General features: G+C 49.2%; 1 protein-coding gene across 6 annotated transcripts; it reads left to right on the top strand.

Annotated features, from left to right (window-relative positions):
* The first annotated feature begins 11066 nt into the window (after positions 1–11066).
* soga3a (SOGA family member 3a) lies at positions 11067–95457 on the top strand. 6 transcript variants are annotated; one of them, XM_038799780.1, is made up of 8 exons: positions 11067–11520; positions 57364–57488; positions 60819–60986; positions 75287–75538; positions 81087–81422; positions 81524–81603; positions 82425–83838; positions 94554–95457. In XM_038799780.1, exons 1-8 carry the CDS (start codon positions 11484–11486, stop codon positions 94734–94736), a joined length of 2595 nt encoding a protein of 864 aa, XP_038655708.1. In that variant the 5' UTR covers positions 11067–11483; the 3' UTR covers positions 94737–95457. The 6 variants fall into 6 exon arrangements, with proteins under 6 accessions (XP_038655708.1, XP_038655710.1, XP_038655707.1 ...); XM_038799778.1 differs by lacking the exons at positions 11067–11520; positions 57364–57488 and adding exons at positions 58046–58613; positions 88197–88224; XM_038799779.1 differs by lacking the exon at positions 11067–11520 and having other exon boundaries at positions 57120–57488.
* Positions 95458–123792: the final 28335 nt, after the last annotated feature.

The following is a 123792-nucleotide window of genomic DNA, read 5'->3' as shown; positions in this document are numbered from 1 at the left end:
TGAAGGAAATCTGCTGTCCTGACCTGGTCTGGCCTATATGTGACTCCATTAATATGGTTGATTTTAATTGCCCTCTAAAATTACATAGTGAATAACATAGTTCAAGGGCAATTAGGGATGTCATATGGCTGGAAAGAATAAATCATGATCATTATATTCTTTGTATAATTGACATTCACACAAAGCCACGTTATTATTCGATACAATGCACAATCCTCATTTCCATCTCTCCATTCCTCCCTTCTACATTAAGATTCCCCTTAAAACCTACCTCTTTCATCAAGTTTTAGTCACCCATCGTAATATCCCAGCATCTCCTTCTTTGACTCAGTGACTTTGTATCCTGTGAATCATCTTGGGATGTTTTCCTATTTTCCGTAACTTCTTTTGCATCGTTTGCATACTTCTGAGCAGATGGAGATATCAGAGCATTTGGAATATGCGCAAATACCATGGCCGGGATTCTCCGAAACCTCGGCCAAGTATTGACGCTAACATAAACACCGAGTGGTGTATGCCGGTGTCAACGGGCTTCCTGCCCCAGCAATTCTCTGTTTGTTTGGGGGCTAGCACAGTGCCGGAGTGCAGCGCGTAGTACTCCGGCGGTGATAGGTGGCCCTGCACGGCCGGCGCGGGTCTGCGCATGCACCGGCGCAGAGAAAATTGCATGCGCACCACGGCCTGCGTGGGTCCACGCATGCGTGCGACGGCAGTCTCCGTGCCGGCGCGGGGCAACTTGTCGGGGACCTAACAGCTGGTCCGCGCGGAAGAAGGTAGGCCCCCTCCAAATCGCAGCCGCCCGCCAATCGGAAGCCCCCGATTGCGGGCCTGGACCCCTTGGATGCCCCCCACGGAGTCATATCCACCCCTCCCCCACCAGGATGTCCACAGCGGCTGCGGATCCGAGCTCCCCCCGGGCGGTACCAGGTTTGAACCAGGCCAGCGGGACTCGGCAGAACTCGGCAGGAGTGCCTGTTGCCCGCGGAGAATCGCCCAGGGGGCCTACTTCAGCGGCCCCCAACCGGCGCTGCGGCGGGCACGATTGGCGCCGATTCTCTGGTCGCTGGAGAATCGGCAGCCCAGCGTCGGAGTGGCGTGGCGGGAATTTCCCGCGTCCCCGGCGATTCTCCGACCTGTCGCGGGCTCGGAGAATCCAAGCCTATAGTTACATAGAACTAAGGCAGAATAATGTCACCATACCTTCTGCCTTTATTTTACTTGGGATTAGCCCACAGATATTAAATAATCTGAAAAGGCGTTAGACGTTAGAATACTGAAAAAAAGGAATGTTCAATTTTTTGATAGGGGCAGACTTCACACACGGGCCAGAACTTTATTCTCCCCATGGGTTCTGAAGCCCCATTTGGTCTTGGGGCACCCACTTTTAGCGAGTGGTCACATCGGACCCCTGTCCGACCTTACCCAGAGACCCTGATCTCCTCTCCCCCCCCCCCCCATACGACTCCCAAGGCCTTCCCTACCCCTCCCCCCTCCCTCCCCCCCCCCCCCCCCCACCACAACCCCCCCCCCACCCCACCCCCCACCCTTCTGAATCCTACCACCTATCAGTCCCCCAGTTCCCTGCACTTGAATCCCAGGCAGCTAGCTGCAGTGCCTCTTCTGCCCACTGTGTTGCTTTTCCTGGATTCACTACAGATCTGCCGCCAATCTGAGCTGGCAGCTCTCCAAGGTGGGACTTTTTCTCGGTAACGGGTGGAAGTCACACCTTCCAATCAATGTGCGTTGAAATGAGTATGAAATGACATTGGGCTGCTGGAGTTGGCAGGGATGTATTCCTGAAAATTCTGGCCAGGATGTGTCAGTGAAGATCCTGAAGGCCGTAGCCATTATTTTTCTTGGGCATGCTCTGGAAGCTGACTTACCTTTCCAGCATATAAGGCAAGAGACAGGGATCACTATGGGGCATGTCAGACCAATGCAGATAATATGACCTTGGAAATATAAGTTTATGCAAGTCAAGAGAGGTGGAACATACTTCTAATTTATTTCCGCTGGCAGGTTCAGGTGAAGGGGTTGAGGAAAATCATTCCATGGGATAATTCCATGAGTTCATTGATCCACTGTTAATTTTGGTCTCACCCCAATTTTGAGCAATGACAATTAATAAAGCCTTAAATGATTTAGATAATGGCTTCCACTTCACAAATACAGCTGCTGGATATGAAAGGATTGCCATTACTCGTCTGCGGCCCAAAGGGCTTCTTCATATGCTGGTACCAAAAGCACACAAAGCTACTAGAGCAGCCATCTTTTAATGGAGATTGCAAGCTTCTGTGCAGCGTTGAAGAACTATTTTAATGCATTGTCTTTTATCTGTCTTAAGATCAAAGCCTAGAAGCTGCTGTGAATAATATTAATGATTGATGAATGATTAATAGATTCATGTAACAATGTTGTCCACCATTTTAACAGAAATTTTCACCCTTTTTTAAAATACGTTAAACATAGAACATAGAACAGTACAGCACAGAACAGGCCCTTCGGCCCTCGATGTTGTGCCGAGCAATGATCACCCTACTCCAACCCACGTATCCACCCTATAGCCTTAACCCAACAACCCCCCCCTTAACCTTACTTTTTAGGACACTACGGGCAATTTAGCATGGCCAATCCACCTAACCCGCACATCTTTGGACTGTGGGAGGAAACCGGAGCACCCGGAGGAAACCCACGCACACACGGGGAGGACGTGCAGACTCCGCACAGTGACCCAGCCGGGAACCGAACCTGGGACCCTGGAGCTGTGAAGCATTTATGCTAACCACCATGCTACCGTGCTGCCTAACACATGCACTAAAACAGTAGATGGAGCTGCGGCACATTAAGGGCACATTCATTAATATCAACAAATTCTAGACTCAAAAAATACAGTGAAACATTAAGGGCCTGTTACTCCAAAAATATTTCAACATTAATTTGTGGCAGGTTTTTCAGGGAGTTAGTTCCTCACTGCTATTAGTGACACTTAGTCACTTTTTTGTGCCCTGGGAAGTTTCTCACCAGTTTAGCCCACACTTAGAACTTTTTTTTAGCACTGGGGAGCTGAACTCCAAGATCGGGCCGCAGTTTGGAAAGGGCAGCCCGATCTCTAAGTGAGCTTGTGGGTCCCCCACACCCATGGGTAATATCACCCCCATACACATGGACACTACTCCACACTCCTAAGTGAGGACACCCCGCAATGGGGTCCCTGGGATGCCCCCTCTTCAGACCCCCCACTAATGAAATGAAAATGAAATGATTATTGTCACGAGTAGGCTTCAATGAATTTACTGTGAAAAGCCCCTTGTCGCCACATTCCGGCGCCTGTCCGAGGAGGCTGGTACGGGAATCGAACCGTGTTGCTGGCCTGCTTGGTCTGCATTTTAAAAGCCAGCGATTTAGCCGAGTGAGCTAAACCAGCCACTAAGCCCCCTTACAGCACCCCCTTCTTCTAGGAACCCCACCCATCATACACCCAACCCCCCTACTTACCTGCTCTGTACTCCCCAATCCTTCAAACTACTCCTCCACCCTCATTTTGTGGGCATGGTCCCCCTCGCACCCTGACCCTTGGCAATGCCAGCCTGGCAATCGTACACCCTTGCACTGCCATCCTGACACCCAGCCAGTGCTTCTGCCAGCTTGGCAGTGCCATCTGGGCACCTTGTCAGTGCCATGGTGGCAGTGCCGAGGTGCCCGCATTCCACCGGGAAGAGCCTGGGAGCCCTGACACCCTTGGGTCTCTGGTGGCCCTGGAGAACCCCCCAGATGCTGTTCCGCCTGGTCCACATTTGTTTGGACCATCACTGATCGGTGCCCTGGGGAGGCTTATGACCTACTTCCGTGAGCGTCATTTGGTCCCGCCCATTTGGGGCGGGGTTCTGACGCCGATGTCTCAGGGGCTCCAGAGAATCCCGGGACGGGGAGGCTGTCTGGAGGCTCGCTGCAAGCCTCTCCCGCCATTGTCCAGCCACGTTGCGCTCAAGCAAGAACACAACACAGCCGGAGATTCGCACCCTCAGAAACATTTCAAAATGAAAATCAAGAAACAGATGCGTTTTTTTTGCAGGTAATGAATGAACACTTCAATGGTTTACCACCATAGCCAGTTTTCTGGGGTATATCGTCTCTTATGTAGTAATACACTAGGAATGATAATTTAGGGATTATGTTAATGGGCTTGGAACACAGAGCCTGGGCTAATGGTCCAGAGACAATCTGGGCATGGATCCTTTGGCATCTTGGGAATTTAAATTTAATTAATCAAATAAATCTCAGTAATGGTGCCTGCAAAACAACCTTATCATAGAATTTACAGTGCAGAAGGAGGCTATTCGGACCATTGAGTCTGCACCGGCTCTTGGAAAGAGCACCCTACTTAACCCCATACCTTCACCCTATCCCCGTAACCCTGCAACCCCATCTAACCTAAGGGCAATTTAGCATGGCCAATCTACCTAACCTGCACATCTTTGGACTGTTGGAGGAAACCAGAGCACCCAGAGAAAACCCATGCAGACACGGGAGAACGTGTATACTCCGCACAGACAGTGACCCAAGCGGGATTTGAACCTGGGACCCTGACGCTGTGAAGCCATAGTGCTAACCACTATTCTACGGCGCTGCCCTCAGAGGCTATTGTCCATAAAAATCTATCTGGTACACTAATGTACTTGAGTGATGGAAATTTGATATCCTTGCTTTCCACGTAAATCTTAACAGCTATGTGGTTGACTTTCATATAACAAAAGCAAAACACTGCATATGTTGAAAATCTGAAATAAAACAGAAAATGATGGACAAGCTCAGCAGAACTGGCAGCATCAGTGAAGAGAGAAATAGAGTTAACGTTCCAATTCCCTGTGACTCTTCTTCAGATCCAAGTAGAGGGAGAAATGCAATGGATTTTATACTGTTTAAGTGAGAGTGGAGCAGGCGGTAGAAGGTCAGGAATAGATAGGACCAAGGAGAGAATGACAGTGGGTTATGGGCACAAGTGAAACGGTGTTAATGATAATGTTTCAGACTTTAACTTCTTTTTTTTAATAAAATATTTTATTGAGGTGATTCTGTAACAATAACAGAAGAAACAGTGTACTTACAAATATAAACATAGTGCAAAGGCCGTCTTCCTCCCTCACAGGTCCCACCTTTCTTACACACTAATCTAAACAAAACAACACCCCCCCCCCCCCCCCCCCGAACAATTAACAATTCTCCTACTTGAGTTCGACTCTCCGGCTGATCTTGCTATAGTAACTCAATCTAACTAACCAGTCTGCTCTAATCCATGCGGTGGGTGTGATGCTTCCCTGATCTGCTCCTGTCTCTCTGAGTGTCGCCGATGGAAAGAGAAAGAGCATGTGTGCCCTGTCTTTATATGGGTTGCCCCCTTGCGGTAGTGTCACCTCTGGGTGTGTCTTGACTGCCCATTGGTCGTGTCCTATCTTACTGACCTATTGGTTGAATGTCTGTGTGTCATGATGTCTCTGGTGCTCCCTCTAGTGTTTACTCAGTCCTAGTGTATGTTGTCCTCCCACACACCTTTCACACCAGTCTTCTATACCAAAGAACCTGCTCATCTGGGCCACTGTCATGTGTGCCCGGTGAACGACCTTAAACTGTATCAGGCTGAGCCTGGCACATGATGTTGACGCGTTGACTCTACTGAACGCATCCGCCCAGAGACCATCCTCTATCTCTCCTCCTAACTCGTCTTCCCATTTGTTTTTCAGCTCCTCGGTCTGCGTTTCCTGTGACCCCATTAGTTCTTTATAGATGTACGCAACCCTCCCCTCTACCAGCCATACTCTGGAAACTACCCTGTGCTGTACCCCCTTGGTGGTAGGAGTGGGAAGGTCGAGACCTGCATGTGTAGGAAGTCCCGCGCCTGCTGGTACCTAAACAGACTTTAACTTCTGCTTGCTGAATCGTGCTCGACAGCTCATGAACTCCTATCGATTCCCCCTAAGGTGAACATAATGGGCGAGATATAATGGCTGTGTTGCGCTTCAGTGAGAGCACGACAAGGCCGGTAAATTGCAGGAGAGGCCAAAATCGAGAATCTGTTTGAGATCTAACCGACCTGCTCCCATTGGTAGAATCAGGATCCCGCCTTAGCGTGGTGAGTAAACAACAATAATAACTTAAGCCCAATCTCCATACAATTAACGGGAGCGACCTCCTATCTAACTGCCCCCTGTGATCAAAAGGCCTCCCTTTCTAAAAACGCAAAGCTAGCGGAAGGGCTGCTGCGGGGACCCAAGAAGGAGAGTAACCATCTTCACTTACGGGAAATGAGTCCAGGGGCACTGAGGTTGCAGCTCTGGTGCTCAGAGGGATAGGGAGGAATCCCAGGGGGGCCAGTCTCGATCAGGCGGGTGGTTGGGCAGGAGGAGAGAATGGATGTTTCAACGCCAGTGGGTCCACCATGCCAACCCCTGGGTTGTGTCGCCCTGTGCCGGGGCAACCCCATCCCCTGCCTGCCTGCCCCATCGACCACCCATAACTCCCACTGATTGCAGAGCCTCTGCCTTGCGCGGAAGCCTATTGCTAATTGGGAATTAGCAATCGTAGTTAAGTGAGCGATTCACACATCCCAAGTGATCTCCGTGGGAGAGCCATCTGTTGGTGCCACCTCCCTTCCCCCTCCCTTCCCACACAATGTACCCAACCCTCCCTTACCCCCTCCCACGCTAGTGCCCTCTTGGTGATCCTTGACCTGCTTATCCTTCCATGCTCAACCGCTGCATCTAGGTGTGTTCCCAGGTTGCACGTCAGAGGTGAAGGTAGCCTGCTGCCACTGATGCCCCTGATAGGAGTGCTCTGGGGCCGGAGGACTCTGGCGCAATTGCCGACGGCACGTGCCCCGCTGTGCCACCCTGTTCCGGGTCCTGACTCCGCGATGCACCGTTCTCACTGTGGTGGGTCTCAAGGGAGCAGGTGGTCAATGTCGCCACTCCATAGGGTAGCTCTAGGTTGCTCCATTCTCCCGTGTCCTTTGCCACTCTCAGGATCCCTCCTTACACAAGTATTTGTGGAGTCGGACTACAATCAACCGTGGTGGCTCTCCAGACCTGGGCTTCTGTCTCAAGGACCAGTCGGCCCGGTCAACTTTGGGAGGATTCACAAAGACCCCCCTCCCCCACCAGCTTCCCAAACATACCACATACCCTCTGGCAGCCCGATGATCCTCATCTGGAGCAATTCTCTGGGTCATCGGCCTTGGTCTTCAATATCTTCTGCTTCTCTGCCAACATCACCACGTCTGCCTCCAATGAGACAATCCAATCACTATGCTCCATCACCATCTCCTCCAACTACTGAATCATCGAGTCCTGTACTTCCAGCTGCTGTTCCACCCTGTTCAAACTGCCACGAATTGGTGCCAGTGCCATCTCAATCGCCTTTGCCAGGTCATCAGAGATGGCATGTCTCTATTTCTTAAACACCTGCATTAGGAATTCCACCAGCCTCTCAGTTGTCCACTGAGAGGGCAATGACGATAGCGGGGCCTCCGCCACTTTCCACTCCTGTGACATGAGGGCCTTCCAAGTCAGATGAGAACCCCTTATTCAATTTCTTCCTCGTATTATAACCTCACACATCCCACGCCAGAGGAGGAACCAAAGCTTTAAACTGACACCACTTTTCTCTCCAACAACACCTGTTATACAGGCAAAAAGGTCCAAAAACTGAATCCCCAAGCGGGTGCCACAGTGACCTTTCACCTCATAGCCGCCACCGGAGAAGTGGGGCTGGATTCTTCCCAGCTCCGCGCCTAAATCGCGAAATGCGATCGGCCTGAGAATTAGCTCCGACTCCGAAATCGGCTTTGACGTTGGTTTTGCGGCGATTCCGAATTTTCCCGACCCCCAAACACGACGGAATCGTGGTGCCTACTGCGTGGCCCGTAGAATCGCCTCAAATGCCCCGATGACTGATTCTCCGGGATCTTGGCGATTCTGGAGACAGATGGGCCGAGTTCCCGAGAGCGTGGTCTAAACACGTATAAAAAATTGTGATACCGGCATGCTGGCTGAGGTGGCTGTGGGAGGAGGTAGGAGTTGGCGTGGGCGGACTGCAGGCTCCTGGAACGGACACCAGCCATGCTTCCTGCGGGGGGGCCTACCAGAGTCGTGGGGGGGCCTACCAGAGTCGGGGAGGGGGGGGGGGGGGGGGGAGGAACAGGCCGAGCAGTCGGGTAGCCCCCGACATGACAGGGCGGTGCCCACGCACTGAGCCCCATTATGCTGGCCACCTTGTTGGCTACTCGCCCCGGGCGCTGGGTGAACGCAGGGTTAACGGCCGTCTGGATGGGCGCCGCCCCCCTTCCCCTGCCACCCCACCCACCCGACGACACCCACCAGGGGGAACACCCAGGGCCACACCGAAGGCAGCCCCCAGTAAGGGCAGTGCCATCAAACGGTGGCCCTTGCAGCAGGGACAGCGCCAGGAACGGGGGCACCAATGGGGCGGGGGTGTGGAACATGCGTGGTTGCGGCGTGCGGTGTCAAACGGGGCCACCATATACCCATGGCACCTGGTTGCACATGTTAACATGTTCCCCCTCACCCCCTGCAGATCAGAATGTTTGGGAACCACCCAGTGATGTTGAACGCCATGGCGCGGGCCGCTGCCCTGCAGGCAGCCCTGTGGCATCGTCAGCGCAGGTGTCTTATTGGGGAGGCGGAGTCTGCAACAGAGGAGCGGGCTGCAGAGGGGCAGGTGGCAGCCATTTACGCCGTTCACCAACAGGAAGCGGTACCACTCCATGAACGTTCAGGTGGTCTGTGATCAGATAAGGATCCTGCACATCTGCACCCGATGCCCAGGCTTTGTACATGACTTGTTTGTGTTGGCCCAATCTGTGATACCCGGCATGTTCGAGGGACGCCCTCCCGGATGGGGGCTGGTTGCTGGCTGACCGAGGTTGACTGTTGCGGTCGTGGCTGATGACATCTATACGGAGGCCACAGAGCGAAGCGACAAACCGCTACAATGATGCCCATTGTGCAACCAGGGATGTGGTGGAGAGGTTCTTCGGGGTCCTAAAGATGCGCTTCAGGTGCCCGGACCACTCTGGAGAGGCCCTCCAGTACAATGCCAGGAGGGTCGGCTGCATCGTTGTGGTCTGCTGTACTAGTAATTTGCTGTGCATTCATTGTCTGTGAGAAGCTGGACAGCAAAACCCGCATCCTGGATTGTTTCACAAAGACAAAGGGCGGGATTCTCCAAACCCCCCCCCCCCCCCCCCCCCCCCCCGCTGCAGCGGAGAATCGCCGGGGGGGGGGCATGATTTCCGCCCCCGCCGACTGCCAAATTCCCCGGCACCGAGGATTTGGTGGGGGCGGGAATCGCACCGGTCGGCGGCCGCCGGCAGTGGTCCCTCCCACCCCTCCCCTCCCCCGGCGATACTCTGGCCCGCAATGGGCCGAATGGCCATCCGTTTTTGGCCATTCCTGCCGGCGTATGTTACACCAGGTATTTGCCGGTGGACCTGGCTGAGTGAGTGGTCTCTGGGGTCCTTGGGGGGTGGGGGGGGGGTACAGGGGCATCTGGCCCTGGGGGGTGCCCCCACGGTGGCCTGGCCCGCGATCGGGATCCACCGATCCGCAGGCGGGCCTGTGCCGTGTGGGCACTCTATTGTTCCACATCGGCCACTGTGGTCCTACGTGATGGCCGACGCGGAGATGAACCTTCCCCCCCCCCCCCCTGCGCATGCGCTGGGATGACGCCAGCACACGCTGGCGCTCTGCGCATGCACCAACTCGCGCCGGCAGGTGGAGGCCCTTCGGCGTCGGTTGACGTGGCGCCAAGCCCCTCCCCGCCGGCCGGCGCAGCGCAAACCACTTCAGAGCCGACTTAGCCCCTGAAGGTGCCGGAGTGGTTCACGCCTCGCCAGTTAGGTGAGAATCCCGCCCTAGATATCAGAAGTGATGTCCTTTTGGTCAAGATAGCTATCCTAAATCCCATTTGATTACTTATTACTGCTATGTCCTAAAAATACATGTTCAATGCTTAATAATGATTACTCAGTACACTCCCTATAATTCATCTCAATGCTTAATTTTTTATTTAAAAAAAAATTTGAGTACCCAATTAATTTTTTCCAATGATGGGGCAATTTAGCTTGTTCAATCCACCTACCTGCACATCTTTGGGTTGTGGGAGCGAAACCCACGCAGACACTGGGAGAATTTGCAAACTCCACACGGACAGTGACCCAGAGCCGGGATCGAACCTGGGACCTCGACACCGTGAGACTGCAGTGCTACCACTGCACCACAGTGCTGCCCATCTCAATCCTTAATAAAGTACCTTATGTAAAACTATTCTAGAGGTATGCTAGCTATTTAGTTTTAAGAGGTATCATTGCTGAACCCTCCATTCACCATGTGTTTCTCGGCACTGCGAGCACCAGGAAATATGTGGCTAAATGCACTTGCTATGGGACTTTGTTCCCAATTAGTTGAATTGAGCCTTAAGTGTGGTTAGATAGCAGTGGGGTACTCACCAATAGAGTAGGGGTGAGACTCCCAGCAAAACCCGCCACTAATGACACTTAGAAACATTTCAGTTAGATCACACCCATAAGAGTGTTGTCTGCTACTTATCCTCATTACTTAAAGGGAACTTTTACAAAAGTGAGGTCATCCTGAGATATTTTCTTGGATAAATTGCGAATCACTCTCTTCTGTGACTGGATCCTGCATTACTCACTTTCACTACCTAATATCTAAGGCCCAATATTAATAATTAATATTTAATCTGCCATATTTATCAGTCAGTAAGTGACTGAGTAATGGTTATAGCAAATATCTCCTTGGCTAAACTTACTTCTGATCCACTTTATAAATGAGAAAAATAATACACCACCCTGTTGTGGTTCCCAGGTAAGTAGCACTTCTTTGGACTAAGTGAATCAGACAAATGCTTACTTTGGGCTTGACGAGCCCGAGTCACGAAAGGTGAATTAGACCTTGCCTGCCTTTCACCACTGATTTTACCAACTAACCAAGAACTTATTTTGTTGTGTGTCCACAGGAAATTGAGGGATAACATTCAACTCGTGTACCGTTTCCAAGTAGTTAGAAGAACTTCCAATTTAACCTGCTATCTCTCCTGCCTGGATGGAAATTTCTGTCAACCAACTCACCCTGTATAGACAGAATTTAGTTCTTCCCAACATTTCAAGTGTAATTGTCAACCAGAAATTACAGAACCTATTTTCCTACGTCATTAGCCATAACTAATTCAGCGATTGACTTTTAGAGAAGCTCATGAACATGCAAATCCTCTTTGTTCCAATATGGCTGGCCTTTGCACCGACTACTCTTATGAACAAGATTTAATATAGAAGCAATGCCTTGATTCAAGTTACTTCAATACCTCCTCTGTGGCAAAATGATTGAAATTTAGAAATGCAACTGGCAATCACTTTGATTTGACAGCAGGATGGATATATGTCCTGGTAAGAGATGAAGAGGACCTTGAAAAGCATCCCTGTACTCCCAGGTGAGCTCTTAACATTGTCTAGTGTTTTGGAATAGGTTCATTAAATGTCAATTTAATTGATTGAATCTATTGCTGATGTGATTTTGTTGTCATGTTTCTGTCTAATTTTATTGTGATAACCTTAAATTATTAGTCAGCTGCATTGCGACCAGTTATGTTCAAAAATTAGAATATTGCTTAGAACCCCAAGTGGAATTTTGATCCATTACTGCCAAAAACAAGATGAAACAAACAAAAATACTTGGGGTCTAATGAATAATCTATTTTCTGTGTTCACTTGTTTCTGAAGACAGCACAAAGTTCAAAAATACTGACAAAGTGTGTGCCCTCCATGCATTTACTCATTCTTCAAGTGTGGGACCACAGTTGAGTTTTAGGAGGTTGACTGTACAGGCATCACATCCCAGGAAGAAACCTGACTCCATTAGTTAACCACAAGGGCAATTAGGAATGGGAATAAATGCCAGCCTGGCCAGTGACACCCAAATCCCGTTATGTGAGTAAACAAAACATAAACAATTTCCAGTCATTGAATAGCAATCAGCCATTAACCTCTGACTGATTACTATCTTGAGCCATCTGATCCATCTGATCCTAATGTTGTTCTTATTGCAATGGATTAATTTAGGGAGTACAAATATCAAATCTGCTTGATCTGTATGACTGAACATCAGGTAATTTGCTGTAAATTTCCACTGAGATATTGGGGAGAATCCCCGGGGGGAGGTGTGAATCCTGCCCCGTCGCCCCGACGCCGGCTGCGCTATTCTCTGGTGCCATTTTTTGGGGACTGGCGGGATCCCTTCTCCGGGCCATGATGGGCCGAGTGGCGGTAAAGTTTTGGCCAGTGCCGCCGGTGTGAATTACTCACCTCACGCATGGTGGGATCTGGCAGGTAAGTGTGCGGTGCAAGGGGAATCTGACCGTGGGAGGGTGCTCCCACGGCGGCCTGGCCCGCGTTCGGGGCCTACCGATCCTGCAGGCGGGCTGGTTCCGTGGGTGCCTTCTTTCCTCCGCGCCGGGACCCTGTAGGTCTCTGCCATATTGCCCAGGGGCCAGTGCAAAGAAGGGAACCCCACGTACGCGCGGAAATACGCCGGCCAGTCCATGCATGCGCGAGATCACGCTGGCCGTTCCGTGCATGTGCAAGCTCGCGCCAGCCCTTGGGCGCCGGCTGGAGAGGCGCCAACCACTCCGGTGTCACACTAGCCCCCCGAAAAATTGGAGAATTCCTCACTTTCGGGGGCTGTTGACGCTGGAGTGGTTGGCGCCGGCTTTCCCGCTGCCGTGGGGACATAGCCCCATTTTTGGAGAACCCCGCCCTATATGTTTTCATACTGTTGGGGTATAATTCAACTTTGGGGGCACAAAACCATCAGTAGCAAATCAGTCACTATTAAAGTCAATAGAAACAAGCATTTGCCAATGTATATGATGGATGCCTGATGTGATTTGGAGCCCCTGTCAAAGTTGAATTATAACCCTACATACTTTTTTTTCCCTAATTGTTCATTGATTCAATAAATTAGGGAATCCTTTTACCAGACTTTTTCCACTGAATCTGCGTGGCGCAAATTGGACACACTTACATAGCCATTTTAGTTCTTAGCAGAAACAAAAAAAGTCCTGTAAATGCTGATATTCAACTTAAAAAACAGAAATGTGTTAAAATCTGAAAGAGAAAGAAGTTTAGTAGTTATTTACGGTGGAATCCTTCAACAAAACTAAAAAGATGGATCCTTTTATAGGAGTGATCAAATCGAAAAGGGAGCAAGTAGAGACCATAGAGATATATTTTCAATTTTTTGATAGCAGTGGTAAGTTTGTCAGTGCAGTACTGCCTTTAGGAATAATTAGACAGAAATGAAAAACAATGGGCAGAACTTTCCACTCAGTGCACAGAGTGCTGGCTGAGGCAAGAACACCATTGTGAAGCTCTCCAGCTGCACAGCTGCGTTTTCAGTCCAGATAATCCAGCACTCTGTGTACAGAAAATCTGGAGGCATGGTCCATGCCATCACGGGGAGGGCTGGGCCCCTTACAGCCAGCAATGCCTGATCTGTGCTTAAAAAATGCATCGACCCTCCCCCCACGGATATGAGGACTCTCCCACAGAAGCACCGGGACAATTCCCCCCCCCCCTCCCACCCCCCCCCCCCCTCCCCCCCCCCCCCCCCCCCCCCCCCCCCCCATGCATAAGGAGAACTCCTCTCCATGGAGCTCTCCAGAGGGCCTGCCTTGGCACTACATCCTGACACCCTACCATTGCCCCTGGCACCCTTGCAGGGTCCCTCTGCCCCCGTGACCTAATCTTATCTGTTCCCCTGGCTTGTTCCTCTTGACTGCTTCAAGTTTTTAAAAAGCAGGGGGGAGTTTTAAATGTGGGTTGTGATTTACCGGGGAAGTCGTTAATTGTACTAAAGTTTATTAAAATATATTGATCAAAGGGCTGGAACCTTGTTATGCCCCTGGTGAAGGGTGGGGAAAATTGGAAAACGTGATTTTGCTGGCAAGAATCCTGTTATCTGATTCTTAGAACATTTTGCGTCCTCGTCGCCATTCGCGCTCAAGGCGGATACAGGTGCAAATTCGTATCAATATATTGACCACTTGTTAAATTTGCTGTTGAACCCTTCTTCTCGAACAACTTTTGCGCTAAAAGTTGCTAAACCTGAGAGCTGATCAAATGGAAAGAAGGAAACAGGACAGGTAGTACCTGTGTTAGCACGGTACCTAACAGGATCTCATCTCAACTAATGATATTTTATGGATTGTGAAATAAACAGCAGGACTACTGAAAACAGGGTTAATTAGAGTGGCTGAGTTCAATGTCAAACTAGGCACAGAAAGAAAAAGAAAAAAGGGAAAGAAAGTTTGGATTAACAGAAAAATAAAGTGGAAGAAAGAAAAAGTATGAAATGTTTTTTTAAATGACGTTTATGTAATCTCTCTGAAAGAATCAACACCTGAATAAATGAGGAACACTTGTTCATTTTTCCTTCATTTTCTGTGCCGAAAGATTTATCAGCAGTAATTCACAATTACAATGTTGTTAGAAAGGTACATACACAAAAGTCTTTAGTACCTCTGGTGAGTTTAGTCCGTATTGTGATTAATAAGGGGATCGGGGGTTGTGGGGAGAAGGTAGGAGAATGGGGATGAGAAAAACATCAGCCACGATTGAATGGGGGAGCAGACTCGATGGGCCGAGTGGCCTAATTCTGCTCCTATGTCTTATGGTATCTACCATTCAAATATAGCAATTTAATGATGAGGCAGACCATGAAATATTCTTTTCACAAATCTAACAGGAAGGCATAACTTGGATAACAACTGGATATTCACATGTATCTGCTCAATGCCTGAATTGCTGTACCATTTATGTTTCTCTAGTCTTGCTCTGCTGACATGAAGGAGGGAATTTTAACCACGGGAAATGGGTGGGTTGGGGTCAAGTAAGTGGTTAAACTCTTAAAAATCAAAATCCCAATCAACTCACCTCCAACCTGCCCACTTCTGGCTATAATGGAGGTGGGGAGGTGGACAAGCAATCAACTTGTTTCAAAGAAGCAAATTGGTTCTTTTAATATTAGAGTGGCGTTGCAAGCCTCATTGTTAATCAACTTTTTGAATTTAACTATGGACAGCTGGATTAACAAACACAGCAGTTACATCTAGTTCAGGACAGCTGGATCAAGGAGGTAAGTGTGTTTATACCTACCCTGCTGATCCAGCATGCCCACCTGAGAAAGCACACACAATCGCCCTTCCAAGTCCTTCCCAAGAAGGCCTTCCCTGATACTTTCTCCCCTGATCTCTTTTAAGTTCACTAAAACTTCTGGAGATCTCTGAATTTTATTCCTTTTGAAATTATTAGTGCAATAGCTATGCTGCCTTTTTGTTCCTCCCTGTGTTGGTAATTCAACAATCAACTTGACTGATTGTTGGGACCTACACGGATTGTTCTGTCAACCGCAACTTGCCAAGCTCTAATATCAGGGTGGTACTGCTGGACAAACAGTGGGAAGGTTATCTGTGCAACATTATGCAGCGAGAGTGTGCTCATTCAATATTAAGCAAACAGAAATTTTTCATGTGTGTTTTTCTCAGCAACTTGCTTGATAGACTACAGACATGCATATTTTCAAGGTGAAAACTATTTTGCAAACAAGCTCTCTGAAAAATGCTGAATTTTGTTTGCATAAAGACTTTATCAAACTGTTTGAAATGCTCGATTGCATAGTTGAACATTAACAAATGACATTTAAAGTATAGTGGCGGTAACCATTTTCTTTAGCTGGCGCAGATATTTGCAGGGGATGTTTTGGATTCCAATACCTCAGTGTAAGCCATTAAGTATAATTTGATTATTACCTAAGTCTGAATGATGATGCATGTATTTCTGATTCTACAAGTAGAGTCTCTTAACAATACAAAGCTAGGTGGGAATGTAAGGAGCGTGCAGAGAGGCTGCAAATAAACATATACAGGTCACAGACAGTTGCTTGGCAGTTCAGAACCGAAAGATACTTAAAAGGGATAGATGCTTTACACAAGAAGTACAAATTGCACGACAAAAGGACAAAGGAAAAAAGGGTGCTGATTGGCTGGCAAGTCAACTCTGATTGACTGATGCATTGCCATTGAGGAAACAACAGTAGGCTCCCCAAGCTCCCTGGTAAGGCGCAAGGCTTGAGCACACAGCATGTTCTTCAATGTTTCGCAATAGGTAGAATGCAGAGCATGCTCCATAAGACCATGATATACAGGAGCAGAAGTAGGCCATTTGGCCCATCGAGTCTGCTCCACCATTCAATGAAATCATGGCTGATTTCATACAATCTTCAACTCCACTTTTCTGCCTTAGCTTCATAACTCTTGATTCATTTATTGAATAAATAAATTGTCGAACTTAGCCTTGAACATACTTAACAACCCAGCCTCCACAGCCCTCTGTGGTAACGAATTTCACAGTTTCACTACCCTCTGAGAGAAGAAACTCCTCCCCATCTTTGTCTTAAATACGTAACCCCTTACTCTGAGATGATGGCCTCTGAAAACGGCCTCCCGTGATGTACCCTGTCAAGTTCCCTGAGAATCCTATATGCCTCAATCAGGTCGCCTCCCTCTTCTAAACTCCAGTGTGCACAGGCCCAACCTACTCAATCTCTCCTCATAAGAAAATCACTCCATACTCAGGATCAACCTAATGAACCTTCTCTGGACTGTTTTTAATGCCAGTATATCTTTCCTTGGGTAACGGGAACCAAAAATGTTCACAGTGTTCCAGATGTGGTCTAACTAGTGCCTTGTATAATTTGAGCAAGACTTCCCTGTTTTTACACTCCATTCCATTTGAAATAAAAGCCAATATTCCATTTGCCTTCCCTATTACCTGCTAAACTTGCATGCGAGCCTTTTGTGATTCATTCATGAGGACCCTCCAATCTCTATGTTGTAGTCTTTCTCTATTGAAATAATATTCAGCTCCTTTATTTTTCCTACTAAAGTGCATAACTTCACATTTTCCTATATTATATTCCAACTGCCAAGCTTTGACCACTCAATTAACCTGTCCAAATCACTCTGATGACTCTTTGGGGGTGACAGTGATGGTGATAAAGTGGGTCATGTTTGAGGTGGGGAACGTTGTGACCGATTTGGATGGGAGGTATGTGATGGTCAGTGGAAAGTTGGAGGTGATGCTGGTGCTTCTGGTAAACATTTATGGCCCAAATTACGATGATGTAGATTTTATAAGGTGGGTGTTGGATATCTGACTTGGACTCGCACCTGTTGATTATTATGGTGGGGGGTGGTAGGATGGATTTTAATATGGTTATAGAACCGAGCTTGGACTGGCAGAGTTCTAAGTCGTCGAAGATCGGAGTTCATGGGGGAGTGAGGGACAGAGCCCACAATGTAGACTGGATGTGGGATTGTTGGCGGATAAGGAGGTGTGTGAGCGGGTGAGGCCTACCATTCAAGGGTACATGGAGACATGGCTGTTGAAGGAAAGGTAAAGGCTCCAGATGGAGTTTGGGCTAGTGTCTAAAGGGAAGGTGGTGGGGCAGTTATGGAGCACCAGAGGGGCAGTATATGGGTACGGGGAGAAGCGAGCAGGATGTAGGCAATCAGTTGAGGAAGCAAGAAGCGGCGAGGGAGATTGGCAGGGTGAGGGATGATAAGGTGGTGATGGACCCAGAGGGGGTGAATGGCGTGTTTGAGGTGTTCGACAGATGGCTATAGCCCCAGCCGGGGGGAGGGGATGCAACAGTTTTTGGATGGGCTGTAGTTTCTCAAAGTAGAGGAGGAGCTGGTTCAGAGACTGGGGGCTCCATTGGGTTGAGGGAGGTGATGGACAGTCTGGGGGCAATGCAAGCAGGGAAGGTCCCAGGGCCGGATGGGTTCCCAGTGCAGTTTTATAAAACTTTTGGGACAGACATGGGGCCACTTCTGGTGAAGGGGTATAATGAAGCAAGGGGGGGGATCTCCCCCCTACATTGTCACAGGCATCCACCTCCCTGATATTAAAAAAGGATAAGGATCCAGAGCAACCTGAGTCGTAGCGCCCAATATTTTTACTGAATGTAGACGCCAAACTGTTGGCGAAAGTGCTGGCTTCATGAATCGCGGACTGCGTCCCAGGTGTGATAGGCGGGGATCAAACATGGTTTGTGAAGGGGAAACAGTTGACAGAGAATGTGAGGAGGCTGCTTAAATGTAATCATGATGTCTCCGGAGGGGCAGGAGATGGAGGTAGTGGTGGCGATGGACGCAGAGAAGGCGCTTGACCGGGTGGAGTGGGAGTATCTGCTGGAGGTGTTGGTATGGTTCAGGTTCGGACAGGGGTTTGTGGATTGGGTCCGGTTGTTGTATAAGGTACCTGCAGGTCTGGGATTTTGTAAAGAGAGAGGTACCGTCCATTCCTGGGCTGGTGTCCCTGGGGCTTCAAGACAAGGTGCTGTCGAGGGATGAGATAGGGGAGGGGAACGTGTCCGATGTCTGCAAGTTGATGGATTGGAGGGGGTCCTGGTGGGGGACGTAAAGCGCAAGCAGGAGGAGGAGCTGGGGGAGTGGGAGGTGGGGGCCAAGACATGGACAGAGGCCCTGAAGAGGATGAATGTGTCCTCGTCGTGTGCGAGGCTGAGCCTCATTCAGTTTATAGTAATACAAGGAACTCATATGATGGTGGCAAGGATGAATAGGTTATTTGAGGGGGTAGAGGATAGGTGTGGGCAGTGTGTGGGGAGGCCCGCGAACCACATGTTCTGCGCATGTCTAAGGCTGAAGGGGTTCTGGCAGGGTTTCACATAGATACATAGATACATAGAAGCAGGAGGAGGCCTTTTGGCCCTTTGAGCCTGCTCCGCCATTCATCACGATCATGGCTGATCATCCAACTCAATAGCCTAATCCGGGTTTCACCACATAGCCTTGATTCCATTCTCCCCAAATGCTATATCTAGCCGCCTCACGGACGTTATGTGCGAGGTGCTGGGGTTGGAGGTGGTCTCGGGTCCCAGAGGTGGTGGTATTCTGAGTGTTGGAAGACCCGGGAGTCCAAGGGGTGAGAGAGGCCGGTGTTCTGATCTTTTCCTCCCTGATAGCCTACGGGTGGATTTTACTTGGGTGGCGGATCGCAGAGCCGCCGAAAACAGGAGTGTGGGTGAGTGACTGGCGGAATTCCCGAGGCGAGAGAAGGTCAGGTTTGTCCTGAGGGGGTTGGTCGATGTGCCCACTCAGATTTAGAAGCTGGTTGTTGATTTATTTAAGGAGGTTTCAAGAGTCAGCACAAGAATGGGGGAGGGAGGGGAGGGGGGGGGGGGGGGGGGGGGGGGGGGGAGAGAAGGGGGTGGTATTAGCGGAGCAGGGGGAGAGTGGTTGTTAGTTGTCAATAATGTAGTTTGGTTGTTCTTCTGCTTTTGTTTGTTGTATGGAAATGCCTTGAATAAAACATTAAAAAAACAAAGTTACCATCCAAAAAAATGCCTTCTTATCCCTCTGTCTCCTAGTAGTTAGTCAATCCTCTCTCCATGCTCATGGACAACCCCAACTTCATGGGCTCTTAACTTCTGAAGTAGCCTTTTATATGGTACCTTCTTGATCCTATTTTGGAAATCCAAGTGTGTTGCATCTACCAGTTCTTCATTTTCTATGCTGCTCATTGTCACCTCAAAGAATTCTAATACATTTGTCAGGCATGAATTCCCCTTCATGGAGCAATGCTGACTCGGTTTGATTATATTCATAGAATCATAGAATTTACAGTGCAGAAGGAGGCCATTCAGCCCATCAGGTCTGCACCGGCCCTTGGAAAGAGCTCCTTACTTAAGCCTACACCTCCACCCTATCCCCATAGCCCGGTAACCCCACCTAACCTGCACGTCTTTGGACAGTGGGAGGAAACCTGAGCACCCGGAGAAAACCCAAGCAGTCATGGGGAGAACATGCAGGCTCCGCACAGACAGTAACCTGAGGTCAGAATTGAACCTGGGACCCTGGTGCTGTGAGGGGTGGATTCTCCGTTTGGGAAGTTCTCCTGTCAGAGGAGAATTACAACCGATATATGATCCCCCAGGAGCGCAAATTGGGAAACAATTCTGTATACCTTGCCATGCAAATTTATGCAAGGAATACGAGGGATTCCCAAGGAAATCCTGCTATTGGACCGCCATTTCGAGTGGTGGCCTGATAGTGAAGTCCTTCAGCCGGTCACCTACCCCTCCACCACAACGCAAAGCAGCCCTTTACTCCCGTTACTCCCGGATTGCTTGGGTGACCCCCATCTCCCAAGTACGGGGATGTGTGACCTGAACCACCACCCCCCTTGGGGGGATGCGACGCGATCCCCAGGCCAGAGCCAAGGCAGCTGGCAGACCATAGCCAGGCTGCTGAGCCAGCAGTGAGGCAAGGTTGTCTAAGTGAGCTGCAAGGTGCTGCTGGAGTCAGGCTATTTGGCGAGAAAAGCCACGAGGGAGCTGGTGTGTGAGCCAACTAGCTGGTCGGGACCCGGGTAGTTATTATCAAGCAGTGAGGGGAGCAGGGGCCATTCGACCCTCAGGGCTTTGGAGGGCAATAAATTCATACTCTTTAAAATCAAGAAAGATCAGTCAATATGAAGCGACACAATCTGACAGTCAAAAATGCAGAAAATTGAAAGTGAGGCAAGAGGATGAAGCTCGGCAAAAAAAACCCAATTTGTTATTTAACTGTAAGAACTTTGAAGTCCTGAATAGCGCACAAACTGCACATTCATTCTCATCCACCAAAAGCACAGGTAAATTATCTGAGGACTGTCTGGAGAAATCACATCGCCTGAAAATGTTGACCGAGAAGTGGAATCTGAAATGGCAATGGAACTAGAAGATAAACCTACCCTGAAGTCATTGCCTTATGGCTAAAATATGTTCCACTGGGCATGATAGAATATTTTGTATTAAAGAAACTAGAAAATATAGGCAATGTGGAAAATTTGATAAAAGAGTTGGAGGGGCGGCACGGTAGCACAGTGGTTAGCACTGTTGCTTCACAGCGCCAGGGTCACAGGTTCAATTCCTGCTTGGGTCGCAGTCTGTGCGGAGTCTACACATTCTTCCCGTGTTTGCGTGGGTTTCCTCCCACAAGTCCTGAAAGACTTGTTAGGTAATTTGGACATTCTGAATTCTTCCTCTGTTTACCTGAACAGGCGCCAGAATGTGGTGACTAGGGGATTTTCACAGTAAGTTCATTGCGGTGTTAAAGTAAGCCCATTTGAGACCATAATAAAGATGATTATTATTAATAAAGGCTGAAAGTAGGTTTGATGTCTTCATACGTGGCCGCCTGGAATGTGTGCAGCCTGGGAGACCCAGTCAAAAGAGCACGGGTTTTGCTCATTTTAAAGAGTTTGGGTCCAAGTGAAGTTTTCAAAGAGACCTACATGTGTGAGTGGGATCAGGTACATCTTTGGAAGGCTTGGGTGAGCCACGTTTTCCATTCAGGGTTTCACAGCTGGTCCACAGGAGTGGCGATTATCATTTATAAAAGGGTTGGGGTTTGTTCGGAGAAGGTAATACCAGATGTGGGTGACGGTATGTTATAGCAACAGGGGAATTAGAAGGGAAACAGGTGGTGTCGGTGAATGTATAGGCCCCCGATACAATGTTCATGAAATAGTTGGCAGTGATACCAGATCAAGACACCCATCAACTTATTAGCATTGGGGAATATGAACTGCTAGAACCGAGGGTGCACCACGTTAGACCAAGATTGTTGGTTCCGGGGGGGGTATGGCGAATGTGTTAATTGCATTTATGGATAAAATGGTGGGGGGAAGGGGGTGCAGACCCTTGGAGGTTTGGGCATCTGGGGGAGTAAGAGTTTTTGTTCTTCTCCTCAGTACATAATGTGTTCTCCTGGATTGACTACTTTGCCGTGAGTTGTGTGCTGTTGGCAGGGGCAAAGAAATATGAGTACTCGGTGTTGGTCATTTCTGACATGCCCCACATTGGGTGGACCAGGATTTGGGGATAGGCTAGGCACATCGCAAGAAGTGTCAGTGAGATGTAGAACTTCAAGTGGACCTAGGGTTCTGTGCAAGGAAATCAAGGGCTATCCAGGATTATATCTTAAACAATGATAATGGGAAGGTCTCACCTCGATACTATCGGAGGCATTGAAGGTAGTAATCAGAGGAGAAATTATATCTTTCAAGGCACATGTAGCTGTGGAGGCGAGGAGAGAGAGCGGGAAAAGCTGGTAGATATCATAGAGGTAGATCGCAGATATGCAAGCAGTCCAACCCTAGAATTACTAGCAAATGCCATTCAATTCAATTTGATCTCCACAGATGGGGCCGTGCGACAGTTGAGACTAGCTAAAGGGGAAATTTCCATGTATGGAGAGAAGGCAAGTCTGCGGCTCAGGATGAAAGGGGCATGGTGGAACCTCTGGGGGAACTGGAGTTTCCCAAGGTCAGGGAGGAGTAGCGGGAAGAACTAGACGCTCCTTTGGAGTTGGAGGACATCAGAGAGGTGCTGAAATTGATGCAGTCAGGGAAGGGTTGCCGTGGAATTTTATTAAAAATTCATAGGTCAGTTGGTCCCACTGTTGTTGGGGATGTTCCGGGGTTCCTTTGAGAAAGGTGCCTTGCCATAGTTGTTAAGCATGCATCGATTTTTGTGCTCCAGAAGAGGGACAAAAACCCCAGGTTGCAGGTCATATTGTCAATCTTCCTGTTAAACGTGGAAGCGAAGCATCTCCATTAAGGCTGGAGGCTTGTCCCCTGGTGGTGGTCGGGAATGAAAAATGAAAATCGCCTATTGTCACAAGTAGGCTTCAAATGAAGTTACTGTGAAAAGCACCTAGTCACCACATTCCGGCACCTGTTCGGGGAGGCTGGTACGGGAATTGAACCCGTGCTGCTGGCCTGCCTTAGTCTGCTTTAAAAGCCAGCTATTTAGCCCTAAACCAGCCCCTGGTTTTTGCCCCCGGAAAGACCAAACGTGATTTATAAAGGGGCGGAGGTTGATGGCAAACATGAGATAGTTGTTGAACATGGTTCTTACCCCTGGGGAGGGTCTGGTTCTGGAGATTATTGTTTTAGGGACATGGGAATTAGGAGCAGAAGTAGGCAATTCAGCTCTTCTAGCCTGCTCATTCATTCAATCAGATTATGGCGGATCTCTTCCTGGTCGCAAATCCACCTCCCGACATGTTCCCCATATCCCTTTAACCCAATTTTTAAATCAAAAATATATCTTCTCCTTTTTGAAACCATTTAATGATTCAGGCTCCACCGCACTATGGGGCAGATAGTTCCAGAAATTCACCACCCTCTGCGAGAAGTAGTTCCTCCTCATCTACGTTTTAACTCTACCGTTTTGATTGATGTGGAGAAAACATTCGACCGGGTAAAGTGGATCTATGCATAATGAGAGAAATTTGCGTTTGGACTGGGCTTTGTAGTGTGGGTGTGGCTGTTGTATGCGACCCCATTTGCCAGTGTATGCACTAACAAAGTGACTTCTAAGTCCTTTTATCTGGACCAGGGTACTAGGCAGGGATGTGTGATGTGCCCTTTGTTATTCCTATTGGCAATAGAGCCATTTAAGAAAGTTTGTAGAGATAAGTTAGGGAACCAGTGAGTCTCATGTCAGTGACATGGAAACTATTGGAGAAAATTCTGAAGGAAAGAATCTACCTCCACTTGGAGAGGCAATGTTCGATCAGGAATAATCAGCATGGCTTTACCAGAGGGATGTTATGCCTAACAAATTTGATTGACTTTTGTGAGCATGTGAGCAGGCCTGTAGATGAGGGTAGTGCAGTTGATGTAGTTTACATGGATTTCCGCAAAGCCTTTGACAAAGTCCGACATGGGAGACTTAAAAGAAGGCAAATGCACATGGGATACAGGGTAACATGATAAGGTGGTTTCAAAATTGGCTGAACTGTAGGAGACAGAGAATGATTAGTGACTGGAAGCCAGTGTCCAGTGGCATACCACAGGAATCTGCACTGGGTCCCCTATCGTTTCTCATTTATATAAACGATATATGTGAGGGGTATGATCACAAACTTTGTTGATGACACAAAGATTGGCTGGGTGGTGAGATTGAATGTCTTAGGTTACAGGAAGATCAAATGGGCAGAAAAATGGCAGCTGGAATTTAACCACAAAAAGTATGAGGAGTAATTTTTTTTATGGGACATTGGTGTCACTCACTGTGCAAGCATTTTTTGCCCATCCCTAATTACCCTTGAGGGGGAAAGTTGAGAGTCAACCACATTGGTGTGGATCTGAAGTCACATTTGGCCAGACCAGGTAAGGACAGCAGATTTCCTTCCCTAAAGGACATTAGTGAACCAGATACGACAATTGAAAGGTTTCATGGTCATTGTTAGACTTTTAATTCCAGATTATCTTTATTGAATTCAAATTTCACATCTGCAGTGCCAGGATTTGAACTCAGGTCTCTAGAGCATTACTCTGGTTTACTAGTCCGGTGACAATACCACAATGCCACCACCTTCCCTTGTGACAAGGGATGTGACAAGGAAGTATTCAATGAATGGCCTGACACTGGGAAGTTCAGGGAACAAAGGGACCTTGGCAGAAGGGCAGGTTAATAGGGTGGTGAAAAAGGCATATGGGACACGTGCCTTTATCAGTCGAGGCATAGATTAAAAAGCAGGGGATCATGATGGAGTTGTTTCGAACTTTGGTGAGGCCACAGCTGGAGTATTGTGTCCAATTCCGGTCGTCACATTACTTGAAGGATGTGATTACACTGAAGGGGGTGCAGAGGCGATTCACTAGGATGTTGCCAGGGATGGAACATTTAAGTTATGAAGAGAGGTTGGATAGGCTTGGGTTGTTTTCATTGAAGCAGAAAGACTGAGCAGTGACCTGATTGAGGTATACAAGATTATGAAGGGCATAGACAGGGTGGATGATAATAATCTTTATTATTATCACAAGTAGTCTCACATCAACACCGCAATGAAGTTACTGTGAACATCCCCTAGTCACCACGCTCTGGCACCTGTTTGGGTACATTGAGGAAGAGTTCAGTATTTCCAATACACCTAACAGCATGTCTTTTGGGACTTGTGGGAGGAAACTGGAGCACCCAGAGGTAACCATTGCAGACATGGGGAGAGTGTTTGAGGGGGATCATAGAATTTACAGTGCAGAAGGAGGCCATTCGGACCATCGAGTCTGCACCGGCTCTTGGAAAGAGCACCCTACCCAAGGTCCACACCGCCACCCTATCCCCATAACCCAGTAACCCCACCCAACACTAAGGGGAATTTTGCACACAATGGGCAATTTAGCATGGCCAATCCACCTAACCCAAACATTTTTGGACTGTGGGAGGAAACCAGAGCACCTGGAGCAAACCCACGCACACACGGGGAGAATGTGCAGACTCCGCACAGACAGTGACCCAAGCCGGGAATCGAACCTGGGACCCTGGAGCTGTGAAGCAATTGTGCTACCCACAATGCTACCGTGCTGCTCTAATTTTTGAGGATTTGAGGAAAAGCTTTTTTACCCAGAGGGGGTGACGGTCTGGAATGCAATGCATGGAAGGATGGTAGAGGCAGGTTGCCTCATATCCTTTAAAAAGATGAGCACTTGCCACATCATAACATTCAAGGCTATGGGCCAAATGCAGGCAAATGGGATTAGGTAGTCAGGTCAGATATTTTTGATGCATCGGTGTAGACTCGATGGCCGAAGGGCCTCCTCTGCGTTGTATTATTCTGTGATTTTATGACTAGCCATGGCACTGAGTATTTCAAAAGCATGGGAAGGAATTGTTAGAGGAGGGGTGGAGCATAGGGGCTCACTATACGCTCACTATACGCTGACGACTTGCTATTATATGTTAGGAATCCAGAGGCGACAGTGGGAAACATTTTGGGGACCTTGCAGCCTTATGGGGCCTTTTCTGGTGATCAGCCAAATATAGGAAAGAGCAAACACTTTGTGGTTGGGGCAGCAGGGCTGAGAGGGGCCTTAGGGGGTTAGCAGGAAGAAATTTTCGGTATGTAGGGATCAAATAACAAGGGACTGAGGAACCTCAGGAGGTTGAACGATACAAATCTAGTGGGGAAGGTCAAGGTGGACTTGCAAAGATGGGACGGTCTCCCTCTATCACTGGCGGGCCGAGTACAATCGGTTCAGATGAATATCTTGCTGAGATTTTTATTTTAATTTTAATGAAAAAATGAAATGAAAATCGCTTATTGTCACAAGTAAGCTTCAAATGAACTTACTGTGAAAAGCCCCTAGTCGCCACATTCCAGCACCTGTTCGGGGAGGCTGGTACGGGAATTGAATCGGGCTGCTGGCCTGCCTTGGCCTGCTTTAAAAGCCAGCGATTTGGCCCAGTGTGCTAAACCATCCCCTAATGCCTCTTGGTGTTCCTGCCCAAAGCATTTTTCAGAGAGATTGACAGGCTTGTGACTGGATTTATTTGGCAGGTAAAGGTCCGAGAATCAGGAGGACGGTTCAGAGGGACTGACAAGCAGGGGCTTGTCCTTGCCAAACTTTCAATATTACCACTGGGTGCCAGTGCTGAAAAGTTGCTGGAGTGTGCGGGGACTTGGAGGAGCTGTGGGTCTGGGTTGAAGCAGAGTCTGTGAGTGGGGGGGGGGGGGGGGGGGGGGGAGTCTGAGAGAGAGCATTGGTAACAGCTCCGCTCCCAGTGGTGCTAAAGAAACACTCGACTAACCCAGTAGTAGTAACCACAATAGAAATTTGGAGACAGCTCCGTCAACATTTCAATTTGAAGGCTGCCTGAAGGCTAGCTCCCATCTGTGCAAACCAGTTATTCAAGCCCGCTCGGCTGGATGCTAAGTTTAGGGAGTGGAAGGAGAAGAGGTTGGAGCAGATGCGAGATTTCCTTTTAGAAGGTCAGTTCGCTAGCATGGGGGAGCTGAAGGAGAAATATTGGCTGACAGACACTGATGGGTTCAGGTATCTCCAGGTGCGTGGCTGAGTCAAAAAGTGCTTTCCAGGATTCTCGATGAAGCAGCCTTCAACCTTTCTTGATGGATTTTATTCTGCTCGGAGTTGGAGGTGGCCAGTACATCAGGCTTATACCAGCGGATTGCAGGGGAAGAGTAGCGCTCGGTTGAGGGAGTGAAGGCAAAGAAGCCAGAAGAGCTGGGCCAATTTTGCTGGAGCAGGTTTGGAGCGAGGCACTGAAGAGGGTAAACGCGACCTCAACCTGTGTGAGGCTGAGTCTCATTCAGCTAAAAGCAGTGTTTCGAGCACTTCTCATGAAGTTTAGAATGCGCTGTTTTTTTGATGGGGTGGAGGATAGATGCAATCGATGTTTGTGGAGTCTGGAACACCACTCGCACATGTTCTGGGCATGCTCAAGGCTGGTGGGCTGCTGGAGGTCCTTTTTTGATACCACATTGGCAATCCTGAACATTGGGTTGGAGCCTTGCCCACTGGTAGCGATTTTGGGGTTTTCGGATATGTCCGTGCTCCGGAGGGGGCAGGGCCAGACGTTCTGGCCTTTGCCTCGCTTGTAGGAAGGTGGAAACAAGTATTCATCAACGGGTGCTCTAGCTGGAGAAATGTTTGAAGTGATATTGCTGACATGAAACTTCCAAAGCTCATATTAAAACTATGTGTGCGTTCATCTGGAAGAATTGACTCTATTATCGGCTTTGAAAAGAAGTGTTTTTGTGGAGGAAAGTGCTGAGTCATGTTGTTGCCACAGTCAAAACTGCTGTCTTCTTTGGAGCTACCTTTAAGAGGACATGATGAGTCATCAGTATCAAGTCGAAGAGTTAATTTTTTAGCCTGCCATGAGTATCTCCCTGAATTTGATGAGCTTCTCAGAGGTCATTTGAAAAGTTATAAATATTGTGGCTCAGGGGAGACCAAATTTTTAACGCTCAGAACCTGCAATGCATTCATCACTATAATGACAGAGCGGCTCACAAACCAATTGACTAATTTTTATTTGTTGTCTTTTACAAAAGTTTAGACTACCCAATTCATTTTTTCCAATTAAGGGGCAATTTAGCATGGCCAATCCACCTACCCTGCACACCTTTGGGTTGTGGGGGTGAAACCAACGCAAACACGGGGAAAATGTGCAAACTCCACACGGACAGTGACCCAGAGCTGGGATTGAACCTGGGACCTTTGCGCCGTGAGGCAGCAGGGCTAACCACTGCACCACCATGCTGCCCTGAAACCAATTCACTAATTAAGTAAAAGATGTCAAATACTATTCCATAATAGTTGATTCAGCACCAGATCTGAGTCATGTTTATCAATTAACATTAACTTTATGAGGGGTGACCAGTGATGGTGAAGCTCTGGGGCGATTTCTTTGTTTTGTTCAGCTACAATCCCACACTTCTGAGTTTCTGGAGACAACTGTTTCGTAAATCATTGCAAAGTTAGGTTTGGGCTTCTAAAGTTGTCGTAGCTTTGATAATGCTGCAAATATTGCAGGAAAATATTCAGGTCTACAAGCAAGACTGAACAATACATGCCCATGTGCATTATTCATCCCACATTCCAGGCACTCCGTGCATTTAATCTGCAATGCAGCAGTTCAATCCTATATGGCAGCTGTCCATTTTTTTGATTTTGTCCAAAACTTGTATGTCTTTTTTCTCGGTTTCCACGCATTGATGGAATATTGCAATCATGCTTGGAGCAGCAAAATGGAAAGCATTTGACGGTCAAAAGAATTAGTGACACCAGGTGGTCCACTCATGCAGATGTGGTTTTGGCTTTGAAAACTTACTTTGTTAATATAAAATAAACCTCATCAGACATAGTCACATCAAATTCAGAAAAAATGAACTTCTGAAAGCTGAAGCAAAATCCTCTGCAGAGAAGTTTAAAAAGTATAATATTACTGTTTTTACTGTTTTGGGGAACCATGGTTCTTGAAAGAACTAATGCCGTCAGCAAATTCCGGCAAAATGTTGATATAATTTTATTGAATGCTGCACAATTGTTAGCCTCAGTTAAAAGTTTTGGCTTGGAAGTTGAAAATTACTATAGCTCAATTGAAGCCAGAGGCACTAACATGAGTAAAAATACAGGCCCCTCTGATGATTAGAAGCGTACAAGATACAGGAAGTTATTTATCAATGAAAATAGAGAAGGAAATTGCTTTAAAGCGGGAAGAGAAGATCATCATTTAGACCGTCAGTTATTTGTAACACAATAATGGTGCAATTGTAAATTAGAAATGAATCTCTGAAGAAAACTGTAGATTTATTTTGCTTGCTTTTCGACAGAATTTTGGATGAGATTGCTAAAAGCTACTGTAGTAAGAAATTAAGTGAATTCTACTGGCAGGGCAGACACAAATCATTTTGATGATGAAGTGAAACAATTCATTCATTTAATTGACAATGTTGAGCTTTGTGCTTTGAGATGAACAGCTGATTTGTACAGGATTGTATGTGATGGTTTACAGGCAAACTTTTCAAATGAGGAAAACATTCTGGGCACAATTCTCCGACCTCGTTATGTTCTCGCTCAAGTGAAACGAGGCCGGTGATTAGCAGGAGTGGCCAAAAACGAGAACCATAGCAGTTGCCAAACAGTTTGCGATGCAACTGGTCTGCTCTGGGAGGAGAAATTGGGATCTCGCCATAGCGTGGCGAGAAACCAATTATCACCAATTAAGTCCCATTTCCAAACAATTAGACACCCGTTATCCAACTGTTTCTCATCATTCAGTTACTATTAAGCTATTTTGCTGGTAGGGACAGCTGGTGTTCAAACATTTATGCCAGATTGGCTTCAGCAGTCACAGGATGTGGAATTTTACACTCCTTGAAGAGACCGGAGAGGTCACTCTCAATCTTGTTTTTTGACTTGAACAGTTTCTCATTGAAGAGCCTCGTCAGCAGCTCTTCGATAACCAGGGGCGGGATCGTCAATCCCGCCCCCGCCGTGTCCCGAATTCTCTGCCACCCAAGATTCGGCGGGGGCGGGAATCGCGCCGTGCCGGTCGGCGGCCCCCCCCCGCAGTGAATCTCTGGCCCACGATGGGCCGAAGTCCCGCCGCTGACAAGCCTCTCCTACCGGCGTGGATTAAACGACCTACCTTACCGGCGGGATCGGCGGCGTGGCCGGGCACCGGAGTCCTTGGGGGGGGGGCGCGGGGCGATCTGACCCTGGGGGGTGCCCCCACGGTGGCCTGGCCCGCGATTGGGGCCCACCAATCGGTAGGCGGGCCTGTGCCGTGGGGGCACTCTTTCTCTTCCGCCTTCGCCATGGCCGTGGCGGAAGGGACCCTCTCCCCTGCGCATGCGCCGGTATGACGTCAGCAGCTGCTGACGCTCCGGCGCATGCGAGGACTTACACCGGCTGGCGATGTCCTTTTGGCCCTGGCCGCCGGGAACCACTCCGTGTGTGAGGGCTTAGCCCCTAAAGGTGCGGAGACTTCTGCACCGTTGGGGAGGCCTGACGCCGGAGTGGTTCACGCCACTCCAACACGCCGGGACCCCCCGCCCTGCCGGGTAGGGGAGAATCCTGGCCCAGGTTTCGAATAACACAATAAACACTTTGCGCACAACCAGTATGATGCCTCTGTCACCTTCTTCCGCAGTGCGGGCCGACCTCCGAACCCTTGGCCCATCTCTCCAGGCATCTCCCCTTCCCTGTGGCACCCACCCACCGTCCGGCAGTGGACATGTCCCCAGAGCTATGTCCCATCCCCTGGGTGTTTGGATATTGGCAATTGCGTGTGTGGTTTTGCCTCGCACATTGTCAAGGCGTCAAGGTGTGATTGGAATGATAGGCAATGCCTCCTACGTGCTACATGGCCTGCCTACCAACGGGAATCCACATGGGTTGTGAAGTGCTCACTTAACCATGATTGCCCATGAGCGTTACCCTTCAGTCATGCGACCACAGGTCTCGACAGTCGGTGGGGATTATGGAGGGGTCGGTGGGAGGGACAGGCAGGGACAAGGGTTGCCCCAGGAACAGGTACTAATAGTCCAGTGGTTGGCATGGTGGTGCTGTCAACGATTGCCCCTCCGTTTGCCACCCAGTACACTCCCGACCCTCCCGTGGCGGCCCACTCCTCTGGAGGTTTCCCCACCCCCAGCCAAAGGTACTCCACCCCCCATCATGTTGCACTGGGGTGGGAAGCTCGGCAGCCCCCTACTCTTTGCCTATGAGCAAAGATGGCTACCCTCCTCCTCGGCTTCCCTCAGAAGCTCTTCCGCCCGGTTCACGTTTTTCAAAAGGAGTACTAATCGGTGCCAGCATGGGTAGTTGATGGGGAAGCCCCCAATCCCTCCCCTACCTAATCATCCTCCCCCAGTGCCCTCAGTGATCCTCGATGTGCTTTGCCCTCTACTACTACGTCCAGGTGCACATCTGAGGTGGAGGCAGCCAGCTGCTTACCTCGTCCCATGGCCATGCCACTGGCGGGCATCCTTTGTGGGCTCTGAGGCCGGAGGAGCCCAGCTCACTTTTCAGCAGCACATGCATCCGTGCCGCCTTGTCCCGTGTGCTGGCTGCAAGATGTGGCCTCATCAGAGGGGTGGAACTCGGGGAGCTGATAGGCCACCACCTCTACTCCATGGGATGGATCCAGGTTGGCACTCAGCTCGCTCTCCTCCCGGTTGGTGCCCATAGGGTCCTGGCATTCACCTTGGGAGGGAGGGGCAGCTGGTTCGAGCCCCGGCTGTCTCTTCATCATCTGTCTCTGCCAGCCCTGCCGGTTCCCCGCGGTCTACACCATCATGTCGATGCCCCTCAGTGACTGCGACATGCTCTGCAGCACCTTGGTCATGCCCATCCGAGAGCCATGGCCGTCACCGACTGCACAACGCTTTGGACACCTTCACTGTGGCCGCCACCCTAGCCGTGTTGCCCTCGGTGCCACGCATTGCCAGTGACATCTCCTGCGCCTGTAGGCTCTGGGACTCCTCCAATTAGCTCTGGATCTGCTGGAGTGTCACTGAATCTCCTTCTGAATGTCCTGGCCGCACCCTAATGTCTCCATCAACTCTGGGTAACCCTGTTCCACAGGCTCAGCGTAACGCTGGGATCCAGCTGGGCCCAGGGATCCCTAGACCTCCAACCGCTGTCTTGCCTGGGGATTCCTGCCTCCACCAGATGTACATCAGCAGCAGTGTGTGCTCACCAGATTGTGCCCCAGACTCCTGACCACTAACATTTCCCACCGAGATGTGTGTATCTGCGCTGGTGAAGGGTAGGGATGTCAGCAGTGCCGCGACTATTATGGTGGCATCCTCGGAGCTCTCCTCCAGAATGCTCTCCTAGGAAGCTGGAGAGGGGGCCCCCTGGGATGGGCTGGCGCCATCAGCTGGAGGAACAGTGGGAGAATGGGCATGTGGTCAGTGGGAGGGATGGGTCCATTTAAAGGCAATAACAACTCACTTTTGAAAGGTCTTCCGGATGGAGCCCAGTGGTTCCTCACATCTGCGGCATCTGTCAGCCTCCGCGTTGGTGACCGCTCTGATCCTGGCCACCCCAGTCACCTCCAGGCATGATTCTCGAAGGAGGTGAGGATTCTTGTGTACGGCACGCCTCCACCAGTCTAGGCCCTTTCCCGGTGATTGTGGGAGAAGAGAGGGCATCATTAGCCACACGTATGGTTCACAGTGGTGGGAGGGGGCTTGTGTAAACGAGGTGTTGGGGGGCGTTGAAGGGTGAGGTGGAGGAGGAAGGGGTTGAAAGGGGAGGGGTGTAGACGTGGGGGCGGAAAGGTCTTGAGGGTTGGAGGGGGGTGGGGGAGGGGTTGTTGTCTACTCACTCGTTCTGCCCAGTTTAGGCCATTGCCTTTTTTCGGCACTGGAGGCCAGTCCTCCTAGTCACACTCTCCGAGCTCACAGCCACCTCCACCTCGTACCAGGCAGTACTGGACCCTTGAGGGAGCAGGACATCCCTCCTGTCCTCCACTGCATCTAGCAGCCTCCCCAATTCAGCGTCCTGAATCTTGGGTCTGTCCTCAGCGCCAATGTTGCGAGCTGGCTAGGGTTGGCTGAGCAAGTGCTACTTAAGTGCTGCTCGACCTTGTTAGCGAGGGCCTCGCGAGCGAGGTGCTAGGGAATCAGCTAGCGAGCCTTCATTTGCGGCTAGAAGCCCATGAGGCCTCATTAAGTGACCAATTAATGTTGAATACCGTTGCCAGCCTCGCTGGGCCGAGCGCTGGGAAGCTCGCGGCAATTCCCGCTCGCTATAATACTTAGAAATCTTTCTGGAGAATCGCGTCCTCGGAAAATATTTTTAACAATACTGTGTGGTGAATATATTGCTACGTATTGAACGTATTCACCACTGTACTGTGTTGTATTGTGTTGATGCCATTGTGGGCTCCGCCTGTGGCTCCGCCCCCTCAGGTGTGGTATATAAACCTGTAAGCCTGTAGGCGGCTCTCAATACAGAGCAGTCGCAGGCAGGCACAGATCTAGTTTATTAAAATCACTGTTCATTTCTACTAATTGTCTTGTGTGAATTGATGGTTGCATCAATTTAATAAGCTAAGATATCGCAATGGAAGCCGCCCTCAAACCTGATCGACTGGAACTCGACCCACAAGAAGCCAAAGGAATCTTTTCACACTGGCTCTTCTGCTTTGAGGCCTACCTCGCCGCCTCCTCCTCGCCCGCCGTCACCGAGGCACAGAAGCTGAGTCTCCTCCACGCCTGGGTGAGTCACAGAATCTCGGTACTAATCGAAGACGCGACCACGTATGCAGACGCGGATACGATCCTGAAAAGACATTAGGTGAGGCCGGTGAACAAAGTATTCGCCCGGCATCACCTCACCACACGTCGTCAACACCCCGGGGAATCCCTGGAGAAATATCTACCCGACCTGAGGGTACTCGCTCGAAACTGTAACTACAAGGACGTTACGGCCTCGCAGTACATGGAACTCACCATCCGGGATACCTATGTGGCTGGAGTCCGTTCCAACTATGTCAGACAGCGCCTGCTCGAAAAGGGCGCCCTCGACCTAGAAGAGACGCTAAAACTATCCACCTCATTGGAAGCCATGATGTGGAGATGCCGGCGTTGGACTGGGGGTGAGCACAGTAAGACGTCTTACAACACCAGGTTAAAGTCCAACAGGTTTGTTTCAAACACGAGCTTTCGGAGCGCAGCCTAGGATTCACCTGAGGAAGGAGCTGCGCTCCGAAAGCTCGTGTTTGAAACAAACCTGTTGGACTTTAACCTGGTGTTGTAAGACTTCTTACTGTGCTCACCTCATTGGAGGTAGCCTTCCAGAGCCTAAATGCTTTCCCCTCCGACCGCGCAACTTCCTCATGGGCAGCAGAGGCGCGACCATCACCCGACCCGAGGGTGTCCCAAACCTGTGCTGTGCGGCTGCCTGCCCAACCCGGGGGGGCCGCCTTGCTATTTATGCGGTCAGAACCAGCACCCCAAGCAGCGTTGCCCAGCTCGGAACGCAACCTGCAGCGACTGTGGCAAGAAAGGACATTTTGCCAAAGTCTGCTTGGCCCGACCCAAAGTTCCAAAATCACAGGCCCGACTCACAGACTCAGGCCCGCAGCGTGGCTGCATGCCTGCTGGTTCCGCACCCTTCTGATGCGTCCTCCACCTCGTCCTATTTGTGGGGGCCGTCATCTTTAACTCTACCCGACACGTGCAAATCATGGGGGCCGCCATCTTGGCCGCCAAATTCAACGCCGCCCGACACGTGCGACCGACGGGGGCTGCCATCTTGGCCGCCACCTTGGGACCACCCTGCTACCATTGACCACGCCGGTTACCCGCAGCTTGGCACTGTCACTCTCAACCAGTCACGGCCCAAGCACCTCAAGAACTCCATGATGACTGTCGGGGTCAATGGGCACGAAATGCCCTGTCTGTTTGACTCTGGGAGCACGGAGAGCTCCATCCATCCGGACATAGTAAGGCGCTGGTCCCTCCAGATTTCCCCCGCATCCCAAACAATCACCTTTGCTTCCGGATCACATTCAGTGCAGATCCGGGGGTACTGTGTCGCGAACCTCGCGATACAGGGCGCTGAATACGCCGATTTTAAGCTCTATGTCCTCCTCCATCTCTGCTCCTCTCTTGTTAGGACTGGATTTCCAGTGCAACCTCAGAAGCCTGACCCTGAAGTTCGGCGGACCCCTACCCCCTGTCACCGTATGTAGCCTCGCGATCCTTAAGGTCGCCACTCCCTTGCTCTTCGCGACCTCACCTCCGACTGTAAACACGTCGCCACCACGAGCAGGCGATACAGTGCCCAGGACAGGACTTTTATCAAGTCAGAGGTCCAGCGACCTTTGAGGGAGGGGATCATCGAGGCCAGTAATAGCCTCTGGAGAGCCCAAGTGGTGGTCGTCAGGACTGGGGAAAAGAACCGGATGGTTGTAGACTACAGCCAGACCATAAATCGGTACACGCAACCCGATGCATACCCCCACCCCTGCACAGCGGAAATGGTTAATCAGATTGCACACTACCGGGTTTTCTCCACGGTAGATCTGAAGTCCGCATACCACCAGCTCCCAATCCACCCGGAAGACCGCCACTACACTGCCTTTGAGGTAGACGGCCGCCTCGTCCACTTCCTCAGGGCCCCCTTTGGCATCACCAATGGGGTCTCGGTCTTCCAAAGAATGATGGACCGAATGGTTGACCAGTACGGGCTGCGGGCCACATTCCCGTCCTTGGATAATGTCACCATCTGCGGCCATGATCAGCAGGACCACGGCGCTAACCTTCAGAAGTTCCTCCAAACCGCCCAAGCCCTCAATCTCACCTACAACAAGGAGAAATGCGTTTTCCGCACAACCAGACTAGCCATCCTCGGCTTTATTGTGGAAAATGGAGTCCTAGGACCGGACCCCGACTGCATGCACCCCTTCCTGCAACTCCCCCTTCCCCACTGCCCCAAGGCCCTGAAAAGATGCCTGGGGTTCTTTTCATATTATGCCCAGTGGGTCCCCAACTATGCGGACAAAGCCCGCCCACTTATCAAAGCCACCATCTTTCCCCCGACGACTGAGGCCCGCCTGGCCTTCAGCCGCATCAAGGCAACATTACTATGGCCGCCATGCATGCGGTGGACGAGGCCGTCCCCTTCCAGGTGGAGAGTGACGCATCAGATGTCGCCCTGGCCTCTACCTTAACCAGGCAGGCAGGCCCGTGCCCTTCTTTTTCCGTACCCTCAACGCCTCCGAGATTCGACACTCCTCTGTTGAAAAGGAAGTTCAAGCCATTGTGGAAGCTGTGAGGCATTGGAGGCACTACCTGGCAGGTAGGAGGTTCAGCCTCGTCACCGACCAACGGTCGGTAGCCTTTATGTTCAACAACACACAGCGGGGCAAGATCTCAAGAATGATAAAATCACGAGGTGGAGAATCGAACTCTCCACCTATAATTATGATAGTGTGTATCGTCCTGGCCCCCAGATGCCCCGTCCCACGGCACATGCGCCAGCGCGCAAGCTGACCGACTTCGGGCCATCCACAATGTCCTCTGTCACCCGGGGGTCACCCAGCTTCTCCACTTCATCAAGGCCCGCAACCTGCCCTGCTCCACCGAAGAGGTCAGGGCCATGACCAGGGACTGCCAAGTCTGCGCGGAGTGCAAACCGCACTTTTATTGGCCAGACAAGGCCCATCAGGTAAAGCATCCCGCCCCTTTGAGCGCCTCAGCGTCGATTTCAAAGGGCCCCTCCCCTCCACTGACGCAACGTGTATTTTCTCAACGTCATTGTCGAGTACTCCCGTTTCCCCTTTGCCATCCCATGCCCCGACATGACCGCGGCCACTGCCATTAAGGCCCTGCATAGAAACTTCACCCTGTTCGGTTTCCCCACTTACGTAAAACAGTGACCGGGGCTCCTCGTTTATAAGCGATGAGCTGCGTCAGTACCTTCTCGGTAAAGGCATTTCCTCGAGCAGGACTACCAGCTGCAATCCCCGGGGAAACGGACAGGTGGAGAGGGAGAACGCGACGGTATGGAAGGCCGTCCTTCTGGCCCTACGGTCTAGAGGTCTCCCGTTTTCCCGCTGGCAGGAGGTCCTCCCCATCGCGCTCCACTCCATTCGGTCGCTCCCCTGCACAGCCACGAACAAGACCCCTCATGACCGTCTATTTGTCTTCCCCAGGAAATCCACCTCCGGGGTCTCGCTTCCATCCTGGCTGACAACACCGGGGCCTGTCCTCCTCCGGAGGCACGTGAGGAGCCATAAGTCTGGCCCCCTGGTCGAGAGGGTCCAGCTCCTACATGCCAATACTCAGTATGCCTATGTGGCGCACCGCGACGGCCGAAAAGGTACAGTCTCCCTCTGGGATCTGGCACCTGCCGGTTCCCCAACAACCATCACCTACGCATCCCCCACACTGAACACTGCCCCGGTCCCGACACGGCCTACACCCCCCTCCCCCATTGCTGACCCACAGTGATGAAGCTCCAGACGACACGCTCCCGGAGTCAACGAGCCCAACACCCATGCCCGCAGCGATGAGTTCAACACCCGTGCCCGCAGTGAAGCCGGAGCTGAGGCGATCACAGAGAATGATCAAGGCGCCAGACAGACTCGATCTGTGAGCCCACTTCACCACCGCTGGACTTCAATTTTTTAACGGGTGAATGTGGCGACCATATTGCTGCTACAATTCACCACTATTGTGTTGTATTATGTTGATGCCATTGTGGACTCCGCCTATGGCTCCGCCCCCTCAGGGGTGGTGTATAAATCTGCTGCCTGTAGGCGGCACTCAGTACAGACCAGTCGCAGGCAGGCACAGATCTAGCTTATTAAAATCACTGTTCACTTCTACTAATCGTCTCACGTGAATTGATGGTCGCATCAACTTGTCACAAATATTTCCGGTGAACATTCTATTTCTTTATTGAAAAGAGTAAAAGATTATTTGTGAAGTACGATAAGTCAGGAACATTTGACAACTTCAGCAATATTGACAATTGAAAGTGCGTCATTACAAAATTTTACCTACGATGATGCAATTGCTGATTTTGCAAAGAAGTATAAAAAAAAACTTTCTAAATTGCCATCCCAACAAAGGACCAAGAAAGAAAATCTTTAAAATATGCCCGCCTCCCAGATTCTCTTTAAATTCAGTTTTTCAAAATGGACCATTGTTTTGCTGATATAATGGCTGCAGCGGATTGCTTGCTGATAGTTCTAACGGCCATCATCCTCAAGCCTGATCTTCAGAAAGTCTCTTCAGGAGAAAGAATGGAGTCCTGCAGACAGAGCCAATGATATTGGACTTGGACTCACTGGATACTCCACTCAGGTGAATTTACAGCAATATCTTTTTCGTATTCTGAGAGGAAGTAAGGGAGTTAACTGAATGAAACTCTGAAATATACTGAATGGCAGCATATATATCTGGTTGATTGGAGTATTTGCTCCTGCACTGGCCTGTGCTGCAGCAATGTCATCGGTTAATTTTATCTATTTCATTGCTCACCAGCAAGTTTCCTTTTTACTCATCTCAGACCAAAGTATTGACGATCTTACCTGTCATTCTGACAGTGGTAAGCTTGGATTTCAATTCAGCAATTATCCACACAGACATGTTTTTATAATTTTAAAACGCGGCTAGGCAGTGATCAATTTGTGTACCATCAATTGGTGGTTAGCATAAATGCTTCACAGCTCCAGGGTCCCAGGTTCGATTCCCGGCTGGGTCACTGTCTGTGCGGAGTCTGCACGTCCTCCCCGTGTGTGCGTGGGTTTCCTCCGGGTGCTCCGGTTTCCTCCCACAGTCCAAAGATGTGCGGGTTAGGTGGATTGGCCATGCTAAATTGCCCGTAGTGTCCTAAAAAGTAAGGTTAGGGGGGGGTTGTTGGGTTACGGGTATAGGGTGGATATGTGGGGCAAAGATGGATATGAAGGGCCTGTTCTGTGCTGTACTGTTTTATGTTCTATGTTCTATGCCCCTTTATATTCTGTGGGGCAAAGATGGGTGTGGTCAGGAGGGGATGGGGAATGGTGTGACGCCATTAGTGGGAGGGGTATGATGTCATGCAGGTGACCAGAAATGAAGTTGAGCGTGGGGCTCAACAATGTGCACGTCCACCACTGCTTGTAGCATGGAAGTACAGCAAACAATAAAGAAGACAAATGACACACTGACATTTATTGGAGCAGAAAACAAGGAAGTCTTGCAATAGTTGTGCAGGACTTTGGTGAGACTATAACTAAAGTATTAGGTGCAGTTTTGGTTTCCATATCTAAGAAAGGATTTGCTCGCATTGAAGGCGATACAGTGAAGGTTCAGGAAGTTTGGTTCCTGGGAAGAGAGAGTTGTCCCCTGATAAAAGGCTGAGTAAATTGAGACTATATTCTCTATATTAAGACGAGTGAAAGGTGATCTCCTTGAAACATCCAAGTATTTGAAGGGGCTGGACATGGTAAACACTAAGAGATTGTTTCCCCTACCTGAGGAATCTAGAACACTGGACACGGTCTCAGGATAAGTGGTTGATCATTTTGGACTGAGATGAGCAGAAATATCTTTAGTCAAAGGGTTGTGAAACTTTGGAATCCTCTATCCCTGAAGGTTGAGGATGCTCCATTGTTTAATATATTTAAGGCGGAGATAGACAGAGTTTTGGTCTCTCAGGAAATCAAGAGAAATGGGAAGCTGGTGGGAAACTGGAGTTGAGGCAGATCAGCTGTTATTGTATTGAATGGTGGAGCAGTTTTGAAGGATTGTATGGTCTACGTACGCTGTTCCTGTTTCATATGCTGTTATATTCTTATGAGATTGCATAATATGTTGACTAGCTGTTTCTTTATAAATGTGATACACTTATTGTTTAATTTCCCGCACCCAAGTGATATGAAGTTCTGAGATAGAACAATGTTATTTGAATTTGGAAGTGCAGTAGTATTTACACTTGCAGACTTTTTGTGGCCGGAATTCTTCGGCCCCTGGGATTCCCTGTTCCCACCTGCAGTGCACCCCCGCCTGCTGGTTTCCCAGCAGCGTGGGGTGGCTTCAATGCTTCAATAGGAAATCCCATTGACAAATGGCAGGAATAGAGAATCCCACCATCAGTGAATGCCACTCCACGGAGAAACACTCAGCTGGGGACCAGAGAATCCAGCCCAATATTTTCAAGAAGTCCATTTTGTACTTAAACTCTGGATCACCACATTTCAAGTTATCAATATAAGACTTAAACAGCAGGGTCAGGGATCATTAAAATCTATCATGAATTGTGAGATGTTATTTTTGTTTTATATTGTGTAAAGTATTTAAAAGAACTATCAGTTAGATGAAAGAATTTAACCAACAAGGTTAGCCGTAATACCTGGCTCTAAAGTGCTGTGTAGGATAACTTGTTAAAACTACCTATCTTTTCTTTTTGAAACTAGCATTAAATGTTTAATTTAAAAGTTGCAATATGCTGAAAGCTTTTATTTGAAGATAGGTCAGATGGAATATAGAGAGCCTTAAATGTAATTTTTCGCTGACCTAGGCCTATTTTCTACTTAGGTCAAAATTGGAATGTCTGAACAAAACAAAACAAAGGTTGTAGCACATGTTTGTGGAAGGTTTGAAGCTAATACAATGGATGGTAATGTAACTAATAGCACAAGTGAATGTAATCAGGATTTTCACAACAGCAATAGCCATTCACAGTGTTGATAATTTAGTGATTAGTTGTATGACTGAGATAACTGATGTTCAGTTTCTGTGTTCCTGGTTTAATTCCTCAGACTCTATGATGATAAATGACAGAACATGCTTAGTGACCATTGGTGCCCTGCAGCACTGATCCTGCTCGAGTTTCAGGTTCAATGGGAGGACAGCTCATTAGCATTGTACTGACAGGCATCCTCATTTCAGGCCTATTTCTCGAGCCTGCCATATCTAGAGAGATGCTCAGGCTCCTGTGAACATCATAGTGACAATGAAAAATATAACTTTGGTGAGTGAGGTCAAAAAGGATTTATTGGGTTATACACCTATCTGTAACATCCTTTTCACTGGTGCATCTCATCTGACTGGGAATACCCGCATCCAGACATATATTGTGACCCATAACAGCCAAGGTAGCTGGTAATCTCAGACTATGGAGTTACTGTCCCTGACTCGGGGTGCCAACAGCATTGGAAGGGATAGACAGAAGCTCTGTTGCTTTCAAAAAACCCAGTTTAGTTTGGATCAACATCTGCAGTGTTTTTCTTTTAATTCAGCTTAGTTTGGAACCTAGCTACCCAGTTTTGAGTTGTTACTTCAGATTTCCACCAGATCTATGACGATATTCCCGAGAACAATCAAGGAACTTGATGCCCTATTTAAGTTCAACAGCATGTGGTAGTGTTTTGGTTCTTTGCCAGCATTATGATTAGAGACACAGTGGTGTTAGTAAAGGAACCAACATTTCTGCCCTTATAAGTAGTACTGCGTGCATTTAGTGATGGGATGATTAATGTGAACTTCAACATGTACTATGGAACGTCTCTCTGGCTAGCGTGTAAATGGATTAATTTTAAACATTGCCTGTGCCGTATTGAATGTAACTCATTTGCTTGTGCACAATTAGTGCAAGGAAAACTGTCAGTTATTAATCTTATCCATAAAAGAAATTTTCCGAACTTGCCTAGGATCACTGCGGATGTCTGTGTTAATTGTTCTCCATTGAGACAACATTGTGTAAGATTCTGCAACTTTGAAAAGCTAGATTATATTGGAATGTAGGAAAATATATACAGAGAATATGAAGATCAAAGTAACAGCCAGAATGCCACAATGTAAGATATCAACATTAGTGGATTCAAGTCCAATTTAAAGGAATATATTATGGGAATTATTCTGATAAAGAATTAAAATACTGATAAAGCAGTGAATGGAGTTTTTTTATGAAGACGATCAGTGAATATTTATATTTAGGCTGAAGATTTACATCAGATTAGGGAGCATAATGCTTAAATTGACTTTTAGACGCTAGGTCGCATGTTGAATAGAGAGAAGGAATGTCACACTGGTACAGTAAGTTCCAAATTTACAAGGTTGGGATTTGAGATGCAGTAATAGTGTGATTGAAGTTTACATGCACAATGACTATGTCAGGCTGCAGGGGATTTGATCCTCTTCCTGGGTACAAGAGTTAAAACAAATTGCATTTGTCTGGATTTAAAAATATACAGACAAAAAGAAAGTCTTAATTCTGAAGAAAAGTCATATTGGGCTTGAAATGTTACTGCTGACTCTTTCACAGATATACATACATAGATATACATAGAACACACAATGCAGAAGGAGGCCATTTGGCCCATCAAGTCTGCACTGACCCATTTAAGCCCTCACTTCCACCTTATCCCCGTAACCCAATAAAGCCTCCTACCCTTTTTGGTCACTAAGGGCAATTTATCATGGCCAATCCACCTAACCTGCACGTCTTTGGACTGTGGGAGGAAACCTGAGCACCCGGAGGAAACCCACACAGACACGGGGAGAACATGCAGACTCCGCACAGTGACCCAGCAGGGAATTGAACCTGGGACCCTGGCCCTGTGAAGCCACAGTGCTATCCACTTGTGCTACCGCGCTGCCCGAAACTTACCAACACTTTCTGATTTTATTTCTTATCTCCAGTATCTGTTGTATTTTGCTTTTATTATATAGGAAGAAAGTCTTACCAACTGCCTAACTTTGAAACTTTTTATAGGGCATCTAAAGAGGGAAAGACAATGTGTGGCTGCAGCTTGTCAGCCTCCCGAGTATCAATCACGGTGATGCACGATCAATTGCACAAAGACGAGAGTTGAATACAACTGAAGTTTTATTGCTCTAAGATGTGTGGCCTCCCACAGCAGCTGGCGAAATGACTGCTGCACGCAGGACACACATATTTATACTCCGCGACCGGGTCATGTCCCTGGAGAGGGAAATGGCGAAACTGAGTGCAACACAGGGGAGCCTGAAGGGCAGGGTAGACGACCAGGAGATCAGCTCGAGAAGGCAAAACATTAAGATAGTGGGCCTGCCAGAGGGGATAGAGGGTAGAAATCCCACAACATTCGTGGCTGCGATGCTGGGCTCCTTAGTGGGGCGGGAAACTTTTCCCACCCCACCGGAAATGGACAGAGCTCATCGGTCACTGCGCCCGAAGCCCAAGGAAGGGGAAAAACCGAGAGCAGTTATAGCCAGACTGCACCGGTACCGGGATAGGGAGACAATCCTGCGCTGGGCCAAGGAGAATAGAGCCTGCAATTGGGACGGGCACGCCATCCGAATCTACGAGGATTTTGGAGTGGACATAGCTAAGAGACGGGCGGAGTTCAACAGAGCGAAAGCAGCTCTCTATAAGAACAAAGTACGTTTTGGTATGCTGTACCCAGCAAAACTCTGGGTCACATACCAACACAAGGAATATTTCTTTACAGCCCCTGCCGAGGCGAATAGATTCGTTGAGGAGCACGGGCTGGAAAAACGCCATGGGAAGTAGGGACGAGGGGCCCATGGCAAGGAGATACGTCATGCCGACGGGGGGGTGGGGAGGGGCGAGGCAAAGCCAGCCCCCTCCCCCTGGCAGGAACACCCAGGAAAAACAACCCAATGCCCAAGGGCCCGCTCCAGGTGGGAGGCCAGGCCCCGGCACGAGGGAACGGGAGTACTGGAGAGGGGAGAGGGGAAGGGGGACAGCAACCTCCGAGCGGGGAGCCACCGTGCTAGCGGGAAAGCTAGCGAAGGGGGCGCGCAACAGAGCAGGGCCGCAGCGCACCCCCAACAGGGGGGAAGGCGCCAGGCAGGGGAGGGGGGGGATCACCCATCAAAGGTGGGAGAGCAAATGGGGACAGGAATGGGGGAGAGAGGGGCAATGGAGGGGTACACAGGGGTATCCCCGAAAGGGATAGAGCGGGGGGGGGGGGGGGGCACTCGGGGGGCGAGAGACCAGGGAGGGGAAATGCAGGGACGAAGGGACAAAAGAGGCCAGAAAGGGAATAGGGCCACAAAGTGCCACAGACAAGGGCTCGAAACAGGGAACTGCTGCAAACACCCACCCAGTACGGTCTGTGGGTGAAGGGGCCCCCCGGAGTGCAGGGGACTACCCGCGTGGCGGACACACAGTGGACGGCCATGGCGGGTGTCCCCAGGACAAGGGGGAACCCCGGAGCGCAGGGACCCGACCGCATGGGGAGAGCAGTGATAGTGGACATCCTGGACGGCCCCCTAACAAAGGGAAACCCCAGAGGGCAGGGGCGCGTCCACCGGACAAATATGGTTAACCCCACAGGAGCAAGGGGGCAGAAGCCCCCCACCAGAATAGTCACCTGGAACGTAAGGGGACTTAATGGCCCAGTGAAGAGATCTAGAGTCCTCACCCACCTTAGAAACATGAGGGCCGACATAGTCTTCCTCCAAGAGACGCACTTGAGGGAGCAGGACCAACTGCGGGTAAGAAAGGGCTGGGTGGGACAAACCTATCATTCCTGTTATGGGGCAAGGGCCAGGGGGGTGGCGATCCTGATTGGCAAGAGGACAATGTTTAGGGCGACAAAGACGGTTACGGACCCAGGGGGACGGTATGTCATGGTCAGCGGGGCCCTGGATGGGGCGCCGGTAGTCCTAGTTAACGTGTATGCGCCCAACTGGGACGACACGACCTTCATCCAAAAGACCATGGCAGAAATCCCGGACATAGCGACGCACCGACTAATCATGGGGGGGGACTTCAACTGTGTACAGGACCCAACGACGGACAGATCAAACCCCAGAACGGGGAAAACCTCAAACATGGCAAGGGAACTCAGTCACTATATGGAGCAGATGGGAGCAGTAGACCCCTGGAGATTCGCCCACCCGGGGGAGAAAGAATTCTCTTTCTTCTCCCCAGTACACAACGTGTACACCAGAATTGACTTCTTTGTGGTGGGGAAAACGGTGCTTCCAGAGATAGACAAGGTGGAATACTCCGCAATTGTGATATCAGACCACGCTCCACACTACATGGATGTGCGGCTAGAGACGGGAAGGGCCCAGCGCCCCAAATGGAGGTTGGACGGTGCCTTACTAGCTGACAAGGCCTTCAGCGAAAGGATAGCGCGGGCCATAGCGGAATACACGGAGAACAACCAAAACGGGGAGGTCTCATCCTCCACGTTCTGGGAAGCGCTTAAGGCCGTACTAAGAGGGGAAATCATAGCCTACAAAGCGCAAAGAGATAGGGAGGAAAGGGTGGCTAGGCAGAAGCTGGTCGACTCCATACTGGAGGTAGACCATAAATACTCCGAGGCCCCGACCGTAGAACTCCTGGCGGAGAGGAAAGAATTACAAAGGAACTTTGACCTGCTCTCCACCAGGAAAGCAGTACACCAACTCCGCCAGGCACGCGGGGCCCTATACGAACACGGAGACAAAGCCAGCCGCCTGTTGGCCCACCAGCTGAGAAAGCAGGCAGCCAGCAGAGAAATTGCGCAAATCAGAGATACCAGAGGCACGTTGGAAACAGAACCAGAGAGGATTAACAAAACCTTCAAGGCCTTCTACCAAGAGCTGTACACCTCAGAGCCCCCAACGGGGAAGGCTGGGATGAACCGGTTTCTTGACGGACTGGACATACCAGTTGTGGGAGAGGGCAGAAAACGGGATCTGGAAGCACCACTAACACTGGGAGAGATCATGGACAGCATTAGCTCCATGCAGGCGGGGAAGGCGCCGGGACCGGACGGATTCCCGGCGGACTTCTACAAAAAATTTGCGACAGCGCTGGCCCCGCACCTGCGGGAGATGTTCACAGACTCGCTAGCTAGGGGCACATTGCCACCCACGTTAGCACAGGCCTCAATCTCGCTGATACCTAAGAAAGACAAAGACCCAACGGAATGTGGGTCATACAGACCCATATCTCTGCTGAATGCAGACGCCAAAATACTGGCCAAAATCCTAGCCAAGAGGCTAGAAGACTGTGTACCTGAGGTGGTCACAGAGGACCAGACGGGCTTTGTCAAAGGTAGACAGCTTACCGCGAACATCAGGCGCCTGCTGAACGTGATAATGACCCCCTCCGGGGAGAGAACACAAGAGGTGATCGTCTCCCTGGACGCAGAAAAGGCCTTCGACAGAGTCGAGTGGAAATACCTCATAGAGGTACTGGAGCGGTTTGGGCTTGGAACAGGGTTCACCGCTTGGGTAAAGCTCCTGTACAACGCTCCCATGGCGAGTGTACAGACCAACAATACCAACTCCCAATACTTCCAGCTGCACAGGGGCACCAGACAAGGATGCCCACTGTCCCCGCTGCTGTTCGCACTAGCAATTGAACCGCTAGCAATCGCGCTCAGGGCAGCACAAAATTGGAGGGGGATCCGAAGGGGAGGTAGAGAGCACAGAGTCTCACTCTATGCGGATGATCTGCTCCTCTATATCTCGGACCCACAAAGCAGCATGGACGGAATCATCGCGCTCCTGAAAGAGTTTGGAGCCTTCTCGGGCTACAAACTCAACATGAGCAAAAGTGAGATCTTCCCAGTACACCCGCAAGGGGGGGGGGGGGGCAGCACTAAAGGGGCTGCCGTTCAATCAAGCCCGACATAAATTCCGCTACCTGGGGATCCAAATAGCCCATGACTGGAAAGGGATCCACAAATGGAACCTCACCAGCCTGACGGAGGAAGTTAAAAAGGACCTGCAAAGATGGAACACACTCCCGCTCTCCCTCGCGGGGAGAGTTCAGACGATCAAAATGAACGTACTGCCCAGGTTCCTCTTCCTGTTTAGATCCATTCCGATCTACATCCCCAAGGCCTTTTTCAAAGCGCTGGACAAACTCATCATGGCGTTCGTATGGGGGGGTAAAAATGCTAGGATCCCAAAGACGGTCTTACAAAAAACAAAAACCAGGGGAGGGCTAGCCCTCCCGAATCTACAATTCTACCACTGGGCAGCAACAGCCGAGCGAGTAAGGGGATGGATCCAGGAGCCAGAGGCTGAGTGGGTGCGTGCGGAGGAGGCCTCCTGCATGGGAACCTCCCTCCGGGCCCTCGCCACGGCAGCACTCCCATCCCCACCCAAAAAACACTCCAGCAGCCCAGTGGTGACAGCCACCCTCCAATCCTGGAACCAACTGCGGCAGCAACTTGGCCTGACCAAAATGTCGAACAGGGCTCCCATCTGCAACAACCATAGGTTCACACCAGCACTGACTGACGCCACCTTCAAAAGGTGGAGGCAGGACGGGGGGACACTGACAGTCAGGGACCTATACACGGACGACAGGATCGCAACACTGGACGAACTGACAGAGAAATTTCAGCTAGCTGGGGGGAACGAGCTACGGTACCTGCAGCTCAAAAACTTCCTACGAAAGGAGACAAGGACGTACCCACAACCGCCACGACAGACACTACTGGAAGACCTACTGGACGCAAGTATCCTAGAGAAAGGGAACTGTAGTGACATGTATGACCGACTGGTAGATAGGGACGACACCGTACTGGACGCAACAAGAAGGAAATGGGAGGACGACCTGGGGATGGAGATAGGGTGGGGACTCTGGAGCGAAGCACTGCATAGGGTCAACTCCACCTCCACGTGCGCAAGGCTCAGCCTGACGCAACTAAAAGTGGTACATAGAGCCCACTTAACAAGAACCCGTATGAGTAGGTTCTTCCCGGAGGTGGAAGACAGATGTGAACGGTGCCAAAGAGGCCCAGCCAACCACGCCCACATGTTCTGGTCTTGCCCCAGACTCGTGGAGTACTGGACAGCCTTCTTCGAGGTTATGTCCAAAGTGGTGGGAGTGAGGGTGGAGCCATGCCCGATAGTGGCGGTCTTCGGGGTTTCAGAACAGCCAGATCTATTCCTGGGGAGGAGGGCGGACGCCCTTGCCTTTGCCTCCCTGATCGCCCGCCGTAGAATCCTGTTTGGCTGGCGGTCAGCAGCACCGCCCAGAGCTGCGGACTGGCTGTCCGACCTCTCGGAATCTCTCCAAATGGAGAAAATCAAATTTGCCATCCGAGGGTCGGACGACGGCTTCCACAGAACGTGGGAGCCATTCATGCAACTGTTCCGGGACCTATTTGTGGCCAATGTACAAGAGGAAGAATAGTCGGGGGAAGGTAGCGGGAGGGGGGGGGGCTACAGGTTCGGTACGGGGGTTCGATGGCTAGCTAAGGCCCAAAACCAAACTAAATAAACATGTTGAGGGGGGGGGGGGGGGGCGGGCGCAGTTACTACTACGAAGATGCTTACCTGTAAATATGTATGTTAATTTTTGCGTGTTTGTTTGTTTTTTTTTGTTCTTTTTCTCTCCTAACAATTTGTAATTTGTTCAATATAAAATATGAAAACTGAATAAAAACATTTATAAAAAAAAATATTTATACTCCGCCTACTGGGCGGAGCCAGCAGGCAGGGACTACCGTCATACCTGTAGTACAGGTCCTACCATACATCACCTAATATAGGTGCAACAGTGGTTTACCACACACGGACCCGGTGAATCCTACACCATTTTCCATTGAAATTTATTGTGTTCCACACAGCACCAGTACTAGCCCCTCAACAGTAATAGAATCAGTCCAGATGCGGCGCCAGTTTTTCTGTCGTAAAAGTCCAAGGATTCTGCGTTGGCATCCACACTTTGTCTCATAAACGGAGAATCCCACCCCATGTCTCTGTCATCTAAACTCCACGAAAATGGAGGTCCATTCTATTTAGTCTCTCCTCATTGCTGCTGAGCAGTGTGGAGATCCATTATTTAATTTCATGATATACCAGGGCATGTTTGTTATCGTAATGTGAAGGCACTGTAGAAAGGTTTGCAGGCCTAAGCAGACTGATTAGAAAAGTTAACATCAACCAGGTTGCAAAGTAGACAAGGCGGTATCTTGGAGGGCTAAAGTATATTCAGTGACTCGTAACACAATGAATTTCTGATTCCATGAAGTCTCCAACTGCTGCTACTAGCACTGCGAGGGCTGTAGGTACGGGGTCAACAACACCATCCATCTTGGTTGCTGTAAGGAACTGGAGAAGGAGAGAGAGACCAGCAGTCAGTTATGGCTTCGACCCCAAGACCCTCATATCTCGTTTTGGTGGTGCTGTGTGCATTCAGAAGATGGCTGCCATTGAAAATGTTGTCTTGGTTGATTATCTCGGCTCCGCGGTGCAGGTTGTGAGAGCCCATTATGAAGAATTGTGGGATAACTTTGGGAGAGCGATGGGGGCGAATGGGAGAGTTCTTGCACTCGAAAGAACACTTTCCCTGATGAGGGCCTGCCTTTGTGTCATTGAGATTCTACTGCATGGTGTGTCATCTATCATGATGGGTCTGAGAGGTAGGGACCAGGCAAGGTATGTTCGTGGTCCCTGGCAAGAGGTTGGAGATGAGTTCGAAAATTGGCTGCCAGATTTTGGTGATCTTGATTCAGAGGCTTGTTTTTTTAAAAATAATTTTTATTGGAATTTTTTACAGAAAATAGAAAAATATAACAACAAGTATAGCAACAAGCAGTAATATGCAGCTAACAGACCCATAACGCCCACAATTCCCCCCATACCGTAACATCACATGTATCACACTCCCCCCACCCCCCCCCAACAAGAGAACTTAACCATAAATTAAAATTAAATAAATCAAATGCCACCCCCCCCCCCCCCCCCCCCCCCCCGGGTTGCTGCTGCCTCTTTCGCCTCCTGCACTCCCGGCTCTACCCCAACCCCAAAGATCGCGAGTCCCCATCCTGGCTTGACCCTGGATCCCACCACCCTTGACACCGTCCTCGCCACCCCCTTCCAGAACTCCTCTAATGCCGGGCATGCCCAGAACATATGGGCATGGTTCGCTGGACTCCCCGAGCACCTGACACACCTATCTTCACCCCCAAAGAACCTACTCATCCTCGTCCCAGTCATGTGGGCCCTATGCAGCACCTTGAATTGAATGAGGCTAAGCCGCGCCTACGAGGAGGAAGAATTTACCCTCTCCAGGGCATCAGCCCATGTCCCGTCTTCGATCTGTTCCCCCAGTTCCCCCTCCCACTTCGTTTTCAGCTCCTCCACTGACGCCTCTTCCACCTCCTGCATAAGCTTGTAGATATCGGATATCCTCCCCTCCCCGACCCAGACCCCCGAGAGCACCCTGTCACTCATCCCACTCGCGGGGAGCGCAGGGAATCCCTCCACCTGCCGTCTAGCAAATGCCTTTACCTGCAGATATCTAAACATGTTTCGCAGCGGGAGCCCAAATTTCTCCTCCAACTCCCCCAGGCTCGCAAACCTTCCGTCGATAAACAGGTCCCTCAGCTGTCTAATGCCCGCTCTATACCATCCCTGAAATCCCCCATCCATGTTCCCCGGGACGAACCTATGGTTCCCCCTTAATGGAGCCTCCATCGAGCCCCCCACTTCTCCCCTATGTCGCCTCCACTGCCCCCAAATCTTGAGGGTAGCCACCACCACCGGACTCGTGGTATACCTCGTGGGAGGGAGCGGCCACGGCGCCGTTACCAGGGCCCCCAGGCTCGTATCCCCACAGGACGCTCTCTCCATCCGTTTCCATGCTGCCCCCTCCCCCTCCATCACCCACTTACGCACCATCGACACGTTGGCCGCCCAGTAGTACCCCGAGAGGTTGGGCAACGCCAGCCCCCCCCCCCCCCCCCCCATCTCTACTCCGCTCCAAGAAGACCCTCTTCACCCTCGGGGTGCCATGCGCCCAAACAAATCCCATGATGCTGCTGGTCACCCTTTTAAAAAAGGCCCTAGGGATAAAGATGGGCAAGCACTGAAAGAGGAACAAGAACCTCGGGAGAACTGGCATTTTGACGGATTGCACTCTGCCCGCCAGCGATAGCGGCACCATGTCCCACCTTTTAAATTCCTCCTCCATCTGTTCCACTAGTCTGGTGAAGTTAAGCTTATGAAGAGCCCCCCAACTCCTGGCCACCTGCACCCCTAGGTACCTGAAACTCTTCACTGCCCTCCTGAAGGGGAGCCTCCCAATTCCCTCCTCCTGATCTCCCAGGTGCACTACAAATACCTCGCTCTTTCCTAAGTTTAGCTTATAGCCCGAGAAGCCCCCAAATTCCGCTAACAGCTCCATCACCCCCGGCATTCCCCCCTCTGGGTCTGCAACATATAACAGCAGGTCGTCCGCATACAGCGATACCCGGTGCTCCTCCCCACCCCGCACCAAACCCCTCCATTTCCCTGAGTCCCTCAACGCCATGGCCAGCGGTTCAATCGCCAGTGCAAAGAGCAGGGTGGACAGGGGACACCCCTGCCTGGTCCCACGATAGAGCCTAAAATACTCCGATCTCCTTCCATTTGTGACTACACTCGCCATCGGCGCCGCGTAAAGGTAAAGCAGCCTCACCCATTTGATGAATCCCTCCCCAAATCCAAACCTCTCCAGCACCTCCCACAGGTACCCCCACTCAACTCTATCAAACGCTTTCTCTGCGTCCAGCGCCACCACTATCTCCGCCTCCCCCTCCACTGCCGGTATCATGATAACATTGAGCAGTCTCCGCACATTCGTGTTGAGCTGCCGCCCCTTGACAAATCCTGTCTGATCTTCATGAATTACCTCTGGCACACAATCCTCTATCCTGGTAGCCAGGATCTTCGCCAGCAACTTAGCATCTACGTTAAGGAGCGAGATAGGCCTATATGATCCGCACTGCAAGGGATCCTTATCCCGTTTTAGGATCAAAGAGATTAGTGCCTGCGACATCGTCGGGGGCAAAGCCCCCCCTCCCACGCCTCATTGAAAGTTCGCACCAGCAGGGGACCCACCAGGTCCGCATATTTTTTGTAAAATTCTGCCGGGAACCCGTCCGGCCCCGGGGCCTTACCTGACTGCATTTGCCCGATCCCCCTGACTAGCTCCTCCAACTCTATCGGCGCCCCCAGCCCCTCTACCAGCCTCTCTTGAACCCTTGGGAAACATAGCCTGTTCATGAAGCTCTCCATCCCCTCTCTCCCCCTCGGAGGTTCTGACCGGTACAATCCCTCGTAAAAGTCCCTAAAGACCCCGTTTACTTCTGTCCCCTTCTGCACTACATTTCCACCCCCATCCTTCACTCCTCCAATTTCCCTAGCTGCATCTCGCCTACGGAGCTGATGCGCCAACATCCTGCTCGCCTTCTCTCCATACTCATATACCGCGCCCTGCGCCCTCCTCCACTGTGTCTCCGCCTTTCTGGTGGTCAACAAGTCAAAATTGGCCTGCAACCTGCGCCGTTCTCCCAGAAACCCTTTCTCCGGTGCCTCCGCATATCTCCTGTCCACCTCCAGAAGCTCTCCCACCAGTCTCTCCCTCTCCCCTCTCCTTCCTCTCCCTCCTTTCCCTGTGGGCCCGGATGGAGATCAGCTCCCCCGGATCACTGCTTTCAGAGCCTCCCAGACCATTCCCACCTGGACCTCCCCCGTATCATTGGTATCCAGATACCCCTCAATGCTTCTCCGAACCCTCTTACACACCTCCTCCTCTGCCAGCATCCCCACATCCAGGCGCCAAAGCAGGCGCTGGTCCCGCGTCTCTCCCATCTCCAGATCAACCCAGTGCGGGGCATGGTCCGAAATTGCTATGGCCGAGTACTCGGCATCCTGCACCCTAGGAATCAATCCCCTGCTCAGGACAAAAAAGTCTATCCGGGAATAAACCCTATGGACGTGAGAGAAAAAGGAATACTCCCGCGCTCTCGGTCTCCCAAGCCTCCAGGGATCCACCCCTCCCATCTGGTCCATGCATCGCCTCAGCACTTTGGCCGCCGCCGGTCTCCTACCCATCCTTGAACTGGACCGGTCCAGTGTGGGATCCAGCACTGTGTTAAAATCTCCCCCCATGATCAGGCCCCCTGCCTCCAGGTCCGGGATGCGGCCCAACAATCGCCTCATGAAGCCAGCATCATCCCAATTCGGGGCATATACGTTCACCAGCACCACCTTCTCTCCCTGCAGCCTACCCCTCACCATGATATATCTGCCCTCACACCACCTCAGCCGCCTCAAACGCCACCCTCTTCCCCACTAGAATCTCCACCCCCCGGTTCTTCGCGTCCAATCCTAAATGATAAACCTGCCCCACCCACCCCTTCCTCAGACGGACCTGGTCCGCCACCTTCAGGTGGGTCTGATTCAGAGGCTTGTTGCATCAAATTTGATGGAGCATAATTAATTTGATCTTCGAGGCCAGGGGTTGGTTGGGCCGGTTGGTGGGTTGCTAGTCATATATCGCCTTATTCTTGATGCGAGTCGTGAGGGGTTGGAGGTGGCTGAGCAAGTCGAATCGTTCCCCCCAACCATGGTCTAGGCTGTGGACCACTTGGGCGTCAGAGAGACGGCATGGTAGAAGTGATGGTGCCTCATGCTCCGATCGTTGGAATCCTTGAGAGATCCTGAAGATGCTCGCTGATCCTGGTTTATCCTTTATCTTCTCATGCAATATGGATGGTGTCATTATCCTGCATTCCTTCTATAATCCTGGATGCTACTCCCTTGTGATAATGTTGTTCTTTTTCCTGCAAGCTATAAGCGTGAGGGTGGGTATTGCCGATTATCCTGTCCTAGCAAAATCATATTGAGTAAATCATGTGAAGTGTGATCTGTGCACAGATTTACTCCTTTTTTGTAATCCTTGTGGTTGCAGTAGGGGAGTATTTTGTTTTTATTGCCCCTATCTTTGTTTATAAGAAGGATGAGTGGAGCTGGAGTGGGGTGAAAGGTGGATGGTTGGGGTTGGTAGGGTTAGTTCAGTCCTCATTGAGATTGAGGACATCCCCCCAGTAAAAGCTAATCCGTATTGGTTTAAAAAAAAGTATATTTTAATTTTTTTTATTGTATTTGAATTTAAGAATCTGTGCCTTTATCCTACAATGGCCTGGGCAGATTTTGTATCCTGGGGAGGACTGGGTTCCTTCTGACTCCTGAAGTTGAACCTTCTTTCGATTGGGTCTCTCTCTGTGGTCCTCTTTTGAGCTATTATAACAAGGAGATTAAATAATGGTGTATGCTGAGGTGAGAATGGCTAATTATGGTTACGTTGTTGAAGAGAGGGATTGCTCTCGGTACCTTTTCTGTGATGGCGGTCATTCTGGGTCAGTTTGGGTGCCTCCCAGGCTGTGTATCAGAATCATAGAATTTACAGTGCAGAAGGAGGCCATTCGGCCCATCGAGTCTGCACCAGCTCTTGAAAAGATCACCCTACTTAAGCCCACACCTCCACTCTATCCCATAACCCAGCAACCCCACCTAACCTAAGGGCAATTTAGCATGGCCAATCAACCTAACCACATCTTTGGATTGTGGGAGGAAATCGGAGCACCCGAAGGAAACCCATGCAGACATGGGGAGAACGTGCAGACTCCGTACAGACAGTGACCTAAGCCGGGAATCGAACCTGGGACCCTGGAGCTGTGAAGCAACTGTGATAACCACTGTGCTACTGTGCTCCCCAATCTACTTTCTCTCTCAGCCGGTTGCTGTTTCTCATTCAGTTAGTTGGTTTGGGGGAGGTTCCCCTGGTTCACTGGGGAGAAGGGAATTAACCCTCCTCTCCAGGGTGCCCAAATGTTAGGGGTCTTGATGATTCTGCTTCTTCTTGGGTTTGGGTGTCTCCCACACACCTACCCTCACCCCATCTCCAGCTGGGGCTGATTGTCCTCTCCTTCTAGGTAGTTAGTAAGGATAGTGTATTGTCTCGGATGGAGTGGGAGGGTTATGGGTTCAGCTGAGGTGCAGGTTTTGTGGTGTGCTGGGGGCCCTGGGGTATATAATTTCCTGTGTTGGGATGTATTTGGCAAGGCCAGGTCCAGCGCTTTGGTCTCCGGGTGCTTGGGATGTCCCTTTTTGAGAGTACTTGTTGGGCATAGGCAGTTAGGCTTTGCTTCTTTGGTGCACATGGGGCAGGAGTTGAGCCAAGTTCTATGCTGTTGTTCCCCTGGAAGATGGGTCACCTTTTTGGTTAATTGAGCGACCTGTTCTCTTCACCATGGGTGGTTGTTTGGTGTGCATCAGGGAAATACAGAGCTTGGGCTGTGTCCTGATTCTTTGTTATCCAGCGGAGTTCCCCTTCCTTTTTGTTCTTCCTCCTCACTTGGGAGGCTCTGAGGTTTTGAGTCAGAAGGTTCTGGTGTTAAGTCCCCTCCACAACATAAACACAAAAACCTAGGCTGACATTCCAATGCAGTATTTGAAGGAGAGCTGCATTACCAAGGGGCTACCATTTAGATGAGACATTGGGATGGATTTTACATCCCCCTGTTGGTGTCTTGAAGGAGCGGCTTGTAAAATGCAGTTTGTGGCCTGTCCTGACATGGCTCCCATTTTACACTGGGTGGGGAAGGTCTCAAACAGTCCATCTACACTTGGCACTACTGCGGTCCTTAAGTGGCTAATTAATAGCCAGTGCCTCATCCTACCACCATTGGTATTTTATCCACTGCACAGGGAAGCCCACGCCAGGTGGAGAGCACTTGAGTCCTTTACTTCCCAGCCTGGTGTTGGGAAAGAGGGAAGGACCTCTTTTAGTGGATCTCCTGTGCCCTTTGAGATCACCTCCTCAAGGTCATACTCTACTTGAACTCTTTCCCACTGGCCTCACAAACCCAGCCCCACCCCCTCAACCTCCTCGCTGGAGTCTGTCAGCCAGGTCCCACCAATACCCATGGATGTCAGAGGTAGGTTCTTTACCCAGAGAGTAGTGGGGGCATGGAATGTACTGCCTGTGAAAGTAGTTGAGTCGGAAACATTAGGGACCTTCAAGCGGCTATTGGATAAGTACATGGATTATGGTAGAATAATGGAGTGTAGATTAATTTGGTCTTAAGGGCGGCACGGTAGCATTGTGGATAGCACAATTGCTTCACAGCTCCAGGGTCCCAGGTTCGATTCCGGCTTGGATCACTGTGTGGAGTCTGCACATCCTCCCTGTGTGTGCGTGGGTTTCCTCCGGGTGCTCCGGTTTCCTCCCACAGTCCAAAAATGTGCAGGTTGGGTGGATTGGCCATGATAAATTGCCCTTAGTATCCAAAATTCTATGATAATCTATGATTAACCTAGGACAAAAGTTCGGCACAACATCGTGGGCCGAAGGGCCTGTTCTGTGCTGTATTTCTCTATGTTCTATGACTCACCTGGATGTACAGTCGCTGTAACCTCCTCTGGTTCAGGGACTGCGCTCCAGTACTAGCCAGCACTCGAACCTGGTGATGCTGAGACAACAGTGCCAGGCCAACAGCTCTCTAAGGCTGGATTTCCTCCCCAGATAGGGAGAGGCAACTAACACTACTTTTAGCGTTAAATGGTTCTGGGGCAGCTGGCTTTTTGGTGGGCGGGCTCCCTACATTCATGTTGGACACGGTGAAAATCCAGCCCGTTAAAGCAGCCCAATCTGCTCTTCGGACACAAAGATCCTATGGCACTATTTTGGAAGGAGCAGGGGAGGTTTCCCTAGTGTCCTGATGAGGTGTATCCCTCAATCAGTATCACGCACTGGTGGGAGGGAGGTGCTGTGTACAAATTGGTTGCCACAGTGACTGCACTTAAAAAATACTTCATTGGCTGTAAAGCACTTTGGGACATCATGCGCTTGTGAAAGGCGCTAAATAGATGCTAACTTTCCGTCTAAAAATATAATGGGGATCTGCTGTTTGACAGCATAACCATTCATCACAGACTGGTTGGTGAAGCACAAGGTCAGTTACATAAATACATGAGCATCATCTGGAAGTTGGGACGCACGGGCGACTCAATATAACTTGTGTTCAGTGTTACCCTATACTTAACAGGCTGTGGTGCTTTGCCACAGTTTCCACTTGTAAACATCCGGTTGTGCACAGTTTGTGTGTCATGCACAGCCAGTAAAGACAAAAACACACGGGCAGACACGCAGACCACACCAAACTGAGATTGTAGGTGTTCTTTGACAACCATGATCGCACCGAATGTCATTCAGAATAGAACATGGACCAATTTTATTTAATTGTGAATTATATCATCAACAACATGCGCTCGATCGGAAGGAGCCTTCTCGATAAAGCCGCCAAAGTCCTTGGAGCTGGTGTTTGCCTCGGATTCGGGTGGGTTTGCCCGTGAAGGGTGTTTGGATTTTAAAAGCGTCCTGCGCCGAGGTGGGGCTGTGTTTCTGTGACCCGCGCATGGACGCTCTGGACCGGAGGCGGGCGTGAATCAGGGTTGTTGCTATCGTCACTACACACTCCTGAGTTCATTATCATCCCGCCCGAAAGTGGTCCCAGTCCAGCCAGGAGGGTCAGGCCTCAGCCCCAGACCTCAGCTGGGGGGTTTCAAATGGCTGAAGTCACATGTTGGGAAGGGAGCGGCTTTTTGGAGACAAGTCAATGTTGTTCTTGACGAGTCTTTTCCCTTTCTCTGAAGGAAGGGGCCGTACTGAGGTTTCAGGAGCGCGTCAGCTTTCCTCATCCCGCTCAGCTCTGGAGCAACACGTTGTGCAAACTCAGAGAAGGGGCAAATCTCAGGGTGACTTCGAGGAGGAAAGACAGGTGAGACAGAGAACAACATTTTGCTTTTTAGTTTAAAACAGCGACGCTGGCTCACAGATGACCTGATGTTGCCGTTTCTCCTTTTAGAATTTAAACTAAATTGGGCGGATTTTTATTTTTGTATAAGGTAATGCCCTCAGAAAGTTACTTGTTTACTTGGAGTTCCTGGTACTCGGTGACAGCAGCTATCGGGTGAAAGAACTTCAACGATTTTCAAGAATATCCAAAATTGACAGCTTTCTTTTGCAGCTTTATGAAGAAGCGGCCGTCAATTTAGCAGTGGCGTTTTTTTTACACTATCCAACAACAAGCAACAAGCAATAAATATGTTTGAAGTTTGTAACAGCTGGAGGGAAAACATCTCTGGGACTTTCTTCACGATGAAAATAAAGCCAGCCTCGCATCACCGGTTATATTTAGGAACCTGGACGTTTGGCGTTACATCTATAGTTTTGTGGGCTATCACTTTGGGACTAGCGCCTTCGATGTGTTTAACCCCCCCCCCCCCGCCCGCCCCCCGCGCTAAACGTCGACGGTGTTGTTAAACAATCCGTGCTAAAGTAGGTTTAGCAATCTGCAGTGTGCCCGTCGTGTGCTTTGCACACACACAGCTCTTGGCAATGTGTTCGGGCTGATTTGACCTTGTTTAGCGGACGTACCGAAATGAAACCGATGCCACTGACCCAGATAGCAGCTCAGGAGAGGCCAGGCTGCACGGAGCCAGGGCTGGTTTTAGATGAAGTGGCTCGTCACTCCTTTTCTGGACAAATGACGCAGGGTTAAGAAAGAAAAGTATTTTCCCTGCTCGCAGAATGCCGGAGTTGCGGGCTGTCTTTGGACATCATGCAAGAGGCTTATGGTGGAGTGCGGGGCTGGGCGCCCGTGTCCCAGTCCTGGGAGAAGGGCAGAGGCAGGGAGAGGAGCCGGAGTCCGCCCAGAAACATGTCAACCCAGGAGCCGGGACAAGGGCTCGCCAGCAAAACCCAGCCCGATAAAAACGAGCTCCAGTATCAGCTCTTACGGCTCAAGAAGAAACTGGACGAAGTGAAAAAACGCCATAGACAAGACAAAGATATCTGGGTGAAAGATAAGGAGATGTTACTGAGGGAAGTCGCCGAGATCCAAGTAAATAAAGTGCATCAGGGTTCACTCATCCGGTCGGTATAGCTGTGAGGGGAAAGTGAGGGTTAAAATCGTTTAGCGAACATGTTCATTGTTGACTTCAGAAAGGTTCCCAACTTCGACATTATCGGCAGGTCCAGATGGTGTGAGATGAAATACTTTGCCCTTTTTACCATAGATTTCTTGGGACAGATATAGCTTACAGCTTGTTCGTGTTGAGCTCCAAATTTATAGTAAAATGAGTTCCTAACTTTCTCTTTGAAAAAGACAGATTAGTACATTAACCTTTTTAAAAGTAGCATATATGGTACGAACGTTCATGAACATCAAATGTTGATGCTAGAAGTTAAATAATGAAACGTTTCTCTCATTCATAGGTTCAAGTTCTCTTTCTAACAATATTTAACTGTTCTATATTCTTGCTTCATTTTATTAAACACTCCCAAATGCCATGATAAATGTTTAAAATTGATGAATGTGAACACTGACGCTGATTTTTACAAAAAAGAGGCTAAATTATTAATTGTAAACATCAAATAAATGTCAAGTGGACATTTTATAGTTTTCTTGGAATGGTGCCTTTTGAGAAGACATTTTGTTAAGTGTGAATAATATTTGTCATACTCCATTTACTATGCAATGTGACAGCAGTAATTATACTTCCATGGTTGTTCAAAGTACTGTGAAAAGAGTAAAAAAAGAACTTACATTCAGAATCTTCCAAGATGTTTCACAGCCAATGAAGTACTTTGAAACGTAGTCACTGTTGTACTGTGGGAAAACACAACAACCAATTTTTACACACAGCAAGTTCGCACAAAACAGCAATGAAATAAACAACCTGATGATCTCTTTGTAGTCCCCTTTTCCTCTTCATAGTTTATATTTTCACCCAACTTTGTTTTGTCGGCAAACATAGATACATTACCCTCTGGCTCTTGGTCGAAGTCATTGATGTAGATTTTAAATAGCTGAGGCCAGAGCCCTGATCCTTGCAGCACTCCACTGGTCACAGACTGTCAACTTGAACATGTCCCATTTATGCCGGTTCTTTGCTTTCTGTCTTTGAACCAATCCTTCATCCATCCATGCTCATTTATGTCCCAACTACATGAGCCCTTGGCTTGCTGATTAACCTTGTCTGTGAAACCCTATCGAATTTATTTTGGAAATTCAGCTATACTACATCTACTGGTTCCCTTATCAACCCTACTAGTTACATCCTCAAAAAAACCTCTAATCAGTTGTACAGCCATTAATTTTCTTTTGTAAAGCTATGTTGACTTTGGCCATACTATGAATTTTTAAGTGCATTGTTAAGACTTCTTTAGTAGTAGACTTCATAGAATTTACAGCACAGAAGGAGGCCATTTGGCCCATCGAATCTGCACCAGCTCTTGGAACGAGCACCCGACTTAAGCCAACACCTCCCTAGCCCCGCAAACCAGTAACCCCACTTTAGCTAAAGGCAATTTTGTGTGGCCAATCCACCTAATCTGAACATCTTTGGACTGTGGGAGGAAACCGGAGCACCCAGAGGAAACCCATGCAGACACGGGGAGATCTGTAATAATAATGTTTTACTGATGTTGAGAGATAAATGTTTATCCATGACAACAGATGAAAACTTCCCTGGTTTATTTTAAACAGTGCCATGGGATTAAAACTGTGCAAATGTTTGTTAAACATAACACCCCTTGTTTCGATTAACAATTTGATGACAATTCAGTCTTTTCATAATGTGATTGAACATAAGTTATTTAGCAAATTAAATTAGCTCAGGGAATCAACAAATTTATTCTAGTTTTATTCCCATCCCTCCTAAATTACTGACTGATACAGGGATGGAGTTCCACCAGTCTTAGCAGTACTCTGGTACCTCACATAAATAGAATATTTCTTTGGTGGTATTTGTGAAGACCGAATCAGGAGACATCTTGCTGTCCTAATAATGCCATGAGATCATAACATCCATCAGATCAGGCAGACAGAATCTTGGTTTAATGACTCATCCAGCTAAACTATTTAGTATCTTCTCAGTTTTTCACTGCAGTGCCAGCCTGCATTAGAACCTTAAACTCTGTTCTGGAACTCCAAAGCTTAATTTTGGCACCAAGTTGTGAGTTCTACCATCTGACACAGCTGGCACATGATGAAACGTTTTTCATTTTTAAGTACATATCTAAAGACTTGTATCTTTTATCCCAGGCTGGTGAAAATAGAAGAATTTTACTTGATCTTAAATCTATCTTGGAAAGTGTTCAGGTTAAAGTTAAAAAGGAGGAAGATCAAAGGGCAGAACTGCAGCATCAGTATTCCAGTGACAAATATGCTTGGGAACTAGAGAGAGCAGAGCTGAAATGTCGAATTGGACAGGTAAGCTTTTACGTGGAAACATTTCTACATGATTGTTGGATGTACAGAAGAAAAAGGAAGCAGTGAATTACTGGATAATGTTCAGCAATTTATGCGAGGAAATTTTTTATTATCTGGTAGCGCATCACTCAACTATTTGACAGAATATTTATACTGCACAATGTGGTGTTACAAATTTAAATGAATGATTAATTGACAATATGAAATGTTGCTGACATGCAAGACAGTTTATGAACAGAATTAGTGATGCTCAGCCTCCACCTGGAGCTGGAGGAAAACCAGTCTGGGAGAAATCTTTGAAGACTTATTTTGCAGAAACCAAGCCCAGCACAGAACCCCATCCATTAATCGTGAACCATAACAAACATAGCCAGGATGACCACTGAAGCAGGGCCTCTCAACCCCACGCAACCCCACGCAACCCACCCCCCCCCCCACCCAGCTCCCAAACCTAACTAATCCTTATAAATAAAGTCAAAACAAGTTGTGCCAACTCCCTGACCCACATTGCTCCCAACACAATCACAAGTCACGCTAAGAAATCTAGAAGTATAAATACATTCCCCATCTTGAGAAATAATATCATCTTCATATATATTCTTTTTTGAAAATGCAGGGGGAAAAAAAAGGCTCCTGCTATATTGACCTGATGTTATATCTTTGAGCTTATGAACCCAGCACCGATAAATAGACCAGATGAGCAGGATGAGTCTGCATTTACGGTTGTTTTTGGATATCAGATTTGAATTGTATTTGCAAAGGAAATCCGGCCTTTTGTTCCTAACACAATTTCACTTAATAACCAGTTTGTGCAAACAATAAAAGGAGTATGTGTTAGAATTCCATGATTTACTGATGTAAGCGTACAAGGACACAAGAATTAAGAACAGCTCTGGGCCATTTGATAGCTTGAGCCTGCTCCACCATTGATGGCTGACCTGACTGTGCCCCAATTTCACTTTATTGTCTGCCCCATAATCCTAGGCTCCCTTGTCAATCAAAAATCTATGGTCATGGACAAATTTTATGGAATTTGAGTTTGTGCATGATGAAGTGTTTTTATATGTGAGGTTCGTGTTCTTTTACGGTCAGGATGGTGTTCCAATTTAAGTGATTTAAGCAGCAAGGTGTTATTATCACACACTTGCCCCAGAGGTATAAAATGTGTGTCTCACACACACTACCACGCACAAAGATTAGGTACAGAGGAAGAAAAAAACAATGTGATTGCCATCTGGAATTATTTAAATCTCCTTCATAGCAGGCTTGTAATTTTTTTACATGAATTGATTTTTAAAAATAAATTTAAAGTACCCGATTCATTATTATTTCAATGAAGGGGCAATTTAGCGTGGCCAATCCACCTACCCTGGGGTTGTGGGGGTGGGACCCACGCAGACACTGGGAGAATGTGCAAACTCCACAAGGACAGTGACCCGGGGCTGGGATTGAACCCGGGACCTTGCCGCGTGTGTCAGCAGTGCTAACCACTGCACCACCATGCCGCCCTTTTAGATGAATTGATGCTTTAACTGGAGTAGAGGTTTTAAAAGTTATCAGTTAATGGTGAGGCTTATTGTTGTTGGTCTGCCAGGAAATTGGCTCTCTGGTAATCCAGAAGTTGGAACAGATTAGGCGAGAGCCCTTCCTCCCACTTTCATGGTAAAGCCATTTTTTATCTCGGCAGTGCAGTTGTCTCACAGCTGGTTTGATGGCTTTCAGATAGTGTTTCTGACTCTATCTGTCCCAGAACAGTTTTGGCTGTTATTTTTAAAAGCAGATATCAAAGAACAAAGCCTGCGTCGAACATGATGCCTGTCTAATCTAAAACCTTCTGCACTTCCGAGGTCCGTATCCCTCAATTCTCCTCCTATTCATGTATTTGTCAAGATGCCTCTTAAACGTTGCTATCGTCCCTGCTTCCACCACCTTACCTGGCAGAGAGTTGCAGGCTCTCACCACCCTCTATGTTAAAAAAGTTGCCTCAAACAAAGAAACATAACTGTATCACCCATGTGGCTGGCTACGAGTCCAAAGTCCTGTTTTAGGCCGGTAAACATCCTGTGGTGTGGCTTCTTATATCCTGAGATTTCAAATAGTCATGATCTTTATGGTGAGAGTGAAGAGCCATTACAGGAAACTGAAAGGTCGATGAGATCTATTTCATGTTCGTCTAACATCCATTGAGCTTCAATGTCTCTATTATCCTGATAAAGCAGAAAGACGAGTCAGCTGAAATGTAATAGTTCTTTCTGTTGACAGTCCATCTTTAACATAGGGGTGCGTGAATTTTACAAGTGGCCGTGATTGTCCACATTTAATCAGGAATTGACTTTAACTTGAGGAAAGTCTGGAACTGAGTACTGCCCAGTCACATGATATGCTATAGCCATCTTAAACAACTTTTGGTGTTCACTTAGTAAAATATAGCCTTAAAATGAGTCACATCTTCATGTTTATACTAGGCACGACACTTTGTGACTCAGCCTTGAATATTTTCAGTGATTCAGCCTCCACTGTTCTCTGGGGAAGAGAACACCAGAGACTAAGGTCTCTCTGAGAGAAAAAAACCTCTTCATCTCAGTCTTTACATGGGAGACCCCTAATTTTGTAACTGTGTCCCGAGTTCTAAACTCCCCCACAAAGGGAAACATCCTAACATCCTAACCCTATCAAGTCCCCATATCTGTTTCAATAAGTTCACCTCTCATTATTCTAAACTCTAATGGGGATCCACCCAACCTGCTCAACGTTTCTTCATAAGCTACATCCCAGGAATGATTTGGGTGAAAATAGTGGTAAAGGAGAGAAGGGAGGGGAAAAGAAAAGGGGGGGGGGGGGGGGGTAAAAGAAAGAGACAAAAAATGGAGGGGAAAAAAAGGGGAGGAAAAGAATGTCAGAAGGGAGCCAAAGCAGAGGGACAAAGGGCACCAAAAGCAGATGGGGCAATGGGTGAGCCCGTTCAGACGAGCTAATCAGCGCACGAAGCGGCGGAACGGAAGTATCGCCGCATCAAAAAGAGCTGGGAAGACAGGAGCATTTTCCCCCTGGACCAGGGGGGAACTGGAACTGGAAGGCAGCCTTTGCCGAGGCGCTGAGGGAACATCAGCAGGAGAACAAGGCAGAGGCGAGGGCAGACATAGAGGCCGCAGTGCAGGTAGCAATGTCCAAGGCCTTGGTGGTGGTGCAGCTCGCCCTGGGCAGAGCAGAGGAGAAACTGGAAGCCCAAGAGGCGACAATTAAGGAGCTGGAGAAAGCCGCATCTGACATGAGGAGCTGGAGAAAGCCGCAACTGACATGAGCAGCTGGATTACGGCCCTGGAGAAGGAGGTGGCAAGACTGGGCACAACACAGGGGAGCCTGAAGGGCAGAGTGGACGATCAGAAAAACCTCTCGAGAAGGCAAAATGTCAGGATAGTGGGCCTACCAGAGGGGATCGAGGATAGAAACCCCATGGCATACGTGGCCGAGGTGCTGGGCAACTTAGTGGGGAGGAAAACGTTCCCCAACCCACCAGAAATGGACAGAGCACATTGGTCGCTGCACCCGAAGCCCAAGGCGGGGGAACCACCCGAGAGCAGTTACAGCTAAACTGCACCGGTACCAGGATAGGGAAACAATCCTGCGCTGGGCCAGGAAAAACAGAACCTGCAAATGGGAAGGACACGCCATTATAATTTACGAGGAAATTGGGGCAGACCTAGCCAGGAGACGGGCTGAATTCAATAGAGCGAAACCAGCTCTTCACAAGAGCAAAGTGCGTTTTGGTATGCTGTACCCAGCGAAACTCTGGGTCACATACCAAGAAAGAATACTTTTTTACAGCCCCCGCTGAAGCAAACACGCTTGTCGAGTAACACGGGCTGGAAAACCAACAGCTAGGATAGAAATAAGGGGCCCCTGGCAAGGGGCAACGCCAGCCACCCCCCCCCCCCCCCCCCGCCACGGCGAGCGCACTCTGAACAAACAGCAAACCACTGCCCGCGAGACCGCGTCAGGTCGGAGACCAGGCCCCAGCATGGGAGAACGAGAGTAGCGGAGAAGGGAGAGCAAGCAAGAGGAGTGCAGGGTAGGATGGGGGAAGAGCGGGCATAAAACCGCAGAGGCCGGGCAAGTGAGAAGTGAGACAGTAACTCCTGAGAGGGGGGACACCGCAATAGCAGGAAAGCTAGCACTGGGGACATGCAACAAAGCAGGGCCCCCAACAACGGGGGGAAGGCGTCAGGCAGGGGATGGGAGGGACCACTCAACAGAGGCGGGAGAGCAAATGGGGATAGGAACAGGGGAAAGAGGGACAAAGGACAGGTATACAGGAGGGGGGAGAAAGGGGGTGCAAGGGAGAGACCGCCGGGGGGGGGGGGGTGTGTGTGGGGAGACACAGGGAGGAACAGACCGGGATCTGGGGACACAGGGAAGGAGGGACAAACAAGGCTAGAAAAGGAATAGCAATAGGGCTACAAAGTGCCACAACCAAGGGCTCGAAACAAGGAATCGCTGGAAGCATCCACCCAGTACGGTCTCTGGGCGAAGGGAGACCCCAGAGTGCAGGGGATTACCTGCGTGGCGGACACACAGTCGGCGGCCATGTCGGGTGCCTCGTGGACAAAGGGAAACCCCGGAGCGCAGGAACCCAACCGCATGGAGAGAGCAGTGACAGCGGCCATCCTGGACGGCCCCCTAACAAAGGGAAACCCCGGAGGGCAGGGGCATGTCCACCAGGTAAATATGGTTAATCCCACAGGAGCGAGGGGACAGAAGCCCCCCACCAGGACAGTCACCTGGAACGTAAGAGGACTCAACGGCCCAGTGAAAAGATTCAGAGTCCTCACCACCTAAGAAATATGAGGGCTGACATAGTCTTCCTCCAAGAGACACACCTGGGAGCAGGACCGACTGCGGGTAAGAAAGGGCTGGGTGGGACAAACCTACCACTCCTGCTATGGGACAAGGGCCAGGGGGTGGCAATACTGATCGGCAAGAGGACGATGTTTAGGGCGACAAAGACGGTTACGGACCCAGGGATCGGTATGTCATGGTCAGCGGGGCCCTGGATGGGGCACCGGTAGTACAGTAGTCCCCCGTTATACCGCGCTCCGCAATACCGCGGTTCGCGATATACCGCGGGGGGGCTGATGGACCCCAACTGTCAGTTGTGTCAATTTCAGCGGCCGGCTCCGGAGAAGGAAGCTGCTCTCACTGAAATAATCAGCCCGCCGCTGAAATTGACACTGCCCGCTGCTCTCTCCCTCCAATCCAACTTTTAAGTTTTAATGTTTCTGATTAGAGGGAGAGAGCAGCCGGCAGTGTCAATTTCAGCGGCCAGCTGATTGTTTCAGTGAGAGAGCAGTTTCCCTCTACGGATCAAAGTGAGCCGGCCGCTGAAATTGACACTGCCGGCTGCTCTCTCCCTCCAATCAGAAACATAAAACTTAAAAGTTGGATTGGAGGGAGAGAGCAGCCGGCAGTGTCAATTTCAGCGGCCGGCTCACGTTGATCCAGAGAGGGAAGCTGCTCTCACTGAAACAATCAGCTGGCCGCTGAAATTGACACTGCCGAGGGGGGGGTTGGGGGGGGGGGGGAGAAGGGAGGGGGCGGGTGTTGGGGGGGGGGGGAGAAGGGAGGGGGCGGGTGTTGGGGGGGGGGGAGAAGGGAGGGGGCGGGTGTGGGGGGGGGAGAAGGGAGGGGGCGGGTGTTGGGGGGGGGGGAGAAGGGAGGGGGCGGGTGTTGGGGGGGGGGGAGAAGGGAGGGGGCGGGTGTTGGGGGGGAGAAGAGAAGAGGGGGGGCGGGTGTTGGGGGGGAGAAGAGGGGGAGGGGAGAAGAGGGGGGGAGGGTGGGAGAAGAGGGGGGGGAGAAGAGGGGGGAGGGGGGGAGAAGAGGGGGGAGGGGGGGAGAAGAGGGGGGGGAGGGGGGGAGAAGAGGGGGGGAGAAGAGGGGGGAAGGGGGGGGAAGGGGAGGAGGGGGGGGAGAGGAGGGGGGGGGGAGAAGAGGGGGGGAGAGGAGGGGGGTGTGTGGGGGGCGGGTGTTTGGGGGGGGAGAGGAGGGGAGGCGGTGTGTTGGGGGGTGAGAGGAGGGGGGGCGGGTGTTGGGGGGAGAGGAGGGGGGCGGGTGTTGGGGGGGGGAAGAGGAGGGGGGCGGGTGTTGGGGGGGAGAGGAGGGGGGGGGGTGTGGAGGGGGGGTGTTGGGGGGCGTCGGGTGTTGGGGGGGGTGTTGGGGGGGTCGGGTGTTGGGGGGGAGAGGAGGGGGGTCGGGTGTTGGGGGGGAGAGGAGGGGGGGCGGTGTTGGGGGGGAGAGGAGGGGGGGGTGTGGGGGGGGAGAGGAGGGGGGGCGGGTGTTGGGGGGGAGAGGAGGGGGGGGGCGGGTGTTGGGGGGAGAGGAGGGGGGGGCGGGTGTTGGAGGGGGGCGGGTGTTGGAGGGGGGGTGTTGGGGGCGTCGGGTGTTGGGGGGGTGTTGGGGGGGGTCGGGTGTTGGGGGGGAGAGGAGGGGTGTCGGGTGTTGGGGGGGAGAGGAGGGGGGGCGGGTGTTGGGGGGGGAGAGGAGGGAGGGGAGGCGGGTGTTGGGGGGGGAGAGGAGGGGGGCGGGTGTTGGGGGGGAGAGGAGGGGGGCGGGTGTTGGGGGGGGAGAGGAGGGGGGGGGCGGGTGGTGGGGGGGGGAGAGGGGGGGGGGGCGGGTGTTGGAGGGGGGGTGTTGGGGGGCGTCGGGTGTTGGGGGGGGTCGGGTGTTGGGGGGGAGAGGAGGGGGGGCGGGTGTTGGGGGGGGAGAGGAGGGGGGGCGGGGGGGGGGGGGGAGAGGAGGGGGGGCGGGTGTTGGGGGGGAGAGGAGGGGGGGCTGGTGTTGGTGGGGAGAGGAGGGGGGCGGGTTGTTGGGGGGGGAGAGGAGGGGAGGCGGGTGTTGGGGGGGAGAGGAGGGCGGCGGGCTGTTGGGGGGAGAGGAGGGGGGCGGTGTTGGGGGGAGAGGAGGGGGGGGCGGGGTGTTGGGGGGGGAGAGGAGGGGGGGGGCGGGTGTTGGGGGGGGAGAAGAGGGGGGGCGGGTGTTGGGGGGGAGAGGAGGGGGGGGCGGGTGTGGGGGGGGACCCCCCTGCGGGTGTGGGGGGGGACCCCCCCTGCGGGTGTGGGGGGGGGCCCCCCCCTGCGGGTGTGGGGGGGACCCCCCCTGCGGGTGTGGGGGGGGACCCCCCTGCGGGTGTGGGGGAGACCCCCCTGCGGGTGTGGGGAGACCCCCCTGCGGGGGCGAGCCGGAGGGTGTTGGGGGGGTAGAGGGGGCGAGCCGGAGGGTGTGGGGGGAGAGGGGTCTAGTTGGAGGATGTGGGGGGAGAGGGGGCAAGCCGGAGGGAAAAAAAAGAAATTGACACTGCCGGCTGCTCTCTCCCTCCAATCAGAAACATTAAAACTTAAAAGTTGGATTGGAGGGAGAGAGCAGCGGGCAGTGTCAATTTCAGCGGCCGGCTGATTATTTCACTGAGAGCAGCTTCTCTCCGGATCAAAGTGAGCCGGCCGCTGAAATTTTAATTGGATCCACGATGGGGGTTTTAAATTTATTTAAAAATCTATGCTAGCGCTTCCCATTGTGAGTCTTCGGGGGTCTGACCTCTCCCTCCCCCGTAGACACTCAATGGGAAGCGCTAGCATAGATTTTTAAATAAATTTAAAACCCCCATCATGGATATCCGCGGCTCGGTTACAACGCGGGTGGGGGTCTTGGACCCCAACACCCGCGTTATAAAGGGGGACTACTGTACTAGTTAATGTGTACGTACCCAACTAGGACGACACGAGCTTCATCAAAAAGACCATGGCAGAAATCCCTGACATAGCGATGCACCGACTAATCGTGGGGGGGACTTCAACTGTGTACAGGATCCAACGACAGATAGATCAAACCCCAAAACGGGGAAAACCTCAAGCATGGCAAGGAAACTCAGTCACTTTATGGAACAGATGGGAGCGGTGGATCCCTGGAGGTTCACCCACCCAAGGGAGAAGGAATTCTCCTTCTTCTTCCCAGTACACAACGTATACTCCAGAATTGACTTCTTTGTGGTGGGGAAAACGGTGCTTCCGGGATAGACAAAGTGGAATACTCCGAAATTGTGATATCAGACTATTCTCCACATTACATGGACGTGAGGTTGGAGATGGGCAGGGCCCAACGCCCCCACATGGAGGTTGGACATTGCCCTACTACCTGACAAGGCCTTCAATGAAAAGATATCGCGGGCCATAGCAGAGTACACGGAGAACAACCAGAATGGGGAGGTCTCAACCCTCCACGTTCTGGGAAGCGCGAAAGGCCGTACTAAGAGGGGAAATCTCCACCAGGAAAGTAGTGCACCAACTCCGCCAGGCACGTGGGACCCTATACGAACACTGAGACAAAGCCAGTCAGCCACCTGTTGGCACACCAACTGAGAGAGCAGGCAGCCACCAGAGAAATTGCACAAATCAGAGATACCAGAGGCACATTAGAAACAGAACCAGAAAAGATCAACAAAACCTTGCAAGGCCTTCTATCAAGGGCTGTACACCTTGGAGTCCCCAATGGGGGAGCCCGGAATGAAATGGTTCCTTGATGGACTGGAACCGCCACTTTCGGGCATGGCTCCAACCCCATCCCCACCACTTTGGACATTGCCTCGAAGAAGGCTGTCCAGTACCCGGCAAGTCTGGGGCAAGACCAGAACATGTGGGTGTGGTTGGCCGGGTCTCCTTGGCACCATTCACATCTACCCTCCACCTCCGGGAAGAACCTACTCATACGTGGGGGAGGGCAGAAAATGGGGCCTGGAAGCATCACTGGCATCACGTCTCATCTTCACATAAGTCGCCTCCTTCTCTTCTATATATGTATATAATATATAAATATATATATTTCTTATTCTGTGTACATAACGGTAAATATACTTTGTTCAAAAACTCAATTAAAAAACATTTAAAAAAAAAAAGGAATGATTTGGGTGAACCTGCTCTGAAGTGTTTCTAATACAAGTAAGGTGACCAAAACTGTACAGATAACTGCAGATGCAGTCTAACCAGGCCCTGTACAGCTGTAGCAATACTTCACCATTTTTATACTCGATTCTCCTTGCAATTAACACCAACATTCCATTTTCCACAACATACTGTCGGTCATTAGTTTGTTTCAGGAAGAAACAGTCTGCATTTAAATAGATACATAAGTTGAAATATATCTTGAGAGTTAAATGGTGGTTAGCACTGTTGGCTTCACAGCTCCAGGGTCCCAGGTTCGATTACCCGCTGGGTCACTGTCTGTGCAGAGTCTGCATTTTCTCCCCATGTCTATGTGTGTTTCCTCCGGGTGCTCCGGTTTCCTCTCACAGTCCAAAGATGTGCAGGTTAGATGAATTAGCGTTAGTGTCCAAAAAAGGTTAGGTGGGGTTACGGGGATAGGATGGAGTAAAGTGGGGTGCTCTTTCCAAGGGCTGCTGGAGACTCGATAGGCCAAATGGCCTCCTTCTGCACTATAAATACTCTGATTCTATGAATATTTAACCTTAAGCTTAGTAAATCAGATAACTTTCATCAATCTTTACAAAACATATTAAAGAAGATTCCCTCTGGGTGTTATGCATGATGGAGTTGAAAAATCAATCTTTGTAAATGGTTTTACATCTATATGTAAAAATAGCATCGTGAATAAATCCTATCCCTTATTTTTTAATTTTCTTCATAATGGACAGCATCTATTTAGCCTAAGAGTAAGCTTTGAGAGTGAGGCTTTCTCAGAAATAGTCACAAGCGGATGGCAGGTGGGGAAACGTTGCTGATTTAGTTTGCTGATAGCAATGGTGGCTTTTCCCACCAAATAATGCGGCACTCAATGACAAACATTTTCATGTATGGTTTATATGCTGTATGGCTGGCAGGTGACTGACTGTGATGCCACATTTAAAGGCCATCCCTGAACGCAGCTAGCACTCTTGCCATTAGGAACTCATGGCTGTGAAAAGTAAGAAGAATACTTCCCCAAAATTCACCAATGCCTCCCTGGAGTGGCTGCTGGATGTAGCGGAGGCCCACCTTGATATGATATACCTATGCTCTGAGCAAAGACCTACCAGCAAGATCAGCAAACCAGCATGGCAGCGGTGGTCAGTGCTAACTCCTTGCAGAAGAGGACAGCCATCCAGTGCTGCAAGAGGATGAATTATCACCACCGTTCTGCCAGGATAAGTCACTCTTCTCATCACTCCCAACTCACACACGCATTACACGTCCACAGAGATCTCACTCACTCCCAGCTCAAGGAACACCACTGCTTGCTCTCCCTCACACATTGTTATCTCCCCTGTCGATTGTGTTCTTAACAACTCGCTGGTCTTACTCACCATTCCACACATGTCTGGCATCCTTATCATCTGCCCTGGCATATGTCCTGTTTACACTCTCTGCATCAGTTTTCTTGGACTAGAAGCTAGCACATAACATGAGGAAGAGTTCGCAGATGGGCGGCGGGATGCCTGAGCTGGAGGTCCTCACGGACTTTGAGGACAGAACAATCCAGCTGGCCGGGGAAGGCGTTGACCACTCCTGTGCTGATGGTGAGGTCGGTTTTGATAAACCAAGTGAAAATCGAGCACTGCAACATCTATCAGATAATAATGCTATGAGTCATGCCTCCTGTTTCTAAAAGCCCCTGCACTAATGACCTCTTCTTTCTGACGCAGGCACTGCTCGGAAGCAGCCAGGGAATCCACCAGCCAGATCCTCGACTCCAGCCCTGAAATCTGTGAAGAAGAAGAATTCACAAAACCCAAAGTGAAAAAGCCGTCACAGCGTTCACCCCCACCCTCCACCAGCATAGACCACACTTCAGTGGGACCTAATTTTTGAGCAGCCTCAGGGTTACAATCTGGTGAGCACATTGCACTGTCAGATCCATAACAGGCGGAGGGAGGGGTGTCCCACAGTGTCGGCACTTGGAGATTGTTGGAGGCCAGGAATGAACATTCAGTGAGTGGAAATCCTTGCAGTTCACATAATTCACAGCTTGATGACACAGAGCTCTGAGTGCCATGTGAATATGGTTGATGGCACCTTGCACTTGTGCAATGCCAGAGATTTGTGCAAAGCCAATGGCTCTTGTATCCTGGCTTGGCCGAGCCTGGAGAAACTGGAAAAGTTGTGTACCCTCACAAAAATTACATCGGTCACCTCCTGGATCCACTAGTGTGCAGAGGCTTGCAAAATCCTACAGAGGTCACCTGGAGCCTTGAAAGGAGCTACTGGCATAAAATTGAACTTTCAGTGACACCGGCAGTGAACGGCCTCCAAATCCCCATGCTACCTGATCCTGCAGATAGTGACAGATGTGCCAACACGATCCCTGGACATGCGTAATTTCCAGCGACACTGGTTCTTGGATTTCAGGTATGTTAGGCTCCCTCTGTAGACCCTAGGTCGAGAGAGGCACCTTGGGGCAATGGCTCTCTGAGAATCATCCTCTGCATGTGGAGCAAGCACTGCCGTCCATTCCTCTTCACGGTTCTGTTCCTGCCTTTGGCGAGCTAAGCCCCTCGCTTGACATCGTCTTTTTGTCTTCTGCCTATAAACAAGAAGAATGATAACAATATCAGCAGGACGTGGTGACATAGTGGTATTGTCATTGGATTGGAAAACTAGAGACCTAGAGTAATGCTCAAGGTCAAATGCAGATGGTGAAATTTGAATTCAATAAAAACCTGGAGTTAAAAGTCCAATGGTGACCATGAAACCATTATCGATTATTGTTAAAAACCCATCTGTACACTAATGTCCTTTAGGGAAGGAAATCTGCCATCCTTAACTGGTCTGGCCTACATGTGACTCCAAACCCTGAGCAATGTAGTAGACTCTTAACTGGCCCTTCAAGGACAATTGGGGATGGGCAATAAATGCTGGCGCAGCTTGCGATGCCCAAGTCCCATGAACGAATAAAAAAAGGCTTGAGGTTCTATACAGTATCAAAGAGAGAGACTTGACGGTTAGCGTTTGTCTCCTAAGGACCACTCTTTGCCCATTCATTACCTAAAGCTGCCTCTCAAAGCCCACATTGATGCCCCTTCCTCACTTTGCATTCTATTCAGCAAAACCCCACACCACTCTCAGCCCGCACCACATAACCAAGTGGCCACAGCTTTGGCCATTCTACTGCATCCTGAACTTTCATCTCAGAGATAGACATTGTCCAAAGCTTCACTCCAAGGCTTTGTGCTATGGAGAGGTACTTGTCAAAACGTACCTCAGCACACAGGCAAGAATTAGGAGCATTCTCCTTGAGTAGTGTGCCATTGCCAATTCTCTAAGGTTATATAATTGCTTGCTCAGTCAGGCAATGGTACAGGCACACCATGGCAGTCATCGATTTTGGAAGTCAGTGCACCAAGGGTTAAATGCTCAGCAGTAATCAGTGGCACTCACATATATGTAGTGCTTGAGTGGGCATAATTGTGTGACTAGTTTGACTCTATGCACGTCAACTGAGTTGTAGCTGAATGGTCTCAGCTGCAAGGAGTTATTGATGACTAACAAGGTTTTCAATTAGCCTTGGCAATAATCCACCTCCAGAAACAATAAACCCCCCTATGCCTCTCCCAAATTTGAGTGGCATTGCCAATCCGCAATGACTTCCAACCCCCACCCTACCCCCTGCACCACATTGCACAGGCTTCTCGTCCCTCTGTAAGGCCCTTCTAAGAAGCCCATGCCCCAGGCTTTCCTTTCGCCTGTGAGGCCCATGGCCCAGCAGCTGAAGGCATCCTTAGGAATGGTACTTTTCACATTTGAAAGTCTCCACATTTGTCTTGTCTGAGTGTACTCCTGGTCTCCTCCCCAGAATCAAACCCCGGTACCCTGAAGTCAAATCCCTGGTACCCTTCCAGTCTTACCCCAGTCATTTTTCCAGCCTTACCCCTTTCAATCTTACTCTGATGCCTTTTTGAGTCTTACCGAGTCTCCCATTGAGTCAAGTCTGATATCCCCTGAGTCAAACCTCGGTACCCTCAACACCGGTACGCCCAAATCTAACCCTGGTGTCCCCCAAGTCAAGCCTGGTCTGCCCCGAGTCAGTAGAGCACACTCTACTATTTCATTGGAGAAAGTAAATTGTGTTAATTTAAACTGCATATTAACATTTTACTACCCATGTCTCCTAAATACCCTTTAAATTGTAACATTTCCCCCAGCAATCCTGGACAGCTGTTTTCAATAGTGCGACTCACAACCACATTATCAACAACATTGACCAGCTGCAAAATGGAACAGAGGCGTTGTATTCCCCTTTCTCATATTAAGGAAAAACATTCCATCTGCTTCAAACAGGAATTCTCAATGCCCTCGCTTGGCCTAAGCAGAAATTTGTATACGGCCAAACTTTAATGGAAGACAGACTGAACTGACTTTGGCCTAATTTTGCAGTCCCGTACTTCTTGTTTTTACTCAAAAAGTTTCAGGTAAAATATAGCAGACACTAAAAGCAGTTGCCTCACCATAACTACTGTAGGATGGCCACTTTCTGTAGTTAAGGATATATTTGGGATAATAATTCTCAAATACATTATTTTGTAGACTTTCTACAGCAAGCTATTGAAAAAGCTGAATTCATATAATCCTTGTTCTGAGCAGATTTGAATATGCGCTTGTTCTTTGTCTCTTTCTTCTGTACATTTATCTCAGAATTGTGTTTCATTAATATGATGGCTCAGTCCTTAAAACATTTTCATAAAATTTCTATTTGCATGGACACATTCTTGAATGGATTACTGACTCTGTTAAAACAACAACAAAAATTGATACAAAGGCATTAAGAATCTGTAGGTTCACATATCCCAGCATAATTGTTAAGGTCATTGGTTCCCAAGCTTTTTAAAGTCTTTGGCACATTCTTCAAATTCCTTGAGCTCTACTGTTAAATCTAATTTCCATTGCTGGCAGTCAACTCATAGAACCAGATAGAACTGGATAAAAACTACACCATTAGGCATGATAAATGGATTTTAAAGAATGGATGCTGGCAGCCAGTTCAGGCATGTTAAATTTTGAACATGTAAAAAAAAACATCATAATATCAGATAATATGCATAATTAAAAAGGAAACAGGTTGTTTAATTATTCATGTGTACATATGTACTATGAGATGAGGCTATCTACATTTCAATTGTTTTGGAAATATGGACCATTTTCTGGTTTGGTTTTATGTTAATTCTCTTAACATGTTGAAAACCTGAATACTGTACTGTATTTATGGAAAAAATACAAATTCATGGGTATGAAATATGCACAAATACCTTATTTCTTGCCTCCAAATAGCTGGAACTAAAGGCAAGTAAACAGCGTATTGAAAAAACACCCCAAGAAGCAAGCGAAACATTTGGAAAAGAAAGGGAAGAACAGAAGCAGTTATTGGCAAACATTCACTCAGCGGCCATGGATCTGAGGAAACAGCTGGAGATCAATGAGAGAAACTGGGGCAGGGAGAAGATGGAGTTACTTGAACAATTTGATAATGAAAGAAAGGAATGGGAAAGTCAACTGAAGGACATGCAGAGGAAGATTGAGCAGGTGCTGTACTTACCATATGTAAAAAGCATGCAGAAAAGATATTGGAAAGACGTTACAATGTTCTTGCAAATAGGATAGTATGAAGAGAGTCTTTTATGTTGCTTCTCAAATCCATTTACATGTGACCTAATGACATTGTATTGTTATCACAGATTGATTTGTCATAAATTCTACTTTAATGCAATAAGGAAAAAATTGATAAAGTCATATATTTCTTCAGATCATAAGATCATGAGAAGCAAGAGGAGGAGTAAGCCATTCAGCCTATCAAGCCTGCTCCTAATCAATAAGATCATGACTGATCAGATTGTGGCCTAACTCACCCTTGAATATATCGAATAACCCAGCCTCCACTGCTATCTGAGGAAGAGAATTCCAATGACTGAGAGAAGGAATCCCTTCTTATCATAGAATTTACAGAGCGGAGGGAGGCCATTCGGCCTATCGAGTCTGCACCGGCCCTTGGAAAGAGCACTGTACTTAAGCCCACGCCTCCACCCTATCCCCGTAACCCAGAAACCCCTACCTAACCTTTTTGAACACTAAGGCAATTTAGCATGGCCAATCCTCCTAACCTGCACATTTTTGCACTGTGGGAAGAAACCGGAGCACCCTGAGGAAACCCAGACACTGAGAGAATGTGCAGACTCCGCACAGACAGTGACCCAAGCTGGGAATAGAACTTGGGGACCCTGGAGCTGTGAAGCAACAGTGCTAACCATTGTGCTACCGTGCTGCCCCTATCTGTCGTTTTTGACACACCACTCTTTAAACTTGATTTACTTGATTGAAATATATAAGATCCTGAGGTGTCTTCATAGAATTCCCTACAGTGCAGATTCAGCGGATCTGCAGCAACTCTCTGAAAAAGCACCCAATCTTGGACCACTTCCCCGCCCTACCCCTGTAACCCCACCCAATCTTTGGACATTTGGCAATTTAGCACGACCAATCCACCTAACTTCGGACTGTGGAGGAAATCAGAGCACCCAGAGGAAAACCACGCAGTCACTTAGAGGAAGTGCAAACTCCACACGGAAAGTCGCCTATGGCCGGAATCGAACCCGGGCCCCTGGCACTGTTAGGTTGCAGTGCCAACTACGGTGTCGCCTTGCTGCCCTGACAGAGTGGATGTGGAAAGGATTTCTCCTCTTGTGGGAGAATCTAGAACTAGGGGTCACTGTTGAAGAATAATGAACTGCTCGTTTAACACAGATGGGGATAATTTTTTTCGCTCAGAGGGCCGTGAGTCTTTGCAACTCTCTTCTTCAAATAGAGGTGGATACAGAGTTTTTGAATATCTCTTAAAGCAGAGCTAAATAGTTTCTTTATCAGCAAGGGGGTGAAAGATTACTGGGGGTAGACAGGAATGTGGGGTTACGGTTACAATCCAATCGACTATGATCTTATTAAAGGTGGAGCAGGCTCGAGGGGCCAAGTGGCCTACCCCTGCTCCTAATGTGTATGTTTGTATGTAAACTGTGCCCCCACGAGAGGAAGCATCCTCTCAGCATCCACACTCTCAAGCCCCCTCATTACCTTTTACATTTCAGTAGATTACCTCCCATTCTTCTAAGCTCCAATGGTCAAACTTTCTCAACCTTTTCTCAAAAGACAATCCCTTTATTAAGGGAATTAGTCTAGTGAAGCTTTTTTGAACTGATTCCAAATGAAATACTTGTGAATCCTTAACCAATTCTATGACATTTGTTTTGATTTTAATTCATAAGGTAATATATCTATCTGTAAAGAACTATGTCCATTTTGTACATTCCCTTTAGCTTCTGTTATGGGCCAGGGTTTAGAGAACCCCAAAGTATATCATGGAGTTCACCTGACCTACAGCTTTTAATAGATTTTGGTTATGAGGAGTACAAGGGCCCACTTTCCAGATGTTATGCAACAGATATCTTAAGTATTTTTAAACAAAATAATGTTTATTCTATGAATCCAGTTAACATTTTAAAAACACACAGTAAACATCTTATCAACTACCAACACAAATACCTCCCCAAAGATACAGTACTCTATGGGTAACCCTTAATAATTTTCCAAACAACATCTATAAGCCAAACACCCTTTTTCTACAAAAACAGTAGGTTTGAATTCCTTACAGACAACAGGTACTACTTTGAAGTTATCAAGTGGTCTAGAGACATTCTGTAGCATGCAGAGAGAGCGAGACCAAAAATACACCTTGTTTGTTTGAATGCAGCTCCCAACTGAAAACAAAACCAAAACATTGAGAGCCACAAAGCAGCTTCCAGCTCAAAACTAAAGTCAAAGACAGAATCACAGCCCAGCTCCACCCATACAGTGACATCACTGCAGCCATTTAATAAAACACACTTTTCTTAAAAGGACCCTCACATGACATTTCCCACAGTAAATGACAAAAGTTAAGTAGAGCGGTAACCATACACTGAGATCAAAGTAGAAAATCTACCTCTCTACACTAGTGTCATTCTCTACCGTGGTGAGCACAAAATTCAGTTTGACATTTTTAGAGTAAAGCTCTGAAACAGGCTAAAATGACAACAGTAAGCAGGGCAACTACAACTACAGCAACAATATTCATACAGTGCCTTTAACTTTGAAAAAAATTCCCTAGGCATTTCACAAGAGGGGTTTCAAACAAAATTTGACACTGAGCGACATAATGGGGTAGATGACCAAAAACCTGGTCGAAGAGATGGGTTTTAAGGAATGTCCTAAAGTAGGAAAGAGAAATAGATAGGTGCTGAGTTTAAGGAGGGAATTTCAGAATCCAAGGCCCTGACATCTGAAGACATGGCCACCAATGACACAGTGGCTAAGATCAGGGATGATCAAGAGGCAGAGTGGAGAAATGCAGATACTTTAGAGGATTGTAGGACTGGAGCATTACAGAGATAGGGTGGGGTAAAGTGGATAATCTCACATTTATCCACATTATACTGCATCCGCCATTTGACCACTCATTCAACTTGTCCAAATTACACTGAAGCATCTCTGCATCCTCCTCACAGCTCACCCTCCTACCCAGATTTGTGTCATCTGCAAATTTGGAAATATTAATTTAGTTCTGTCATCTAAATCATTAATATACATTGCAAATAGCTGGGGTCCTAGCACTGATCCCTTGGTACCCCACTAGCCACTGCCTGCCACTTGGAAAAAGATCTGTTTATTCCTACTTTGTTTCCTGTCTACCAACCAGTTATCTATACATCTCAATATATTATCCCCAATCCCAATTATACATACTAGTCTTACGTGAGACCTTGTCGAACAGACTTAATGAAAGGGAACCCCATCTCACAAGATCAATTGTTGTGATAACTTGCCTCAAGAACAACAGGGGGCACTTTTCTGCTGACTGCAGGCTCCATTGTTGCACAAATGTCACTCAAACCTAAAGTTGTTGTAACCTCCCCTACTCTTCACACATAGAGTGAGATTTTGTGGTCCCTCCCACTCCGTGACCAGTGGTTCTTGCCTGAGGACAACTGACCTTTCAATGGTCCGTCAAATTGTCCATCCTGCCCGTGACAATTCTTGCGATGGGCGGGACTGGAAAACGTATCCAATAGCATTAAAAGCTTGCTCAATATATGAATATTGTTACATATAATAGGGTTTACTATTTATCAAAAGACTTAAAACATATGTGATTAGTTTTAATGGACAGATTTATTTACTCTATTCTTTTAATAGTATCTTATTTCAGTAAAATTCTGAACTACCTAATGATGTGTTAGGCAGGTTGGGTCGACGTGGACTGCACTTGATGCAGTGTAGCGAGAGACAGACCTCTAACACCGGAGAAGATCCAACACGATTTTATTCAACGTATTCAAGGGCAGCACGGTAGCATTGTGGATAGCACAATCACTTCACAGCTCCAGGGTCCCAGGTTCGATTCCGGCTTGGGTCACTGTCTGTGCGGAGTCTGCACATCCTTCCCGTGTGTGCGAGGGTTTCCTCCGGGTGCTCCGGTTTCCTCCCACAGTAAAAGATGTGCAGGTTAGGTGGATTGGCCATGATAAATTGCCCTTAGTGTCCAAAATTGCCCTTAGTGTTGGGTGGGGTTACTGGGTTATGGGGATGGGGTGGTGGTGTTGACCTTGGGTAGGGTGCTCTTTCAAGAGCCGGTGCAGACTCGATGGGCCGAATGGCCTCCTTCTGCACTGTAAAATCTATGAATATTAACTAATATACATGCTCAGCTGTGGGTTGACACTATACTGAATTGACTGGAGACCTAGTACTAGCCTGACCAGACTTACTAGCTACCGCATGGTGTTTGCACTGGCTAGCTCATGGACTCTGACTGTCTCAGTGGCTGGGTCCAGAGAGAGCGGGAAACCTAGTGCCCTCTGGCTTTATAGTGGTAGTGTCCTGTCTGGTGATTGGCTGCTCTGTGCTGTGTGCTTACTGGTCATCCTGTGTGTCAGTCACTACCTGTCTGCACTTCATTATATACATGGGTGGATATTATGACACCTCAGTTCCAGTGCGTCATCCTTGGTTGAAAGAACAAGTAGGCAGCATGAATTTTTCTGGAATTGCCAGTGTGGATGTTCAAAAAAAACAGCAGACATTGAATTTTTAGAAATAAAAGGGATCTGATCACCAACAATATGGATATGCTTCCTTTTGTACTTCTGGAAGAAGGGCAAAATGCAAAATCATTGAACGTGGCACCAGCATTCACTACTTGAAAGACCTAAAACGCCTGAGTTTTTAAAATCAATTCTCGGGATGTAAGAGTTGGTGGCAAGATCAGTCATTTTTGCCCTTGAGATGGAGGTGGTGAGCCACCTTCTTGGAGTGCTGCAGGCCATATAATGTAGGTACACCCACAGTGCTGTTGGGGATGTAGTCCCAAGATTTTGATACAGTGATATATAGTTCCAAGTCAGGATGGTCTGTGGCTTTGATGCAAACTTGTAGCTGGTAAAGTTTCCATTGTCTGCTGCAATTGTCTTTCGAGATGGTAGAGGTCACGTTTGGAAATTGTCATTGAGGATGTTGGAGAGTTACTGCTGTGTTGTTTGTAGATGTAGAACACCAGTGGTGGCAGGAGTGAATGGATGGGGTGCTTAATTTAGGCAGGCTGATTTGTCCTCGATAATGTTAATCATTTTGAATGTTGTTGCAGTTGAACCCTTCCAGCCAAGTAATTCACACTCCTGACTTGTGCCTTGTCAATGGTCAATGGCTTTGAGGAATCAAGAGGTGAGTTACTCACACAAAAACTCCCAGCCTCTGCTTGATGCCACAGTATTTGAGTGGCTGGTTCAGTTAGGTTGCTGGTGAACGGTGACTGCATCTCATTTTGTTTTTGGTCTACTCCGGACTCAATCTCAGGTTCTGGAAGTGGAAGGACTTTATTTCAACCAACCACATCACCTAATCCATAATGGTGAATGAACTGAGCGTGAGCAGGATGCCTTGTGATCATTCTAGTTCCATTTGAGAATTATTGAATAATAAATATGTTATTGTACTTGTTGAAACAATACATATTGTATCAACCAAATATTTTTTGTTTTTGAACCTGCAGATTTATTGGGATGTAAATTCAAGACAAGAGTGTAAATTGAATGGACAGAGACAAAGACAAAACACAAGAGATGATTGGGTACTTCTTAATTTACATACCTCCAGTCCTGAATGCAATGAGGCACAAGACCAGAATTGTATGAACAGTACAAAGACCTATGGTGCAGGGATGGAAGATGTTATTTTAAATGATACAGATCAAGGCATAGGAAAGAATGCAAGTGATTCATTGTTTATTGAGGAATTATCACTTGAAAGTTTAGAGGAAGGTGATGGCAGCCAAAATTTGGGAAATGTACAGAATGATAAAAAGAAATTCGCCAGTGCTCTGAATGCAGTAAGTCCAATTCCATAAATTCCATAAATTACAGTGTGTCAATGCCATTTTGTTGACATTTGGGCACCTGCATCTTACAGCTAACCTTCTCATTTTCACAGGCTTTACAAGAAATAGCAAAAGTAAGTGAAGAATTGTGCAGTTACCAAGAGGACGTCCAGAAAAAAGTGAGCCACAGAAGGTATCAATTTATCAGAAACATTTTAAGTTGTAATTCTTAGTCAGTGTGCAGATTAGAATATCAAAGAGGAAAAGAGATTAGAAAGAATATTTCATGGGCAGAACTGGGCTGAATCATACCTTCAGGAGTTTCTGCCCAAGTGCAATGTACTGTGAGGATAGGCTGGGATATGTTTTATGTCCTGCAAGAAGTTGACTCGAACCAAGCCTGCACTTTGAAGAGTCACTTTAGATGGAACACTACATCAGTGCAATGTACCATAATGGGCTGGCACTAACTTGGGTGGGGTGGGAAGCTATCTCCTTTTTCCATCCATCTATAGAGCCTATTATAGCTCGGGTTGAGAGACAGATGATTCTGACTTCTACAGAGTAATGTCTTGAAGCTTTTAAGTCCTGTTCCTGATCTGCTTATGCCACCGTCAGTCTCCTCTCAAACCAGCAGCTGGCTAGTAGGCAAGCTCGAGATGTCAAGTGGCAGAAGGTTGCTGCCATGGGCTCAAAGGACTGCGATCCAATGCTTAGCTAAATGGGGGTTCAGGAAGGCATCACAGTTGGGGGAAGAGGTCAGTAGCCTCAGCCAGTTTTCTTTCTATGAACCGGAAAAAGACTTCTGCAGCTCCAGACCCTGCAAAGAAAATTGAAGAAAAATAACAAGACCGCTTAGGGCCCCCTCAAGATCAGGCTCCACTCCCTACCAGGTTAAACTAGCAGGGAAGCCACAATGTCCTATCAAACCAAATTATGAAGAGGAAAAAAAGGGGAATTATTTTATACTTATCAATCACATCGATCATATAATTTATGTTTTTTTTGAACCAGAACAAAATCAGTCTCACAGCGGCAAGAATGTAAAGAGAAACAAAATGAAAATACACTTTTAAGAGATGAAAGCTTCTCAGATGAGGATAGCTGCATTTCAAATGATATATTTGAAGCATTGAGCCCTACACTTTCAGAATATCAAATATGTTCTGAAGAGCTACATAATGAGAAAAACTGGAATCACTCCAAAAGGGTTGGGCATGGAATTTCTCCTGCAAAATCAGGAGGTGCTGGCCGAAATGATACATCTTCCTCAGGGAAAAAAGCTCCACCAGTTCCACCAAGGACATCATCTTGGTACATTGCAAATTCATTTTCAATGTTTCCGCTGGATCGCGAAGATGCTGGGAAGGAAGGTAACAGTAACTGCACAACAGGAAATCATGTGGTGAACAAGAGTTACAATCACCCTTGCGTCCTGAGAAAATATGAAGCCTCATTGCAGGAAAATGAACAGAAATCTTTAATCGGTGGAAGATATTTTGAGCCTTTAACACCACAAATTAAATGTGACGTGCGACTTCAATGCAATAAAAACAATAACCACAGTAGGTGGTCATGTGGCTTCAGAACTGGAAACAAAAATTTTGATTCAGCAGTTAAAACATTTTCTTCTGATAAGAGCATAACGTTACCAACAGCGGAGCAGAGTCTGGATGGAAACTCCAATGGTGGACTTGGGCAAAGAAAGCCTCTGTCTCCCAAATGTAATCCAACTGAGTGTAACTTTTCTAGCTCTTCATCAGCCACAGGGGTTTGCAGCACCAATGGTGTGTTTGTGCAGTCTGTATTAGGTGTACCTTCAACACAAACTGGTACCTTCAGCAGAGCTGGTTTAACCACTGAAGGGTTTGATCCTGTTGGATATGGAAAATCAGTGGAAATGGCACAGAATGAGACAGTTACCTACCCACGACCTAGCTTCTCACTTCACTCTGCAGGGAACGTTCATGACAAACAATTTTCTTCAGAGCATACTGGTTCAGCTTTTAGACCTTACGTTTCACCGTACGTCATGAACACAAAAATTGCAGAACAAGATAAGCAGAGCTGCGGATTCCCCGGTTGGATTGCTGATAGTGACAAAAGCTCCATGTTTGACACGGTTGACTTGATTCCAAATACATTTTCCAGTCCAAAGTGCGCAAGGTCCAATTTTGATATTGTCCAAACAATGTTGAGAAACACTGAAAGACCGGCAAGTCCTTCCTTTCAGGTGGAGAAAAAGGTTGCTAATTGTGCTGATGGCAGAACAAAGCCACAGACATCTCATTCTGGATCTTTGCATGGAAATGCAAATAGGATCACTCACCTTTTTCGAATACTTCACCTGGATCAAGATAAGCAAGAGATAATGAAAAAATCAGGATCATCCCGATGTGTCTCAGGGCAGCAAGCTTCATTACCTATGGTAAGCAAATCTTAAGCTGCACAAATTATATTTGATAATACACCACAAAGTTTTCTGACTGTGATCATCTATAGTAATTTTTGTTAATGTTCTAATTTTAAACTTGTTTTTCTCTCTGGTCAACACTGGAGGCAGGTGTCTGTTCTCAACCTCAAAATATATTGGGCGGAATTCTCTGTCGGTCGACACATTATCTGAAAAGGCGATTGGGCGGGAAGTTAGTCATGACGCCAAAACCGTGGCCGGCACCGAGTTCACGCAAATTGCAATTCTCCGGTGCCTCGAAAGTGGCGTCGATGCGTTCTACTCTGCACAAACAGTAAATGATGTTTGCATATCGTTAGTGAGCCTGGCCCGGTATTCTGTGGGGCCTCCGCGATGCTCTGCCTCAGCTGGGGGGATTTCCTGATGGTGAGATTCACTTGTGCTTTTAAAAATATTGAAACAGGCGCAGTGATGAGGGAGGGAAAGGAGGTAAGACGTGCAGAGGCATCATCACGGGTTCCCGGTCCTGTCACTGGCCGGGCTGGGGGGGTGACCAGGGGTGGCCTGCAAGGCAGCCATCTTGCTGTGCACCCCACTGACCACTCTCCGGACCCCAACACCCACCTTCCACTCTGCCATGCCCCCCAAACCTGCAGGGAGTCACGTGGCACACCCAGGGCCAGCCCACAGTAGCTTCTACAGGGGGGCATCAGACTGGGGCCGCAGAGTGTACCGCTGGCATGGAAAGTGCCAGCTGATGGTAACCCTGGCAGCATGGATGTGCGCCAGGGCCAGAGGACCTCACGGTACCGGGTAGTGATGGGGCCCGTGCTGCGGAGACGGGGATGGAGGAGGAGAACATACGGAACAGGGTTTGCAGTGCAAACGGTGTACCCCTTTGGACCTGGTTGGATATGGGGGGTATGCACCATGCTAACATGTCGACCTTTCACTCCTGCAGACAATGGATATTGGAATTCAAACAGCGATGGCAGCCTTCCACCTTGCTGCCGCAACCCTGGGGCATGCACTGCAGCTGTTCGAGCTGGAGCAGCTCGAGGAAGAGGACGTTGCAGCAGCGGAGACTGCTTCAGAGGAACAGGAGGTAGCCGGTGAGGATGGGGTGCCCGGCCGCCCAACAGGCTGAGCAGAGAGAGGTGCCGCATGAGGCCTCATGTCTACCGGCAGCACCTGTCATTCAAGGACCTGCTGGACCGGGCATACTGTCGAAGACTCTGGCTGAGCAGTGGGACAGTGCAACATATCTTCCAGGTCACCTGTCACCAGAGGGAATAGGGGGGGCGGTCGGGTTGGTCCCACTCCTGGTGGCTGTCAAGGTCAAGGCCACCCTGAACCTTTACACCACAGGATCCTTCCAGGTGCTGAATGGGGACCTGTCAGGATCTCACAAAGTTCGGTGTACAGGTGTATCCGTGCCATCACGGAGGCCCTATATGCCTAGTTGGCACAATACATCCATTTCAATGTGGACTGAGCCCACCAGGATGCCTGGGCAGTGGAGTTTGCCACCATCGACAAGATACCCCTGGTCCAGGGGATGATCGACGGGATGCATTTGCCCCCCTGGGCACCTGCAGAAAACAGGCCAGCCTTTACAAACTGAAAGGGGTTCCATTCGATGATGGAACTGGTGGTGTGTAACCATCGAGATGCACACCATGCACCTGATACCCAGGCAATGTGCTCAACACCTTCATCTTGGCACACTTGACGTTTCCTGGCCTCTTCAAGGCACACCACCGGCTCGGTTTTTAGCTCATGCGGTCGTGGCTGATGACACCTATCCGGAGGCCACACACTGATGGGGAGACCTGTTACAACGCCCATGTAGCGGCCGGGGCATGATCGAGCGCCGCTTTGGCCTCACTGACCACTCTCCGGACCCCAGCACCCACGTTCCACTCTGCCATGCCCCCCAACCTGCAGGGCCACACGTGGCACACCCAAGGGCCAGCCCACAGTAGCTTCTACAGGGGGGCATCAGACTGGGGCCGCAGAGTGTACCGCTGGCATAAAAAGTGCCAGCTGATGGTAACCCTGGCAGCATGGATGTGCGCCAGGGCCAGAGGACCTCACGGTACCGGGTAGTGATGGGGCCCGTGCTGTGGAGACGGGGATGGAGGGGGGGAACATACGGAACAGGGTTCACAGTGCAAACGGTGTACCCCTTTGGACCTGGTTGGATATGGGGGGTATGCACCATGCTAACATGTCGACCTATCACTCCTGCAGACAATGGATATTGGAATTCAAACAGCGATGGCAGCCTTCCACCTTGCTGCCGCAACCCTGGGGGATTCACTGCAGCTGTTCGAGCTGGAGCAGCTCGAGGAAGAGGACGTTGCAGCAGCGGAGACTGCTTCAGAGGAACAGGAGGTAGCCGGTGAGGATAGGGAGCCCGGCCGCCCAACAGGCCGAGCAGAGAGAGGTGCCGCATGAGGCCTCATGTCTACCGGCAGCACCTGTCATTCAAGGACCTGCTGGACCGGGCATACTGTCGAAGACTCTGGCTGAGCAGTGGGACAGTGCAACATATCTTCCAGGTCACCTGTCACCAGAGGGAATAGGGGGGGCGGTCGGGTTGGACCCACTCCTGGTGGCTGTCAAGGTCACCCTGAACTTTTACACCACAGGATCCTTCCAGGTGCTGAATGGGGACCTGTCAGGATCTCACAAAGTTCGGTGTACAGGTGTATCCGTACCATCACGGAGGCCCTATATGCCTAGTTGGCACAATACATCCACTTCAATGTGGACTGAGCCCACCAGGATGCCTGGGCAGTGGAGTTTGCCACCATCGACAAGATACCCCAGGTCCAGGGGATGATCGACGGGATGCATGTTGCCCCCTGGGCACCTGCAGAAAACAGGCCAGTCTTCACAAACTGAAAGGGGTTCCATTCGATGATGGAACTGGTGGTGTGTAACCATCGAGATGCACACCATGATTTCTGCACCTGATACCCAGGCAATGTGCTCAATACCTCCATCTTGGCACACTTGACGTTTCCTGGCCTCTTCAAGGCACACCACCGGCTCGGGTTTTAGCTCCTGCGGTCGTGGCTGATGACACCTATCCGGATGCCACACACTGATGGGGAGACCTGTTACAACGCCCATGTAGCAGCCGGGGCATGATCGAACGCCGCTTTGGCCTCCTGAAGATACAGTTCAGGTGCCTGGACCTCTCTGGAAGGGCCCTCCAGTATAGCTCTGGGAGAATCTCCCACATTGCGGTGGCCTGCTGCGTCCTCCACAACATTGTTCAGCAGAGGGGAAACGTGCTGGAGGAGGAGGATGAATGGCAGTCCTCATCTGATGAGGAGGATGTGGGGGTGGGCAGGGCATGGGGCCCGGGCCCAGACAGGCATAGGAGGTCGCACAGCGTGTATGCCAGGGCTGACTCGCACGTAACGCTCTGACCGCCTCCAGGTTCATTGACTAGGGGATGTGGACAGGGGCATGGACCACACCCTACCAGTCGTCCCCTCCCATGAACACTCTCCCTGCGCCACCACCCCCCCATCCCTTGAAACCTACTTTGTGATTCCTACCTGCCTCACTACTGGGCGTGGGTTCTGGGTTGGCAGTTAAATTCACTCTGTCCCATGAGATGGAAGATGATGACAACCCGCTCTGGGTTGAGCTCTGGTGCTCCACACTGTTAGGCAAAGTCTGACTCCTGCCCACAGTAGCACTTTGTACTGTCCACCTGGGTGATCCCTGCAAGCGAGCTGGCCATTCCATCACACCGTGCTATCAAATCCCTGGGGTGACTAGGGAACTGGTGAGCGTAGTGGAGGAAGGGGCACTGGACCGGTGAGCGCTGGCTGAGCTGCGATCCCTGGGCCAAGCCCACCCACAAAGTCCAGCAAGCCCACCCCTCACACCCATCTGACAGAGCGCCGAGGCAGGTTGTAACGTTGTGCACAGGTGTTTAATGTGAACAGATATATACAGGTCTATGCCCTAGCGTCTCACGGTATACTGTGCCCTGCACCCATGCAGGCCATAGCGCTATACCTCGGTGGATCCCCAGATGGTACATCAGGAGTGGAGGCGACCTGCTGCGATTCCCGCCTAGTGACCTGGGTCTCAGTTTGGTGACAGTCTTCCGGGGTGCCCTGGCCTGGATGGGCTCGGCTGCTGCTCAGGTATCCCAGTTAGCTTTGCGCACGTGAAGTTAGAGACAGCCTGAGTTGAGAATTGAAACTTGGTAATTTGGAGCAGTGTGGCAATTAAAGAGGTAAGTGGTGAATTTGATTTTCCTGTTTTTCAGTTAAAGGTTTAGTGGTCTAGTTAACTGGAGCTGCCCCCACCTTTTTTCTGACTTTGTAATTGTTAATCTGCAGGGAGAGATCCAGAGAGCATCCTGGGAAGGTAAGTGATATAAAGACCATTTCAAATTGTGGAGGTAAAAACTGAAGATATATCACAGTAAAGCTGTGACCTGATTGGCTGATAGGGAATCTGTTAAATTTGACAAGAAAAACATTCAAAAAAATGATTAAAACTAATTCATTAACTAGGTCGAGGAGTAACTAAAACTGAGGGTAGAGATTAGTATTTAACATTTAATTTTGCAGTAAAAATCTCGCGCCAGGGCCAGATAGTTAATTGTAACTTAATCTAATATTTATTTTGAATGAATTAACTAGTGCATAAATGTTACTCAGCGGGGTGCAGTGCTCTAACTGTGAGTTATGAGAGATCCGTGACAAGTCCAGCATTCCGGTTGACTAAGTCTGCAGGAAGTGTAACCAATGGCAGCTCCTCACTGTCCGCATGGTTCAGTTGGATTAGCAGTCGGATGCACTTGGGAGCATGGAGGTGGCGGAAAGTGTCATAGATAGGTGTTATAGAGATATGGTCACACTCAAGGTGCAGTCAGGCAGATGGGTGACCGCTAGAAAGGGCAGGCAGTCAGTGTAGGAATCCCCTGTGGCTACCCCCCTTTCGAACAGGTATACCATTTTAAATAGTGTTTGGGGAGGAATAACCTATCAGGGGAGAACAACAGCAGCCAGAGCAGTTGCACCACAACTGGCTCTGTTTCTCAGCGGGGAGGGCAAAGTGCAGGAGAACAATAATTTTCTGGGACTCTATAGTAAGGGGCACAGATAGGCGCTTCTGTGCACAAGAAAGAGAATCCAGGATGGTATGTTGCCTCCGTGGTGCCAGGGTCAAGGATGTCTCTGAACAAACACGGCATCCTGAAGGAGGAGGGTGAACAGCCAGAGGTCGTAGTACACATAGGTACTAATGACATAGGCAGGAAGAGTGATGAGGTCCTGCAGAAGTAATTCAGGTAGTTAGGCAGTAAGCTAAAAACCAGGACTTCTAGGGTTGAAATCACAGGATTACTCCCTGTGCCACGTGCCAGTGAGGCTAGAAATAAGAGGGTAGTGGAGCTAAATACGTGGCTAAACTAGTGATGTAGGATGGAGGGTTTCAGATTTCTGAACCATTGGGATGTCTTCCGGGGCAAGTGGGACCTAAACAAGAAGGACAGGTTGCATCTAAACTGGAGGGGCACCAATATAATGGCTGGAAGGTTTGCTAGAGTCACTCAGGATGATTTAAACTAGCATGGCCGGAGTGGAAACCAGAGCGTTAGGTTAGAATGTGTAATAACTGAAGGAGAAATAAAGAACAAAAACAAGAGAACAACATCACCCTCACGCAGAAGAAAAAAGGTGATAAGTGTGAGAAGGGAGGTGGTCAATGCAGGACTGATTGTGTTGTACCTAAATACGGAACAAGGTAAATGAGCTTGTTGCGCACATTGAAAATTGGCCGGTAAGATATTGTGGGCATCACAGAGATGTGGCTGCAAGGGGATCAGGGCTGGGATCTAAATATATATGTATATTTGTCATCAAAAGATGGGGAAAGAGGGCGGGGTTGCATTGTTAGTAAGGAATGAAGTTAAATCGATAGCAAGGAGCGATATAAGATCAGAAGGCATAGAATCTCTGTGGGTAAAGTTGAGGAATCGCAAAGCTAAAAAGACCCTGATGGGATTTACGCACAGGCCCTCTAGCAGTAGTCAGGATGTGGGCCAGAAAATAAAATACATCAGGAGATAGAAAAGACATGTAAAAAAGATAATATAATAATCATGTACGACTTTGATCTGCACGTGGACTGGGAAAATCAGGTTGGTAGTGGATCCGAAGAAAAGGAACTTGTGGAATGTCTAAGAGATGGTTTTTTGGAGCAGCTTGTGACAGAGCCTACTAGGGAACAGGCAATTCTGGATTTGGTGATGTGTAATGAGGCAGACTTGATTAGGGATCTTAAGGTGAAGGACTCCTTTGGGAACAGTAACCACAATATGATAGAATTTACCCTGCAGTTTGAGAGGGTATTACAATTGAATAAAGGTAACTACAAAGACATGAGGTAGGAGCTGGCCAGAGTTGATTGGAAAAAGAGCCTAGCAGGGAAGCAGTGACAAGAAATTTTGGGGGGTGATTCGGGAATTACAACAGAACTTCATCACATGGAGGAGGAAACATGCTCAGGATGAGGCATCCATGGCTGACGAAGTCAAGGACAGCATGAAAGCAAAAGAAAAAGCATACAAAATGGCGAGGATTAGTGGGAGGCCAGAGGATTGGGAAGCCTTTAAAAGTGAGCAGAGGACAAATATAAAACCAATAATGGGCGGAAGATGAAATATGAGTGCAAGCTAGCTAATAATATAAAAGCAGAAAGGAAGAGTTTTTTTTCAATATATACAAGGTAAGAGAGAGGCAAAAATAAACATTGAACCACTGGAAAATGAGGCTGGATAAGTAATAATAGGAAAACAAAAGCGCAGAGGAACTGAATAGTTACTTTGCATCAGCCTTCATGATGGAAGACAGCACTGAGATGCCAGAGCGCCAGGAGAATCAGGAGGCAGAGGTGAGTGTAGTGGCCATCACTAAGGAGAAGGTTTTGGTGAAACTGAAAGGTCTGAAGGTGGATAAATCACCTGGACCAAATGGACTACATCCCAGGGTTCTAAAAGAGATAGCTGAGGAGATTGCGGCGGCATTGGTGGTAATCTTTCAGGAATCACTGGAGGCAGGGAGGGTCCCGGAGGACTGGAAAATGGCTAATGTAACACCACCGTTTGAGAAGAGAGGGAGGCATAAGACGGGAAATTATAACCGGTTAGCCTGACTTCGGTCATTGGTAAGATTTCCGAGTCCATTATTAAAGATGAGATTGTGAAGGACTTTGAAGTGCATGATAAAATAGGACTGAGTCAGCACGGCTTCCTCAAAGGGGAGTCATGTCTGACAAATCTGTTAGAGTTCTTTGAGGAGGTAAGAAGGAAGTTAGACAAAGGAGAATCAGTGGATGTGATTTATTTAGATTTCCAGAAGGCCTTTGACAAGGTGCCGCACAGGGGACTGTTAAATAAGTTAAGAGCCCATGGTGTTAAGGTTAAGATTCTGGCATGGATAGAGGATTGGCTGACTGGCAGAAGGCAGAGTGGGGATAAAGGGGTCTTTTTCAGAATGGCAGCCAGTGACTAGTCTTGTACCTCGGGTCTGTGCTGGGACCAATACTTTTCACAATATACATTAATGATCTGGAAGAAAGAACTGAAGGCACTGTTAAGTTTGCAGAGGATACAATGATCTGTAGAGTATTGAGGAAGCAGGGGGGCTGCAGAAGGATTTGGACAGGCTAGGAGATTGGGCAAAGAAGTGGCAGATGAAAGACAATGTGGAAAAGTGTGAGGTATGCACTTTGGAAAGAGGAATAGAGGCATACACTATTTTCTGTGTAGGGAAATGCTTAGGAAATCAGAAGCACAAAGGGACTTGGGAGTCCTTGTTCAAGATTCTCTTAAGCTTAACGTACAGGTTCAGTCAGCAGTTAGGAAGCCAAACGCAATGTCGAGAGGGCTAGAATACAAGTCAGGGATGTACTTCTGAGGCTGTATAAGGCTCTTGTCAGACCCCCATTTGGAGTATTGTGAGCAGTTTTGGGCCCTGTATCTAAGGAAGGATTTTCTGTCCTTGGAAAGGGTCCAGAGGGGGTTCACAAGAATGATCCCTGGAATGAAGAGTTTGTTGTATGAAGAACAGTTAAGGACTCTGGGTTTGTACTCGTTGGAGTTTAGAAGGATGAGAGGGGATCTTATTGAAACTTACAGGATACTGCAAGGCCTGGATAGAGTGAAAGTGGAGAGGATGTTTCCACTTCTAGGAAAAACTAGAACCAGAGGGCACAATCTCAAACTAAAGGGACGATCCTTTAAAACAGAGAGGAGGCAAAATTTATTTAGCCAGAGGGTGGTGAATCTGTGGAACTCTTTGCCACAGAAGGCTGCGGAGGCCAAATCACTGAGGGTCTTTAAGACCGAGATAGTAAGGGCAGCACGGTGGCACAGTGGGTTAGCCCTGTTGCCTCACGGTGCCGAGGTCCCAAGTTCAATCACGGCTCTGGGTCACTGTCCGTGTGGAGTTTGCACATTTTCCCCTTGTTTGCGTGGGTTTCGCCCCCTCAACCCAAAAGATGTGCAGTGTAGTTGGATTGGCCACGCTAAATTGCCCTTTAATTGGAAAAAATGAATTGGGTACTCTAAATTTATAAACAAAAAGACAAAGATAGATAGGTTCTTGATCAATAAACCTATGTGGAGAAGGCAGGAGAATGGGGATGAGAAAAATATGAGCCATGATTGAATGGCGGAAACAGACTCGATGGGCCGAGTGGCCTAATTCTGCTCCTATGTCTTATGGTCTTAGGTGGGGTGGTGCCACCTTGTTCTGGCCGCTGCCCATGTGATGCGCCAGGGACAGGATTGGAAGTGTTTCAGCATCTCACTTATGGGAGTCACCGGCATGGGCCCCATTACCTACCCCTCCCTCGGGGTGCCTGATGGCCCCTGGGCCACTCCAGGGGACAGGGAGATGTGAGTGGAGCTAACCCCTGAGTCTCCCATGCCACCTGGCACTGTCAGTTCTGGAGGTCCGCTCTTGTCTCAACCAGGGTCTACATGATCAGGGCATTGGAGCACACCTCTGTCTGGGACTGTGCCACATCACCCAGTGACTGTGACACCACTTTCTAGGTCTGTGCCACATCAGCTAGTCCCTGCGCCATCACCTCCTGGGACTGGGCCACCTCGCTCTATGTCTGTGCCATGTCAGCCACCGTCTGGACAATGCCGCCGACACTCTCAGCCATGGCCCACTGTGACTGGGCCATTTTCTGGAATGCTGTTGCAATGTCCAGGTGGCTCTGGTACATGGCTGCCTGTGAAAGGGCAGTCCTGTCCAGGGCCTCCCCACAACCTGCAAAGATTGTCCCAGACCATGGGCATGTTGATCAACGGACAAAACCGCTGACGCCACCCATGTGATGTTCGCCTGGGTGGCACGCATAGTCAACACAACCTCCTGCTGCTGCACTTGTTGGATACCTCCAACTGCTCCTGCACGTGTTTACCGACAACCCCTCGTGTAGTCCCTGACTCTGCGACTGTTTCACTGCAATCGATGGGACCTTCCGTTCCAGAAGCCCGAAGCCCAGGCAGCTAGTCTCTGGGGTCGGCCCGCCCCCATCTGACCGTCCGTTCCCTCAGGGGTTCCTAACTCCATCTGATGCACCAGAGCATGTGTGTGGTTCACACCAGATAGTGTCCCAGGAGCCTCTTCACTAAAGTGTCCAACCAAAGTGAGTGTCTCTGGGATGGTGGAGAGTGTTTTAGACAGCTGTGACGGAAAGTCAGTGTCTTCCCTGGACTCCGGCTCCGGGGTATCATGGGATGCGGTCAATGGCTTCTGTCCATGTCGGTGTCATCGTCATTGCTGCTCGACAGCTGAGGGTGTGGTTGTGTTGGGGTCTGGTGTGCATGATATCAGAATAGCCTGCCTCATCACCAGCAACTGCTACAATACAAGACGTATCATTGCATCGCGGCCTGAGGGATCTGTGGGGGGAGGAGTGTGTGTGTGCAATGGGGGAGTGGTGGTGGAGCGGGGGTCTGTGGGTAGTGTACGGTGGTGGTGGGTGTGAGGGGGGTGGCACATGTGCCATGGGGAGCTGCCACTCGATGAGATCTCACTTCCTCGCTCATTGCCGACCTCTGTCCCGGCGACTGCCCTTTCTCCATCTCCACCAACATGTCCAGTTTCTGCTGTGGTCGGGCCAAAGTTCCGGTGGTCCCCCTCAGTCTCCTCCCTCTGTCAGTGGCTGTGTGCGTTCTTGTCCGATGGAGTGGGGGTTGAACAGAAATGTATAGCATTAGACAGTTGGGTGCATGCAGCCTACGGGGTGGATAGCTGTTGACTCCAGTGGCTCGGACCCCCAGACCTAAAACGTTAGCTCCCTTCTCTCGCCACAGATGCTGTCAAATCTGCTGCGATTGTCCAGCATTGTCTAAGATTTTATAAGCTTTATGTTCCAGTGGAACTATTTTCAGCATCTTAAGTCTTTCCAAACAGTAGCTTTCTATACCTTGTTTGGTGAACATATACTGTATACTTCCTATGGCTTAAGTGCCCCTACTGTAATGAGAGTGTTGGTAACTAGATACAGTACTGTAAGTGGAGCCTAATCAATGTTTTTATAAATTTGCCATGGTGTACTACATCAAATGTCATATTAATAGTGTTATATCATATTTTATAATATAATACTGGATGTTGTAGGATTGCAGTAAACTTTTCTTCATGCCTTCCAAAACATCTTTGTTTTAGACCTTGCCACCTGTGACAATGAGATTGAATGGTATGAGCTTTTCACGTCCTGCAACACCACAGAACCGCCGCTTACCATCACGATGGGCAACAAGATCATCATCTGCACCAGCTGTACATAACAGAGCTGCACAAAAACACGGACAAGCTTTCTTTTTTGATATAAAAACTTCAATCATATAACATTATCAAGTGCACCGCGCAGATTATGCTTCATCTGCACACTGACTTTCTTAAATGATAGTACATTTTAATCCTATAAAACATTACACAGCAAGCATCCTACACCTGATCTCCACATGGCTTCAGAAGGAAAGGTTTGTTAACATTATGATCAGTAGTCTCCAGTACTTGCATTGACCGTATGAACCTACACACTTTGCATAGCTGTAAAAATTAAATTATGCCATTACAAGTTGATTATTTTACAAATTGATTATTTTACAATGTGTATTTATCAGTTAAATAAGTGAATGTTTATTTTGCAACGTTTACTGTACAATTCTGTATTTTGTTGTAAACTTGTATATCAGCTGTATTTTATGAGGAGCAGAAAGCTCAATTATTTGCATGCTAATGTGTTTGTATATGCATGTGTAGTTGAAACTTGCAGCAATGTCTGTGGGCATTTAGGTAACATTTAACATCTATATTACCTGTTTATGATCAGGAGCAAGCTTCCTTCCGAACAGGTCTTTTTTTTCCCATTATGACATGTGGAAGTATAAAACAGCAATGAGACAGTCTCATTATTTCATTTTAAATGTGTCTTGACATTGTTACTCATTTAAGGCACTTTGAAGAACAAAATATTGTTCTATTCCCAAATGTAAAAAAAAAGCAAATGTACAATATTAAAAATAAAACTGACTGTAGATCAGGCATTTAAGATTTTATATTATAATTCTGCAGTTGAATTTTATATTATCGTATCATAGTTCTCGTGGCTCCCTGAAATGTACTTCCTGCTGAGAACAACCTTTAGTAAAATTGGCCTTCTAGTCATGACAGCAAATTATCCAAAGCCTGGGATGGCAAATTATCCAAGGATGTCAGATTTGTTACTCTGATCAGCACCTTTTGCTTTCCTCTTGTAGAGTACTTCATTGCAAACCGTAAAATTGCAAATTGTATTGAAGGGGCTGGTTTAGCTCACCAGGCTAAATCGCTGACTTTTAAAGCAGACCAAGCAGGCCAGCAGCACGGTTCGATTTCCGTACCAGCCTCCCCGGACAGGCGCCGGAATGTGGCGACTAGGGGCTTTTCACAGTAACTTCATTGAAGCCTACTCATGACAAGCGATTTTCATTTCATTTCACCTGACATGTCTATTTCTCAAAGACACCCCTGCAGCATGTTTTACGGCAACGGAGGCGGCCGGCCGTGGCTGACGGCAGGATCTCTCATCCTGTTGCTGTTGACAGGCTTTTTCATTGTTCGCATCCTCTGCTTCCGGGAAATCCGCAGTTGGGGGTTGCTATCAACGCGGTCAGAGGATCCCGACAGTGGGAAGAGCTGGAAAATTCCACCCTAGAGCTGGAAAATTATGCCCTAGGCTTTTTGAGTTAAATTGAGCTAAATTGCTCCTACATGGGGTTTCGGGGATGGACTGGGGGATTGGACCTAGGTTAGGTGCTCTCTCTGGTCCTACACTCATCCCTGGAGCATCTGAACAACAAGGACTCCGACAGAAGACTCCTATTCATTGACTACAGTTCCGTCTTCCAACACTATAATCCCAGCCAAGCTCATATCAAAGCTCCAAACCTAGGACTTATCTCCTCCCTCTGCAACTGGATTCTTGACTTCCTGACCCATAGACCACAATCAGTAAGGATAAACAACAATGGACAGCACGGTACCACCAGTGACTATCACTGTGGCTTCACAGCGCCAGGGTCCCAGGTTCAATTCCCCGCTGGGTCACTGTCTGTGCAGAGTCTGCACATTCTCCCCATGTCTGCGTGGGTTTCCTCCGGGTCCTCCGGTTTCCTCTCACAGTCCAAAGACGTGCAGATTAGGTGTATTGACTATGCTAAATTTCCCTTAGCGTCCAAAAAGGTTAGGAGGGGTTATTGCAGTACGGGGATGGGGTGGAAGTGGGTCGGTGCAGACTCGATGGGCCAAATGGCTTCCTTCTGCACTGTATGTTCTGTGTTCTAATACCTCCATGACAGTCCTCATTACCGGGGCCCCGCAAGGCTGCATACATAACCTCTTACTGTACTCCCTATACACACACGACTGTGTGGCAAAATGTGGCTCCAACTCCATCTACAATTTTGCTGATGACACAACCATAGTAGGTTGGCTCTCGAACAAAGAAGAGTCAGAGTACAGGAGGAAGATAGTGGAGTGGCGTAACGGCAACAATCTCTCCCTCAATGTCAGCAAAACTAAAGAGCTGGTCATTGCCTTCAGAAAGCAAAGTATCGTACACATCAATGGTGCCGAGGTGGGGAATCATAGAATTTCCAGTGCAGAAGGAGGCCATTTAGCCCATCAAATCTGCACCGGCTCTTGGAAAGAGCACCCCACTTAAGCTCACGGCTCCACCCTATTCCCATAACCCAGTGTGGTAGTCACCACTGATGTACATATTGTATATAGAGGATGTTGTTATAGGTGCATTAGGTAAGGCCCCTGTACTACATGTACAGGGGTAGATTCCTGCCTGCTGGCTTCGCCCAGTAGGTATAGTATAAATATGTGTGCTCCCCGTACAACTGCTGTAGGAGGCCACACATCTCAGTGTAATAAAGCCTCGATTACATCCTACTCCCGTCTTTGCGCAATTGATAGAGCATCAATTTATTACACTTGAGTTTTCAGAGATGGACCTCCGCATCAAGCCGGATCGCCTGCAGCTGCATCCTCAAGCAGACAATGCCAAAAAGGACTTTGAACATTGGCTAGCCTTTTTCGAAGCGGACATCTGGTCTGTGCCAGACACAATTCCAGAAGCACAGAAGCTCCAGATTCTGTACACGCGGCTGAGCTCCAACGTCTTTCCCCTCGTCCAGAGCGCGCTGTAATTGAAAATGTGGAAAGATGTGTCATTTGAACCATGGAAGTCTGGCAATATCTGGTCTGAGAGAAACATGAGAGGATACAGGGAAAGATCCCACAAAGGGTTAACAGCAGCTGCAAAGAGCAGGATTGTAAAATGCAGATAGCCTTAGTCAAGCAGGCTTAGCAAACACACAGGATTTTTGTATGAAGCTAAAAACAATGGTTCACACCTTCATTGAAATTAACTATCTTAGTAAGCATCTGGAAAAGCATGGATGAGGGTTTCCGTTGAGCTAGGTGATAAATGTAAACCTTTCGAGTTCGAACCAAGTGGATTTTTAGCATTACGCTAAAAGCAATGATTCATCCTTCATTGAAGTAAAATCAGCAGATAGAAAAGAATAACTAGGGAGGCAAATATATAGGTGTGAAATTCTGCTAACACCAGGTAAATTAAAGAAAATTGGAGACCATCATTCTACGAGAAACATAATTTAAAGCTAAAATCAAAGTCAAAATTATGAGCTGGGGACATAATTGGAAAATAAAACTATAGAAATGACAGGAACCAAAATTCACACCCCTATTGAAACCAAAGCATTTTTGAATATCACAAAGGAACTTTGAACATCACAAAGGAAGAATGTAATCAGATCTATAAGCTGAGGTCATGCCCAAAATGAATACTTAGTTGTGTTAAAAACATTCAGATTAAAGGTACCTTTTTCAATCCAAGTGAAATAAAAGTTACTTTACAACAAAGTCATAAAAACGTAATAACTGTTAGAAAGAGAATATAAATCCAGAGACCAGAGCAGGAACTACCAGAACCAGAGGGAGAGAGAGAGGCAGAGAAGGAACAAGAGAAGTAAGCAGAGTCAGCTTACAGTCAGCTCGGTAATGGGAAAGGGACAGAGCCAAGTAGCCGAGCTAAAACAGCTAATACATTTAAGGAAGACCAGAATTTAAAGAGGAGGCAGAGTCAGCTCAGAGACAGTCAGCAGAGCCAGCTCTCACAGCTCGGTACATGGGAAAGATAGGACACAGCAACCGAGATAACCAGCGAATATGTCTGAAGAAGACCAGACTTTAAAGAAGATTGATTGTCAAAGTGGGCCTGAAGGTCCCTTAAACCAACCTGGAGGGTCCAGAAGCAAGATATTTTTACCTTTCTGTAAAGATAGTGATTACATCTTTTAAAAGAAAAAGAAAAAATATAATAATAAAATAACACAAAAGTTTTAACCTGAAACAGTAGCAATGCAGGACCCAAGACCGATGCTACTAAGTGGTAAGTAGATGAAATCTTCTGTGAAGGTATGGGTTGTACCGGGGGATAACTTGAAAACATAGTTTGATCTGAATAGCACCCACCGAAGCCTGCATAGGAGTCGGGGAGTAAGAACCCCTGTTCACCATTTAGAATGTCGGCTCTTTTTGGTATCGGGGGACTACTAAGAATAGTGGTGAGTTTTCAACAACAGTGCCGACCTACGCAGAGGCCATGACGCTACTGAAGGAGAACTACGCTCAGCGGACTAACATAATCTACACTAGACACCTCCTCTCCACGCAGCGCCAACTTCCCGGAGAATCTGGTAGATTTCTGGTGCGCCCTTCTTGCCCTAGTTAGAGACTGTGACTGTGAGGCCATTTCGGCCATGGAACACTCATTTTCTGATGAGAGACGCATTTGTTACGGGCATAGGGTCTGATTACATCCATAGGGCCTCTTAGAAGGGGCCACGCTCGACCTCGTGGCGACCAAAAAGCTAGCGCTCTCACTTACGGCCGCATCACGCAATATTCAGGCCTATGCCCCCGAACGCGCGGCCCACCCCTCCTGTGCATCGTGGACTCCGCAGATGGCTGCCCCATCGTGGACCCCATCAGTTACTGCCCTCAGCCAGCCCCACGCCTGTGCTGCACTGGAGCCAACCAACCCCGAGGGGGGCGCAAATGCTACTTCTGTGGGCAATCAAAACACCCCCGACAGCGCTGCCCGGCATGGAGCGCCATCTGCAAGGCCTGTGGCAAGAAGGAACATTTCACGGCAGTGAGCCAGGCCCGCTCAATCACCGTTATTGTCCCGGCACCCCCCACATGCGGCCAGTGTGTGCCGCTATCTTCCCCTCCTTGGACCACGTGCGGCTAGTGGACGCTGCCATCTTGCTCGACTCGCAACACGTGCGGCCTGTGGGCGCTGCCATCTTGCCTACCTCACAACACGTGCAGCCCCAGGGTGCCGCAATCTTGCCTCCCCTACGGCATGTGTGGCTCGTGGGTGCTGCCATCTTACCTGAATCAGGACCCCTGCCCTTCGGGCACCTCATCAGGCCGCTCATCACCTGCAAACACCGACAACCAGCCGCGTCTCGCCTCCGTCACGATTGACCAGTGTCGACCACACAACCTCGCGACTGCTTCAACTAAAGTGAAGGTCAACGGACATGAGATCTCCTGCCTGCTGGACTCCGGGAGCACTGAGAGCTTCATTCACCCCGATACGGCAAGGCGCTGCTCCCTCACGGTACACCCTGCCAACCAGAGAATCTCCCTGGCCTCCAGATCCCACTCCGTGGCGATCCGGGGGTACTGCATCGCCACTCTCATTGTCCAGGGCGTGGAGTTCAGTGGCTTCCGCCTCTATGTCCTCCCCAACCTCTGCGCTGCCTTGCTACTCGGCCTGGACTTCCAGTGCAATCTCCAGAGCCTAACGCTGAAATTCGGTGGGCCCCTACCAACCCTTACTGTGTGCGGCCTCGCGACCCTTAAGGTCGACCCACCTTTGCTTTTTGCAAACCTAACCCCGGATTGCAAACCCGTCGCCACCAGGAGCAGACGGTACAGTGCCCAGGACAGGACCTTCATCAGGTCTGAAGTCCAGCGGCTGCTTCGGGAAGGCATCATCGAAGCCAGCAACAGCCCCTGGAGAGCCCAAGTGGTGGTGGTCAAAACTGGGGAGAAAAATAGGATGGCCGTTGACTACAATCAGACCATCAATCGATACACGCAGCTCGACACGTACCCCCTCCCAGGCATATCTGATATGGTCAATCAGATTGCACAGTGCCGGGTCTTCGATAGTGGACTGAAATCTGCCTACCACCAGCTCCCCATCCGTAAGGCGGACCACCCATACACTGCGTTCAAAGCAGACGGCCGCCTTTACCACTTTCTTAGGGTTACCTTCGGCATCATCAACGGGGTCTCGGTCTTCCAACTGGAGATGGACTGAATGGTTGCCCAGTACGGACTGCGGGCCACCATTCTGTATCTGGACAATGTCACTATCTGTGGCTACGATCAGCAGGACCATGCCAAATTTCTCCACACCGCCACTCTCCAGAACCTCACGTATAACAAAGGAGAAGTGTGTGTTCAGCACGAACCGCTTAGCCATCCTTGGCTATGTGGTCAGAAGGGAGTTCGGGGGCCCGACCCCGATCGCATGCGCCCCCTCATGGAACTGCCCCAAGCCCCTCAAACGATGCCTGGGGTTCTTTTCGTATTACACCCAGTGGGTCCCAAACTATGCGGACAAGGCCCGCCCACTCATCCAGTCCACCGTTTTCCCACTGATGGCCGAGGCTCACCAGGCCTTCAACCGTATCAAGGCCAACATAGCCAAGGCTGCGATGCACGCGGTCGACGAGACATTACCATTCCAAGTGGAGAGCGATGCATCAGACGTTGCTCTGGCCACCACCCTCAACCAGGCATTCCCATGGCATTCTTTTCCTGCATCCTCCATGCCTCCGAAATTCGGCACTCCTCCATCGAGAAAGAGGCCCAGGCTATCGTTGAAGCTGTGCGGCATTGGAGGCATTATCTGGCCGGCAGGAGATTCACTCTCCTCACTGACCAACGGTCGGTTGCCTTCATGTTTAACAACACGCAGCGGGACAACATCAAAAATGATAAAATCTTGAGGTGGAGGATCGAGCTCTCCACCTACAACTACGAGATTCTGTATCGCCCCGGTAAGCTCAACGATCCCCCCAATGCCCTATCCCAAGGTACATGTGCTAGGACACAAGTGGACTGACTCCGGAACCTGCACGACAATCTGACACCCAGGGGGCACCCGTTTTTAGCATTTCATCAAGGCCCACAGTCTGCCCTACTCCATCGAGGAAGGCAGGGTTATCACCAGAGACTGCCAGGTCTGTGCGGAGTGTAAACCGCACTTCTACCAGCCAGACCGTACGCGCCTGGTGAAGGCCTCCCGCCCCTTTGAACACCTCAGCGTGGACTTCAAAGGGCCCCTCCCCTCCACTGACCGCAACACATACTTTCTCAGTGTGGTCGACGAATATTCCCGATTCCCCTTTGCCGTCCCATGCCCCGAGATGATGTCTGCCACCGGCATCAAAGCCCTCAACACCATCTTCGGGTGCCGGTTCGGTTTCCCCACCTATGTCCACAGCGACCGGGGATCCTCATTCATGAGTGATGAGCTGTGCCAGTACCTGCTCAACAGGGGCATTGCCTCGAGCAGGACGACCAGCTACAACCCCAGGGAAAATGGGCAGATAGAGAGGGAGAATGGGACGGTTGACCATTTTACCATGGTCAATCCACCTAACCTGCACATCTTTGGACTGTGGGAGGAAACCGAAGCACCCGAAAGAAACCTACACACACACAGGGAGAATGTGCAGACTCCGCACAGACAGTGACCAAAGCTGGGAATCGAACCTGGGACACTGAAGCTGTGAAGCAACTGTGCTAACCACTATGCTACCGTGCTGCCCAGTTGGTTGACAGCTTTGAATTCCTAGGTGTGCACATTACCAACAATCTGTCCTGGTCCACTCACATCGACACTACAACCAAGAACCTATACTTTCTCAGGAAACAGGAAATCCGCCTTTGTCAACATTGACTCTTATCAATTTTTACAGATGCACCATAGAAAGCATCTAACCTGGTTGCATCACTGCCTGGTATGGCAACTGCACGGCGCAATACTAAGAAACTAAGTCCATCACGCAAACCCGCCTCCCATCCATTAACTGTCCACACCTTCCGCTGCCTTGGGAAAGCGGGCAGCATAATCAAAGACCCCTCCCACCCGGGATATTCACTCTTCCAACGTCTTCCATCAGGCAGGAGATACAAAAGCCTGAGAACACGCACTAACATATTCAAAAAAGCTTCTTCCCCACTCCTGAATGACCCTTGTATGGACTGATCTGATCTCTTCAAACATCTTGTCTACTGAGTACTGCATTCCTGTGTGCTTCACCCGATGCCTATGTCTATATATGCCCTATGTTTTTTTCATGTATGGAATAGTCTGGCTGGTCTGTCTAGACTGTTCGCAGAACAATACTTTTCATTGTACCTCGGTACAGTGAAAACAAATCCAAACCAATCCTATCCAATACTCAACACATCAAACTGGGCAGTTTCCAACAAAGGTACCAGAGTGAAAAATGTTTTCTAACTCAAAGTGTCATCTTCCACTGACTACTGCAAGGATCTTAGAATTTATTAAATACTTGAATATCAATATATGAATATAAACATATAATGCAATTGTAGTACCCTTAACTGAATATACTTTTCTACTGCTAGCAAGTTCATATTTTCTTCCTCACTTTAATGGTCCCTATAGATCTTTATTTCAGATGATATATCCCTTGTATTTTGTTAGATGGCTGCCTCAGCTTTAAACCAATAGATATTACTTCCCTTGCACTCTTCCCCATTCTATCCCAAAACATTTAAATTGGCCTTTTTCCTACCTATTCATTGGTTTCTATATATTCTGATAATGAACTAAAATGACCACTTTTCTCCTTTCCCTTGCTGCCCTTATAAAGGTAGAGTTGGATTGGCTGACAAAATGACTAAACCAACGAAAAAATGTAAATCAGAAGTTAGAAGTCTGATCTGTTGCACTCATCTCTGAAACGGTTTTGTACTTTAAAATTGGAAATAATTTCTGACAGCTACTATGCTTAGTAGTGCTTCATAGGGTAAGCGAGAGAAGCCTCATCTATAGGGTAGCACAGTTGGTAGCACTTTTGCTTCACAGCGCCATGGTCCCAGGTTCGATTCCTGGCTTGGGTCACTCTCTGTGGGGGTATGGGGTAGACTGGGGTCTTGGGCCTTGATAGGGTGCTCTTTCCAAGGGATGTGCAGACTCAATGGGCTGAATGGCCTCCTGCACTAGGGATTCTATGATTCTATAAAGAGTCTGTAATGATGTAATCCTGCAGCTATCTCATTATTACCAGTCAGCATCATTGGATATGAAGTTGGCAGAGCAGTTACTTTCGTTGGCCCCATTAGGATTATCATACCAGTCATCTTCTAATTCTGGCACACGGGTTGTTTTCAGGGAATCAAGTCAACGGAAAGTAAAATCAAAAGGCATTTGAAACAGGCCACTGATCCGATGAAGTCATCAGAACTATGAGCAGGAGTAGGATGTCTGGCCCCTCGAGCTTGTTCTGCCATTCAATAAGATCATGGCTGATCTTTTTGTGGACTCAGCTCCACTTACCCGCCGACTAGTCAGTCCCTGACAGGTGGGCTAGGGAAAAATGAACTCCCATCGAATCAGATACGCATCACATTTAAATTATTTTAGCAAGACTTTGTTGTCAACATGAATAGCAAATACCAATGTATTGGCAGGACTGTAAATATTTAAGACAGAAACTATTTCTGCCCATTTTCTGCCATTAATTCACTTCCTGAATTTCCTTGCGCTTGCTGGCCTTTCCTACAATACAATTCCCGAATGCCCAAACTTCGGCACATGCTAATGAGGGCCAATGGTGCTGCAGATTCTAGTTTCTTGCGAAATAATCAGTGGACGCAGGAGAAAGTGTAATGTTTCTGAACCTGAAGAATCTAGTGAATGTAACTATTGATTTCCATAGCGGGGAAAGTCATTTTGTCGGGTTTTTATTTTGGCATTTTGCATATACACGTGGACTTGCTTCTCACTGTTCTGTCAGAGTCAGACAACTACTTGGGATTTTTCCCAACCCCCACCTCTATCTTGCCCCACCTCTCATCCAACAATTAGAGTCACTCAGAAACAGGTATGTCATTCTAGACTATTCCCATCATAAAATATACAAATAGTCATGGTCCCATGAAGATTTTAATGAGGAGATAAGAAGAGTAGCTTGCCTGCACAAGGATCCACAGCCATGCTTATCTGCCTCCATTATTCTCTGTGTCTATGAAAGTAACCAATGCACACAACACTCAGGCACCCACAGGCTATCTCTGCAATTTCAGCCAGGATGCAGTATGGGCTTTCGTTTAAGGGGCGAAATTCTCCGACCCCCAGCAGGGTTGGAGAATCACCTGCGGCCGCCGAAAATCCCGCCCCCGCCGTGGCAGAGATTCTCCGCCACCCGGGAAGTGGCGGCGGCAGGAATCTCGCCACTCCGATCGGAGAGGCCCCTGCGGTGATTCTCCGGCCCGGATGGGCTGAAGTCCCGCCGCTGGGAGGTCTCTCCCGCCGCCGAGGTTTGAACCACCTCTGGAATGGCGGGATTAGCGGCGCGAGCGGGCCCTGGGGTCCTGGGGGGGGGGAGGCGGGGGGCGATCGAACCCCGGGGGTTCCCCCACGGTGGCCTGGCCCGCAATCGGGGCCCCCCGCTCAGACTCCGGGCCAGTGCTCTGGGTGCACTATTTGGCCTCCGCCATGGCGGAATCAGAAGAGAACCCCACATCGCGCATGTGCCGGCAGTGACGTCAGCGGCCAGCTGCCGCTGACGTCACTGCCGGCGCATGCGCCGACCGGCGAAAGCCTTTCAGCCAGCCCCGCTGCCGGGGGCGTCGGTTTTTTGCACCAGTCTTCTGGTGCCAACCGCTCCGGCACGGGGTTGGCCCACCTTTGGGGAGGCCCGACCCCTGAGTGGTTGGCGCCACTCCCCTACTCCGGGACCCTCCGTCACGCCAGGTAGGGGAGAATGCCGCCTAGGATCGCTAATACTTTCATGGTAAAAGGGATTGAGGTGGACATAGGGATTCTCCACTGTGTGGATGCTCTGTTTTGCCGGCAGCCCGGGGGTTTCCCGATGGCATGGGGCTGCCCCACAATGGGAAACCCCGTTGACCAGCCGGCGAAATAGAGCATCCTGCCGGTGTGCGGAACCAGAAATCTGGCGCAGTGGGATGGAGAATCCAGCCCAAAGAATCCCATTTTCCCTTTTTCTAGACCTGCACAAATTGCATTAATGTACCACTGACAAGGACAATTCACACCTCTGGAGCAAGATTAACATGGAAGTCCAAGGTTGCCGATGCCTTTTTAGGGTGTGGTACTGAAGAGAGAGATACACTTACAGGAGAATTGGTGAATTCAGCCCCTTTTGCACCACAGAATGGCAGCAGCAGCAAGGTAAGGCGATAAGTTCCCCAATATCCCGGTGCAGTTGATGAAACCTCCGTTTCTTTGCGCATACCTACAGAATATGCTCACAACTACCAGAACAGAAAGGCTTCTAGTAAAAGATTGTATGAGACAACAAGCAGAGGATACTATAGATGCTGCATGTTGTCAAAATATCTCAATTCTTTATAATTTGACTCTCTTTTAGCCACTTCAGGGAAGAAGGACAGGGCCGGGATTCTCCATTTGGAGACTAGTGTTGCCACTGGGACTGAATAACGTGCAATTCGCACTTCTGTTGGAGGCAGTATCCATTCTGCGATTCAGGACAGGCAAATGAGCCAGCACTCTGCTGACGCGAATTGAGTGCAATCCTGGCCCAACAAGCAGTGTAACCACTGGGACAGGAACTGGTGCTTAAGAGCTTGGCAGCCAGAGTTGTTTTTAAGCACTCCATTTACCACACACTCACTGTAACCATGAAGATGGCTCACAGAAGACCTGCCTCCAAGTTTGGGAACCTGAGGGGGATTCACTGCTTGATGCCAGTGAGGAGAGGAGGGATACCTTCTTCCCCAGGGTGGGCCGCAGAATCAAGCCTGTCCTCCTGAATAGTACCTGGGAGGTCGTGGCAGAGGCAGTCAGTGCTGTCAGCCTCACCAGGAGGAGACAGCTGGTGATCCAGAGGGGTGGGAGTCACTGGGGAGGCCTCTGCCCTAAGAGGGGCAGAGAATAAGGGAGGGCTCCAAAAGCCACGGTGGGGTAAGCTCTGCTAATCGCCTGCTTCCTCTACAGTGGGGCAGCGCTTCTGAGGAGTGGCAGCACCTCGCGGGCCACTGATTGAACTTGGCCACGTTCACCCCCTTGATGATACCGCTCGGGTCTGAGGGTTTCCAGATCGACAGACACAGTGAGCAGTCAGCAGTCTGTAAGTAGCACCAAAGTTATACGTTTAAATCCATATACTGCAGCAAGGGCAGCCTGAACAAGGCCACCCCGATCCTGAAAGGGACACCCCCCCCCCGAATTCATGGACTTGGCACTAAGTTGTCTCTACTGTTGCCTCGGCCCGGGCACCGCCCTTCAGCAAGACTGACAATTTTCAATGCTGTATCAGAGTTTATTTAACCTCCCACTTCCTCGAAGCAGCCATGGCACCCAGTCCCTGCTTGTAACTTCTTGCACAAATTTGCACCTGCAAGATGTCCGCCAAAGAAGGGTGGACCATCGCGGAGAGGTGCAGCATGTTCAAGCTGCTAATGATATTCAAATCTATGAAAATGATGCTTTTTGCTGGATCTGCTGGCATGGGATGCAAACTTCGATAATGCCTCCAGCGAGGGATGCAGCATGGTGTCAGAGTCAGTGCCGGCTGCAAAATGCAATTTTTTCATTGTGTGCGAGTCTCCTTCTGATCTTAATTATCGTAGCAGGTGTCGCGAAGTGGAGAATTCAGGCCCAGATTAGTGTTGGACTTCCAGATGATAAAGCCTACCCATGTTCCAGTGGTTAATTAACCCAGTACGAAAGGTGGAAGCAGCAGTAAACTGCTATTACAAATAAGGTAAGCCATTCTAGCTTGATCATTGAACTCCATGCTGCTGACAGCAGGGTGAATTTTCCGTCATGGGATGCCCGAAATGCGCTTCCCAATGGGATGGAGAATCGGGCGTCCGGCAAAAATCAAGATCAGCGTCAGGCACTGATCCATTTCCAATGCCCCACCTCCCCCCACTCCCCTGGTGGCAGGATTGGGATTCACGCCCAGCGCCAGTGGGAGGATCTTGCACTTGAGTCTTGACCTTTTTGCATCCACATAGCGGGCCAGGCACACTATTCTCCGACGCTCTCTGATTCTCTGGTTCTTGCGGCCAGAAATCACGTGGATGGGAATCGCAACAGGCTTCACCAAACATAGGCCTGATGTGGTAGACCTTGTGGTGGGCCAGGGAGGTAACTGAGTTACCCCTAAAGTCCAACTGAAGGCCACCCCCCCATCCCACAATGCACCCCTCCTCTACCAGAGGAGTATGATTGCAATGCCCGTACCACTCTTTGATGTGGTTGATGTTTGTAAACATTAGGTTTTTAATACTTAGGTGCACTCACACATGAAGGGAGATGAATGAATCAAGGCTGCAGCTGTTTTGTGGCAACTGTCAATCACAGCTAGAAATGAATGAATGAGTTGTAGCCACAAGATCTAAGGGGTTTAAATACAGGTCAAAGCTGTTCATTTTCCAGGAAAGAACACGAGGTGCTTCCAGGTAAGTGTTCCAACTGTAATTTCAGTCACTGCCCCTGTCTGGACTTCTCTCTGTCTTCCAGACAAGGGTCTTTATTCTGGGGTCCCTCTGGGGGTGTCCCTCTAGTTAGCGGGTCCCTGGGGGGAGGGGACGGGTTGGGCCACCCCTGTAGGGGCCACCCAGAAAATCCAGGGATGGTGGGCTGCTTTACGATGCGGGAGGGGCTGATTTGTGGTTCGAGGGAGTGTGGGGGGTTGATTGATTTGCATTGCCGGGGGGGGGGGGGGGGGGGGGGGGGAGGTGGCCAGCCGCAGGACTTTGCAATCGCTGAAAATGGCAGCTTGGTGGCTGCATTCCCTTGAGAATTCCTCTATTCCTTGCCATGCATAAATTTGCATGGCAAGGGATAGGGAATGTCTTGATGATTTGTGCTCCCAGAGGGAAAGTAATTCAGTAGCAATTCTCCTCCGGCGGGAGAGCATAGTCTCCCAAACAAAGAATCTCATCCAGCATCTCTAGAGCATTTTGATGCTTCCTCTCATATTCCATTGGATACTACTCTGAGAGAAGACTGGAGGCCTGGCATGTGCTGCTGTCTGGCAGGGGAACCCCAGCCATCACCATTACGCAGGGCCCTTATTCTGTGTCCCCACTGAAAAGTGGTATGGCGAGTCGAATAAAAAACTTGGATGCCCTGAGTGACAGTCTGTAGAATGCATTGTAACTGCAATAGTTTGGATGATGTAATGCAGGTTGATCTCTATTCTCTATTATCACCAGAGTTATATCTGTGTTTCCATGGAATTTGAGCCATCGACTGGTCCTGGATGTTGCTTAAGTGTGGGCCTGGTAAAGATTCCAATGAAGTAGTTAGAATGACATCTCCTACCCATTACAGCGCTCTCACACTCTTCAACTCAACACATTCCTATCACTCACCCAGAAACAATAGGCAGCACTTTGGGCTCATGCTTAACATCAGATTCTCCACTTCATTCTCCCACAAATATTAATGATACCAGCCTCAAGGCCACCTTTGCCTCCACATTCCTCCAACTATTCAGCTATGACAGGCACATCACTCAAACAGTGTAGCACAATCACTGATATTCTGTCCTCTCTCTTGCAGGGCAAGGTGGCACATTTGTTTCCTATCGGCCAACCAGTTTTCTGTTCATCTCAATATACTAACCCCAATACCATGTGCCTTTATTTTAATGCGAATCTCTTCCGACTTGTCGAAAGTCTTCTGAAAGTGCGAATAAACCATATCCACTGGCTCCCCTCATTAACTCGACTAGTTATATCCTCAAAAAATTCCAGCAGATTCATCAAATATGATTTCTCTTTCGTAAATCCATGCTGGATCATTAATTGGACACATAACGCTCTTAATTGTGGAAAAGGTGGGCCGTCCGCCCGTAAAGTTGTGGTGAGGTTGGGGCAATCCCAATGGGAAGGCCAGCTGAATATTAGTAGGGACATATGCCTGAGTGTGCGCAGGGATGTTAATGAACCTTGATTGAAGTATGTTACCACCAGAGACATTGTAGCCCTTCCAGTAATTACTGAAACTTCTTTATTTCCCAGAAAACCATCTGTGTAATCATCACACGCAGAATATTGACAAGAATATCAATAAAGGCAAAAATGAGGATAGCATCTAATTATTAAAGCTCAGAATAGTATTTTATGCATTTTTGGGTGTAGGGGTGTTAACTATATAATCTAAGCTATACTTGAAATACAGGAAATACCCCACTTCAGTAAATAAAATTAACCTATAATGTCAGACAAATACATTCAGAATACTCAATGATTTTAAAAATAGTTTTATTACAAAAGAATCTTTCATTATTACAAAACATATTCACACTAACTGCCAAGTACATATAGATACAGATACAGTACATGAATAACACACTCCAACCCTACTAACCTCACCACTCACCCATATAACTGAAAAGAACAAAGAAAACTCCAACTGTCACTAATAACTGCGTCCCCACCAACAGTTGACGGTGACTAATTCTCTGCAAAAGGAAATGAATGGTTGCCATCTTGAATAAAACTCTTGAATCAACCCTCTAATGGTGTACTTTACCTTCTCAAGGTATAGGAAATCCATTAAGTCACCCAGCCATCCCGAAATGTTGGGTGGAATGGGAGAACCCCATCCCAGTAGAACTCGCCTTTGGGCTAACAATGAGGCAAAGGCTAGGACATCTGCCTTCAGCCCCGTCGCAGCACTGGCGACTCCAATTGCCCGAAAATCGTCACCAGCAGACAAGACCCGGCCGCCAAAGAGGACCCATGTCACAGGGCGGGACTTGCAGCAGGCCACCTCCACTCCACTCTGCCGATCCACTTTGACGCAGCGTTAGGGCCCATGAAGCCAGAAAGGTAGACACCAGTTAAGTTAGCATGTACGCAGGACACAGGATAGTATTAGGGGCCAGGGCACAAACCAGCAGCATAATAGCACAGTGGGTAGCACTGTTGCTTCACAGCACCAGGGTCCCAGGTTTGATTCCCGGCTTGGGTCATTGTCTGTGTGGAGTCTGCACGTTCTTCCCGTATCTGCGTGGGTTTCCTCCGGATGCTCCGGATTCCTCCCATAAGCCCCGAAAGATGTGCTGTTGGGTGAATTGGACATTCTAAATTTTCCCTCTGTGTACTGGAATGTGGCGACCAGGGGCTTTTCACAGTAACGTCATTGCACTGTTAATGTAAGCCTACTTGTGACAATAATAAAGATTATTATTATTATATGGGGATAGAGCGAGGGAGTGGGCCTGGGCAGGGCGCTCCCCCAGAAGGTCAGTGCAGACCGAAAGGCAAATGGCCTCTTTCTGCACTGTTGTGAATCTATGATGCTATGACTCTATCAAATGAATTCTCAAATTCCTGAAGCTACTGTAATTCTTGTTCCACTTGTAGTTACCTGTGAAGTAAAACACAGAAGATCCATTCTGCTTGGGGCAAAATGGGTTAATTAATCGGAACATATAGAACATAGAACATAGAACATAGAACAGTACAGCACAGAACAGGCACTTCGGCCCTCAATGTTGTGCCGAGCAATTATCACCCTACTTAAACCCACGTATCCACTATACCCATAACCCAACAAACCCCCTTAACCTTACTTTTTAGGACACTACGGGCAATTTAGCATGGCCAATCCACCTAACCCGCACATCTTTGGACTGTGGGAGGAAACCGGAGCACCCGGAGGAAACCCACGCACACACGGGGAGGACGTGCAGACTCCGCACAGACAGTGACCCAGCTGGGAATCGAACCTGGGACCCTGGAGCTGTGAAGCATTTATGCTAACCACCATGCTACCATGCTGCCCCAATTATCTGACAATTCAAACTTAAAATTTGTAATTCCCAATTCTTGTAAAAACATAAATAGATCTTCAGCTGTTGACATACAAGTCTTAATTCTCTGCTTGTTTGAAAATGGGGTAGAGTAAAAGTTTTCAACTGGATGTCATTACTGCCTCTCTTTGGTTCGACCTCAGGCGAAACATGGGGCGAAATTCTCCGACCCCCAGCAGGGTCGGAGAATCGCCTGGGGGCGCCTAGAATCCCGCCCCCGCCGTGGCAGAGATTCTCCGCCACCCGGGAAGTGGCGGGGGCAGGAATCTCGCCCCGCCGATCGGAGAGGCCCCTGCGGCGATTCTCCGGCCCGAATGGGCCGAAGTCCCGCCGCTGGGAGGCCTCTCCTGCCGCCGAGGTTTAAACCACCTCTGGAACGGCGGGCTCAGCGGCGCGAGCAGGCCCCCGGGGGGGGGGAGGGGGGGAGTCCTGGGGGGGCGGGGGGCAATCGAATCCCGGGGGGTGCCCCCACGGTGGCCTGGCCCGCGATCGGGGCCCCCTGCTCAGACTGCGGGCCAGTGCCCTGGCTGCACTCTTTCCCCTTCCGCGCCGCCACGGCCTCCGCCATGGCGGAAGCGGAAGAGAACCCCGCATCGCGCATGCACCGGCAGTGACGTCAGCGGCCAGCTGCCGCTGACGTCACTGACGGCGCATGCGTGGACCGGCGAAAGCCTTTCGGCCAGCCCCGCACCGGGGGCGCCGGTTTTTTGCGCCAGTCTTCTGGTGCCAACTGCTCCGGCGCGGGGCTGGCCCCCAAAGGTGGGGAGAATTCCCCACCTTTGGGGAGGCGCGACCCCGGAGTGGTTGGCGCCACTCCCCTACTCCGGCACCCTCCATCACGCCGGGTAGGGGAGAATGCCGCCCATGATCTTTTCTTTAATAATCTCTACTTTGCACTCTTGTAATCTTTTTCCAACACATTTTTTTCCCTGTCTTTCTTCTTGTGTCAGTTGTGTCAGGAATAATTATTTTTTTCTTTTGAACTTGACAAAAAGTTTCAATACAAGATCAATCCAACACCAGATTGGTCATTCCCATTTCAACTATCCCAACTTTCCATTAACCCGAACAAATTAATATGATCTTATCCTTAAAACGTGTGAATTTGCATCCGGATTAAAATTTATCAAGGTTATCACAAATACCCTAGGAATCATCAATGAACAAGGATCTAGGCTGATAACTTTTGAAAATAAACATTTGTTAATTACATTTCAGTTTGTTACTTGTTTGCACAAACCACTTAAACTATGATCTCAAAACCACAATATCATACAACACACAAATATCACCAGACTCACAGAGGAATCTAGCACTTCAGTGCCTTGACCAAAATTAATTTCATAAATGTGCTTGTGGTTTCTGTTCTAAACTTCCTAATTATAAACTCAAGGTTACTTCCCAGAAAGATAAAATTTAGCAGATGTACAAACATCCACATAAACAAATAAACCACAGATTCTCACAGCTCGCAAGTATCAGTTAACCGTTAGCTTTCTCTCATGGTTACAGATTCTTAAAGAGACAGAGCAATTTCACAATCTCTTGGTTAAAATACTAAACAAGGTCCTTCATTCTCCTTAATCATAAACCCCACCTAACCTAAGGGCATGGCCAACCCACCTAAGCCTGTACATCTTTGGACTGTGGGAGGAAAACGGAGCATCCGGAGGAAACCCACGCAGACACGGGGAGAATGTGCAGACTCTGCACAGTGACCCAAGCCGGGAATCAAACCTGGGATCCTGGAGCTGTGAAGCAACAGTGCTAACCACTGTGCTACCATGCCACCCAGTACCCACTTAACCTACACAACCTTGGATCATGGCCATCACACCGACCCTGTATATCTTGGAAATCCATACAGAACACCAATAGTGCAGATTCTGAACATGGAAAGATTGAAAATGATCTCAGAAGCCAGAAAGGCTCAAGGGGAGTGTCTATTGCTTACATGGGTGGGTTGCAATAGTTAATGCCGGAGGAAGCAAGACAGCCAAAATCCAAGATCCTGGTTGCACAAACACCAAAAGGCCTGGGTCAAAAGATTTTAAAAATCAGTGCCTCCTGTTGATGTGGATGTACGTGATAATGTCGAACGCTCCCATTCTGTGTTTACTAAGTGTTCCAGAATTGCTATAGATGCCAGTATGCCAGCACTCATTAATGTCCTTGTACAGGGGTTGCAGACTGATCTTAAGAGAATGTATACACTGACTTGTGTTGGTTGGGAGGGTAAGCAAAATCTGCCTGAAATTATTAGCGCTCCACCACACTGTGAGCGACAGCTCCAGTATCAGGAACTTAAATTAGCAAACAAAGGCGCTGACAAGATCCTGTATGCCTGTCCAACTGGACCTGGTGGACAGAAACAGCAGAATGGTGGATGTGGGAGAGGTAGGCAAGCAGGCCGGGGAGGGAATGGTGGCGCCTGTTTTACTTGTGGTTTCCAGGGACACTGGTCCCGGAATTTCCCTCAGAACCAGCAGCTGCCATCTCCTGCTGTCATGTCGCTCCCACTTCCACCACCTCCGACCTCTCAGGCTGTTCCTTATGCCATGAACAATCTGTTTGGTCCACCAGGACCCTCCCAATAGGGATGCCACACCCGTCAAATACCTGTCATTACTACTGAAGAACCTATTATAGCATAGAGGTTAATGGAACTTTCTCGTCGTTACTGGCACCATTTACTCCTAATGTTCGCCTTTCATAGCAAACCGTTGGTGTTATCGGAGTATCAGACTGACCACTGTCATTACCTTTGTTGGAAGAGGTCCCGCTCTCCCTTGCAGGACAATCTGGTGAACACCAATTCCTACTCGGCTCTGAAGTTCCTATCAATCTCCTAGGTCGTGATCTCCTGTGCAAAGTTGGATGCAAACTCGTGTCCACCTCAAGCTGCCCGAGTCAACTTACCTAACACTCTGTGCTTTACGACAGGTTGCTGAACACTCCTTTCAACCCTATGTGTGGTGGTGGAACTTGGTAATGGCAACCTTTCATCCTGCCTGCAAAATATATTCCTTCATCTACTGGCTGATGAGGGGGTTCAAGAGACCCTAGGCGACTGTTCTTGCTCCCAGCAGGACTGGCATGACCACCTCCACTGCACAGTCCATTACTCGGCAGATGGCCCCGATCCTCAGTATGACCAAGAGGTATCGTGAGTGTTACGTACTTACCATCACTTTTGTGTTGACCCCGAGGTCGTCGCCGCCTCTCTCACCCTACCGCCCTCTGCTGCATCCCTTTTTCAAGCCCCACCAAATGTAGCCCCAAATGTCACCCTTTCCATGACTCGTGATTCCCAAGCCAAGGTTCTTGGCCTTGTGGTTTCTCGCCTCCAACAGGAGAACCCAAAATTAAGTTTGAATGGAGGGAAGGAGTATTGGCTATTTATGAGCAGGCCGTACAGCTCCATTTTTTCCCCTCTATTAGCAGTCTGTCACCCCTACTCAATCTGTCACTCGAACTGTTGAAGTATCTCATGTTATTCATTACAGTCCATTGCTCTGCGTTCTGAATAGGCTATTTGTATTCAAGCCCAATGCACTCAGTGCTCTGATGGCCTTTGGTGTTCACTGGAAGGGCGAGCTATCACCTCTGTATCACTCCTGCCCGGGCTTGCCCGCATGCTACATGAATTTATTCATGCGAGCAAGGGGGGGGGGGGGGGGGGGGGGGGGGGGGGGGGTGATAAGGATGGAACGGCAGGTGTGGCTTGCACCAGGACTTTCTACCATGGCAGGGAAGGTTGCCTATTCTGCCAATGCCATAACCCGGGGAAGACACCTCCAGTGACTGCGGCGGTGGACCACAGCCATGGAGCCCTTTTGCGCATTTACAAATGCACTTTATACAAATTCTTAAATGTATGGGATATGGATACGTTCTTGTGGTTGTGTGCTTGTTTTCGCGATGGTTAGAAGCACACCCAACTAAAAAGAATGATGCTGTTACTGTAGCCAAGTTACTATTACGTGAATATGTGCCGAGGTGTGGGATTCCTGAAATCAAATCCAGTGACAATGGTCCCCATTTTACGGGAAAGATGGTAAGGGAGTTACTGAAAGCACTACACTGTAAACACCACCTCTCCTGTCCTTACCATCCCCAGTCTACGGGGTGGTGGAGAGGCAGAACGGGATACTAAATAATAAGTTTGTGGGCAGCACGGTAGCATAGTGGTTAGCATCAATGCTTCACAGCTCCAGGGTCCCAGGTTCGGTTCCCGGCTGGGTCACTGTCTGTGCGGAGTCTGCACGTCCTCCCCGTGTGTGCGTGGGTTTCCTCCGGGTGCTCCGGTTTCCTCCCACAGTCCAAAGATGTGCGGGTTAGGTGGATTGGCCATGCTAAATTGCCCGTAGTGTCTAAAAAGTAAGGTTAAGGGGGAGTTGTTGGGTTACGGGTATAGGGTGGATACGTGATTTTGAGTAGGGTGATCATTGCTCGGCACAACATCGAGGGCCGAAGGGCCTGTTCTGTGCTGTACTGTTCTAAAAAAAGTTAGCTAATTTGGGTGAAGAAACAAGTCTAAAGTGGCCTAAAGTGGATCTCATGACCATGCCCTCCTATGTCAACTGTGCCACCTCCCTGTCACTGCATATGACATAGTGATGGGACGTCCCATGTGCCTCCTTGTTTCCCTGCCCCTCACGGTTAAACTGATGGACGTCCACTCAATGGATGAGGGAATGTTGGGCTATTGCATAGCATTGACTAATTCTCTTAAAAGCTTGCATTTCCAAATCGCAGAGGCACAGAAGAAAGCTAGCACTGAAGGTGCCACCAATACAAACCGGGAGATGTGGTCCTCGTGGAGGTCGTCCGGAGCAAACACTGCTTGAAACCTCATTGGAAAGGCCCTTACCAGGTGCTGCTGACCACCCACATGGCTGTGAAAGTCGAGGGACGACCATTGTGGATCCATGACTCACATGTCAAGCGGGCAGTGACCACGGATGAACGTGTCTGAGCCAGAACCTTGACTGAACCATTGGGATGTGAACTCTAATCTTGACCCTCCCCTGTGTGGGACTAACAATTCTGCGGTCCAAAGGATGCAGGCCATTGCCTCACAGGGCAATCGGAACAAGTGTCGGATCTGTACCCATTCTCCTACTAACCCCTCCTCATCAGAGATGCAATTTTTGACCCTCCCCTTAGATTCTGCATGGTCCCAAGGTAGTATGGGGGCCCTCGTCCACCATGCTCCCACTTGGAGGTGGCAGCCTACTTCTGTGGCTGTTAAAGGATCAGCCGGGCTATGCGTTAGAAGGAACTGTACCCGCGCTGGGAAACTCCCCATACAAGCGCCGGGAAACACCCCGCTAAACCTGCCCACAATGGGACTCTGTTTTCTTTCCCGTAAATCGCGTCCAATCTGTGGGTGAACACCAATGTGGATCTCACCCAAAAAGCTGGAAGGAAACACCCTGCCAAACTCGGCGAGAAATGGTTTGATTGAATTCAGCCCCATATATGCTGTTTGATTTCATTTATACACAGAGCTGTCTGACTTCAGGTAATGTAGATAAGTTTTATTATTGATCATATAATTAATTGCCAACTCATTCCTTGTGCTAATTTTCTAAAATAGCTTGAAACCAACTGGTGTTCGAGGCTGAAACAATTGGGGCAATTTTAATCAACCCACAGGTTGGGAAACCCATGCGATCAGGTGAACTGCTGATTTTATACCTCACTCAAAGTATTACTCATCAATTTTAATCCCATTGAAATCGGATGGGGCAAAAAAAAACTGTACACTTAATCCCATCAATTTCTCAAACAGCAGGATAGGTTAAAATTGCCCTGATTGTGCAGGATGGAAAATCAGGGCTCCACTTTATCGGTGAATTGGACTAAAATTTCCCCAATTAATTCCATCTCTAAAATGGCTATCTTTCTAATATGAGGGAACGTCATCATGGAGCTGTTTTAAGCCTTGGAAAAAAAGAGTACAAGTTTCTCCACGAATATTGGTTGGCAGTGTGCAATCGTGTTTCTGCTAATGATAAATTTACCATGGCAACCAAATGCTTCCTGATGAGCCCAAACCAAGCATCCCTGTTCTTTACATCATTGAGTCACATGAGAAAGATCAAAATCAAATGAAACTCCTAAATGACAAAGCTGTGGCCACCTCACAATTGAGCAAACAGGCTAAGACATGGCACTACAGAGGCTATGCTGTGCTCTGAGGCCTGTCTGCCGCCAATTCCTAATCCACTCGAGGAGATGACTCCAATCTTAGCAATGTGACGCCTGCTTAAAGCTAGTGGCGAGAGGCAGCTGGCAAGCTATGGGCAGGAATGAAATATCAGGGACCAGGTGAATGCCAATTTTTGGGGAAGTTGTATGAAAGGGGCTTTGGGAACTTCTCATGATCAGAAAAAGAAGAGAACCTAGGGTTGGGGTGCCCTAAATTTCCCAGTGGGGGGGGGGTCAATTTTTTTTTAAAGCTGATCAATTTGGGCCTTAATTAGCCCCAGACCCTATTTACACACAACAGAGAAGTCACATCAGCGTCCCACATAACATGCCCGAAGAGGCTTTTGGCAACCCATGGACTTCCATTGGATTGGTCCATGATTATACTTGGTAATACATAGATACATACAAAGAAGATAGGAGCAGGAGGAGGCATTTTGGCCCTTTGAGCCTGCTCTGCCACGCATCACGATCATCGCTGATCATCCAACTCAATAGCCTAATCCTGCTTTCTCCGCATAGCCTTTGAGCCCATTCTCCCCAAGTGCTATATCCAGCCGCCTCTTGAATATATTCAAATTTTAGCATCAACTACTTCTTGTGGTAATCAATTCCATAAGCTCACCATTCTCTGTGAAGAAATGTCTCCTTGGCCTGGATTCTCCCCTACCCGGCGGGGCGGGGGGTCCCGGCAGGACGGAGTGGCGTGAACATTCTCCGCACCTTTAGGGGCCAAGCCCTCACATTGAGGGGCTAGGCCCGCACTAGAGTGGTTCCCGCTCCGCCGGCCGGCGCAAGTCCGCGCATGCGCCGGTGCGTCAGTGGCTGCTGACGTCATACTGGCGCATGCGCAGGGGAGGGGGTCTCTTCCGCCCCCGCCATGGTGAAGGCCATGGCGGGGCAGAAGAAAAAGAGTGCCCCCACGGCACAGGCCCACCCACTGATCGGTGGGCCCCGTTCGCGGGTCAGGCCACCGTGGGGGCACTCCCCCTGGGTCAGATCGCCCCGCGCCTCCCCCCCCCAGGACCCCAGAGCTCGCCCGCACCGCCAATCCCGCCGGCACCAGAGGTGGTTTAAACCACGCCAGCGGGAAAGGCCTGTCAGTGGCAGAACTTCGGCCCATCACGGGCCAGGGAATCGCCGTGGGGGGCCCGCCGACCGGCGCGGCACGATTCCCGCCCCCGCTGAATCTTGGGGGGGCGGAGAATTTGGGACACGGCAAAGGTGGGATTGACGCCGGCCCCAGGTGATTCTCCGACCCCCTGGGGGGTCGGTGAATTCTGCCCCTTGTTTCTGTCTGAAATTGTTTACCCTGAATCCTCAGGCTGTGACCCCTGGTTCTGAACACACCCATCATTGGTAACATTTTCCCTGCACCTACGCTGTCTAGTCCTGTTAGAATTTTATAAGTCTCTATGAGATGCCCCCTCATTCTTCTGAACTCCAGCGAGAACAATCCCAACCTAGTCAGCCTCTCCTCATATGACAGTCCCGCCATCCCTGGTAAACCTTCGCTGCACTCCCTCGAGAGCAAGAACATCCTTCCTCAGAGAAGGAGACCAAAACTGCACACAATACTCCAAGTGTGGCCTCACAAATGCCCTGTACCACTGTAGCAACACATCCCTGCTTCTATACTCAAAACCTCTTGCAATGAAGGCCAACATACCATTAGCCTTCTTTACCGCCTGCTGCACCTCCATGCTTACCTTCAGCGAATGGTGCACAAGGATATCCAGGTTCCACTGCGCACTCCCCTCTCCCAATTTACAACCATACAGCTCGTAATCTGCCTTCCTGTTTTTGTTTCCATAATGAATAATCTCACACTTATCCAAATTATACTGCATCTGCCATTGGTTTGCCCACTCGCTCAACCTGTCCAGATCTTGCTGTAGGATCCCTGCATCCTCGTCACAATTCACCCTCCCAACTAATTTGGTATCATCTGCAAACTTTGAGATGTTACATTTTGTTCCCTCATCCAAATCATTAATATATATTGTGAATAGCTGGGGTCCCAGCACTGATCCCTGTGGTACCCCACTGGTTACTGCCTGCCAATTTGAAAAGGTCCCATTAATCCCTACTCTTTGTTTCCTCTCCGCCATCTAGTTTTCTATCCACCTCAATACACTACCCCCAATCCCATGCGCTTTAATTTTTCACAATAATCTCTTATGCGGAACTTTGTCAAACACCTTCTGAAAGTCCAAATATACCACATCGGCTTGCACCCCCTTGTCGACTGTACTGGTTACCTCTTCAAAGAATTCCAACAGATTTGTCAAGCATGATTTTCCCATCATAAATCCATGCTGGCTCTGACTGTCCTGCCACTGCTTTCTAAATGTTCCACTATAAAGTCCTTGATAATGGATTCGAGCATTTTCCCCACTATCGATGTTAGGCTTACTGGTCTATAATTCCCTGCTTTCTCTCTACCTCCCTTTTTAAATATTGGAGTGACGTGAGCTACCCTCCAATCTGCAGGGACAGTTCCAGAGTCTATAGAATCCCGGAAGATAACCACCAATGCATCCACTATTTCCAGAGCCACCTCCTTAAGCACTCTGGGATACAGATTCTCAGGCCCTGGGGATTTATCCGCCTTCAATCCCATCAGTTTTCCCAGCACCATTTCTCTACTAATGTTGATCTCCCTCAGTTCTTCCCTCTCACTAACCCTTTCATTCTCCAAAATTTCTGGGATCTGGGGCGGGATTCTCCGACCCCCCACAGGGTCGGAGAATCGCCCGGGGCCGGCGTCAATCCCGTCCCCGCCGTGTCCCGAATTCTCTGCCGGGATTCGGCGGGGGCGGGAATCGTGCCGCGCCGGTCGGCGGGCCCTCCGCGGCGATTCTCTGGCCCGCGATGGGCCGAAGTGCCGCCGCTTGCAAGCCTCTCCCGCCGGCATGAATGAAACCACCTACCGTACCGGCGGGATTGGCGGCGCGGGCGGGCGCCGGGGCCCTGGGGGGGGGCGAAGGGCGATCTGACCCGGGGGGTGCCTCCACGGTGGCCTGGCCTGCGATCGGGGCCCACCGATCGGCGGGCGGGTCTGTGCCGTGGGAGAACACTTTTTCGTCCGCCTTCGTCATGGTCTTCACCCCCTCACCGCTGATGCTCCGGCGCATGCGTGGACTTACGCCGGTCGGCGAGGTCCTTTTGGCCCCGGCTGGCGTGGCACCATAGGCCGTTCACGCCAGCCAGCAGAGTGGGAACCACTCAGGCACGGGCCTAGCTCCTCAATGCTGGATAAGGGAGAATCCCGGCCCTGATTTTTGTCCTGATTTGTGAAGACAGAACCAAAGTATGTATTCAATTGCTCAGCCATTTCTCTGTGCCTTATTATGTATTCCCCTGTTTCTTTCTCTAGTGGGCCTACATTTCTCTTTACCAATCTCTTTCTCTTCACATATCTGTAGAAACTCTTAGTGTCAGTCTTTCTGTTCCCTGCAAGCTTCCTTTCGTACTGTACTCTCCCCCTTCTTAATCACTCCCTTTGTCCTTCTTTGCTGAATTCTAAACTGCTCCCAATCCTCAGACCTATTATTTTTCTTGGCCAATCTGTATGCTTCTTCCTTGTATCGAATACTATTTCTAATTTCCTTTGTAAGCCATGGATTGGCCTCTTACCCCCTTTGATTTTGTGCCAGGCAGGAATGAACAGTTGATGTAGTTCCTCCATGCGTTCCTTGAATGTTTGCCATTGTCTATCCACTGTCATTCCTTTAAGTAACTCTCCCCAATCTATCATGGCGAACTCCCGCCTCATATCCTCATAGTACCCTTTATTAAGATTCAGCACCCTAGTCTCCGAATCAACTACTTCACTCTCCACTTGATAAAAAATTCGAGCATGTTATGGTCGATCATCCCCAAGGGGTCTCGTACAGCTAGATTGGCAATGATTCTTTTCTCATTACATATTACCCAGTCTAAGATGGCCAGTACCCAGTCTAAGATGGCCTTCAGTGGTCTGCTGTTGCAGTATGGGTGACCAGGAAACTCTCCCACTCTTAACACCTGCCTTTGTGCAAATTGGAATGATTTACAGGCAGAAAACCAGCATTATGAGCATACGTATGATTGTCCTGAAGGAGGCCTTGAACCTTGGGTTTGTCAGCCAGAGGTAAGGGTGCTACCACTACACCTCAAGGCCTCCCACTCCGCACTCACACCACTGGTTAAAATTGAAGTCAGGGCCCAGAAAAATCAGCGGAACCTGATGATGATGCTTAAAGAAGGAGTTGCTGCAGCGACCAGGAAAGTGAGCTGGTGGTCATAAATAAGCTGGACCTTGGAAGAATGGATTAATTTCCTGGTGAAATGAGCAGTGTGATCGATGCAGGAAGCACAGAGGGCATGTGGATGTAATTTATGACCCCTGCCATTTGCCAAAAGTGCATTGTTTCTGCCATGCTGCTGCCAATATCAATGAGGAAACTGATGGATTGGCTTGCTGTAGCAAACAATGTAACTAACTTGTCTAATGCATCTATAGACTGCTGATTGAATAGTGGTGATCAGCCCCAAGGAGGGAATAACTGTTTAGCATAAAAACTCAGGGTAATCAGAGCCATTAGCAATGCAGTGCTTATGTTGGAAAGGCTCTGTAGATGAGAATGCAGCACACCAATAACTGATGGCCTCCCTTGTGGTGTGCAGCTGCTGCAGACACCATTCCTGTTCCTGCGTTATTAGGAAGCAGACTGTAAACTGTGGAGTGTGCTTGCTGATGGTGTTAAATGCACTTCCACTGCCAGCTGAGTACTGAAACCGTCTGCATTCTTCCTTGTTAACAAGCCTCTCCCCTCCTGAAACAGAGAGAGAAAGAAATTCCAGACTGTCTTTGTAGAATAAATGAGGGGGCAAAAATGAGATCATCATAGCAGAGCATGGAAAAGTAAACATGAAAGAAGTGATCAGCCTGTGCCAACTGCACCAACCCACATATGGCCTAACAGGGAGTCATAAACAGACTACTGCAGGACACCACCAACAAGATGTTTGAAAAATATTTGCTGAATCTAAACAAAGAGTCACTGTTCCCCTACCTCTGATCACTACAGTGCCCTTCCTTGATCCGCACCTCTTCTATTGCCCCCAACTTCATATCCAGTCGCTACCCACCATCCCATCTAACACCTCCTCCCCATGATGACATTGCCACCCTCCCCAATTCTGGATCCTGGGGTGGGATTCTCCGACCACCTGCCGGGTCGGAGAATCACTCGGGGCCGCCGTCCATCCCGCCCCCACCGTGTCCCAAATTCTCCGCCCCCCCGAGATTCGGCGGGGGTGGGAATCGCGTTGCGTCGGACGGCGGGCCCCCTGTGGTGATTCTCCAGCCCGCGATGGGCCGAAGTCCCACGGCTGACAGGCCATTCCTGCCAACGTGGTTTAAACCATCTACCTGACTGGCGGGATTTGCAGCGCGGGCGGCCTCTGGGGTCCGGGGGGGGGGGGGGGGAGACGCGGGGCAGCCTGAACCCGGCGGGTGCCCCCACGGTGGCCTGACCCGCGATCAGGGCCCACCAATTGGCAGGTGGGCCTGTGCCGTGAGGACACTCTTTTTCTTCCGCCCCCGCCATGGCCTTCACCATGGCGGAGGCGGAAGAGACCCCCTCCCCTGCGCATGCGCAGGTATGACGTCAGCAGCTGCTGATGCTCCGGCGCATGCGCAGACTTAGGCCGGTCGGCAAAGCCCTTTCGGCTCCGGCTGGGGTGGCGCCAAAGGCCGTTCACGCCAGCCGGCGGAGTGGGAACCACTCCGGCGCGGGTCTAGCCCCTTAATGTGAGGGCTTGGCCCCTAAGGGTGTGGAGAATTCTGCACCGTTGGTGCGGCCCGACGCTGGAGTGGTTCACGCCACTCCGACCCGCCGGGACCCCCGCCCCGCCGGGTAGGGGAGAATCCCGGCTCTGGTCTCTGCCCACCGAGCAATACAAATCAACATATCATACTCACATAACTCCTCCCAATCACCAGACAATCGCTTCCTTCC

This window comes from Scyliorhinus canicula, chromosome 6 (genome assembly GCF_902713615.1).
Source record: "Scyliorhinus canicula chromosome 6, sScyCan1.1, whole genome shotgun sequence".
Taxonomy (NCBI): domain Eukaryota; kingdom Metazoa; phylum Chordata; class Chondrichthyes; order Carcharhiniformes; family Scyliorhinidae; genus Scyliorhinus; species Scyliorhinus canicula.
The sequence above is the reverse complement of the archived record's forward strand: the minus strand, read 5'-3'. Positions and strand labels throughout refer to the sequence as shown.

Coding starts and splice junctions, on each gene's coding strand:
- soga3a (XM_038799777.1), top strand. CDS start 58,332: ATGCAAGAGGCTTATGGTGGAGTGCGGGGCTGGGCGCCCGTGTCCCAG. Junction 75,539..81,086: donor TGCAGAGGAAGATTGAGCAG/GTGCTGTACTTA, acceptor TTGAACCTGCAG/ATTTATTGGGATGTAAATTC. Junction 83,839..94,553: donor AGCAAGCTTCATTACCTATG/GTAAGCAAATCT, acceptor TCTTTGTTTTAG/ACCTTGCCACCTGTGACAAT.